This window comes from Octopus sinensis, linkage group LG3, assembly GCF_006345805.1.
Source record: "Octopus sinensis linkage group LG3, ASM634580v1, whole genome shotgun sequence".
NCBI lineage: Eukaryota > Metazoa > Mollusca > Cephalopoda > Octopoda > Octopodidae > Octopus > Octopus sinensis.
This window is the reverse complement of record NC_042999.1, coordinates 74,534,892-74,649,891: the sequence shown is the minus strand read 5'-3', so window position 1 is coordinate 74,649,891 and position 115,000 is coordinate 74,534,892. Positions and strand designations below refer to the sequence as shown.

Below are 115,000 nucleotides of genomic sequence, written 5' to 3'. Positions count from 1 at the left end.
CACACGCGCGCGCGCGCGCACGCACCTACACACATGCACACACACAGATGATCATATGCACACATGCGTGCGCACGCATACATACACATACACCTTTCTAGAAACTACAATCATCTGTAATTTATGAAAGTATGTAATTTTAGCTATAAACAAAACCAGTTAAATATTTGACACTGTAATTATTTGTTATCAGCCATGCGTTTTTGTTTTTTGCTTTTAGCTTTTTCTAGGGTTTTTTGTTTTTCTTGTCAACTTCAGTTTTAACTTTTACTTTGCAAAAATTTTTTTAGAATTAATCAATTCACTTGTTATATGACACTTTACATAATTCCTAACACTTATATTCAAGAAAAATTTTGCGAATTATTTTCAATGATGAATTATTCAAAATCTTAAAAGTAAACATTTGTAATGATTCAAAATCTTTAATAAAACTTAATCAGTGTGATATATGTGTTTTATCTTAACATTTTATTTCGTAATCATTTTTGTCCCAATGCTAAGTCATTTAGAAATTACTATGCCAGTTATTAATACTCTATGGTCGTTTTTGTTGATGAAAAATTGTCACACTGTCTTGTGTGTTATTTTGTGGCATGTATGTGTGCTGAAGTTCCAAATCATTTTCACATTATTGTTTTCTAAGACAGTTAGACTTTCATATCAGTATAGCCATATCAAGTGTGTGGCCGCTTGCCCCACTAGAGATGGCCAGGGCATCATCCCTGTAGCGGCGAAAGAAAACAGAGGGTAACTTTTTCCTAAGGGTTCCAGGATGTACAATCCTATAAGGTCGCACACGTCAGCACTGTCGTAGGTTCCCATCGCTACATCAAAGGAACCCGTGGGGTCGGATTGTTTGACCCACACCGAACCTTTGTTGAACAGTACTGTCTTCTTGTTAGGCATAATGATTTCTATGTCCGTCGCTAACGTCAGTGAGGTCCCTAGTGAAAGAGAGTGTTTTGGTCAGTAACCCTTTTGATATAGACGGGTAAAAATCGATTATATGAAATTGGGTGAACCTTGTTCTGTCTCTACCCTTGTTAGTGTTAAACCATGCAGTCACTTAGCTGGCGCTGCGCCACAAAGTGAGGTTAGTAACCCTTCTTATGGTGTTGTTGATATCTCGCAAAATATGCTTGCTCGCCAGACCGATCTCGGGTTCGGCCGAGTTGATTTTGCCGAACTAAAAAGAATCACCGTGTGGACAACATAAATGTATCTCCAAGCGAGACTGGATCTGTCGGCAGTTTGTAACTAAATGTGAACAACAATGAGGGTGCAGATAACATGGGTTTTTGGAAGCGTATTATAAATAACAGAAGCATAGATCTGAAAGTGGATGCTGGTGCAACTTGTTCGATAATCCCGTTATAATTTGCTTCAGAGTGAGATATCCCAATCGAATCATGCCACAATAGATTAACCACTTCAGATCTGATAGTTGTTGAATCAATCTGAGTGACATTTAAACTCAACAACACTGACGAGTACTCTTTTGGGCTGATTGGAAAAGATATTATTAAAGACAGATCGTTTTGTTTCAATTTAAACACGGATGTGTTCCAGTGGTTAAAGGTTTTGTGGCCCGAGTTAATTTCTCTGATGCGAGATGTAGCGAGACACGTTCCAGTACGTTTGAAGAAAGAAAGAAAGAAAGAAAGAAAGAAGTGAAAGATGAGTTAAAGAGGTTCGAAATGATGGGTATCATCACACCGTCGGATTACTCTGGAGTCAGATGAGCCTTACAGGTGGTATGGCTGCGAAAAAAAGATGGATCTCTTTGCATGTGTGTCGATTACAAGGCTCATTTAAATGCACATGTTGACACCTATTCGTTTCCCATACCATCAATCGACACTACTTTCTCCGGTATGTCAGGTACGAAATTTTCCTCCACTCTCGATTTAAAGCATGCGTTTTGACAAATACCTTAAGCGGAGGAAGCAAGGGGGATTTTCGCTATTAATACAACCAATGGTCTCTACCTGGTTAATAGACTTCAAATGGACCTTAAGAATTTGAGTTGCATGGAAACTCTACTAAAAGGGACCAAAGGAGTCAGAGTATATAAGATGATATCCTCACTATGCTAGAAGCGAAGCAAAGTTGACGAGCAGAGAAAATGCAATAGTTGCAAGGCTAACCATGGCGCAGTTTTCCATTAACAAAGAGAAAGTCATTCTCCAGAGGAAGAAATTTTACTTTCCTGAGAATGAAGAGGGCATTTCTCCGTCTCAGGGATTGGTAGCAAAACTAAAGAACATATAAGTACCAAAATCGAAGGAGGATATTGACAAAATATTGGATCTGACGAATTACTACAGAAGATTTGTCTCGGTGTATGCTGAAAAAGTAGAACCACTCTCATCAGCTAGATCTAAAGATTTTAAGTGGGGTTAAGAACAAGATAAGGTCTTCTGTATGTTTATCTCTCATCTTTCGGAGGCTCCAGTTTTGCAACTCAATGGAAAAAAGTGAGCGCTCTCACTGTAGATACATCTTTGTTTGCAATAGCTGGGATGTTATCCCAAGGACAGCCAGTAACATTCATAAGCCACATATTTAGCTAGGCGCAACAAAATTGGTCGAATATAGAAAGAGAGGAATATGCAGTGGTATGGTGCATAGATAGACTGCGGCATTTCCTTCTGGGAAAGCAGTTGTATTTGGAAGCAGATTATCAGCCTTTAAAAAGCCTGTTCGCAAAGAATTTAGATGTATCGCAAAAAATTTAGATGTATTCGCAAAAAAATAGCCAGGTGGAGTTTGATGCTATCACAGTACGATTTTGTCGGTAAGCATGTTCCGGGTAAAAGTATTCCACACATCGATGCCCTCACTCGAATGAGGTATAATGAGATTAACGATGATGATATAATTTTCTTTGCTTCGCATTTAAACAAATGCGACAGTGCGTGGCAGGACATCAATCATGTAATGCTGGAAGGCATATGAAAACAACTAACGGCAAACGCATTATATAACAAAATAAAAGAAAGAATTTTACAGCAAAATTGGAGATCGGTCTCGAATCTGGAATGTGCATTTGTTAAGGTGTAGGATTTTCTAACATGCGAAAATGGCTTAATATATCATAAAAATCATCCGTTTATTCCAGAACCTTATAAAATCACAGTATTAGCTAAAATACGCAACACACACATGGGCATTCAACTATTAAGAAGGCACCACTCTGTGTTTGGTGGTCTGGGTTGGCTTATTTGTTGAAAAAGTTTGTCAAATCTTGCGATAGTTGCCAGAGAATTACGCCAAATTTTGTAAAGGCAAATTATTCATGGCCTATTTCTGAGCCCTGAGAATGTGCATATGGATTGGGCATACGTTCCAAACGTCGGTAACATACTTGTAATTGTAGATGTCTATTCAACATGGATCACGGTATTCTTGTGTCCTAATCGCTCGACTGAGGCAGTAAAAAGCAGGCTGTATGAAGTCTTCGATTGTTTTTGTGTGCTCACAGCTTCAGTATCAGACAACAAGCCTGAATTTCTTGCGTTAAAGAATATGTTGTCATCAATGGATTGCAGAAAAATTGAGACATCTGCATACAGTCTGGCATCTAACGGTGCCGATGAAAGGGCTGTACAAACTGTGAAAGCTGTACTGAAGCATTTTGATCTAAAGACAGGGAATTTCGGCAACTACTTGAACAAAGTTTTGTTCAACTATCAGAGTGTCTCGAGTGGTTGTAAATTATCACCGGCCGAAAAGTTAATGAAAAAATCATTGAGGGTTGCTGTAAACCCATTCTTTGAAATAGGTAAGGATGTAATACAAAAAACCATATTAGACAAGGTTGCAGCCAATACAAAATATGTGAAGCATGCCAGAAAGAATACTGCTTGGAGCAAGAAGGAGAGTTGCCTACTGCAGTTAGTGGCAGTTGAGCAATTGGCCCCGCTAAACACACGAAAACCAGAACCAGAATTGAGCACAACACATGGCATGATGGTTCACGCTGAGTTTCCAAGGACGCCTAACAGTGACGGTACGACCATATCAAGTCTCCAGCTAGGAGTGACACTAACACCTGAGTTATAGAAGAAATGGGGCAGCCTATTATTGACAATGCTAACCGTCGAAGACGAACATTTCATCAAGATCTCAACTGAGGCGAAGTGCAAGAATTGTGGAAGGATGTAAAGAGCCAAAACGTTTCGAGAAGGAATAATGTGATAATTGCATTGGGTTGCCGGTTTTGGTATCTTGATATATATAGAACTTTCAAGGGAAGTCTCGTGCAACCACATGAAAAAAATGAGATGAGAAATTAACGAGCTGGCATAAAAGGGGCGATACCACTACGCACGGGGAGGAGGCCAGGAACTGTACAACGTAGCCCTCAAAAGTGAGCTGTGTAACTTGCAGTTACGAATAATCAATATGAAACACAACAATATCTGAATTTAATGTGAAAAAAATGCATTCGGTGTAGTGGGGAGAGGATTTTCAGAAAATTCACGTGAGACGGCTTTGTTTCCTTATAACTTTCTGATAAATAAGTATTTTTCAATGAAATTTTGACAAATGCCTTTCAGAGCGTGGAGATTACGATTATATCGGAATTTGATATGAAAAATAAAAATTGGTGGAATAGCACTCATACATACTGACTGTTACACATTCATATCTATGTGTATACGTGTGGCACTATTTGTTAGTGAACAGTACGAACTGTGTTTTAAAGTAAACAGTATTACTACGCTGTGTCTGAAGGTATATAGGTGTCGTTGCGCTGAGTGTGCGCAGTTCCTGTATTACGGAAAGTAAATAAACACGTGAAAGAATATCTATGCTTCGTATTGAGTTGTCTATCCCAGTAGAAAGAAACTACACATAACATGGTGGCAGCGGTAAATAATTAACTCGAAACTGTGCCTTTACAACGAAACGGAAACACAACGAACCAGAAATTAACAAACAAAACAACGCTTCGTCTTCGGACACACATACACGAGGTTCCAAAATGGCGACCCCCGTCGCCGTACAGATGAATTTACATCCAACCATGAATTGGGACTCCATTGATATCGTGGAAGCGTTTAAGAAATTTAAACGGAAGTCTCAGCTAGTTTTCAAAAGTTTCCTGAAAGGCATAACTGACGAAGAAAAGGTGAGCTATATCCTTTTATGGACGGGCGAAAAAGGTCTAGACCTATTCAACAGCTGGGACATGTCAGAATCAGATTGCAATAACCCAGATACACTTCTTGAGAAATTTGAAAGGCACCTAGAGCCCAGGTCGAACCATAGAATTCACAGATACGAATTCCAGGGCCTGAAACAAGACCCACAAGAAACGATTGACAATTTCCTGTCAAGACTGAAGAATATTGCAGAGAAATGCAAATTCAGAGACAAGGAGGAGAAAATTGTAGGCCAATTAATATGGGGATGTGCCTACAAAGAAGTACAAAAATCACTCATAGGTAAAGACACTCTCCAGTTGATAGAAGCAGTAGACACTGCAAGAGCATTCGAAGCCACTACCAAACAAATGGCCTCACTTACCTTACAAACAAGCTCACTTGGCAGCAGTGTAGATATTGTATCTAGTCACAGGACGAAACATACCCGCAAACAAAGAACATGCCAGTACTGTGGTACAGAGCATAAATTCAATAACCGAAAAAAATGTCCTGCATTCGGTACACACTGCAAAGCATGTGGAAAACTTAACCGCTGGGAAAAAATGTGTAGGTTGACAAAATCCCAGAAATACAAGCCCCAATTTTCAAAGAGGAGCGGAAATAGAAGAAGAGATATACATGCACAACAACAGGAACAAAACACCTCAGAGGAGGAATTCTTGGCAGTCGGCACAATAAATGTGCATGAGATGGGAAAGGACGACCAGAAAGAAAATGAGGCATACACAACAATAAGAATTCAAAAGAAGCCCGGAAAGAAAAGAATAAACATTGACTTAAGGCTGAAGATTGACACTGGAGTCCAGAGTGATATCTTGCCTGTCAACTTTTACAAGATGTTCCCAGAACACATGACAGAAGAGGATAAAATCAAAAAAGGAATTTTCACACCAAGTGATGTAATCCTCACTGCGTACGGAGGTACCAGGATTCCACAACTGGGTAAAACAACAATAACAGGGACACACAAAGGAAAAATAATCAAGTGTTCTTTTTATATCACAAGAACAGAAGGCCCAGCAATTCTTGGACTCGATACCTGCAAAAAGCTAAATATTGTGTCAATCAATGGTGAAGTGAAGGCAACTCCGAGCAGGATTGACAGAGATACGCCTCTCAAAGACCGACCACCAATCACAAACAAAGAGGAATTGATAAGCATGTACCCTGAATGCTTTGGCGATACAGTCGTGTGCTTTGTGAAATGTCGATACCATATAACAGTCGACCCCGATATCAGACCAATTGTTCACCCACCTCGCCGCGTCCCTCTAGAACTAAAAGAGAAGCTGAAGACAGAGTTGGACAAAATGGAAAAAAAGGAAATAATCACCAAAGTGACACGACCAACAGACTGGGTAAATTCAATTGTGATCAAGGAAAAAACCAATGGTACCCTACGGATATGCCTCGACCAAAGGGACCAGAACAAGGCATTGAAAAGGGAGTACCATCCAATTCCAACCCTTGAAGAAATCACACCATCATTGGCAGGGTCCAAATTATTCAGCAAACTGGATGCCAGTAATGGGTACTGGAATATAAAGATAGACGAAGAGTCATCCATGCTCACTACCTTCAACACACCATTTGGCAGATATCGATTCAACCGACTCCCATTTGGATTGAAGGTGAGCCAAGATGTTTTCCAGCGCCAAATAGATGAGACCTATCAAGGCTGCAAGGGAGTAATTGGAATAGCAGATGACATCCAAGTGCATGGCAAGGATGAGACCACACATGACTTCAATTTACAAGAAGCTATGGAGAGAACCCGACAAGTAGGCATCAAACTCAATGCAGCCAAATGTGTGGTAAAAGCAGAGGAGTACAAATTCTTTGGAATTATATACTCTGCAGAGGGAGTTAAACCAGACTCCGCTAAAGTGGAAGCCATCAGAGACATTAAAGATCCTAAAGACAGGAAGGAACTCAGGAGCTTCCTGGGACTCATCAACTACATGGGAGCCTTCATACCCAAGCTGGCCGATCACACTGGAAATCTCAGAGAACTAAACAGAGATGACGTAGAGTTTGATTGGTGTGCTTCACACACAAGATTTCGAAGCAATCAAAAAGCTCATCAGTAAGGAGACAACTCTGCAATACTATGACGATGCAAACCAGTAACACTCCAAGTCGATGCTACTATGAGAGGAGTTGGCGCAGCACTGATACAGGAAGGTAAACCCATTGCATATGCCTCGAAAGCTCTCTCTCCCACAGAGACAAGGTACGCAAATATTGAAAGGGAACTCCTGGCAGTAGTATATGGATGTGAAAAGTTCCATACATACCTGTATGGCAGACATTTCAACATTGAAACAGACCATCAGACCCGCTAGAACAAATACATAGAAAAAACCTCATGAAAGCACCAGCCAGACTGCAAATATTACTGTTAAGGCTTCAAACATATGACTATGATATCAGGTACAAGCCAGGAAAAGACCTGATATTGGCAGATGCTCTCTCCAGATTATCATCACATGATAAACAGGAGATGGAAGGACTAAGCATAAAGGTCCACCACATTGTAAATGTAACGACTACAAAGCTAGCAGAAATCAAAGAGGAGACCAGGAAAGATGAAGAACTCCAGCTCCTTACTCAGATGGTGATTGAGGGGTGGCCAGAAAAGAGACATCAGGTGCAGCCCCTAATTCGTGAATATTGGGCCATCCATGATGATATATCAGAGGAGAATGGAATCCTGATGGCTGGATCCCGAATAATTATACCTAAGTCAATGAGAAAAGAGATTCTGGACAAGATCCACCAAGGACATCTAGGAATGGAGAAATGTAAGCTCCGAGCCAAGTCAGCAGTATATTGGATAGGCATGTACAAAGACATAGAAAAAACAGTTTCTACATGCCACATCTGTCAAAAGTACAGTGACATCCCGAGAAGGCCATGGCAAACTATTGGAGCAGATCTGTTCACAGAGGGCCAAGAATGGTATTTGATAATGGACTGCTACTACTCCAAATTTCCATTTGTGAGAAAAGGGAAAGACCTGAGAGCCAAAACAATCACAACAGTGGCTCGAGGACTTCTAGCAGAGCAAGGAATACCAGAGCAGATCATATGTGACAATGGAACCCAGTTCACATCGCAAGAATTCAAAAAGCTGGCCGATGAGTATGGGTTCAATATTACAACTTCATCTCCACACTACCCAAAAGGCCATGGGTTTATAGAAAGACAGGTGCAGACAGTGAAGAGAACACTAGTCAAATGCCGAGAGACTAAGGAAGACCCACACCTGGCACTTCTGTCCCTACGAGCGACACCCTACGAGCTGATATGAAATCCCCAGCAGAATTGCTGAATGGCAGGAAGTACAAAACTACCCTGCCAAGTAAGATCCAACCTCCTATTGACCAGGAAGAGACAAGGGCAAAGTTAGCAGCCACTCAAGAACAATCACAGAAATATAACAACAGACATGCACAATACTTACCTGAGATACTTGGAGGACAACATGTACATACTCAAGATCCCATAACTAAAACATGGATTCCAGCACAGGTTGTCAGAAAAGCTGAAACCCCAAGATCGTATATAATAGAAACGGAATCTTGTAGGCAGCTGAGACGCAACAGGGCCCACATCCGCCCAACACCAAAGCTGTTGAGGACAACGTATACAACACCTGCTGCATCAGTGACAACACCCACAGAATTATCACCCCAACGGGCACCAACCACCCATCAGCAGGCAACGTGTACAACACCTACAGCATCGGTAACAACACCCACAGAATCATCATCCCAATGGGCACCAACCACCCATCAGCAGCCCAACAACACACCTCAGACACCGGTGCGAAGCACAAGATCCACCAGATGGAGAAAGAACATCCTGCCACCGGTTCGATACCGTTAAAGAAAAATATACATGAACTTTCAAAAAGAAAAAAAAAATGCCATGATTAATTTAATTATACTCAGTTTTGTTTTCATTTTTTTATTAAATTTTTTAGGCAATTGAACTAATGGTATATTTTGGAAAAAAAATGTAAATATTTTCTCTTTTTATACATGATAAAGCTTTTCAAAACTTTTTTTTTCAAGAAGAAGGGATGTTACACATTCATATCTATGTGTATACGTGTGGCACTATTTGTTAGTGAACAGTACGAACTGTGTTTTAAAGTAAACAGTATGTGTCTGAAGTAAACGCTGTGTCTGAAGGTATATAGGTGTCGCTGCGCTGAGTGTGCGCAGTTCCTGTATTACGGAAAGTAAATAAACACGTGAAAGAATATCTATGCTTCGTATTGAGTTGTCTATCCCAGTAGAAAGAAACTACACATAACACTGACATACATTACACTTTTTCTTTTTTGAAAACTTTATTTCAAAACAGATTTAGATACAATCGGAATCTACACCATCTGAAGCACATTGATTTAAAATTTCATTGAAAAATATCCATGTTTCTGTAAGTTATGAGAAAACAAAATCGGTAATGCTCATATGTGTATATATGGAGCAACTAACTTCAACAGTCACTGTATATCATTACGCATGCGTTACCGGAAGTCCATAGTGAACATATTATTTAAAATATGTAATGTGAGTGTGCATACACACACAGCTGCATTATACATTTTGTTCGTGCTTATGAGCACATAATTGTGGGGTTTCACAGATTTTGACACCAAATTTGCTCCATGGGATTGTAAAGTCATGCATATAAGTACTTTATTTCAGTGAATCATGTGATGTCCCGAATATGTGCAATGCACGTATATTTGTGTTTTATTAAATGAATCCAGCATAATTTTATGGGGGAATATATATTTTATGCATAATGTTCATATAATGCATAATATAATCGATGTCCAAGAAAAACTTAACTAGGTTGGAGGGGTGGGAAAGTGGGTGAAGGGGTCATGCTTGAAATTTCGATGTAGGAATTGTTGTTTGTGCATGCAGGGGCAGAAAGTTTCTTCCCTAATATTTGAAACGTCCAATATTGTGTTTTGATATTTAGTTTTTTGGTAATGCAGAGTTGGCATTTACTGCTCCGTCCTCTGTATTTCCTGGCCTTAGCTATGATGCTCCATTTTATATCGGGTTTGTGCACGTTTCTCTCTTTACGTGTCCATCCATGGTGGTGCTCCACCATGACCACAGCCGCATGGCTGAAACGAATAAAAGAGTATACCATGATGGATAAAGATGTCGTATGCCTTTTGCGTTTTATCTCTAGACGAAGCTAAATGTTGCGTATGTCTCTCTTTGAAGGTGTTTCACGTTATTCCCATGTAAGTTTTTGTGATAATAAACAGACTGAAAGGAGGTCTGCAATCAAATAACTTTACTCAATACTTTGCAACTGAATCAGTGGAGGCAAAGATGCCTCTCATTTACTTGTCAATTTATGCACCACATTGCAGAAATCACAATGTAAGTGTATGTCAAAGCAAACACTTACACTGTTGTACAATTGAATTAGAAATAATGCCCAGCTTCCAAGAGCACTACTGTATTCGTTTTTGCTTAGATAAAATGACAAAATTGTGGGCGTTAAATCCCTCATGGAGGGGTCTTTCTAACTTTGTAAGAAGATGAAATTTTATACATATTACTTCATTTGTGTCTAATATCTATGGTTAAAATTTTATCAACAGCAAAAATATATGAATTGTCATGGGGGTTATGGCCCTTATGCATAGATTATAATTTCCAAATTTCATAAAGATCCATTCAGTACTTTTGACCTAGTTTTGGATCATAAAAGAAATTACTAAAATTTGGGAGTTAAGGCTCCCATTAGGGTGTATATATATATATATATATATATATATATATACGAAAGAAGGTTTGAAAATGCAATTTAAAATATGTTTATTTACTTTACCGGTTTCACTCTTTGGAAAAAGATTGTCAAAAGTAACATGTAGAAGTTTGGTTGCGCAACCAAACTTCTACATGTTACTTTTGACAATCTTTTTCCAAAGAGTGAAACCGGTAAAGTAAATAAACATATTTTAAATTGCATTTTCAAACCTTCTTTCGTATATAATTTCACTCGTGCGGTACCCCACAACTCCACTTTGTTATATATATATATATATATATATATATATATATATATATATATATATATATATATATATATATTAGAAGAAATGAGGTACTCAGAAGATCGAATGGTTTATATTTACAGATATTTATTTGTATATTACATTTTTATATATATATATCATATCACTTAGACCATTAGCGCTTTCTCTCATTCTAGTGGGGTTTTCAAATCAAACTAAGTTTCTGTGTGAGGAGATTTGACCATTTTATAGAGTTTTGTAGTGGTGGGGAGGAATATAAGACAGTACAAGAGGGTGATGGATGAGGAGAAAGTGAGAGAGAGAACATGTGTGTATATGTGTGTGCGTGTGTGTGTGTGTTTTTGTATCTGGGATGAGCGCTAAAGAGAAAGAGGGGAAGGGAGAGGGAAGAAGAAGAAAAGAATTTTTTTGGTCTGCTGGACAGAATATTGACTCCAAGGAAAAAAAGAAAGAATTTCAGTTTTGACCACTTCAGTGTCACTGAGTGTGTGGTGGCGGGGAGGCAGGCCATAAATTATATTTCGTTTTATCATTGTGAGAGAGTGTGTGTGTGTGTGTGTCTGTATGTGTGTCCGTGCGTGTGTGTGTGTGTGTGTGTGTGTGTGTGAGTGTCTGTGAGTTTGGAGAAGGGAAGAGAGAAAAAAAAGGGGGAGGGGAAAAATTATGTTGATATTTATACCACTATATATATATATATATATATACATGCTTATACATGAAATATTAGGGGAAAAAACACCTTTTAACGATTCAAAATGAACAATTAAATTACACCATCTTGAAAATTGCATATATAGGAAAGTTAAAATTAAAAGGTAAAGATTAAGTAAATTACAAAAATAATATAATGTATATAACAGGCAATATATATATATATATACACATATATACATATACATACATTTACTAAATGTTCTACTATATTAAATTGTAAATCGAAAGATGTGTCCTTCAATGTTACTATATATATATATATATATATATATATATATATATAGTAACATTGAAGGACACACACACACACACACACACACACACACACACACACACACACACACATATATATATATATATATATATACATGCTTATACATGAAATATTAGAAAAAAACACCTTTTATCGATTCAAAATGAACAATCATATTACACCATCTTGAAAATTGCATATCATAGGAAAGTTAAAATTAAAATGACAATTAAAAAGTAAAGATTAAGTGAATTACAAAAATAATATAATGTATATAACAGGTAATATATATATATATATATATATATATATATATATATATATATATACATATACTAAATTCTCTACTATATTATATTGTAAATCGAAAGATTTGTCCTTCAATGTATGATGTGTAAAATTTCAGCCATTTAACGTAGGGGAGAACTTAGCTATGAAATATTTTTCCATATTCCTCCTGAAAGAGGTGTCGTTCTTCGGACATTTGTAGAAGGGAAAGATCTTAAACTTTCCTTCTCCACACGTAACTAGGTGTGTACTTAGTGGTATCTTGCGTAATTCTTCCTGCCGAACATGTTGTCGGTGAATCCTGGCTCGCTGGCACAAAGAATTACCAGTTTCCCCTATGTAATCCTCCTTGCACGTGGGGCAGGTTATGCAGTATATAACGTTCTGCGTCTTGCAGTTCATATCTGCATTTACTTTGAATACGTAACCACTTTTAAATCTCATCTCTCTGTTTCCCTCTATGTATTTGTAGGTAGGGTTGCTGCAGATCCCACATCTACCATCTCTGCACTCTTTTGCAAAGAATTCCGCTTTAGTTTCTGAAGAGAATTTCGCTCTTGTTAGGTGTTTCTTTAGGTTTTTGTCCTGTCGTCTACTGTTTTTTATGCTATATTTGTTTAATATGTTTTTCATTTTGGGGCTTTGTAAGGCTATTGGTAGGTTTGAATGTATGGTTTGGAACATGTTGGTAACTCCAGGGTTGTGCGTGTTTATAAAAGGGATAATGTTTTCTTTGTTTTTTGATTTGGGTGTCCTGAGTTATGCGATGTCTAGTTTCAATGCTCTTGTGATTCCATTTTCTATTAGTTTAAGGGGATATTTTTGCTCTAGGAGGAAGTTTTTAAGTTCATCTAGTCTTATTAGTCGTATTTGTGAATAAGTTACTATGCTACATATTCGTCTTGCAATACTATATGGGATGTTTCTTTTTGTGTGGGATGGGTGGCAGGAGTGGAAATTTAAGTATTGGTGTGTGTCAGTTTTTTTGTAGTGGATGTCTGTTGTGACGATGGAGTTGTGTATTTTGATGTTGATGTCTAGGAAGGGAAGTTCGTTGTGGTTGGTATTTATTGTGAAGTTGATAGATGGGTGCAGCGTATTGAGGATGTTGTGGAATGTTCGTAGGTCTTCTGATCTGTTCCAAAAGATGAAGCAGTCATCGAGGTAGCGTTTCCACTTTTTCTTGATGTCTTCTCTGAAGTCGTGTTCGAAGACTTTCCCTATTTCATCGTATAGTTTGTTCTCCAGGAAACCCATCACCAGGTTGGCATATGAAGGTGCGAATTTTGTACCCATAGCCGTGCCCTTTATCTGTCGGTATGTCTTGTTGTTGAATGAGAATGTATTTTCTTCGAGTATTAACTGGGTGGCTTGGGTGATAAAGTTTGTCTTGAAGCGTTCGTCTATAAGTTCTCTGTATTTTCTATTGATTGTTTTATTGCTTCTAGACCTAGGGTGTGTGGTATGTTTGTGTATAGATTTGTGACATCAAAGCTTGCAAGTATGGTGTTTTTCGGGACTGCATTTGGAATGTGTGTGAGGAAGTCTATGTCATCTCTTATGTAGCTTGATATCTGTGGGCATAAAGGCTTGAGGAGTACATCTATGAAGTGGCTTAGTTGTTGTGTTGGTGCCTCGGGTCCTGCCACTATTGGTCTCATTGTGAGGTCTGCAGGCCTTTGTATTCTTATATAGTGGTTCCTCTGTTCCTTTATGGCTGTCTGTATTTCAGAGCTTTTATGAATTTTAGGTAATCCATAAAAATTACTTTCTTTGGTTCTTGAGTTGCATAGATAGTCTTTCTCCTTATCTGTAAAGGAGTCCTGGTATTCATTGACTAAAGTTCTAATTTTTTTTAATGTTGCTTTCTCCGGTGGTGTTGGTTTCTCTTTATAGTATGTCTGGTTGTTCAGTAACTCCAGTATCTTTTCTTTGTAGTAATATGTATCCATAATAACTATTGCTCCACCTTTGTCAGCTTCTTTTATAATGATTGACTTGTCATTTTTCAGTTTCTGTAAGGCTTGTTTTTCTCCTCTGCGGAGATTCTGTTTACATTTGTGTGTGTTGAGAGGGAATTTGGATATTGTCTCTATGTATGCGTCAAGGTGTTTGTCACTTCCCTTGTAAGGGGTGAAATGGGATTTTTTTCTTATGATTGAGCTATCTTCTGTTTCTTTATTTTCAAAGAATTCCATAAGGCGGAGGTGGCGGCTGAAGTTGTCTATATCAGTTTTTAGTTCTATGAGGTTTGGAGTGAGTGTAGGTGTAAATTTGAGGCCTTTTAGTAGTAGGTTCATTTCATTTTCGTTAAGTTCTCTTTTAGATAAGTTTATTATTTTGGGATCTATGTGTTTTGTGAGTTCATTCGGAATTTTTGGTGTATTGGGTCTGGAGTATGGTTGAAGTATCCTCTCCTTAAAAAAGGGGTTGTGTTGTTGCGTCTCCAAATTCCATTTTCAGTTCTTAGGTTTTCTTGTAGTAGTAGGGGTGGTCTGTGTGGTCTGTATGTGTTGTTTTGTCTTTGGTAGTTGTTTTCTTGCCATATATATATATAGTGGTATAAATATCAACACAATTTTTCCCCTCCCCCCTTTTTTTCTCTCTTCCCTTCTCCAAACTCACAGACACCCACACACGCGCACACACACACACACATACACACGGACACACACACACACACACACACCTCCACAAAACTATCATAAAAAGTAGAAAGAATTCTTAAACCCCAAAAAGCATTTGACCATTAAACACACACACACTCTCTTACAATGATAAAACGAAATATAATTTATGGCCTACCTCCCCGCCACCACACACTCAGTGACACTGTGAAGTGGTCAAAACTGAAATTCTTTCTTTTTTTCCTTGGAGTCAATATTCTGTCCAGCAGACCAAAAAATTCTTTTCTTCTTCTTCCCTCTCCCTTCCCCTCTTTCTCTTTAGCACTCATCCCAGATACAAAAACACATACGCACACACACATACACACATGTTCTCTCTCTCACTTTCTCCTCATCCATCACCCTCTTGTACTGTCTTATATTCCTCCCCACCACTACAAAACTCTATAAAATGGTCAAATCTCCACACACAGGAACTTAGTTTGATTTGAAAACCCCACTAGAACGGGAGAAAGCGCTAATGATCTAAGTGATATGATATATATATAAAAATGTAATATACAAATAAATATCTGTAAATATAAACCATCCGATCTTCTGAGTACCTCATTTCTTCTAATATATAATACCTGTACATCATCTCCAAACCTTCTAATATATATATATATATATGAATAATTTACAAGATAAGGGCAAAAGAAAAATTCTAATGCCAAATATGCCGAAACAAAAATTGTCAATAACCATTATAATTTATGTGTCTCGAAACAAACCGATAGAAATGTCTAAAAAATTCGTTATTACCGTATTGGTCCAATTTCGCAGTTAATTCATAAGAATTTTCTCCTCTTCAGCGGCAAATACGCGAGATATAAGTGAAATACTTACTCATACCCATGGAAAAAGCAAGAACTAAGGCCTGAGCAGACCTAAGTACCCCAAATATATCCAAAATAGAAAATCTTCGGCACATCTCGAGATACGTGTGATTCGAACTAGAAACTTTCACAGAATGAGAGAATCCGGAAGTGAACACTATTCAATTTATAATTAATGTAGGATAAAATTTTTTTCGGGAAGAAAATTTCATCAATGGCCAGCATATCAAAAAATACCTCTAAAGGTTAAATTTATAAATAATTTACAAGATAAGGGCAAAAGAAAAATTCTAACGCCAAACAAAAATTGTCAATAACCATTATAATTTATGTGTCTCGAAACAAACCGATTAATCATATATATATATATATATATATATATATATATATATATATATATATGATAGATAGATAGATATATAGATAGATAGATAGATAGATAGATAGATAGATAGATATAGATAGATAGATAGATAGATAGATAGATAGATAGATAGATAGATAGATAGATAGATAGATTGATAGATAGATAGATAGATAGATAGATAGATAGATAGATAGATAGATAGATAGATAGATAGATAGATAGATAGATGGATAGATACACACACACACATACAAAGATAAATTGATAGATACAACTGAGTGGGCAAACAAAAATATGAGAGACAGCCTAGTGTATTTTTATGTTGATAAGCCTAGTACTTATTCTATTAGTTTGTTTTTGTGAAACCAGTAAGTTATGTGGATGTAAATAAATGAACAGCACTTGTAAAGCAGTGATGAGGGTGAAACACAGAGACAAAGACACACACATACACTTACATATATACATACATATATATACGATTGATTTGTTTCAGTTCCTGTCTACGAAATCCATATATATTGTTGTTGGCATCCTTTTTGTCTCGGGAGACAATGGAGTTGCGCATAAAATAATCTAGTCGGGCTTTTACATTTCATGTCCTAATACATCTCCTGCTGTTGCAGTGTAGTCCTATCCTGGACAAACACTCCCTCTGGCAGGTGCCGCAAATGTAGCGAAGACTTTGCCTGGCTGGTTGTAATGTCATAGATTTTTGTTGACGTCTTTTCTTGTCTTTCCATTTCTCCTCTCTACCTATGTCACTCCTTTGTGTTTCCTCTTTTACGATACGTCGCCAATCTCCACGGTTGCTGGCAACTGCTTCCCAGTTGGTAATATTGATGTTGCAGGCATTCATGTCCCTTTTGCAAACATCCTTGTATCGTAAGAACGGTCTTCCCACAGACCTAGTGCCCCTAGCAAGCTCTCCGTTGAGTATGTCCTTGGGGATTCTGCCATCTTCCATACGGCTAACATGTCCAAGCCATCTCATACGTCTTTGTGTGAAGAGTGCAAACATGCTTGGTATTCCTGCTTGCTTGAGGACATCTTTGTTGGGGACATGATTCTGCCATTTAATGCGAAGGATTTTCCGGAGGCAGCGCAGGTGAAAGATATTTAGGCGACGTATGGCGTCATATGGTGTGTGTATGGCGTCCAAGTCTCACTTCCATACAGTAGAGTGCTAAGTATACATGCCTGGTAAATCTTCTTCTTTGTGGTCTTGGTCAACTTATTGTTGTCCCATGCCCGTTTGGAGAGTTGGGCCATCACAGCAGCTGCCTTGCTAATGCGTATATTGAGCTCAGTATCAAGGAATAGGTTGTAGGTGACGGTAGAGCCAAGATAGGTAAACTTCTCCACCTCCTGTAGTCTGTGATCTCCAATATGTATGTTTCGGATGTCCGATGTAGCCTGACCCATGATGTTGGTCTTCTTGAGGCTGATAACTAAGTCAAAGTTGCCACATTTGCTCAAAACAGTTGATGAGCCTTTGGAGGGCTTCTTCTGTGTGTGATACCAGAGCGGCATCATCAGCAAATAACATCACTCGAAGAACTCAGAAAGGCAAGAAATAAAACCCAATTGCCATCAGAGCTGCACGCTTTGCTTCGATAACTGTTTCCAGCTCTGAGAACCCAGCACTGAACAAAATCTGGATTTTGCCTTTCTCTCATGCAGAAAGTATCTATTGATGTGGTATACAAAGCTTCCCTGATTATAATTCCACTTACTTTCAACAGAGGAGGTTGGGAAGCTACTGAGGGCAACCTTCATAGAAACAGCAAAACATTGTCGCAGTGTAGGGTCCGAGGTTCTGGCAGTGTTAATGCGTAGTCGGCCCATTTTCTTGGAGTGATGGACTTTGCTAGGCAGAATCCTCACCCTGCTTCTTATTAGTGAATGATCTGTGTCACAATCCGCGCTGTGGTAACTACGGGTCAGTTGAACAGAATTCAGAATTCAGAAAGGATCTTCGTGTAATGATGAGATCCAGCTGATGCCAGTGGCGAGATCTTGGATGTCTCCAAGATGCCTTGTGGGATGTCTTGTTGGCAAAGAATGTGTTAGTGATGCACATGTTATGGTATGTACAAAATTCAAGTAGTCTCTGGCCATTGTCATTCATGTTGCCAATACTAAAACACATACACTTACATATATACATACATATATATACGATTGATTTGTTTCAGTTCCTGTCCACGAAATCCATATATATATATATATATATATATATATGTATGTATGTATGTATGTATACACACACACACAAAGATAAATTGATAGATACAACTGAGTGGGCAAACAAAAATATGAGACACTGCATAGTGCTTTTTTATATTTTGATAAGCCTGGTACCTATTCTATCAGTTTCTTCTTGTGAAACCAGTAAGTTATGGGGATGTAAATAAACGAACACCAGTTGTGAAGCAATGATGAGGGAGAAACACAAAGACACACACATAGACTTACATATATACATATACATACAATTGATTTCTTTCAGTTTCTGTCTACAAAATCCACTGACAAGTCTTTGGTTGGTCTGAGGCCACACAGTGGGACTGAACTGAGGACCATGTGTTTTGGAACCAAGTTTGTTACTACACAGCCACACCTGCACCTATGTATGTGTGTGTGTGGTATTGGATCGTGTGTGTTTATGTGTGTATGGGTGTATATATGTATGCATGTATATATGCGTATATATATGTGTACATATTACATGTACATCTATATATACATCTAGACATATATGTATATCTATAGAAATACATCTATACATATACAGCTATACTTATACATGTATGCATATACAGCTATATATATACATGTATATATATATATATACATATATGTGTGTGTATATATATGTGTGTGTGTGTGTTTATATATATATATATATATATATATATATATATATATATATATATATATATATGTATATATATATATATATATATATATATATATATATATATATATATATATGTATATATATATATATATATATATATATATATATATATATATATATATATATATATATATATATATTATATATATAAGTGCTGTGTTTTTACTGAGATCTCCCTTTTAGTAGAAGGAATAGCTATATCTCTTTGACTGCTATTTCTAAGTTCGGTGTGTGGCGAGGCAATTCGTTGCTAAACCCTTAATTGCTTAGTATTACTTATATATATATATATATATATATATATATATATATACACATCCATATACATACAATAGAGAGATGCTTTTGTTTCACTTTTAACACGTAATACTGAAATAGTGGAAATAGTGGAGAAGATGTGATATTGCTGTGGACTTGCCCTAGGCAAGAAGTTAAACATTTTTTTTGCCCATGACACGATATGGACCCTACATAAGGCATGTGTAAAATATGAATGAAATTGATTGTGTCGTTCTCAAGTTTAGGGACTCATAGTGGAGAAGATATGATATTGCTATGGGCTCGCCCTAGGCAAGATGTTAAAAACAATTTGCCCATGACACTCCTTGGACCCTAAGTAAGGCATGTGTAAAATTTGAATGAAATTGGTTGAGTAGTTCTCAAGTTTTAGGGATTCACAGAGACAGACAGACAGACACACATTCTCATTTTTATATATAGAGATATTCCTACTTCAGAGAAATGTTGAACAAAAGAAGCATCGGATGTGGTGTGCAAGAGAGACGTGAGAAGTGAGCTCACAGCTGTATCCTACACCAGTTTCGCATAACCAACCTCAGCCCATTCAAAAGTTCCTCGGATCTTAGGGCGACCTGTTGTGCTTGAAAAGACCTATTGAGTCAAGTACATCAACATCAAAATGAAAATCAAATGGAAATTGTAGTTGTGATACCCGTGCCGGTGGCACGTAAAAAGCACCTACCGATCGTGGCCGTTGCCAGCCTTTTCTGGCCCCTGTGCTGGTGGCACGTAAAAAACACCCACTACACTCACGGAGTGGTTGGCGTTAGGAAGGGCATCCAGCTGTAGAAACTCTGCTAGGTCAGACTAGAGCCTGGTACAGCCTCCTGGCTTCCCAGACCCCAGTTGAACCGTCCAACTCATGCTAGCATGGAAAACGGAAGTTAAACTATGATGATGATTTATTATCTATTTCCAAATAGGAAACATATAAAAGTAGTCTCACACAAACAAGCAACCAAACGCGACTATAAAAGTAATCTCTATTCTATTCTATTATTTTCTAAGATGGTGAGTCAAAAAGTAATGCCATTTTGTTTAGGACAGGTATAATTATCAACACAGGAACATGTTTCTACATCAAAGCTGGTTCTCTGTGGATCACATCCCTACTTCTCAACGTAGCAACCATTCCCTCAATAGCAATGTTCCACCTTCAAATGAAAGCATGTACGTATTCTGTATTCTATTCTATACTATTGTGTATTCTATTCTCCATTCTATCTCCTATTCTATTTTATTCTCTATTCTAATCTATTTTGTGGGCTGGCCCATTTATTAGGGAGTGGGACAAAGAGAAACTGGGATAAAAAACCGCCAAAATACAAGCAGCAGACCATAGTTTCACAGGTGAGTTAATATTTGCACAAGAGGTTCTCTCAGGACATGAAATAAAGCTAGATAAATTCGCAAGATGATGAAAAGAGGGTCGAAGACGGAGCACAAAAAATAATATTGCCTGGGGACCCAGACAGGCGAGGCTTCATTGCGAGGTTATGTTGTGGGGATAGACTCAACAGGAACATTTTTTGTGCAAATAAAAAAAAATTATTTACCTAATACATCTCAACGCTTCTAAAACAAAAACTTTGTTTACTTTCATCGTAATTTGAATTTAACATTAGCTTATGAAGCTAAATTTATAAGTTCTAAAATTGCCGAAGAATTCATTACTGAGCGGTTTAGCTTAATGGTAAAGCGCTTGATGCGTAATCACAGGGATATGAATTCGAATCTCATGGCTGGTCGTTAACGTATTTTTCTTTAATGTATGGATAATTTATCCTGATCACGCTATTTATTAGCAATATCACACATTTGAGAATTTAAAAAAATTTATTTCTGTATCTTTCAATGTCTCAACGCTTCTAAAACAAACTTTGTTTACTTTCATCGTAAGTTGGATTTATTTACCTAAGTTTTAACCTTATCTACTTCAAAATAGTCACCTTGCACAACAATATACTGGTTTCGGTGTTCCAGCCACTTTTGGAATCCATCCTGGAAGTTCCTTTCCTTAAGCAAGCCAAGGACCTGCAATTCACTCTGGATCTTAACAACAGTGTTGGGATCCTTTGAGCTGTATTTTCATCTTGGGAAAGAGATGGAAGTCAGCAGGTGCTGAATCTGGGGAACAGGGTGGGTCCAGAAGTGGTACAATGTTGTTTTTGGAGAGAAACTCGCAAGTGAGACCTTGGTGACAGGGTGCATTGTCATAAAGAAGTCAATACTTTGTGCTCCACAGATCCGGTCGCTTTTGTCAAATGTCCTCCCTCAAATACTTCAAAACATTGCAGTAGAACTCTTGATTGGTGGTCTGGTTCTGGGGGGACAAATTCTCAATGCACAATACCACATTTCTGGGAGTGACACTAGTGGTAGGTCTTTCAGATTGCTCATCTTCTTCCCGGGAGGGTCTTCTGCTTTTGAGGAGCCTGTGCCACACGAAACAGTGTGCATGACACATTGCCATAAGCTTGTTGAAGCATTCTCCATGTCTCTGTTGCAGACTTCCCAAATTTAATGCAAATTTTCATGTTGGATATTTGTTCCTGTCCATGACAAAATCACAAGAAACTCACGAGTAAGAAGCGCTCAATGACAGGGTACATTGTCACGAAGAAGTCAATATTTTGTGCTCCACAGATCTGGTCGCTTTCGTCAAACGTCCTCCCTCAAACACTTCAAAGCATCACAATAAAACTCTCAATTGACAGTCTGGCTCTAGGGGACAAATTCTCGATGCACAATATCAACGCCTAAGCCTATTCTACGGAAAAACGTAACTAACCAAAAGGTACAAAAGGTTAAAAATAGTTTAGTTAAGTTTTTCCGAAGAATGGGCTTAGGCATCGGTTTTTGATGATGATGTAACGAAAGCCAACTTTTTAGACATTACACTTAACTTACACAATAATTTGTACTTCCCATACCACAAACCATCAACCAATCTTAAGTATATAAGCCAATTTAGTAATCATTCTAGGGCAATCACTAAGAATTTAGTTTAAAATATTTTATTCAGATTAAGTTATTTGCTAATGTTGACATTTTCAACAACAAGGCTGAATTTTATAAATCTACCTTACTTAAAGTGGGCCATACAGAGAAAGTTACCTACATTAATTCTATTCAATCTTATTCTACCTTTAGTAATAGAGACATGAAATCTAATTGTAACGATATGAACGATTTTAATTTTAATTTAGACGCCAACACCAAGCAGAGTAAGGTTTTTTATAGCGTAAGGGAGATAACTATTATTTAAGCCCCTTTTCTCATTCTAAAGGTAAATCGAAGTCTTTTAAAGATAGTTACGCTAACAATAAGACAACTACTAGCAAAACTATTTGGTTGATTATTCCTTATGGGAAAAAAATTAAATCTAATCTTCCTTTCCAGTTTCGGGAAGCTATCAAGAATTTTCCAAAGAATTCTAGGTATTACTCGATTATCAACTCGCATACGGTTAGGATTGGTTTTTCCAACACAAAAAAACCTTTCACAAATTATCTCTTCATATAATATTAGTCTATTAAATAAGAATCCAATTACTAATACTAACATTAATTTAGCTAATACTAACCATTCCCCTAGAAATATTAACAAGGTTATTATCTCTGAAGTAAATTCCAACAGAATTAAGTTTATGTCTAGTAATTCTAAGACTAAAAACTCTATATACCAGTGTAAAATTATTTCCGGTACCAATGACTTTTTTATATAGATAGTTCTGTTATCTAAAAGAATTTCTAATCATTACTCCTACATTTAGGGATAGTAATAAACGCAACAGTACAGGGCTTAGTAAATTAATTTTGGTATCTAAAAGATCATAATAAACAATTTAATTTAGATTGGTTGATTCTCTCCATTTCATTCCTATACGATAAAGGCAAAGAATTCTGCCAACTCTGTGATTGTGAACTATTTCATATTCTATTTTCTTAGAATCCTCCTGTAAACACGTTTATAGAGCGTGTTTATCGATGTAAACACAGGCAGAAACATACCTTTAGTTCATATAAGTGATATCTACCATTCTATATAATTTGAACTTTGATTTTCTTCTTACATTTCACTCCCACTAGATATATTTATTTCCAAGCATTTAAGCTTTTATTTTAATTCACATATCGCTCTATATTTTTTCTTTATTAGTTTTCTGCTAAATTCTCTCCTTTACCCCTTCTCTTTCTATAGGCTACTTTTGACGTTATATCTTCTAACGGTTTTTTTTTTTTAAAAACTTAATAGCGTTTTGTTCATCATTATACACATCCATCACATTCTGTTAAAATGTTTTATTGACGAGTTTGGTTTCTTTCTTTCTTTTCCCGATGAGAAGATTACATTGTTTTACACCTTTTTATTCCTTTTGGAATAATACCAATGTTGTCTTCGAAACATATGTCGGAAGTAAAAGAATTTGAATAACACATGCGTTTACCTTCATTCATTTATTTATATATATATATTATACAAAATATTTCACATCAACCCAGTTTCTCCCTTTACAAACAGGGTGTTACATCCTTATTACTTGTGATTTTTTGCTGCCCTAGTAACTGTTTATTTTTTCCATGTTAATTGTAAACAAGGGAAAAATACACACATCCATTTTATATATATATATATATATATATATATATATATGTGTGTGTGTGTGTGTGTGTGTGTGTGTGTGTGTGTGTGTGTGTGTGTGTGTGTGTGTGTGTGTGTGTATGTATGTATGTCTTCTTGCAGTTTATGCCTTTGAGATCCAGGGAGAGGCCATAGGTTTTCCTGCCCAATGTCCAGTCCAAGAATCGGACCCACTACCTTCACAATCACAAACACAGCTCTCTAACCCACCAGACCTCTGTCATTCACCATCATCTCCATACCCGCAACATTACTTGATGCCTTTTTTCTCCTGATGTGTACAAACGCAATTATTCTTGACATTCTCTTTGACCTCTACCTTTTATTCTTCTGTTGACAGATGGGTAGTCACAAAGCACTTCTGGACAAGCGCAGACTTTATTATGACCTAGTGCAGAATCAGGACTGATATTTAAACACCTGCCTCTGTTGATTATTTTATATTCTTTCAAGTTAATCAACTGTTTAAATTTTTTTGCTGGTATATGTGTGTGTGTGTGTGTAGGGGAGAATTCACAAAAAAACAAAAGACAAAGACAGGTGGTGTAGACAACAAACATGTATTAGTTTAACGCTCAGGAAGTGGAAAAGTCTTTACTATTTTGAGCCTACGCTCTTCCACAGAAAGAAACAGGGAGAGAAAATAAAGAATGTGTAGTGGCTAGCGATCTATCATGGTGAATGCTGGAGAGAGAGGTCACACAGGAGAGCTAGGAAGAAGGAGAGATAATAAAGTAGCGGTGATTCCAAAACGAAGGTGTGCGTGCGTCTGCATAAGAGCATGTATGTGCGTGGAAGAGGGCTGGTGACCTTGACGTGTGTGTGTGTGCATGTATAGGTGTGTAGATGATGGTGTGGGAAGTGGTGTGTAGATGATGTTTTCAGCATTTAAACTAACCATATCTGGTGAAATTTCTTGTTTTAGTAAACAAAATGGCCAAATCTAACCTTTCACACCTACCCTACAATATTTGTTTTTGCATATAACCTGGCCATATCCATCATAAATATTCTCCGTTTTATGTTCAAACTGGTCAGATTTGACCTCTCACACTTATCCTACAATGATGTTAAAAAAATAGTCAAACATATCAACATAATCGCAAAGCTATGAGATAATCCAGGATTAATCCAAAACAACATGAATAAGTAAGGATTATATTTGACAGAGAAATCAGGGTGTTTTGGTGTTAAATATTCCATTCTGTTTTTGTTCTGTTTTTTACAATAATAATCAGAAATTAAACCAAACTTGAAAAACAATTTTAAATATAAAATTAACAATCGCATATAAGCAATCAAGGTTCTGATAATATATGAATGCAATGCATATGTCTGAAGAAAATGAAATTTCGGGAGGGGGTTTCATATATGAGGTGTATAAAAACGTTTCAAAACTTTTTCTCAGAGAGCAGCAATAATTGTCATAGATTATTGTAATATGAGTACGTTGTTACTATATTATTTACATTTGACAGATATTTGTCTTCATATAGTTTGTTGTTAACACATTTCAGCTGATATACCCTCTAGCCTTCATCAGGTGTCTTGGGGGAAATTTCGAACCTGGGTTCTCATTCCTAAGGAATTTTTCGATATTATTATTGTTCAGGTCACTGCTTGGAATCAAACTCGGAATCTTGGGGTTAGTAGCCCTACGCTCTTAACCACCACGCTATATGCCCATGGGCTAGTGGTTAAGGGCCTTCATCAGGAGTCTTGGGGAAATTTCGAACCTGGGTTCTTATTCCTAAGATATTTTTCAATGTTATTATTATTATTATTATTATTATTCAGTTCTATACTGAAGAGATGAGGAATTACGTACATTATCTACATTATTTACATTTGACGGATATTTGTCCTCATCTTCTTTGTTGTTAACACATTTCGGCTGATATACCTTCCAGCTTTCATCAGGTGTCTTGGGGAAATTTCGAACCTGGGTTCTCATTCCTAACGTATTTTCGATATTATTATTATTATTATTATTATTATTATTATTATTCAGGTCACTGCCTGGATTGAACTCGGGCGTATGGCATAGTAATTAAGAGCATGGGCTACTAACCCCAAGATTCCGAGTTCTTATTCCAGGCAGTGACCTGAATAGTTATAATAATAATAATAATAATAATAATAATAATAATAATAATAATAATAATAACATCGAAAAATACCTTAGGAATGAGAACCCAAGTTCGAAATTTCCCCAAGACACCTGATGAACGCTGGAGGGTATATCAGACAAAACGTGTTAACAACAAACAAGATGAGGACAAATATCTGTCAAATATAAATAATGTATATGCCAAAGTTTAACTGACATGAACTTGCCTTGAGGCAAACTTGTTTAACTTACAACAGATGGCACACTGGTGACGTGCAGTGAAAAAGCGGACTAGTAGGAAGAATGCGGTTAAACATGCAGGGGGACTGTACTGGTGAGTTGATAGAATATCACTGCATCACATACTTAAGGATTACTGCACGGTAAAGCCCTCAACATGGATCATATAATGCGCACTGTAACACAAACTGTCGACTTTATCAGAGTCAAAGGTTTAAATCACTGGCAATCGCTGAGGAAAACTGTCAGTTTGTGGACAGCAAAGGAAAAGTCTCCACAGTTTTGTGGGGTGAAAATTGGAAATGTGAATTGGTATTTCTGTCTGACATAACTACTCGTCTCAATGTGTTGAACCTACAGCTCCAGGGACAGGACCATTTGATCACTGGTACGCATGGTGCAGTGAAGGCTTTTCAAGTGAAGCTGTGCTTATGGGAGACAAATGCAACTTGCTTCACTTTCTTTGCTGCAAAGCAATGTTGAACCAAGTCAGCGCCATGATGTTCCCAAAAACCTGAGCTTGCACACCACGTTAGTGCAAGGAAGTAATTTCAAGGTGTTTTATAACCCATTACCATCAACATAGAAACTGCACCTGTACATTTGTAGATGGAACTCTACAAGTAAAGTACGACACTGTGGGACCTGTTTAGTTCACTTGTTTCATTCTTAGAGATGCCCCGGCTTTGTCTACAAACGACTTGAACCTTAAGCATGTTTGGTAGCACATATTTGTGTGAGTAATTCTTGTCTGTGATGAAGATTAACAAAACATCACACAGGAGTCGTTTCACTGATGAACACCTGCAGTTCATCCTGAAAATCTCCATAACACAGGGACTTATTCCAAATATAAATAAACTTGTCGCCAAGAAAAGATGCCAAACATCCAGCTCTGACAAACTGAGTGAAAATTGGTATGGTTGGATTTTACAAAAACAACAAAAAACAAAAGACGAAGACGGGTGTGTAAACAACAAACGGATGTATTAGTTTAACACTCGGGAAGTGACAAAGTCTTTTACGTTTCGAGTCTACACTCTTTGACAGAAAGGAACACAGAAATAAGCAGAGAGAGAAAATATAAAAAGGTTTAGTGGCTAGCGATCTATCATGGCGAATGTGTATATATGTATATATATATATAGTGAGAATTTACAAAAGAACAAAAGACGAAGACAGGTGCGTAAACAACAAACAGATGTAATAGTTTAATGCTCGGGAAGTGAGAAAGTCTTTTACGTTTCGAGCCTATGCTCTGCGACAGAAAGAAACACAGAAATAAACAGGGAGAAAATAGAAAAAGGTCTAGTGGCTAGTGATATATATATATATATATATATATATATATATATATTGTATGACTCTCTTATTCTTTCAGCCCCTTCACACTTACTTCGTTCTTTCCACTCCTCTCACATTTCCTGGCCTTACCTCCTCTTTCACTGTCCCTCCTTAATTCTTCTATTCCTCTGCCTCTACCTCTCTCCTCTCCTTCCATGTGACCGGTGTTCGGCCAAGCCTGACCTTTCTTTCAGGTTTGACTACCATCCGTGCAACATCTATATTTCTTCCCATACCTGTCATCTCTTATGTCCCTGCCGTAAGGCTTCATTTCCACACTCGCCAGCTTAATTTAATTCGTCCTTAGTCAAAAGATACCTGTTGTCAATGCCCTGTTGTTTACAATTGTATTTGTGTACTATTTCTCCATTTTTTCCCCGTCCTTGTTTTCGTATACATTCGTGCATTCTTCTAAAACTGCAAAGATGATCTGGAACTCAACAGACGAAAGAAAACTCCAAATGACCCGTCATTGTTTTTTCATGCCCTTTTTTGTATCATCCAACTATCTGAATGTTTTGTTGTCGCCTGTTGCGTTCTTGTCCCATTTTTTGTATTCTTTTTTTTTATATACATATAGTGGCGTATGTATCCTTTGATCTCTCATATATATATATAGGCAGAATTTACAAAAAAACCAACAAAAGACGGGTGTGTAAACAACAAACAGATGCATTAGTTTAATGCTAGGGAAGTGAGAAACTCTTTTACATCTCAAGCCTACGCTCTTCAACAGAAAGGAAGGCAGAAATAAGGAGAGAGAAAATTAAAAAACGCTTAGTGGCTAGCGATCTATCATGGCTAAGGTACTATATATATATATATATATATATATATATATATATATATATATATTATGTGAAATAGAAAGATGAATAATCTTGTAGTAGATTAATCAAAAGTTTAACCGATACCTTAGTAGCAAAAATCACAGCAGATTTTGGTAATTTGTGCCTTTCGAAACACGTGTAGAATGAAATAAAACGATTTCTGTTCAATCTGCGTTCAGCTCCATTTCTTCAATTCACCAATAATATATATATATATATGTATAGTGAGAATTTACAAAAAAAAACAAAAGACGAAGACGGGTGTGTAAACAACAGATGTATTAGTTTAATGCTCAGGAAGTGAGAAAGTATTTTACATTTCGAGCCTACGCTCTTCAACATAAAAGAACACAGAGAGAGAAAATAAGAAAAGGTTTAGTGGCTAGCAATCAATCATGGCGAATGCTGGACAGAGGTGGTCAGACGGGAGAACTAAGGGGAGATAATAAAGTAGTCGTGGTCCTAAAACGAAGGTGCGTGCGTATGAGCCTGTATGTGCGTGTGGATATGGGCTGGTGACCTTGACGTGTGCGTGTGTGCATTGTAGGTGTGTGGATGGTGTGGGTGCAGGGTAGGGGTCAGTGCGGAGTGATGTAGTATGGTAGTGTGTGGTGTGGTGTGGTGTGACATGAAAATTCGTATGCCTTGATTTGCTATTATTTTCACATTTTTCCTGTTTTAATTCATATCACTATTTAAAAAAAGTTCACTTTTCCACTGCTTGAAAACCGCTTGACTAGCTTTCATGCCGGTGGCATGTAAAAAGCACCCACTACACTCTCGGAGTGGTTGGCATTAGGAAGAGCATGCAGCTGTAGAAACTTTGCCAGATCAGATTGAGCCTGGTGCAGCCTTCTGGCTCACCAGTCCTCAGTCAAACCGTCCGACCCATGCCAGCATGGAAAGCGGACATTAAAAACAATGATGATGATGATGATATATATATATATATATATATATATATATATATATATAGGCATAGGAGTGACTGTGTGGTAAGTAGCTTGCTTACCAACCACATGTCTCCGGGTTCACTCCCGGCACTTTGGGCAAGTGTCTTCTACTATAGCCTCGGGCTGACCAAAGCCTTGTGAGTAGATTTGGTAGACGGGAACTGAAAGAAGCCCTTCGTATATATGTGTGTGTATATATATATATATATATATATATATATATGTATATATATATATTTGTGTGTGTGTGTGTGTATGTATGTTTATACGTCTGTGTTTGTCCCTACCAACATTGCTTGACAAACGATGCTGGTTTGTTTACGTCTCCATGACTTAGCGGTTCAGCAAAAGAGAACCGATAGAATAAGTGCTAGGCTTACAAAGAATAAGTCCTGGGGTCGATTTCTTTGACTAAAGCCAGTGCTCCAGCATGGCCACAGTCAAATGACTGAAACAAGTAAAAATAGAGTATATATATATATATATATATATCAGATAGGGCCAGATCAGATTGAGACTGGTGCAGCCTCTGGCTCACCAGTCCTCAGTCAAACCGTTCAACCCATGCGAGCATGGAAAGCAGACATTAAAGGATGACAATGTTTAACGAATGTTGATCCAGTTAGGTCTACAACTTTGAGTTCTAGCCCCCTGTGCAATTGAGATTGACACCCCTGCTACAGATGGAAGAAAACAGCTGTAAAAGCACTTTGAATATTGATGTTTAACATGGAAGAGTCTGGTTGATTATATAATCAAGTGATATACGAGGATGAGTCAAAAATTAATGTCATTTTGTTTAAGACAGGTATAATTACCAACACAGGAACAGGTATCATACATCAAAATGATGCTGGTCCTTTATGGATCACATCCCTACTTCTCAACATAGTCACTGTTTCTCTCAATAGCAATGTTCCACCTTCAAATGAGAGCATGTATGAGATGAGTCTAAAAGTAATGCCATTTAGTTTAGGACAGGTATAATTACCAACACAGGAACAGGTATCATACATCAAAAAGATGCTGGTCCTCTATGGATCACATCCATACTTCTCAACGTAGTCACCATTTATCTCAATAGCAATGTTCCACCTTCGAATGAGAGCATGTATCCCTGCCCTGTAAAATTCTGTTGACTGTTTTTTGAGCCACTTTTCCACTACAGTTTTCATTTCCTCGTCACTGGAATAATGTTTGCCTCTCAAACCCTCATTTGTGGCACCGAAGAGATGATAGTCTGAAGGCGCTAAATCAGGTGAGTGCGGAGGTAGTGAAGAAGTGGCCCAAAGAACAGTCAACAAAATTTTACGGGGCAGGGTTACATGCTCTCATTTGAAGCTGGAACATTGCTATTGAAAGAAACGGTGACTATGTTGAGAAGTAGGGATGTGATCCATAGAGGATCAGCTTCATTTTGATGTATGATACATGTTCCTATGTTGGTAATTATACTTGTCCTAAACAAAATGGCATTACTTTTTGACTCACCCTCATATTTGTATATCTATATTAGATTATCATCAATATTTGACTCCTGTCTTCTATGCTGGCATGCGTTGGATGATTTGACCAGAGCTAGCTAGGGAGAAGAATGCAATAACTCCTATAGTGTTTTGGCATGGTTTCTACAACTGGATGTCCTTCCTAATGCCAGTCATTTCACAGAGAATACTGGGAGTTTTTTTATATTGCACCAGCAAACATCAACCACTTCCAAACATCAACCACTTAACAGTGTGAACAAGATACTTTTTACATGACACCAACACTGGCAGGGTCACAAATTACTTGCATGACAAAGATCCTTTGAGAAGAGGGGGGGAGCATTAGAGGGGGTAATCTTGTGTCAAATGATAAAAGGTCAAGTGTGACAGAGACATAAAAACAGGTGTCTTGCTGTAATGGAGGCACATGGTTACCCAGCAAGAGACAGAGAGAGAAAGTGATCAAGAATGAGGAAGAAACAGGTGTGACTTCACAGTTCTAGATTTAAGAGATGTGGAATTATGTACATTTCATTTCATTTCATTTCATTTGGGTTTGAGTCCATGCTCAGGCCAAGTCGAAGACTCCACCCTCAGAGTCTGGTGTGGTTGCCAGGTTGTATTCTCTGCTTAAATTTGACATGTGTAGGAGTGAACATTTGATGGATATTTGTCCTCATCTTGTTTGTCGTTAACACGTTTCGGCTGATGTATCCTCCAGCTTTCATCAGGTGTCTTGGGGAAATTTCGAACCTGGGTTAACATTCCTAAGGTATTTTTCAATGTTATTATCATTATTATTATTATTATTATTGTTCAGGTCACTGCTTGGAGTCCAACTCGGAATCTTGGGGTTAGTAGCCCACAGGCATATGGCATAGTAGTTAAGAGTGCGGGCTACTAACCCTAAAATTCCAAGTTTGATTCCAAGCAGTCACCTGAACAATAATAATAACATCAAAAAATACCTTAGGAATGAGAACCCAGGTTTGAAATTTTCCCAAGACACCTGATGAAGGCTGGAGGGTATATCAGCTGAAACGTTGTGCTAACAACAAACAAGATGAGGACAAATGTAAATAAGGTGTGTCTTTCCCAGTAAACTTTTCCTCTTGGTGAACTGATGGCAGTAAACTTACTTATAATTCAGGCAACCATACAAAGCTCTCCTGACTCTTTTGGCAGGATTTTTGTGACAGAATACCCTTCCTAATGCCAACCAATTTAGGGAGGTGTAAAAGGGTGCTTTTTTCACAAAAGAAGGGACTAGTAATAAAGCAATAATCTACTTTCATTCTATCTAGTTTTCAAAATCCCTGTGTGTGTGTGTGTAAATATATATATGGATATTTTTAAAATCTTAAGGAATAATAAGTATTCCAGGTTATCAGGATATTTACTATTTTACACTTTATTAATGCAATGTAAACAGTATCATTTAGAATATTATTACAAATTTAGGATTTTACCAATAGAACCGCAACTCCTATTTCAGGATAACCTTAATGTATGTAATACACATACAGTTATATCCAATAAAATAATATAAGCATTTAAAAAAACCTACTATAAAATTATTTGAAAAAAATATATATAACTTACATGTCATTAGTCTGTGGGGAAAGAAGATATTTTTAATCAATGCTACACATATTTCTGTGCTGGTGGGGAGTTTATAAAGGCTATACCTAATACATAAATCCACCAGTGCATCCTCAGGCTATTTATCTTATTGATATTATTATTAACGGATCAAAGTTAAAAATGCATATAAGTCATATTAAATAGAAAAATAAAAATATAATAAAAATATATAAATTATTTTTTTTTTAAATATATCTTTTAAAAAATTAAAAAATTTTAAAAAGTTAAACACCTAAAATTATAATAGTGATGTATGTATATATATATATATATATATATATATATATATATATAAAATGCTAAACCTAAGGAAACCCTCAACGACTATATTATAAACACATCAAATCCTACAACCTATCTATATAAACATTGCGGGAATTAATAATTTAATGTAAGATTTACCACTATGTACACAAGTATAAATTACCATTTTTATGGTATTTAAAAAGATTATTTAGTAAAAACCATTATATATGTTATATATAAAAGTGAGGTTGTGTGCTGTCTGTCTCCTATGATTTAGATTCCTAACTACTCCCACATTTTGCAGTGCAGTTTAACCAAAACCGGGTATCTTATAGTCATGATTCATATCGAGCCCTTCTGGGTATTAGTGCGCATCTACGATGAGTCTACGATTTTAAAGATAATTTACCATCAATTTTTCCCATTTTTAATGCATTTTTGGCATATATAAGGGAAGTAACTCTCTAAAAATTTATTATTAAATCTCAGAACGTAAAAAGCTACAGTAACACCCCCCCTTTGTGGTTAGCCATATTGAGATGGCTATTATACTTTACATCTCTAAAAATGCTTATATAGTTATTTCCCTTACAAACCTGAGCAACGCCGGGCGATACTGCTAGTACGTTATAAATTTGTAGAATAAAACTCGTAAAAAATCTAGTAAAATAATTAACAAAGGAAGAATACTTATCGACATAATGTTTACTCCTCCTCATTCCTGTGTAAATGGCTGCCCTCTCTGTCAGGTGCTAAGTATTATGGGAATAACATAACATAAAATACTCTGAAAAATTCTCTAAGACTAATAATATTAGAGAGGTTGAATTCAAGGGGAGAAAATAACTACAAATATGTTATACTCTTAAATCTAGCTGTAACTGGAATTTTTTATAGTGTTTAAGATTTAGAGATTTATGTTAGATTAAATGTGGCCTGTCTATTCCTTTTAAGGTAATATTTATTAATAAATTCTTTGTTCCTGGTATATCTGTATCTAAAACTACTATAAAATTCTATTATAGGTACAGGAGTGGCTATGTGGTAAGTAGCTTGCTTACCAACCACATGGCTCCGGGTTCAGTCCCACTGCATGGCACCTTAGGTAAGTGTCTTCTACTATAGCCTCAGGCCGACCAAAGCCTTGTGAGTGGATTTGGTAAACGGAAACTGAAAGAAGCCCATCGTGTGTATATATATATATATATATATATATATATATAAATATGTGTGTGTGTTTGTGTTTGTCCACCCAACATCACTTGACAACCGATGCTGGTGTGCTTACGTCCCCGTAACTTAGTGGTTCGGCAAAAGAGAACCGATAGAATAAGTACTAGGCTTACAAAGAATAAGTCCTGGAGTCCTAGGGGCGATTTGCTCAACTAAAGATGGGGCTCCAGCATGGCCGCAGTCAAATGACTGAAACAAGTAAGAGTAAAAGAGAGTATACCTACATTTAACTCTCTTCCTTATAATTGTTTAAGAGATTACATACTGGTAGGGAGAGTTATAATTTTATATATCTTTCATTTTATTATACACTAGCAGTATAACCCGGCTTTGCCCAGGATTAAGTTAGGATTATTAAGCTAATCAAGTTCTTTATTTCGAACCAAAGTAACATCAACATCAAATTTGGGCGAAATCCGTTGAAATTGGTTTATATATATATATATATATATATATATATATATATATAATATAATATAATATAATATAATATAATATAATATAATATAATATAATATAAATAATATAAATATATATATGGGCAACACACACACACTTACACACATGTACGTACACCTTTTGCATATGTTTTTTCTACGCATACATATTCATAAACAGAAATGAATGGAAAAGATGTTGGTAAATTTGTAGATTAACACTCGCACGATTTTCACTAAGAAAAAAAAATCAGATTTTTTGCATAGAATCAACTACTCTGGCTTCCTACAATGCTACAAAACCCTTTTTGTGGTATGGGGGAAGCCTTGGAAATTGTACCCATTTATATTGTGTAATACACTGACAAATTGTTACCTGCCTCTTTGTTTCTTTGTTGTTAAATAAATGGATCCTCAACAAATCACTTTTTCTTCGGCGTAAAATATAAACAAAACTCTTTCGTGCCCAATGTAATGTGTGTGTGTGAGAGAGGAGGGAGAAACATGAACAATTTAGAATATATTTTAATTGTTGTGTGGGAAAGTATATATAATCTGATTATGAAATATAGTGTCTTTCAAAAACATCCTAAATTTGAAGACTATATCTCGTGTTTAAGAAGAAAAAAAAACATTTTACATTTTTATTTTTGATGAACGCTGTCATTTATTTACTCTCTCTCTCACTTTGTCTTTACCTTCTTTTTTGTTAGATGCAGTCAAACTCTCTCCCTTACACATACTTTTTCTTTACTTTTTTTGTTAGATGCTGTCAAACACACTCTCTCTCTCCCTGACACACACACACACACACATACATCAACACACAACTTATCTCTCTCCCTCATACACACACACATTCACTTGACTATGGCAACAAGGGACTTACTCATGTTAGCAACTTTCAAAATTGGTAAAAGTAATGGTTGAAAATAGATTTTTACCGATATCCACGGGTGCCTCGGGAAAAAATAAGTTGACAAAACCCAGATAGGGTGGTGACAAATGTCCTCCTAAAATTGGAGTGACATGTGTGCTAATTTGTGGATGTGCATAAACTACATTCATGTACACACACACATCCTGCCTCATATATACAGATAAAGTTATTCTTATGTCGGCATTTTACTCCTCTCACTTCAATACTGGCCAGTAATACCTCTCTCAACTTGTTTAATTTTTTAATTCTTTAAAAAATATATTTGTAATTTATATATTTTTTATTCATATTCTTATTTTTTCTATTTAATATGACTTATAATATGTATTCTTAACTTTGATTTGTTAATGATAATAATAACAATAAGATAAATAGCCTGAGGACACACTGGTAGATTTATGCATTAGGTATAGCCTTTATAAACTCCCCACCAGCACAGAAACACATGAAGCGTTCATTAAAAATATCTTCTTCCTCCACAGACTAATAACAGGTAAGTTATATAAGAAGTTTTCAAATAATTTTATTGTATTTTATAGTAGGTTTTTTACATGCTTATATTATTTTATTGGATATAACTTTCTATGTGTATTCCATACAATAAGGTTATCCTGAAATAGGAGTTTGGTTCTATTGGTAAAATCTCAAATTTGTAATAATATAAATATATGTGTTTGAGTGTGTGTGTGCATGCGTGCGTGCGTATGCGTGTATGCATGTGTGGCTTGTGTGGTAAAACGCTTGCTTCCTAACTACATGGTTCAATCCTACTGTGCGGCACCTTGGGCAAACATCATCTACTATAGCCACGGGCCAACAAAAGCCTTGTGAATGGATTTGGTAGACAGAAACTGAAAGAAACATGTTATACATACACACAGATATATATATATATATATATATATATATATATATATATATATATATACATACACACACACATATATATATAAATATATATGTATATATTTGTGTGTGTCTGTGTGTCCTCCATTACCACTTGAACAGTCTTGATGCGTTTACATCTTCCTCCCCCTCCACTCCATGACATAGTGGTTCAGCAAAAAGACACCGGTAGAATATAAAGTAACTAGGCTTACAAAGAATAACTCTTGGGGGTTCAATTTCTTCAGCTAAAACTCTTTAAGGCTGTGTTCCAGCATGGCCAGTGTCAAATGAGTGAAACATGTAAAAGTGTATATATACATATATACACACACACATACATATATATATGACACACAAGAAACACATAGGGAGGAGTATACCAAGGTGGATTGTGACAAAAAAGAGGAAACAGCACTGAGATCTGTAATGATGTGGGGCTGGAATTTTAAAAAATATATAATAATCAGAAAAAAAATTAGAATTAATTAGAAATTAATTGGAAGTTAATTATAAAATTAAATTAAACAGATTCTGTGAGATAAACATCATCTGCATCGCATTGGGACATCGTGGCAGGGGAACTTGAAACGGTGCCGATGGTTGATATATCTTCTACATCTGCTTTGTCGAAAGTACCACCTTCTGCAGAAAAGAAAAACAGAAACAAAATAATAATAATAATAATCTTAATAATAATAATAATAATAATAATAATAATAATAATAATAATAATAATAATAGATACCCTGATTCTGTACCAGGCAGTGGCTCTCATGGCTTCTGATCTTAACTGATTTGAAGTGTTATCATGTACATTGTTTTTGTCTTGGTATAAAAGATGGACTACAGTAAATCATCATCATTGTTTAATGTCCACATTCCATGCTGGCATGCGTTGGACAGTTTGACTGAGGACTGGTGAGCCAGAGACTGCACCAGGCTCCAATTTGATCTGGCAAAGTTTCTACAGCTGGATGCCCTTCCTAATGCCAACCACTCGAGAGTGCTTTTATGTGCCACTTGCATGAGGACCAGTCAGGCAGTTCTGGCAATGACCATGCTCAAAAGATGTTTTTACGTGCTACCTGCATGGAAGCCAGTTTGGCGGCACTGGCAACAACCATGTTCGAATGTTGTTTTCAACGTGCCACTGGCACAAGTGCCGATCAGGCAATACTGTCATCAGCCATGTCAGCAATTTTGATTTGTTTACACTTGCCTCAATAGGTCTTTGCAAGCAAAGTTCATTGTCCAATGAATGAGGGATACTCATAAGTGGGTCAGATATACACCACATTTGGATGTGGTTTTAACGTTCCACTGGCACGAATGCCAATCAGGCGGTACTGTCATTGGCTAAGTCAGCGATTTTGATTTGGATATACTCAATACCACAGATTTACTTGTCAGTTGTTTGACCTTAACCAGTTAACCTGAACCTCAGTGGCTGACGATATGTGCACCTCTGATCACGAGCAGAAGTAGTTGGGGAGCATCATAGCCACATGTTGAGAGGAAGTCTTTGGGGTTTGAATAATTCACTTATGGAAACACAAGTGTTTTGTTCAACATCTTTAAACAACCTTTATTCAAGGAGCTTTTGAGTGGAACAAGCTACTTGACCCGAAAAAAATTCTAACTGGGCCCCTCCTGCAAGGTCATGTGCTGTTTATCTAGATGTGAGATCACCATGTTGCGCACATTGTTGTAATGCATGTGCCTGGTGTACCCTTATCAGAAAGGTAGTCATGATGGGTATACAATTTGATCGCATGCACTGCTCTCTCACTCAATAATAATAATAATAGAGTGAAATAACGAGGTGGTGGAGTGGGGGGAAGTGAGCCAAATTATTATTATTATCAGGAGTGGCTGTGTGGTAAGTAGCTTGCTTACCAACCACATGGTTCTGGGTTCAGTCCCACTGTGTGGAAACGTGGGCAAATGTCTTCTACAATAGCCTCAGATCGATCAAAGACTTGTGAGTGGATTTGGTAGGCGGAAACTGAAAGAAACCCATCGTATATATATATATATATATATATATATATATATATATATATATACATATATCCAAAGTACCTTGGATCGCAGAATGGCCTGCTGTACTTATCTTGGATTGTAGGGCAACCTGCTGTGCTTGAGGAGACCTATTGAGTCAAGGATTTTCATCGATGCCTCCACCAAATTTGGAGGTGGTCTAATGAATGGGACCTGTGTCTGAACGTGTCAAAGTGCTGTCATCTGCCTGTTGGCTCTCCTCCTGATTTCGAGCCGGGTCATCTGCTGCTGGAGAGGACCGATCAGGTAAAGGACCTGGGTATCTTGGTGGATTCCTCCTTTTCGCCTTTGGCCCAGTGCGTCCATGCTGCCAACAAAGCACGCGGAATTCTGTTCTTGATTCGACGGTCATTCGGAATGCTCACAGCAGCCATATTCCTACCGCTCTATGTCACGCTGGTGAGACCCATATTGGAGTACTGGATTCAAGCCTCTTCTCCTTATCTCCTCAAAGACATACAGCATCTCGAAAGAGACCAGAAGCTGGCTACCCACATGGTTCATGGTCTCAAGAATTTGTCTTATGAAGAAAGGCTGAAGACGCTCGACCTTTATTCTATAGAAAAACGCCACCGCCGTGGTGGTCTCATTCTCGCTCACAACATCATAAGCGGAAAGTGTAACCTCTCGAAAGAGCTGTTCTTCACTCCTGCTCCAGAGCGTCGGCTGCAGGGTCATTCTGAAAAGCTCTATCTGTGATGATTTCATCTCAATCGAAGGAGAGGGGCTTTCTCCATCCGGGTTGCGGATACGTGGAATAAGCTGCCAGACAAGATGGTGAAGATGCCGACAACCGCTTTCTTCAAAGTCTCCCTTGACCACAAGTGGCCTGAACTCTTTACATGAACACCACCCTGTACATAACTCCATGTCCCCTTGCTTTTTGAGCCAAAAAATTAACTAACTAACTAACTAAGTACATCAACATCAAATAAATATCAAATGGAAATTGTAGTTGGATACCTGTGCCGGTGGCACGTAAAAAGCACCATCTGAATGTGGCCAATGCCAGCGCCACCTTAACTGGCTTCCATGCAGGTGGCACGTAAAAAGCACCAACTGATTGTGGCCGTTGTCAGCCTCCCCTGGCACCTGTGCCGGTGGCACATAAAATGAACCCACTACACTCACGGAGTGGTTGGCATTAGGAAGGGCATTCAGCTGTAGAAACACTGGCACCTTGGGCAAGTGTCTTCTACTATAGCCTCAGGCCGACCTAAGTCTTGTGAGTGTATTTGGTAGACTGAAACTGAAAGAAGCCCGTCGTATATATATATATATATATATATATATATATATATATATATATATATATAAGTTAATCCAAACATGAAAACACAAAGAGAAAACAACAAAAGGACGTGGAACAAGTATAGTGTTATTAGACACTCAGGAAAGGAAAGAAAGGAGGATTTAATGTTTCGAGCAGAGCTCCTTGTCAGAAACATAGAAAAAGGAAAGATCCAAGGAAGTGAAGACAGAGGGAAAAAAAATCGCCATAAATATATATATTCAGTGGAGGAACATGGTCTAGTGGTCAGAGCAGCGGACTCGCGGTCGAGGGATCGCGGGTTTGAATCTCAGACCGGGCAATGTGTGTGTTTATGAGCGAAACACCTAAGCTCCATGCGGAATGTCCAACCCATGCTAGCATGGAAAACGGACGTTAAATGATGATGATGATTCCCTATGACAGATCACTAGCCACTACACATTCTTTATTTTCTTTCCTTGTCTCTTTCTGTGTTCCTTTCTGTGGAAGAGCGTAGGCTCGAAACATTAAAGACTTTTTCAATTCCCAAGCGTTATACTAATACATCTGTTTGTTGTCTACACCACTTGTCTTCATCTTTTGTTTTTTTTTGTGAATTCTCCCTATATATATATATAGATATGTATGTATGTGTTTGTGAGTCTGTGTTTGTCCCCCTCCCCCGAACTTAGCAGTCCAGCAAAAAAGAATCAATAGAATAAGTAGTAGGCTTACAAAGAATAAGTCCTGCGGTCAATTTACTCGACTAAAAGGTGGTGCCCTGGCATGGACACAGTCAAATGACCAAAAAGAATAAAAGAAAAATATCATCATCATCATCAGTAGTAGTAGTAGTAGTAGTAGTAGTAGTATTTCTTCTTTCGATTGTCATTTCCATTTCTGGCAAAGTGCCTTCTCAACACCTAGGGTTAAGAAACTTGCGGTATTGGTCTAGTCTCCACTCTACCTTGGGCCTTTAGAAGGATTATTATTTTTATTACTATTATTATTATTATTATTGAGTGAGAGAGAAATGCATGCCATCAAACCAACACTGGGGTATAAATATATGAAGCTCTGTATACCCATCAAGGCTACCGGTCTGATAAGGGTACACAAGGCACATGCATCACAACTACATGGGTGCAACATGGTGATCTCATATCAAGATAAACAGCATATGACCTTGCAGATGGGGCCCAGTAAGAATTTTCTTCAGGTCGAGTAGCCCATCCCACTCAAAAGGTCCTTGAATAAGAGTTGTTTAAAGATGTTGAACAAAACACTCGTGTTTCCATAAGGGAATTACTCAAACCCCAAACAGGTATAAACAGTAGCTGCATGACCATGTGAAGTATATTTACAAATACTGATCGGGCACAGAAAGTGTGTCAATAACCAGCTGGAGAAGATGTTCTCCTGGGGCTACAAGCTACAGTAGCATCCACCCTTAGTCGTTAGCCACATTTAGTGGCAAATATACTTCACATTGTCGTGCAGCTACTGTTTATACCTCATTCAGAGATTTATTATTGCTTGTTTACACTTTTTCAAGATCAGTGACTTCTCGTTGCTCCAAAATGGATATATGTATTTGCATTGGGACCCCTTCGCATCAAAGACCTGTGATTGTCATGCGCTGACGATGGGTAAATACTCAGAAACACGGGTGCGTGCATATCACGTCAGGTCGACGATGGGAAGGATGGCTTCCCTTTGCAAATACTGATAAGGCACAGAAAGTGTGTCAATAGCCAGCTGGAGAAGATGTTTTCCTGGGGCTACAAGCTACAGCAGCATCCAACCTTAGTGGTTAGTCACATTTAGTGGCAAATATACTTCATATACCTTGTTCAGTGAATAATAATAATAATAATGATTTATTTCTTTTTTGCCCACAGGGGGCTAAACATAGAGGGGACAAACAAGGAAATTATGTCGATTACATCGATCCACAGTGATTAACTGGTACTTATTCAATCGACCCTGAAAGGATGAAAGGCAAAGTTGACCTTGGTAGAATTTGAACTCAGAACGTAATGGCAGACAAAACTAATAATAATCACCATCATCATCACCACCACCATCACAATCATCATCATCATCATCACCATCACACTCATCACCACTATCACCACCATCACCATCATCACCATCACCATTATCATCATCATCACCACTACTACTATCATCATCACCTCCATCATCATCACCATTATCACCACCATCACTGTCACCATCATTATCACCACCACCGTCACGATCATCAATGTTTCGACTGGGTTCTAGTGAGCCAGTAAACTGCACCAGTCCACTATCTGATCTGGCAGTGTTTCTAAAGCTGGATGCCCTTCCTAACACCAACCACTCAGAGAGTGTAGTGCCAGAAGAGCTGGCATCGAACACGATCGGATGGTGTTTTTGACATGCCACCGGCACAGGGGCCAGAGAAGCTGGTATCGACCACGATCGGATGGTGATTTTTACTTACCACCGGCATGGAAGCCAGTCAAAGCAGTAATGGCATCAGCCACGTTTGGATGGTGCTTTTTACGTGCCACCGGCACAAGCTCATCATCATCATTATCATTGTTTAACATTCATTTTCCATGTTGGCATGAGTTGGACAGTTCGACTGGGGTCTGGTCAGCCAGGTGGCTGCACCAGGCCCCACTTTGATCTGGCAGTGTTTCTACAGCTGGATGCCCTTCCTAACACCATCCACTCTGAAAGTGTAGTGTGTGCTTTTTTACATACCACTGGCACAGGTGCCAGCAAGGCTGGCATCGACCATTATTGGATGGTGCTTTTTATGTGCCAGTGGGACAGAAACCAGTCAAAGTGGAACTGGCATTGGCCACATTTGGAAGGTACTTTTTACGTGCCATCAGCACAGGGGCCAGGGGAGCTGGAATCAACCATGATTGGATGGGGCTTTTTACGTGCCACCGGCATGGAAGCCAGTCAAAGTGGCACTGGCATCGGCCACATTCAGATGGTGCTTTTTACGTGCCACCAGCACAGGAGCCAAAATTGCTGGCATCGACCACGATCGGAGGGCACTTTTTATGTGCCACCAGCACAAAGCCAGTCAAAGCGGCACTGGCATCGACCACGTTTGGACAGTGCTTTTTACGTGCTACCGTCATGGGGTTCACAAAGAATAGAGCCCTCGCTATAAAGGATATACATTGATGAAAGAGATAAAAGAAAGATTGAGTTAGAGCTTGAAATGTTTCTGGCATCAACATCATTTAACATCCATGTTCCATGCAAGCCGGGTACAAGACTACCCTAAGCTACTATGTCTGTTTTAGCATGTTTTTTACAGCTAGATACCCTTCCTAACATCAACCACCAAGCAGAGGTCAGTTTTGGCAAAGGTTTTGTAGTTGGAGGCCTTAGTGCTTTTTATGTGGCCTCAGCACAGGTGAGGTCAGTTTTGGTAAAGTTTTTACAGTTTGAGGCCTTTCCTAACACCAACACCAAGAAGAGCAGGTTTAGTGTTTTTTACGTGGCACCAGAACAGGTGAGGTCAGTTTTGGCAAAGTTTTTAAAGTTGAAGGCTTTTCTTAACACCAACCACCAGGCAGAACAGAATTGATGCTTTTTACATGACATCAGCACAGGTGATGTCAGTTTTGGCAAAGTTTTTAAAGTTGAAGGCTTTTCTTAACACCAACCACCAGGCAGAACAGAATTGATGCTTTTTACATGACATCAGCACAGGTGAGGTCAGTTTTGGCAAAGTTTTTACAGGTAGAGGCCTTTCCTAACACCAACCACCAGCCAGAGCAGGCTTGGGGCTTTTCACATGGCCTCAGCACAGGTGAGGTCAGTTTTGGAATGATTTTTACAGCTAGATTCCTTTCTAAATGCCAACAACTTTACAGTGTGGACTGGATGCTTTTTACATGATACCTTCACTGGCAGGGTCACCAAGTAACTTGCAAGACAAAGAATTTTTGAGAGGAGATGAGGCATTGGATGGAGGATGGGACCTTGTGTCAAATGACGAAAGGTTAGAGTGTGACAGAGAGACAGGGTGACAGAAACAGTTGTCTTGCTGTTTAGGAAATACACGGTTACCCGGTCATAGAGACAGATGGAGATTAATTTCCTAATTAAAGTTTACTCTTACAGCTGACCAATTGGAACAAACTAAATGGGATATATTTTTTGAGTTTCTTCTAACCTCTCTCATAGCAGAAGACAAGAGAGGAGGTCCTTTCATACGAACATGAAGTGGGAGCTGATAGATGGCAGTCAATGTTGAAGTAGTGAACGATATATGGATGATGAGAAATACTAGTACATCTAGGAGCAGAGATGAAAATATAGGCGGATTTCAAGAACAGGTAACAGAAAGAAGTGGGAAAGGTTTACCTCGGAGACTTGTAGGTCCTCCACAATCTCTATGTGGAGACTCAAGCATGGCCTCGGCAATGTGTTCGCGCAAGCGGTCGTCATCTTCTTCGCTGTTTTCCGTATTTCCTCGGGGGAGTCGTGATAATTCGGATTCTGTCCAATAGCCGTAGACATCGCTAAGATGTGGAGACTGCTCGAAGCTTCCTGGGTTATCAAATATTAAAAAATAACACAGAAAATATTATGTTTTTCAGAAAACTGACAAGAAAATATTTTAGGTTGTCAAGAAAGTTCTTGTGGTTTTTAACCTTTCAATTCAGATGCACATATCACGGCTCAAACAAAACTTTATTAATTCAAATAAACATCATCAGAATCAACACACTTTTGCCAATGCTGAAAAAGTTTATTTATGCCAGTAGCATAAAAAACCTGCATTCTGGTAGCAATGAAGTCGTTGAAGGCATGTTTGGCATCGTCTTGGTTTTTGAAGCATTTTTCATGCAGAAAGTTATCGAGATGCTTGAAAAGTAGGTAAGAGATCTGGTGAGTATGGTGGATGAGGCAGAGTTTCATAGCCCAATTCGTTCAACTTATGCAGGGTCAGTTGTGATGACGTGCGGCAAGCGTTATCCTGGAGAAAAATTGGTCCTTTTCTATTGACCAATGCTGGCCGTTGTTGTCAGAGTTTCTTAAGCATTTCATCCATTTGCTGACAGTACTTCTCTGCCATAATGGTTTCGCCTGGATCCCAAAAAACTGTGATGGATGAGACCAGCTGCAGACCACCAAACAGTCACCATGACATTCTTTTGGTGCAACTTTGGCTTTGGGAAGTGCCATGGAGCTTCGTCAGTGTCCAACCACTGAGCTGAGTGCCGCTGGTTGTTGTAAAGAATCCACTTCTCATCGCAAGTCACAATCCGTTTTTTTTTAAGCCCGTTTTTCGCTCTATCTAATCATATTACTGTTTTTCTTTTTCAATAATTAGGCCATTTTTTCCAAAACGTTGAATAACAACATGGACAAAAAGCAAATTTGCACGATATGGTTTCATGCAGTCAGTTTGGATGATGTGGCTGTAAAACCTGGTCTATTTAAGCATTCGACTTCTTTGGGCACACTTACGTTAAAAAACAATTTTAGAATGACTTTTTTTAATGTCAAAACGCTAAAAAACAAAACACACACACACACATTTGTATATATGTATACATACATATATGTATACATACATACATATATATATATATATATATATATATACATACATACATACATACATACATATGTATACATACATACATACATATATATATATATGTATACATACATACATACATATATATGTATACATACATATATGTATACATACATACATACATATATATATATGTATACATACATACATACATACATATATATATATGTATACATACATACATACATATATATATGTATACATACATACATACATATATATGTATACATACATACATATATAAGCTTGTGTGTGTATTTATCATAGGATTGGTCGTTTTTTAAGGTTCCGATTTCATCTTTGGCAAGCGGTATTTTTACCCTTCTTTTATTCAAATATTTAATATTATACCTATTAAGGTAGAAGTCTTGCTAATCACCTCATTGTTGCTGTTTTTAATAGTGATAATGATTTCATCTAGTTGCAAAGGTGTGTGTATATATATATATATATATACACACACACGCACACACATACATCACACATACATGGGTATATGTGTATATACATATACATATACACACACATACATAGGTATATGTGTATATACATATACATATACACACATACATATGTATATGTGTATATGTACATATACCTATACACATACATATATGTGTATATACATACATATATATATATATATATATAAAAACATATATATATACACACACACATATATAAACACACACACACATATATATATATATATACATATATAATTTATTATATAATTATGTATGTATATATATATATATATATATATATATATATATATAATAAATTGAATTATTCTCGATATATATATATGTCATTTAGAGATAGAAGTTCCCATGCAATTCATCAAATCCTAATATACATTACACCATATCATAGAATTTTATTTTAATATTTACTATTTCAGTTCCAAATTTCACTTCTATGCATGCTTCATGATGTGCGTTTAACGTTTACAAGACCCTCAGTCTTTTTCAGAAATATGTCTTAACTGCAACCCCAATCATCAGAACTCTCCATAACTTATTTATAATTCCATAACTATTCCTATATTTTTATATTTTATCAGTTACAAATGTAACTAACAAGCAAACATGCAGGTATGCAAATAAAATTCGCCGAACCTTGCTGTGCAAGCCAAAATTTAATTAATTAAAAATCTAAAATTTTAAGACTAAAATCAAACATGGCTTATGCCTAGGAACATACATAAAAATTGATAATATGTAGGTATGAAGAAAACCATAATATAATAATGAAAAGAGTATATAATATAGTAATAATAAAATAAAGTGACAAAGAAATATATATTCGAATAAATTCTATAGATAAAAGTGGACGTAAACAAATACGAATGAATGACAAAATGCAAAAAGTATAAAAGGATATATAATGAAATATACGGAGAAAAGATTTAAAAATGATAAAATATAATAATCTTAATTTAAAAGATTATTATGATATGGTGTGATGTATATTAGAATTTGATGAATTGCATCGGGGACTTCTATCTCTAAATGATATATATTTCTTTATCGAGAATAATTCTATTTTATTTGAATACTTGTGATGCCAGAATTTTTATTCCCTAATTGATATATAAATAAAATATATATATATATATATACATATATATACATATATATATATTTAAGTAGGTGAATGAATTATCCTAGTATTGATAATTCGGTTAATCGATATCTGGGTAGCAAATTCACGTCAGAAAACACGGTTGAAGCTACATGCCAAGGGCATAAACCCCATGTTCTTCTGTGGTAATTTGTGTGTTTTTTTGTTCGTCTTGAGGCTGATAGAGGTTCCTTGTCTTTCTTGATGAGAAGACGGCATAATGCACCCTTTATTCCTTTGGAATTAAGAGTATGCAGTCTTCGAAACATGTGTTGAGAGTAAAGGAATTTTGTTAAAATCTTCATTCGACTCCATTCTTTCATTTATTCATATATATATATATATATATATATATATATATATATATTTATATATAGAGGGCATTATACATACATGCCAGAAGGCATTATACATACATGCCAAACGCTAAGAGGGACAATTAGTCATTTCTACCAAAAATATTACTAATCCCACCGAATGCAATTTTTCAAAGTAAGACATTTAAAAAAATATAGACCTGTATCACAGTGATTTCATACTTACGTACTCATCAGCATATGTATAATGCCCTCTATATATAAATTAATATGTTCAATAAGAAATAATTATTTTCGAAATTTTTTCTCTTATGAGGTTTTTACGCTATCTACCTGACAATTTCTTGTTAAGTTTTCCTTATCAAGTAGTTGTCCTTAATTGCTAAATTTTTATTCCGAAAAAACTTTTCCTCTCCCGAAATGCAATTCGTAAAAGTTTGCCATTTATCCGGATGTAATATATGTAAACTCACCCATGTGCTTCGTTGATGTCGAGCAGTTAGCTGATCGGCTTAAGCGGGGCAGGGTCGTTGTTTATTTATAATACATTCAGGCCTGCTGATGAGTACGTAAGTATGAAATCACTGTGATACAGGTCTATATTTTTTTAAATGTCTTACTTTGAAAAATTGCATTCGGTGGGATTAGTAATATTTTTGGTAGAAATGACTAATTGTCCCTCTTAGCGTTTGGCATGTATGTATAATGCCTTCTGGCATGTATGTATAATGCCCTCTATATATAAATTAATATGTTCAATAAGAAATAATTATTTTCGAAATTTTTTCTCTTATGAGGTTTTTACGCTATCTACCTGACAATTTCTTGTTAAGTTTTCCTTATTAAGTAGTTGTCCTTAATTGCTATATATATATATATATATATACATGTATATATAACAATCAAAATCAAATCATATATCAGAAAGCAGGGGTTAAGTGACCCATCTGTTCGTGTCCGCTGTCAGCCTCGTCTGGCACCCGTGCCGGTGATACGTAAAAGCACCATTCGCTCATGGCCGTTTGCCAGCTCTGCCTGGCCCCGTGTCGGTGGCACGTAAAAGCACCATCCGTTCGTGTTCGTTGCCAGCCTCGCCTGGCCCCGTGCCGGTGACACGTAAAAGCACCGTCCGTTCGTGGCCGTTGGCCAGCTCTGTCTGGCCCCGTGTCGGTGGCACGTAAAAGCACCATCCGTTCGTGGCCATTTGCCAGCTCTGTCTGGCCCCGTGTCGGTGGCACGTAAAAGCACCTTCTGTCCGTGTCCGTTGCCAGCCTCGGCTGGCCCCCGTGCCGGTGACACGTAAAAGCACCGTCCGCTCGTGGCCGTTTGCCAGCTCTGTCTGGCAACCGTGTCGGTGGCACGTAAAAGCACCATCTGTTCGCGTCCGTTGCCAGCCTCAGCTGGCCCCCGTGCCGGTGACACGTAAAAGCACCATCCGCTCGTGGCCGTTTGCCAGCTCTGTCTGGCAACCGTGTCGGTGGCACGTAAAAGCACCATCTGTTCGCGTCCGTTGCCAGCCTCGGCTGGCCCCCGTGCCGGTGACACACAAAAGCACCGTCCGCTCATGGCCGTTTGCCAGCTCTGTCTGGCAACCGTGTCGGTGGCACGTAAAAGCACCATCCGTCCGCATCCGTTGCCAGCCTCGGCTGGCCCCCGTGCCGGTGACATGTAAAAGCACCGTCCGTTCGTGGCCGGTTGCCAGCTCTGTCTGGCCCCGTGTCGGTGGCACGTAAAAGCACCATCCGTTCGTGTCCGTTGCCAGCATCGCCTGGCCCCGAGCCGGTGACACGTAAAAGCACCATCCGTTCGTGGCCGTTCACCAGCTCTGTCTGGCACCTGTGCAGGTGGCACGTAAAAAACACCCACTACACTCGCAGAGTGGTTGGCGTTAGGAAGGGCATCCAGCCGTAGAAACACTGCCAGATCTGACTGGGCCTGACGAAGCCTTCCAGCTTCACAGACCCCAGTTGACCCGTCCAACCCATGCTAGCATGGAAAACGGACGCTAAACGATGATGATGATGATGATGATATATATATATATATATATATATATATATATATATATATATATATATATATATATATATATAGATAGATAGATATACATATATATATATCATATATATATACATATCTATATATATATCATATATATACAAATTGAGATAGGGGTTGTGAGTGTAACCCTCTATGGAATAACATATATCCAATATACTGCCAGTAAAGCACCCAATAAAGTTAATACATAAATGCTAAGAATTGCGATGCAATTAATTCATTTATTGTATTATATGGGCGATAATGAGATACTCATATCTACATGGCTGAAACAGCTGTAAGATCTAGTTTATAATTATATTTATTTATATGTATTGTATTTATTGTATCATATTACTCATTGATGTGCACTGTTTTGTTCTGTATTATTGTGTTTGATCTTGATGTTCCTATGTAGTTGGTTAATAAATTATGTGAATGGGTATTATCTGGTAGTTGATTATTGATTAAAGTGTATTCCTCCATTTTCTTATTTTGTATATCATATATATATATATATATATATACTTATGTATATACACGTGTATATATACATATATACATATGTATATGTATGTGTGTATATATATGTATGTATCTATGTGTGTATATATATATGTGTTTGTGTGTGTGTGTGTGTGCGTTCATGTGCTATTGTGTCCCCCACCCCTGCTGCCACCCAATTATTGCTCATCAACTCGACAATCAGCATTGGTTTATTTTTGTCCTTCACCTGCGCCCACAGTCAAAACAACTGACACGAGTAGAAAACTAGAATTAACTTACCAGCTTCTATTAGCAATGGTGAAGATGTCGACCCTCGGTTCGTCGGCATCGTGTTGTCACACCCCGACGACCTTCGGTAAGCTGGCCTCGTGTTTGGCATTGCAACAGGACTTGATCGTGCGGGCTGGATCCTAGCAACACAAAATGCACATGACATGAATACATAATTAATTGGATGCAAATTTATTGTACAAATTATTATTAGGTTGTCAAGAAAGTTCTTTCTAATTTTAAATTTTGGTTTTAAATTACGTATTTTCCAATTAATTTTCATTAAATTAATTTGACTTTATATATCATTTTAAAGCCCATTTTTCACTATCTAATCGTGTTACTTTTTTCCTAATTAGGCCATTTTTTCCTGGAAAGTTGAATATAACATGGACAAAAAGCAAATTCACACAATTTTCTTATTCCAGTTCAAGCTAGGCCATAAAGCTGCTGAAACAGCTCACAATATCAACGATGCATTTGGCCCAGGAACCACTAATGAATGTACAGCACAATGGTGGTTCAAGAAATTTCATAGCGATGATGAGTCTTGAAGAAGAGAAGCACAGTGGTCAGCCATTGGATGTTGACAACATTCAACTAAGATCTCTAGTCGAAGCCAATCCACGCACAACTGTTCGAGAGCTTGCTTCTGAATTAGACGTAACGTATACGACAATTTCCAACCACTTGAAAGAGATTGGAAAAACAAAAATACTTGAGAAATCGGTGCCACACGAACTGAACGACAACCAAAAAAAAAACGCCGTTTTGAATTGTCATCTTCCATTCTTGTACGCATCAAGAACAACCCATTTCTCAACCGAATTATGATTTGCGATGAAAAGTAGATTCCTTACGACAACCGGCAATGCTCAGCTCAGTGGTTGGATGCCGACGAAGCTCCACGGCACTTCTCAAAACCAAATTGCACCAAAAGAACATCATGGTGACTGTTCGGTGGTCTGCAGCTGGTCTCATCCATCACAGCTTTTTGGATCCAGGCGAAATCATTACAGCAGAGAAGTACTGTCAGCAAATTGATGAAATGCATAAGAAACTCCAACAACGACAGCAGCATTGTTCAATAGAAAAGGACCAATTCTTCTCCACGACAACGCTCAGCTGCACGTTGCACAACTGACCCTGCATAAGTTGAACGAATTGAGCCACGAAACTCTGCCTCATCTGCCATACTCACCAGACCTCTCGCCTATTGACTACCACTTTTTCAAGCATCTTGTCAACTTCCTGTGTGAGAAATGTTTCAAAAACCAAGACGATGCTAAACACATTTTCAACGACTTCATCGCCACCAGTATGCAGGATTTTTTACGCTACTGGCATAAATAAACTTGTTTCATGTTGGCAAAAGTGTGTTGATTGTGATGATGTTTATTTCAATTAATAGAGTTTTGTTTGAGCAGAGATATGTGCATCTGAATTGAAAGGTTAAAAATCGCAAGAACTTTCTTGACAACCTAATACGAGGGTTAATCAAAAAGTAATGCCATTTTGTTTAGGATAAGTATAATTACCAACACAGGAAAATGTATCATACATCAAAATGAAGCTGGTCCTCTGTGGATCACATCCCTACTTCTCAACATAGTTACTGTTTCTCTCAATAGCAATGTTCCACCATTGAATGAAAGCATGTATCCCTGCTCCGTAAAATTCTGTTGACTGTTTTTTGAGCCACTTCTTCACTAGTTTTCACTTTCTTGTCACTGGAATAATGTTTGCGTCTGAAACCCTCTTTCACGGGCCTCAAGAGATGATAGTCCAGTGGCAAGGAAGTGAATGAGAACCCAGGTTCGAAATTTCCCCAAGATACCTGAGGAAAGCTGGAAGGTATATCAGCCAAAACGTGTTAACAACAAACAAGCTGAGGACAAATATCTGTCAAATGTAAATAAGGTAAATAATGTATATTTCACGATGTTGTGCAGCTACTGTCCATACCTCGCTCACAGATTTGTTATTGCTTGTTTACACTTTTCTGAGATCAGTGACTTTTTGTCACTGGAAAAAGTATATATATTTTTGCATAGGGAACCACTTCATATCGACAACTTGTGATTGTCACACACTGATGATGGGTCAATACCCAGAAACTCTGGTCCATGTGTATCATGTCAGGTTGGTGATGGTAACGATGACTTCCCTTGGCAAATACTGATAGGGCACAGAAAGTGTGTCAATAGCCTGCTGGAGGAGATGTCTTCCTGGGGCTACAAGCTACAGTAGCATCATCTTTTAAGGGTTAGCCACATTTAAGTGGCAAATATACTTCACGATGTCATGCAGCTACTGTTTATACATCACTCAGAGATTTATTATTGCTAGAAATATATCACTTACGTTAAACTCTGCAAATCATAAAGATCTTCACCACTCATTTCAGAACAGTATTGTGATTCAGGATTCTGTGAGAGCAGTGCTGATGAATTTGATGAAAGGACTGTGGTAAAATGACTGTTCTGGTATGTTTTAAATGAGAACTGTGGCCCCATCCATAGACGGCGATGTGGACCCGCATGTGTAATCATTTCAACCTGGAAATATATATATAGATGTAAAATTATTTGTTATTGTAGTAAAATTGGTATATTGAATAATGTTACACTGATGAGAGAGCAAGAACTCCTGAAATGTGTATATATACTCCATTATTTCAAGGAACCATCTTCAATTTTATTGTCTGTCAAGTTTTCTATGGTGAAGCATTTCTTAGATATCACCCATTGATAACAGCTTAGATATTACCCATTGATAAACAGCTAGAAACACGTCTGGGAATCCAACAGAAACAGCACTGGACAGATATGGTATTTTTACACCGTTTTACCATAAGAGAAATTTTTTTTTCTCCACATGAAACATGTGGAAGGGGTAGAGCCAAGAAAATGTGTGACGAAGCAGTGAGAAGCGATCTACAGATGTTGGGACTAACAGAAGTGATGACAGGAGAGTGAGACTCCTGGAAAACAGTTTCCTGTGCTTGAAAACCCTAACCCTAAGTAAAAGCATGGTATGCATCAGATGTAGTGTGCAAGAAAGAAGACTGTGCTGGTATGGCCAAGTAATGTGTATGAAAGAGGACAATGGCATCAAGAGGTGCCAATCTCTAATTATAGAGGGAACGTGTGGGAGGTTGTAATGGACGAAGGTTTGTGTCACATAGCCAGCTAGAGGTGATGGCCTCTTGGAGCTAATCAACGGCAGCATTCGTTCTATTTTCCTGGACTGCCATGTTAGCTTGGCAATGACTATTAATAGTAGCATTGCTGTTGATGATTAAAACCCATCAAGGCAGTGTCCCAGCATGGCTAGTCTAATGATTGAAACACATCAAAGCTAAACAGAAAATAATGATGAGTCTACAAACCTGTGGAAGCCATATTTCATCTGTATCTTCTTTATTGCACTGCTCAGAAGAGAGGCTGTCTTTCGAATCATGACGTGTGACCTGGCAAGGCTCTGCATAATCTATGAAATTAAAATAAAAAACACATTATAAATTTCAGACTGAAAGAGTAATTTCTAAGATAATAGGGTGTGGGAATTTGGTCATGTGGTAACTTCGTTATGCTAAGATACTAGATGTCTTAGTGGAAGGTGTTTCAGTCCCATGTAACTGCATTGCCAACTTTCTTCTCCCTGTAACTCAGCGGTTCGGCAAAAGAGACCGATAGAATAAGTACTAGGCTTACAAAGAATAAGTACTGGAGTCGATTTATTCGACTAAAGGCGGTGCTCCAGCATGGCTGCAGTCAAATGACTGAAACAAGTAAAAGAGTCTGGGCAAAGTTCGCAGAACTTCTTTGTTAGTAACTAAAGGCATCCTCAGAGTGAAAGGCAGGTTCTATGATGCTTGTGTACATACAGCTATGCTACGTGGCAGTGAAACTGGCTTCAATTAAAGAGAACTTGAGAAGGCTTGAAAGAAATGAAACTAGCATGCTCTGCTGGATGGGTAATGTCAGTGTGCATGCACAACAGAGTGTAAATGATTTAAGAGGAAAATCTAGGGATACTAGGCATCAGATGTTGTGTGTAAGAGGGAAAATTGTGCTGGTATGACCATGTAATGTGTATGATTGTGGACAGTTGTGTAAAGACGTGCCAAGCTTTAAGTGTGAAGTGTACCTGTGAAAGGGGTAGACCCAGGAAGAAGTTGGTAACAAAGGGCCTCATCCTCAGAGTGAAAGGCAGGTTGTATGATGCCTGTGTACATACAGCTGTTACATAGTAGTGAAACATAGGCTATGATTTCAGAGGACTTGCAATGGTTTAAAAGTGTAGTTAGTACAATAAGAACAGGCTGGCCAAAGTTCAGAGTGCTTCTACATTTGTTAGTAACTAAAGGCCTCATCCTCAGAGTGAAATGCAGGTTTATGATGCCTGTGTACATAAAGCTATGTTAGATGGCAGTGAAATGTGGGCTTTGAGTATAGAGGGCTCATGAAAGCTTGAAATAAAGGAAGCTAACATGCTCTGCTGGATGGTTATGTCAGTGTACATGCATGACAGAGTGTAAATGATTTAAGAGGAAAACTGGCTATGCAAAGCATCAGATGTGTGCAAGAAGTAAGATTACGTTGCTATGGCTTCATAATGCTTATAAATGAGGACAGCCGCATAAAGAAGCGCCAAGCTGTAATTGTGGAGGGTAGATGTAGAAGGGGTAGATACAGGAAGACATTAGTAACTAAAGCTCTCTCCCTCAGAGGGAGTGGCAGATTGTATGATGCCTGTTTTATGTACAACTATATTACATGGCAGTGAAACTACAGAGGACTTGCAAAGGCTTGAACAGAATGAAGCTAGCATGATCGGCTGGATAGGTAATGTCAGTATGTGGATATGACAGAGTGTAAGAGATTTGAGAAAGAAACTGGGTATACATGCTGAGCTGAGACCCCCTTCGGTCATGACTGACCATGGGATTGCACCGATAAAGTTACCCTCCTAGGAACAAGTCCGGGCAAAGTTGTTTATTGAAGACCAGCAGTCGCCTATGCATACTGGCCACCCCTCTCCATGCCACCAGTGTTATCCAAAGGAAAGGCAAAGGGCCGATACAGCTTGGCACCTGTGACATTGCAACTCATTTCTACAGCTGAGAGAACTGGAACAACGTGAAGTAAGTGTCCTGCTCAAGAACACAACATGCAGCCTGGTCTGGGATTCAAACTAAACCTCATGATCATAAGCTGAACAGTCTAACAACTGAGCCATGCGCCTTCACAAGGGGGATACACAGCATCAGATGTGTGCAAGTTAGAAGACTGCACTAGTATGTTCATGTAATTGTGGAGGATACCTATAGAAAAGGTAGACCCAGGAAGATAGTAACTTAGGGCCTCATCCTCAGAGTGAAAAGCTTGTTGCATTATGCCTGTGCACACACAGATATATTAAATAGCAGTGAAATGTGGGTTTTGAGAATAGAGGACCTGTGAAGGCTTGAAAGAAATGAAGCTAGCATTTTAAAACTTGGTGTATTGATGTAGTTTTCACATTGAATCTCAGGAGATATTTAACTTTTTCCTGAAAAACTTTTTTAAATAGTTACAGAGGTTTAAAGTTTGAATGTTTTTAACCAATCAAAAACCATGCTATGGAAGCTGTCAATTTGTGTAGGATTGCACAAATTAACATTCTGAAAATAGCTTGAGTTTTAATATGAAACTGTAAGCAAATCAAATTCTATTCTAAATCAAAATCGCTGATGTGGCCGATGACAGTACCGCCTGATTGGCACTCATGCTAGTGGGATGTTAAAAACACATGCAAAGGTGGGGTGCAATTGGCCCACTTATGAGTACCCCTCATTCATTGGACAATGAACTTTGCTTGCAAAGACCTATTGAGGCAAGTGACAAATCAAAATCGCAGACGTGGCTAGTGACAGTACCGCCTGATTGGCACACACAGATGCCACTTGAACGTTAAAAGCACATCCAAGCGAGGGGTGTAACAAGCCCACTTATGAAAACCCCTCATTCATTGGACAATGAACTTTGCTTGCAAAGACCTATTGAGGCAAGTGTAAACAAAGCAAAATCGCTGACGTGGCCGATGACAGTACAGCCTGATTGGCACTCATGCCAGTGGAATGTTGAGAGCACATCCAAGTGTGATCGTTGCCAGGGCCACGGATTGGCTCCTGTGCTGGTGACACATGAAAAGCACCATTTGAGCATGATCATCGCCAGTGTCACCTTACCGGCACATGAAAAACAACATTCAAGTGTGGTCGTTGCCATTGCCACTAGACTAGCTCCAGTGCAGGTAGCACGTAAAAACACCTTTTGAGCCTAGTCATTGCCAGAACCACCTTACTAGCCCTTGTGCCGGTGGGACATAAAAGCACCCACTACACCCTCAGAGTGGTTAGCCTTAGGAAGGGCATTAGGAAGAGTATGGAGACAGGAAAAGCCCCCAGCCCATCAGGGATCATCGCAGAGGTGGTCAAAATATCTGGCGGTGTTGGCTATAGCTTAGTCACCCGTATAGTTAACCAGATGATACACGAAGGAGTCATACCCAATGACTGATGTAGCAGCATAATAGTCAACTGCTACAAAGGTAAAGGTGACGCCCTAGATACAAATAATTACAGAGGTATTAAGCTGTTGGATCAGGTAATGAAGGTTACAGAGAGGGTCATAGCCCAACTGATTAGGGAGAGAGTCAACTTGGATGCGATGCAATTTGGTTTTGTGCCAGGGAAAAGCACCACTGATGCCATATTTTTGGTAAGACAGCTGCAGGAGAAATACCTAGCCAAAGATAAGCCCCTGCACCTGGCTTTCGTTGACATGGAGAAAGCCTTTGACAGGGTCCCCCGATCCCTTATCTGGTGGTCAATGAGGAAACTAGGGATAGATGAATGGTTAGTGAGGGCTGTGCAAGCTATGTACAGGGATGCTGTCAGTAAGGCGAGGGTTGACAACGAGTACAGTGAAGAATTCCGGGTAGAGGTAGGGGTTCACCAAGGTTCAGTCCTCAGCCCCCTCCTATTTATCATAGTCCTCCAAGCAATAACAGAGGAATTCAAGACAGGATGCCCCTGGGAGCTTCTCTATGCTGACGACCTTGCTTTAATTGCTGAGTCACAATCAGAACTAGAGGAGAAGTTTTGGGTGTGGAAGCAAGGATTTGAATCAAAAGGCCTTAGAGTTGTAGCAATATTGTTTTCTTCATTGCTATCTTCACTGTTTGAGAAAAATATTAAGACTGATCTCGTTTGAGATTACAAACATCTTTGGCTAGTTTAACCATGTTGTGTCCACTATTTTGATTGGTTAGCATCTAAGCGCAGTCTGTCTCTATACTTACTTCGCGCCAGTGTGTAAACTGACCAATCACGGCTTTCGGATAGGACTTTTCATTTGAGCCATCTTAACTCTTTAAATAGGCTGATCATATCACGATTCACATCTTTTGGCTTAAGACCTTTTAAGGTCTTAGTCGGAGACCACACAGAGCTTACTCAACCATGTTCCAGTTCGAAAGGCAGACGACAACCAAGCAAAACATAATATGAAGACGCTATTGTAAACCAAGCGACAGACATAACGTCATAACCAACATCGTCTCCATCTACAAAGATTCAACTGTACACGAGATAAATACAGATTCAACTCATGCTGTTAGTGTGAAAATCTCACCACGGAAAAACAGTTGCAGTATATATATCTGGAAGAATATCTGTATCAAGAGAAAAATATGCACAACAAGTGACTTAACTAATCTCCGCTCCGAGACTCAAATCTTGTATAGAACTCATTATTGTGTACTACATGAACTGGTAAAATAACTCTAAAGTAACTCCATTTAAACTCAAAATGTTGAGACTTCTCTCATGCTCTGTTGTATTTGCATAAACCTTACTTCTGTACTTTTGTCGCACACACGAACACATAGACACAAATATATTAAGCAGGCATTCATGACACAACACTAGGCTAATAAAAACAAATCACTTTGTACACTGTGAAATAAATATATCTTCTCTTTATAAAAGTAGAACGGTTTTTGGCGTTCCTTTATACATTTACTTTGGTACTGTATATTAAACATGTATTATGGCTTATGTAACCTTATGTTATGTTATGTTGGGATGCGGCTGGACGCTGTTGAACAAGAGGAGAAACATGTCACCGAAACTCCCTCTCGTGCGGTCGTATTCTAACATAGAGTCAACCTAGCTAAAACCAAAGTCCTAATAAGTAGGAAGGCAGACAAACCACAAATCTCTTTAGGTAGGTAGAAACTCCATGAGATGTACCCAGTGTAAGCTATGGACACATAAAAGGTGCAGCAATATCAAAGGAAGGCTAACTGGGAAGATAGCTTTTGTATGTGGCAGATGCTCAGGAGAAATAAACACAGAAAATGTGCAGAGAACAACTTCTGCCAAATTCCAGGGAGAAAAACTAGAAGTAGTTGATAGCTTCTGTTACCTAGGTGACCAACTCAGTAGAAAGGGTGGGTGCTCTGAAAGTGTAGCAACTAGAATAAGAATAGCATGGGCAAAGTTTAGAGAGCTCTTACCTCTGCTGGTGACAAAGGGCCTTTCGGTCAGAGTGAAAGGTAGACTGTATGATGCATATGTATGAACAGCCAGTGGAACATGGGCCGTGACTGCTGAGGACATGCATAAGCTTGCAAGGAATGAAGCTAGTATGCTCCACTGAATGTGTAATGTCAGTGTGCATACTCAACAATGTAAGTACCTTGAGAGAAAAGTTGGACCTAAGAAGCATAAGATGTGGTGTGCAAGAGAGCTGACTGCACTGGTATGGTCATGTGGCAAGAATGGATGAGGATAGCTATGTGAAAAAGTGTCACACCCAAGCAGTTGAGGGATCCTATGGAAGAGGTAGACTCCAGAAGACCTGGGATGAGGTGGTGAAGCGCAACCTTCAAACATTAGGCCTCACTAGTGACTAGTGACCAAGACCTTTGAAAATATGCTGTGCTTGAGAAGACCCAGCAAGCCAAGTGAGACCATAACAAGTGACCTATGCCAGGGGTGTAGCCAGTTCACTTATGCATACCTTTCCTTCATTGGACACTAAACTCTGCTTGCAAAGACCTGTCGAGGCAAGTGAAATCGAAATTGAAATCAAATTCGATGACAGCACAGCATGACTGGCATCCATGCTAGTGAAGTACTAAGAGCACCATATGAGCGTGATCGTTGCCAGAACAGCTGACTGGCTTCCATGCCAGTGGCACATAAAAAGCACCATTTGAGTGGGATCGTTACCAGCATCACCTTACTGGCACTTGTACCAGTGGCATGTGAAAAAATATTCGATCAAGGTCATTGCCAGTGCTGCTGGACTGGCTCCTGTGCAGGTGGCACATAAAAACACCATTTGAGCATGGCCGTTGCCAATGCTGCCTGACTGGCCTTCGTGCTGGTGGCACATAAAAGCACAAACTACACTCTCGGAGTGGTTGGCATTAGGAAGGGCATCCAGCTGTAGAAACTCTGCTAGATCAAATTGGAGCCTGGTGCAGCGAACTGGTTTGCCAGTCCTTATTCAAATTATCCAACCCATGCCAGCATTGAAAGCGGACGTTAAAGGATGATGATGATGATGATGATGTATACGATAATTTCTATCCACTTCAAAGAGATTGGGAAAACAAAAACAGTTAAGAAATGGGTGCTGCACGAATTGAACGACAACCAAAATAAAACACCATTTTGAAGTGTCATCTTCCTTCTTTTATGCAACAACAATGACCCGTTTCTCAACTGAATTCTGACTTGCGATGAAAAGTGAATTCTTTACAACAACCGGCGACACTCAGCTCAATGGCTGGACACTGACAAAGCTCCACAGCACTTCCTGAAGCTATAGTTGCACCAAAAGAATGTCATGGTGACTGTTTGATGGTCTGCAGCTGATCTCGTCTATCACAGATTTTTGGATCCAGATGAAACCATTACGGCAGAGGAGTACTGTCAGCAAATGGATGACATGCATAAAAAACTCTGACAACAACAGCCAGCATTGGTCAATAGAAAAGGACCGATTCTTCACAACAATGCTCGGCTGTACGTCGTACAGAAGTTGAACGATTTGGGCTATGTAACTCTGCCTCATCTGCCATACTCATCAGACCTCTCACCTACCGACTACCACTTTTTCAAGAGTCTCAACAACTTCCTGCATGAGAAATGCTTAAAAAACCAAGATGATGTTAAACATGCCTTCAACGATTCATCGCCTCCTGAACACAGGATTTTTATACTATTGGCAAAAATAAACTTGTTTCACGTTGGCAAAAGTCTGTTGGTTCTGATAGTGTCTATTTTAATTAATAAAGTTTTGTTTGAGTCGAGATATGTGCATCTGAATTTAAAGGTTAAACAGTGCAAGAACTTTCTTGACACTCTAATACTTTCTCACAAACAAAAGAGTTCTTAATGTTTGGCTTGATGCTATGGAAAGAGGCATGAATGTATCTGTGGCTTACAAATGGCTAAAATTACCAAAAAGTTTTGAACTTTAAAAGTTAGCTGCCGAAGCATGGCCTGCAGGCCAATACACACCCCCAGGGTGACACATGGGCGGATGGCCACCCAAACATGGCCTACAGGCCAATGTCTGCCTCAATGCGTCCAGCAAGCTGACAACTGCCCAAGCATGGCCCACGGGCCAATAACTGGTGCTTTATTGCAGGCATGAATGTGTGTATGGCTTGTGATTGGCTTAAAATTACCCAAAATATTCATACTTTAAAAGTTATTAACTCTTCATATCTATTGATTTTTGGTGAAAATGAACTTCATGGCAATGATTACTGTACAAAAAAAATTACACCCATACACCAAATACAAAATCAATTGGAATAGAAAAGATTCCAGTTTGCAATTTGCACTTACCAATTTGCATGGAAGGTTGACGAGTTGAAACAGCTGTAGAGGCAGAGATAAGCGGATTATTTGAAGCAAGTGGGGCAAGAAGCTCTGGAGAAGATTTTAACCTAAGAAAAAAAGAGAGACACACAAAATAGATTTTAGAAATAAAAATGATCATATATGAAGGAAGTAGGGACTGGATGGGGGGAGGGTTGAAATGCAGGGGACAATTTTGATGGCTTTTTTTCCTCTTCCCACCCCCAGTTCAATCTTGGTGTCCCAGCTTTGAGAGTGTGGTCCTGTTGGGTGCTGGTGACATGTGAAAAAGCACACAGAACACGCTGTAAAGTGGAAGTGATATTAGGAAGGGCATACAGCTGTAAGAAAAAGAAAATCTCTACAAAAACAAACAATTAGAGACCAGACAGCTCCCCCTGACTGGCCAGCTCCTGTCACATTGTCTAAATCCCGACAGGATGGAAAAGTGAGCATAAAATGATGATAATAATGATGATGAATTCCTGGAGTTCAGACAGCTCTCTGGTGGACTGCTTTGAGACAGTCATTGGCTTGCAGGCCACACCAATACAGTCATTCACCTGCAGACCACGCTGCATGAATCTTTGGCCTGCGGGCCGCGCTATAACAGTCCTACTCATACCAGCATAGAAACATAGGCAGTAAATGATGTGGCCCAAGGTCTGATGACTGAAACAAGCATGGCCCACAAGCCAATGACTGTCTCAGTGTCATCTATGGGCCAAAGGTTGTTCTACTGCAGCCCATGAGTGAATGACTGTCGTGACACATTCCACAGGCTAATAACTGTGCTGGCACAGCTTGCAGGCCAGTTTCTGTTCTGGTGTGGATTGTCTCAGTATGGCCTGCGGACCAATTACTGTCTTGATGCAAGCTACGAACCAAAGGATCTTCCAATGTAGACAGTGGAGCAAAGACTGTCTTGGTGTGCCCCCCAGGCCAATAACTAAAGCATGGCCCATGAGCCAATTATTGTTCCAGTGTGGCCTGCAGTCAAAAAGATTGTTGCAGCATGGCCAGCATAGTTAAATGGGCATTTAAATGATGATGATAATGACAAACACCTGAAATTCATTCATTGGCCTGCAAGCTGCACCAAGACAGTCAATTTCTTTATTAACCATGAGGTTCAGAAAAAGAGGGGACGATACAAGGACAGCCAAAACAAACATTGGGGTCAGGGGATTGAATGAGACGAAACATATGAATAAACAATTAAAATATATACAATTAAAAGGGAATGAGTGATTTACAAAAAAATGAAGCGTAGGATGCAGTCCACACCACAAACCACAAACTCACGCTGAAGACTTTGCTTCATCCTTTTTTGTTCTCATTTAGACAGGTTCTTTCACTCGCAACATACTTGCTACAGACTTCCATCTTTTACGAAACACACTTTCCGACAGGCATGGCCCACAGACTGCTCCAAGACATCATTGGCCCACAAACCACGCCAGCACAGTCATTGGCCCACAAACCATGCCAGCGCAGTCATTAACACTCAGGCTGCACTAAGACAATAAATGGCACACAGGCCTATGACTGAAAACCAGGCAAAAGCCTTGCTGTTGCTGTCTTCAACCAAGACCCTTCAAGTGAACTGATCCAGTGTGACCCACAGGCCAATGACTGAGACAAGCATGGCCTGTGGGCCAATGATTGTTCTGATGCAGCCCGCAGGCCAATGAGTGTTCCAGTGTGGCCCATAGGCCAATGACTGTTCTGATGCAACCTATGGGCCAATGGCTGTTCCAGTGCAGCCCACAAGCCAATGACCATTTCAGCACAGCTCACAAATCAATCACTGTCCCAGCATGGCCTGCAAACCTATTTCTGCCCACAACGTGGCACAGAGACCAATCACTTCAATGTGGTGCTCCAGCATGGCAACAGTCCAAACAGAGAAAGAAACAAAACCTAAAAAGATACGCATCAGGGTTGCTCTCTTCAACCAAAACCCATCAAGGTTAATGCCATAGCTTGGCTACAGTTTAACACCTATAACAAGTAAAATGCAGATTAAAAAAAAGACTGTTACCTCTGTAGAGGCCACTGGAATTGTCCAATCACAACGAGCTCTAGCGGTGTGTCATCAGATATCTTGTCCGTCGCTGCGGCTTTAGGGCGGGGTTCCAGGACATATTCAGTGAGAAGCGCTTCATGGCCCAGAATGTATAATGATGTGAAAGGTTTCTTTCCTTCTGCATTGAGAAATAGAAAAAAAAAATCAATGACTTATAAGTTTGTAAATCGCATGGTTGTACCATAGCCTGGGGGCAACTAAAAGCTTTGTGAGTGGATTTGGAAGACAGAAACTGAAACAAGCCCATCATATATATATATATATATATATATATATATGTATATATATGTATATACATATGCAAGAAGTAAATGGAGGAAGTATATATATGTCATCATCATCATCATTATCATCATTTAACATCCGCTTTCCATGCTGGCATGGGTTGGACAGCTTGACTGAAGAGTGGTGAGCCAGAGGCTGTACAAGGCTCAATCTGGTCTGGCAAAGTTTCTACAGCTGGATGCCCTCCCTAACGCCAACCACTCTGAGAGTGTAGTGGGTGCTATTTACATGCTACCAGTATGAGGGCCAGTCAGGCAGTTCTGGCAACAACCACGCTCACACTCAAAAGGTGTTTTTACATGCTACCTGCACAGGAGCCATTGCAGCGGCACTGACAACAACCACGCTCAAATGTTGTTTTTCACATGCCACCAGCACATGTGCCAGTAAGGCGACGCTGGCAATGATCATGCTCAAATGGTGCCTTTCACATGTCACCAACATGGGAGCCAATCTGTGGCCCTGGCAATGATCATGCTCAGATATGCTTTTAATGTTCCATTGGCACGAGTGCCAATCAGGTGGTACTGTCATCAGCCACGTCAGTGAATTTGGTTTGTTTACACTTGTCTCAATGGGTCTTCGCAAGTGAAGTTCATTGTCCAATGAATGAGGGGTACTTATAAGTGGGCTAGTTACACCCCACGTCCGGATGCAAGAAGTAAATGTGTCTTGTCCAAAAGACACATAAATACCTTACTCACCCTCGACTGAGTAATCCACATAGAGTTAGTCCCCTTTTCACTATGAGTAAGAGTTACACCTCTTCCTTTACACCTTTACATTGCCGGTGAAAAGTCTAGCTAGAATAAACGCGTGGAAAATATGCACCTACTGAAACTTGGGACTACAGATGAAAATATCATCCATCCTATATCTACTTCGCAGCAGAATTATCAACTAAGAAATATACTATAATGTAAGACTCACCATTCTTTGTCTTTACTCTCGTTACCAAGCCCGTCATGTATATATATATATATATATATATATGCATGTATGTGTTTGTGTGCCTTTGTTTGTCCCCCCACTATCGTATGACATCCGATGGTGGCATGTCTACGTCCCCATAACTTAGCGGTTTGGCAAAAGATACTGATAGAATAAGTACTAGGCTTACAAAAAGTAAGTCCTGTGGTTGATTTGTTCGACTAAAGGTGGTGCTCCAGCATGGCCGCAGTCAAATGACTGAAGCAAATAAAAGAATAAAAAGTTACAAAGACATCACGTAAGCTGTTACTCAGAGCTTCATGTTCCTGTTCATCGGACAGTTTCTAGTGAAAAGGAATATGAAACTCTGAGTAACAGTTTTTGTGATGACTTTGCAGCTTTATAACTAAACCATATTATTCTCCCTCCAGTACTAGAGTACTATTTATTTCCACTTTGTTTCACCTTGTTTCAGAGCTATGACAAACCATGCTACCTATGCCAGTATGGAAAGCAGACATTAAACAGTAATGTTATGATATACACAGACATGCAGGAAGTAAACAGACACCTTTAATTTTCAAACTTTCTGATCTAAGCATCTTAATATGTTTTTAGCGGTATAGAATTTTCAATGTAATTATTCTTTTTCATTCCAGGTGACATTATATTAAACTTTTGCTAAGAGTAACCATGCCACATACAAAAAAATTCAGCAGAACTATCAGAATTTCAAAGAGGTCATATTGTTGGGCAATCTAAGGCTGGTCTTAGCCACCAAAAAATTGCCAAAAATCTTTAAATTCCTCTTGCTACTGTTAATAGAATTATAGTGAAATTCAGAAGCCAAGGAAAAGAATCAACAGATTCTCGTCCCAGCCAACCTGAACCCTCGGAAAGGAAGCTTTGCTGTTTGCAAAGAATTGTGGAGAACAAACCCCGTTCGAAGGCTTCTGACATTGCAAAACAGCTAGAAGTTAGTCCAAGACCGTGTGTTACATATCTGCATAAGCTTGGGTATTATGGACAAGCATCTAGAAGAAAACCTCTCCTTCAACCAATTAATATCATGAAAAGAAAAATACGGGCTAAGGAGATGTCAGAAAAATCCAGTTCATTTTGTGATAGAGTGATTTTCTCAGATGAATCCAGATTTGCATTATTTTCAGACAGTGGACGTGTTTGGGTCTGGAGGCATCCCAATCAAGAATTTGATTTGAAATAACTCCAACCAACTGTGAAACACAGCAGTATCTCTGTAATGGTATGGGGAGCTGTCACCAGCAATGGTCATTCTGAGCTGATCGAATGTGTTTGAACCATAAACTCTGAAAAATACATTGAAATACTTAAGCAAGGACTACTCTCAAGGTATTCATGTGATAACACAGAGAAAAATGAGTTTTTATTCATGGAAGATGGGGCTCCATGCCACACAGCAAAAAGGAATCAACAATGGCTGACTGAAAATGGGATCAAAAAGCTTCCTTGGCCGAGCCAATCTCCTGACATGAACCTAACTGAAAATCTTTGGAGCATACCAGATAGAGCTATACAAAAAACTCAACAGAAACCTAAATCTAAAGATGAATTATTTCGATTGTTGTGTGAAAATTGGGTAGAAATTCCACAAGACACAATCACAAAGCTCAATGCTAAAAAGAGTTTCTGAATTAAAATCTTCAAAGGGAATGTCAACTAAATACTAAAGTATGTAGTCCTACCTATCGATTACATTTCAATCGTTCGCTTTGAGTGTTAAATAAAAGATTTTGAAAACTAAAGGTGTGTATCTACTTCCTGCATGTCTGTGTATATACACAGGCAGCTATACTGCATACTCTGGAATGCATGACAGCTCTTGGATGGCTGAAGAACCAACTAACATACGACAAAGTTACTTTACTAAATTCTCCATTATTTTCAAAGGTGGTACATTTCTACTGAAATATGGCAACACAAAATTCCGTGTTAATCCATCTCCCAAACACCAGCTTAATAATGATGAATTATGTTGATGAATTCTTCATTATTTTCAAAATTAATTAGAGCAAAACAATGTCTATTTCAATAGTCTAATTATGTTAAACAATGATTATGATATATACACACAGGAGGATATAGTGCATATCATGGAATGTATGACAGCTCTTGGATGGTTGAAGAAATGACAAACATATGACAAAGTTAATTTACTAAAATTCTTTGTGATTTTCAAAATTTATTAGGGCAAATGCTGTTTATTTCAACAGTTTGATAATGAGAAACACAGACGGATAGTTACGCAGGTTATATGAACAAACAAGCACATGTACACAAAAGAAGACTGAAACACATGACCATATACAAACATACACACACACACACACACACACACACACACACACATATACACACACTTTACTTCACACAAGGACACATATGGAGACACACGTACACACATATGCAGATGCACATCCATATATACAAACACAGTACATAGTTGCAAAACACACACACATTCAGACATGCATGCACAAGGAGATAGAGGTACACACACACACACACACTCACACACACACATACAGACATGCAAACACATGAATATGCAGAATAAATACATACATACAAATGTACACACATAAATAGATACATGTGCACACACACATACACACACACACATACATGCATACACACACATGCATGTATAGGCACACACACACACACACTGATCCAAAAAGGAATGCAGTGTGACAGACAGAGTCAAAACTATTGAAATGGTTGCAAGACGCAACAAAAATTTTAGAAAATTAAAAAAAGTAATGAGTGGAAATTTTACCGGTGAGTGTGTTAAATTATAAGGCACCAAAAGAGAATGACTCTCCTCAGACACAACAGAATATGCTTCAACACACGAACTCACATTAAGAATCTTGCAAACCAAATCCAAAAATGAAATGAGAAAGTTATTTTACTAAATTCAATATTTTCAAAATTAATTAGAGCAAAAAAAAATGGCTATTTTAATAGTCCAATTATGTTAAACGATGATTATGATGCATACACACAGGAGGATATAGTGCATACTATGGAATACATGACAGCTCTTAGATGGTTGAAGAAACTACGAACATATGACAAAGTTAATTTACTTCGTAATTTTCAAAATTAATTAGGACAAATGCTGTTTATTTCAACTGTTTGATAATGAGAAAGTTATTTTACTAAATTCTTCATTATTTTCAAAATTAATTGAAACAAAGACAGTAGTAGATTATAAAATAGAAACCAAAGGGTTAAAGTCATCAAAATTCAAACACTTATATGGTAAGATAATGGCCACAAGAAGTAACCAGAAATGATCAGCAACAATTTCAAAAACATAGAAACTTGATTATCAATTCAATAAAATGATTAATTATCCAGCTTACCTCTGCGTTCGATTGGTATTGGTGGTGTGAAACCCACACAGCATCGAGGACTGGCAAAGCAAGCTACTACAGATACCGCCTGATCGACCACAGCTAAACCAGACTGAGGCCCTAAATTAGTACTTCGTGGACTTGTCACTGTTGTGGTTATACCAGATAAAGCAGGAGTTGGTTGTTTTACTTGCGCCAAAGCGTGAATCGGAATGGAGTGAGGATAAGGAGGCAAGCGAGGGTTCCCGAAGTTGTTGTTCAAAGCATTCTGTCGTGCAAAACTGGGGTAAATTTCTTGAACTCCGGCTAGAAAATAAAAAACAGAATAAAAACATTGGAACATATACAATATCTTATCTCTCATCATCATTCAACATCTGCTTTCCATGCCGGCATAGGTTGGACTGTTTGACAGTAGCTGGGTTGGCAGAAGACTGCACCAGGCTTCACTGTCTGCTTTGGCAAGGTTTTTTACAGCTGGATGAACTTTGCTTGCAAAGACCTATTGAGGCAAGTGTAAACAAATCAAAATTGCTGACGTGGCCAATGACAGTACAGCTGATTGGCACTCATGCCAGTGGAACGTTAATAGCACATCCGAACGTGACATGTAACCAGCTCACTTATGAGTACTCCTCATTCATTGGACAATGAACTTTGCTTGCGAAGACTTAATGAGGCAAATGTAAACAAATCAAAATCGCTGACATGGCTGATGACAGTATGCCTGATTGGCACTTGTGCCAGTGGAACGTTAAAAGCACATCTGAATGTGGGGTGTAACTGGCCCACTTATGAGTACCCCTCATTTATTGGACAATGAACTTAAATGAGAACCTTTTCCCATAAAACAAGGCTCCACATTCCCTAAACTTCACCAAGCGAAGTCTCGCTCTTGCTGTCACAGCTGCTTCACATCCACCACTTACATCCACCCTATCACTTGAATAAAAAAAAACCCTCTCACCGTCTCCACCTCGTCACATAGTGTTTCCACTGACTTTGCCAGCTCTCCAGCTCCTTTCTCACATCTTCCACAAATAAAATCTCTCGCCAGTCTTGGGGTCACCTTCATTTTCGTACATCTACCATGAATCCATTTCTCACATCTTGTACACAACACTGCATATGCCATTACCCTCCTCCCACATACACCACATGGATCCACCTTACTCACTAACACTTCTCCTTCCAATGTTTTCTCAATGTCTTCTCAAAGTTTACCTTCAAACCCTTGCTTTCAAATGCTTCCTTTCATTCCCAAAACTTCTCCCTCAATCCCTCCATTGTCTCACTCATCAGAACAAGGTCATCCACATACAGTATCTCCATTATCAATTCCTCTCTTGCACTCTCCATCACTACATCAACCACTATTGCAAACAACAATAGTGACAACACAGATCCCTGATGCACACCAACTTTCAACGCAAACTCCTCCAACAGCTCTGATTCAACTTTAAATCTTGTCTTTACCCACTCATACAAACTCCTCACTGCCCTCACTATTACCTCAAGTACACATCCCTTCCTCAATGCCCACTCAATCACCTTCCTTGGAACTCTATCAAATGCCTTCTCTAGATCAACGAAGCATATTCACAACTCCTTCTTATCTCGGTATTCTTCTTGCAATCTCCTTACAATGAACACTGCATCTTTCTATCAGGTCATCCCATAAGTTTTGTCCAAATCTTGAATAAAGAAAACAAGTGTTCAAATGTTATATTTAGTTGAAATTTAATCATCTTTCCCTGATTATCTATGACTTCCTTCCATCTATTTACAAGCTTTTAAATCCCATCAATGTAAAACTCTTTTGGTTTCAAAGCAAAAAACTCTGAAATGTCAGTTTCAACCTACTCCTGGCTTGCGAAAGTTATGTCCCCCAAATGATTCTGTAAACTACAAAACAAATAGTAGTCTGAAGGAGCAAGGTTAAGAGAATAAGGTGGATGAGGAATTTTTTCCAACCAAGCTCATCAATCTTCTGTGACGTGATCTTTGCAGTGTGGGGTCGCACATTGTCCTGATGAAACATCACTCCTTTTCGATTCACTAAAGCAGGTCTTTTTATCTTCAAAGCTTGGTTCAAATGCTCTAATTGCTGACAATAGATTTGAGCATTGATTGTTGCATTAGGTGGTAACAATTCCAAGTAAATTACTCCTTTGCAATCCCACCAGATAGAGAGAAGAACCTTTTTTCCATGAAGTTCCATTCTCGGTTGTGGTTGGGCTTTTCCCCTTTTACCAAGCCACTGTTTACTACATTTAACATTTCGATAGAAGATCCATTTTTCGTCACCAGTCACAGGTCTATCCAAAAAGGGTGAAATGAGTTTGTGAGAATGAAGAGAAGAGCAGATGTAAACTCGGGATTTGTGGTTGCTTTTGGACAATTCATGAGGCACCCATTTTCCAAGTTTAGGAATCTTTCCAAGTTGTTGAAGATGATGATGAACAGTTGTATGGTTTGAACTAAGCTTTATTGCCAATTCTTCACCTGATAATGCAGGATTTTTTTCAAGTAATACCTCAAGGAGTTTATCATCAAACTCAACTGGACGTCCTGTTCGATCTTCATCTTCAAGGCTGAAATCTCCACTTCTGAATTTTGCAAACCATTTTCTGCAAATTCTTTCATTCAAGCATTCTTTCCCATAAACTGAGTGTATGTTTCAAGTTACTTCAGCTGCAGAGTTTCTTTTTTTGTACTCATAAAGCATTATGTGCCTCAAATGCTCTTTGGATACTTCCATGTGAGAAAGGGTTTTAATCAAACAAATTTTAATTCTATTATTCTGTAAAATAATATTTAATTAGTCTAAATGTACATAAATGCATAAAAATAATTTTTAATTCCATTAGACATTCTAAAATACTATTAAATTTCATTCAATTTTAAAAAAAGGTAAAATTGGACAGAACTTATGGGATGATGTGATATATATTTAGATGTGACTACATTGGCTAAAAGCTTAAATTTCACAACCAGTGAAGTACAACAGTGATGTCACTTACCACACTGCTTCATGAAGATCACCGCTACCGCTCACAACTCACACAACCAAGTGCCACAATCTGTTGGCATGCTGCAGAACTAGTAGGGGAGTTTCTTCATACCACCTTATGCAAATGCAATACATAAAGACCTCCTTCGGGCAAGAATGATCATGGAATTGCACCTATAAAGTTACCCTCTGAGGCGCAAGTCAGGCAAGGTTGTCTATGGCAGATCAGCAGTCACCCATGCATACCAAACTGCCTTCTCCATGCCACCAATGTTATCCAAGGCAAAGGCTGATACAGCTTGGCACCTCATTTCTACAGCTGAGTGATCTGGACTAATGTGAAATAAAGTGCCTGGAAAGACTTCCGTGCGTCCCCCCACCATTTTCTCCCAAATTTAAAGAAAAGCGTGGTTTTGGGGGTGCTGGCAGAAGTCTTGCCAAGTGATTGTGAGCTCTACGCTCTAACCACTGAGCCATGCACCTGCACAAGGGGAATAACATTTGGATAAATACAGGCCTTGGATAATTATCTCCCTCAGAAAATTAACTGCGAAAACAAAAAAAAATACTGTTGAGAAGGAAATGAGAAATATAACATGGATGACAACTTACCCGTGGCACTTGGACTCCCTGATAGCACAGGGCTGTGCCGCCCTGTTGCTGTGCGTTCAATTTCATCCAAGCCTGCACTCCGATGAAACCTGCTCATCCTGTTCACAACACGTGCATTGCAATGAGTTCGAATAGACACGGGGCCTAAAATTAATAAATGAAACATTAAAGTTTTTCCATCTACTTAATTTCTTCAATTTTTGACCCAATTCATTTCCACTGCTATCCCCAAGTCCCCAACACCCTCTATACAAAGGCGTCCCCAAAAGTAACTGAAATTTGTATTTTTGTGATCATGTGTATGCTGTATTCTGTGATTTTGTCATGGACAGGAAACAAGACATGATGTGGAATTTTCTGAAACACAACCTTCAAACATTGGGCCTTACTGAGGCAATGACTAGTGACCGAGACCTTTGGAAATATGTTGTGCTTGAGAAGACCTGACAAGCTAAGTGAGACCATAACCTGTGGCCTATGCCAGTAGGTGTAACCTGCCTACTTACGAGTATCCCTCATTCATTGGACAATGAACTTTGCTTGAGGCAAGTATATACAAATTGAAAACCTATTGAGGCAAGTATATACAAATCAAAATCACTGACATGGCCGATGACAGTACCACCTGATTGGCACTCATGCCAGTGGAACTTTAAAAGCACATCCGAGTGTGATCGTTGTCAGGGCCACTAACTAGCTCCTGTGCCGGTGTAAAGTGAAAAGCACCATTTGAGTGTGATCATTGCTAGCATCGCCTTACCGGCACATATGCCAGTGGCATGTGAAAAGCAACATTCAAGCATGGTCATTGCCAGCGCCACCGGACTGGCTCCCATGCAGGTGGGATGTAAAAACACCTTTGAGCAGGGTCATTACCAAAACCGACGGACCGGCCATCATGCTGGTGGTACGTAAGAGCACCCACTACACTCTCGGAATGTTAGTGTTAGGAAGGGCATCCAGCTGTATAAACTTTGTCTGATCAGATTGGAGCCTGGTGCAGCCTTCTGGCTTGCCAGTCCTTAGTCAAACCATCCAACTCATGCCAGCATGGAAAGCAGACCTTAAATGACAACGATGATAAAGATGATGACGCCAACAGATGGTGGCACAAAGTTGAGTGCTCAGTGAGAGTTAGCTGTGACTTTCTTGAAGCAGTGTGCTGAATGACATCACTGTGGCTAGAAGCCACTTGATGCAACCCTCGGGCATCAGTCTGCTGACTGGCAGAGTTGCTTGCAGTCATACTGTCACATGGTGCATCTTTGTTTTGCAGTGCTTTTCCTCTAATGGCTGAAATGAAGGAACACAATGTTTCGACTGATATACCTTCCAGCCTTCATTAGGTGTCTTGGGGGAAATTTCAAACCTGGTTCTTATTCCTAGGGTACTTTTTGATGTTATTATTGTTATTATTCAGTTCTAGATTTAAGAAATGAGGAATTATGTACATTATTTACATTTGACGGATATTTGTCCTCAACTAATAATGAGGAGGAGGGGATACCTAAGTTACTGCACAACTACAAGCAAGAGACCACAGATGGAATATTGTTAATCTAACTACCATGTATATTATGACCTCCATACCTTGAGGGTATGCCCTGGAAATGCCACCATTTATCTGTCTCTTCCTTATTCTAAAATACCATCTATGCTTTGATCCTCATTACCTTTAAGTATACACTGGCACTTCACCAACATTTCTCTCCTGCCCTCTCTTGCATTTTTGCCATCTCCCACTCTCTCTCTCTCTCTTTACCCTGTTCTCCCCTCTGGTTGGGTAATCAAGTACCTCTTCTACAGCAAGACACTTGTTTCTGTCTCTCTGTCACATACTCACCTTTCACTATCAGATAAAAGATCTCCTCCACCAATGCCCCCTCCCCTCTCCAAGATTCCCTGTCTTGGAAACTTACTTGGTGACTTTGCCAGTAGCATTGCCACGTAAAAAGCATCCGGTCCACATTGTAAAGTTGGTAGCCTTTGGAAGGGCATCCAGCTGTAAAAACCCTGCCCAAACTGTCTATGCCTGCGCTTGTACCACGTAAAAAGCCCTCTGTCTGTTCTTGGGAGGGTTTGACATTAGGAAGGGCATCCAACAGTAAAAATCCTGCCAAAATAGACAGTGAAGCATACTACTGTCTCCTACCTGGCTGTCTCCTCTCAAGATGTCCAACACATACCTGCATGGAAAGCAGGTGTCAAGCGACAATAATGATAATGAAGAGAAACCTAAGGTAGTTCGCAGTTACAGATACTGCGTAAAATATAAATGGGCATTCCTTTGTTATAACTCGAGGAAGTTTGACATTTGACTTTGGGTATTTCCATGACAGTTGCTGAAATGGGAGGCGGAGAAGAAAGCTAATGGGTTGTGTTTGCATGCTTGTTATTGTGTGTGCGTGCTTGTTCTTGTCTGTGTCTGTGTGTGTGCATGCTTGTTCTTGTATGTGTCTGCGTGTGCCTGTTCTGTTTTTATGTATTTATGCAAGGCTTTTTTTATTCAAGTTTAAAATGAGGCATTACTGGTGTAATTTTATTATATCTATATTCCACAACACATAAATACAGAAAAACAGAACAGGCACACACACAGACAAGAACAAGCACACACACACACACACACAGACAAGAACAAGCATGCACACACACGCGCGCGTGAGCACACACACACACACACACAAGAACAAGCACGCACACATACAGACACAGACAAAAACAAGCACGTACACACAACTCATTAGCTTTCTTCTCCACCTCACATTTCAGCAACTGTCACGAAAATACCCAAAGTCGAATGTCAAATTTTTTCGAGTAATATTGAAGGAATGCCTATAAATGCAGCCACAGAATGAATATTTTTAATCTTAGGTCTGCTAGATAGGCCCCAATCAAAGTTCAGACAAAAGCAGTTAGTTATATATATCAAGATAAATGTATGAGTTACCTCCATAACTTGTTACTGGAAAGATATGACTCGTCCCACGATGGGTGCTGACCGAAACCCACCGACTATCGAGAGAGAATGCCATGTCAACAACCTAGAAGTATAAAATTGAATGAAGATATTAATTATGAAAATGATAGGCTTATATATATATATACTGGAGTAAGCACATAAATGTAAAACAAGGTGGAGTATATATATATATATGTGTGAGAGAGAGAGAGAGAGAGCAATAAGAAAATAGTGGGGATCAAGAGGTGGTATTCATCAAATTTTAGACATCACATTATGTCTATTTATTTTTATCTCAAGCCCTCAATAGAAAACACATCGCATGTTTATATGTATATATATATATATATATGTTTGTGTATAATTATTATAATTATATAAAACGAAAATTACGAACTACTACAGTAATCCTCCCTTCTCAACACGTGAAATATGTATATATTTATGGGTATGTTTGAACGTAAATATATATATATATATATATATATATATATATATATAATATATATATATAAGAGGTAATGGTGTCATTGACCCAAAGGTGTCAGGTAATGCTGAATAAGTGCTATAGACAGACCATAGTTAAGTTCTAGGTTCAGTAATTTTGCAAGTAAGGGGCTCAACGTTGGTTTTATGTCAGCATGTGTATATAAGAATTTTTTTTGCGGTATGAGATAAAAAACCAAGGGTGTGTAGTTATTAGAACATGTTCTAATATCTACACACCCTTGGTTTTTTTTACCTCATTATGCAAAAGAAATTCTTATGTATGTATGTATTCCTACAAAACTACAATAATCTTAAGAGAGATTGGTTATTTAAATTCCACTATTATTTCTTTTTTGATAATTTTCTCCTTCCTCTGTTTGTACTTTATCTAATAAGAATAATATAATACACCTAATAATAATAATAATTGATGCCTTTGTATGCATACACACACACACACACATATATATATATATATATATATATATATATATATATAAATGTATAGATATGTATTTATGTAAAAAGCACCATCCGATTGTGGCCATTGCCAGCCACGCCTGGCTCCTGTGCCGGTGGCATGTAAAAAGCACCCTCCGACCGTGGCTGTTTGCCAGCCCCATCTGGCACCAGTGCCGGTGGCACATAAAAAGCACCCACTACACTCACAGAGTGGTTGGCGTTAGGAAGGGCATCCAGCCGTAGAAACATTGCCAGATCAGACTGGGCCTGGTGCAGCCTTCTGGCCTCCCAGACCCCAGTTGAACCGTCCAACCCATGCTAGCATGGAAAGCGGATGCTAAATGATGATGATGATGATGATGTAAGTATATGTAAAAGTGTGTACATATTTATATTTATAACTTAACCTTATGAACTTTCTAAACTCTCTGACGGAGCCCAGAGGCACAAACAATTACCTTAATCTTTTCTACCAAATACTTCAGTTCACTGAAGGGTGGAAGTAAAGTGGGCTACTATGACCTCTTAGCTGAAACAGCAGTAAGAAACTATTCTACTTTCTATGTTCTACGTTATATATTTTAATAATTACTGGTATTTTTATGTATGTAAAGCATAATATACATGTATGTATATCGTTATAATTTTTTTTTGATAAATAAATAGACATAATATAATGTCTAAAAGTTGATGAAAACCACCTCTTGATACCCTCTATTTCCTTAATGCCGTATAAATTAAGGGTAAAACAACTTTTTACCATCACCCATTTATTACATTCAGTAGTGTAAGTGCATGTGTATTAATAACTGGGTATTCTACCAGCAGTATATTGGATAGATATTATCCCTTAGTTGGTTGGATTCACAACCTCTAACTCTCTTGGAATTATATATATATATATATATATATATATATACACGATTTGGTATCAAAAAGCTCCAGGACCAGTTATGTTTAATAAAAATTAACTTATTTACCTAAGTTTTAACATCAACTCCTTTGAAGTAGTCCCTTTGCGCACCAATACCCAATCCGCATAATGCAGAGTGCATTCATGGTTGCCAGCTGAGTGGGCTGGACCAACAAAAGATAAAATGTCTTGTTTAAGGATACAACATGCCACCAGGAATCAAAATAAGCAGACGATCATGGGTTGAGAACCCTAGTAACTAAACTGCAAACCTTCTCAATTGAAATGCAACTTTGTGCATGTATATCAAAAAGTTCTCAAGGTCATATCCCAAAGTTCCCAGACTAGTTACGTTTAATAAAAAATAACTTATTTACCTAAGTTTTAACATCATCTCCTTTGAAATAGTTACCTTGTGCAACAATACACTGATATACAGACATGTATAGCCTTAATGTAATTCTCAGGGATTTTCAGTATGACATAGAATGCACTTATTGTTGCCAGCTGAGTGGACTGGAGCAACAAGGGATAGTGTCTTCAAGGACACAACACACCACCAGGAACTGAAATGAGTATACGATTGTGGGCTGATTTGGAATTTATTGCGTTTTTAAATTTTGGAATCTATTTTTTTCGAGAATTCTATTTTTGAATCATTTTGGAATCTATTTTGTTTTTTTTGTTTTTTCTAGTTGATTTTAGTTAATTTTTGTTTATTTTCAGATCATTAAAACAGAATGTCAAGGTAAGAAAAACAAGCATTTTCAACACCTCCTTGTTTTGGCTTTTAATCAAGATTCTAAGGCCACCAAAGCTGCTCGCGTCATTTGTGCTGTGTACAGAGAGGGTGCCGTAGCTGAAAGAACCATTCATGATTGGTATACCAAGTTCAAAACTGGAAATTTTGACCGCAGACATACACCTCGTTCTGGCCATCCAGTTGAGTTCAATGAAGAGCGATTAAACCAACTTTTGCACAAAAATTCTCATCAAACGACAAGGGAACTGGCAGAGAAAATGGAATACTCCCACACTGCTATAGAGAAGCATCTTCACTCAATGGGAAAGGTTCAGAAGTATTGAGCATGGGCTCCGCATGCTTTAAGTAACAACAACAACAAAAGTCAATGAGCCACAATCTCTGCTGGTTTGCTTGCTCATCACCGCTCATCTCATGGACATGATTTCATTACCGAATTGTTACTGGTGATGAAAAATGGTGCCTGTACATCAATATGAAGCAGCGTAAGGAATGGCTTAGCCCTGGTAAACAAGCGACACCACATGTGAAACAAGATCTTCATCCACATAAAACGATGTTGTGCATATGGTGGGACTGGGAAGGGATTAACCATAATAAATTGTTTGAATGGAACCAAACAGTCAATGCAGAACTATATGTTCAACAGATGGAACAACTAAACACAGCTATTCAAGAGAAAATATCTAATCAGCAAAATGGAGTTCTGCTGCTGCAAGACAATGCCCACCCTCATATCGCCAATATGACCAAGGAAGCCATTCAAATGCATGGCTGGGAAGTGCTGCCACACCCACCGTACTCTCCTGATTTGGCACCAACAGATTTCCACCTCTTTCGATCTTTTTTAAATACTATGTGCGAAGTTTCGTTCAATACTGATGAAAAATTGAGAGCTTGGTTGGATCAAATTTTTAAGTCGAAATCGGGTGATTTCTAATAACGACATACTGAAAATCTTGTTGAACATTGGGAAGAAGTTGTAAATAACAAGGGTTAATACATTATTGATTAATTAGTTGTTATTTCTTATTAAGCCTTTTAAAAAATTTAAATTTTTAAAAAATGGCAGGAACTTATTAGCCAACCCAATATATATGATACTTACCCTAGCAGTTGTATCACCTCGATGTAATGTATATAAATGATGAACAGCGCCAAGAGATGAACCGCAAGGATGAGTCATAAGACGGAACACATGAAAGTTGTGTCCAAGTTTGCAAGCCGTTAAGAGTAAAGTGCCCGTAGGGTCAAAGGCCATCGCCGCAACGGGTTCATTAGCATGAGCATGGAAGTGTGCCATCAGTCCTTCACAATCTGAATCTTCCGATACAGAAAACTAAAACATAGAATAGAAAGGAAAACTTTTAAGATCTTAAAACAAAAACAATTACTTGATTTTCATGCACAAAGCCATTGAGATTGCTGGCCTTGTGTCACAAACTAGAAACCATTATTATTATTATTATTATTATCGTTATCCTTATTATTATAGACATCGCACAGTATACAATATTGTGAGGTCGTTGATTAAAGATATTGTGTCTACTGGAAGGCAGCGAGCTGGCAGAAACATTAGCACGCCGGGCGAAATGCTTAGCGGTATTTCGTTTGCCTTTACGTTCTGAGTTCAAATTCTGCTGAGGTCAACTTTGCCTTTCATCCTTTCAGGGTCGATAAATTAAGTACCAGTTACATACTGGGGCTGCTTGTCCTTATGTTCTGAGTTCAAATTCCAGCAATTCCAGAGTCAATAAATTAAACATCAGTGAAATACTGGGTTCAGTTTGAAACACTGGGTTGCCTGTCCTTACATTCTGAGTTCAAGTTCTGCCAAGGTTGATAAATTAAGTACCAGTGAAAAATTGGGGTCGATGTAAATGACTAGTCTTCTAAAAAATTTCAGGCTTTGTGCCTTTAGTAGAGAGGATTATTATTATTATTATTATTATTAAAATTATTATCATCATCATTATTATTAATATTTCTTTTGCACAGCTTCTAATGCTAGAGATGTACTTCAGTGTCAGCTGTTCACTACCAGTGAACTAAGGTAACATCCCTTATTTTTCGAGCACCTTCCACAGTATTCAAGCAGTTCCAAGCAGAGTTGTTTTCTGCAAGTGCTCCACCCTTATTGCAGCCTCTATTTGTTCCACGTACTTCTCGAGATTTTTGCTCACTGTTCCTAGGGCTCCGACAGTTATTGATACTACTGCTACCTTTTTCATCGACTACAACTGCTTAACTCCCCAATCTAACCTGTCATATCTCTCAACTTTTCTTCTTCCTTATTGCATACCTCATTGTTAGCTGGGCATGCTATATCTATGATCCAGCATAGTTTGCTTTCTTTCTCAATTAAGACTATGTCCGGCTTCCTATTCTCTATCTTATAGTCACACTGAATCATAAAATCCCATAGGATCTTTGCATTTTTATTTTCAATGATGCCTTCAGGTTTGTGGTTGTACCAATTTTTTGCTCGATCAAGTCCATATTTGTTGCAAAGTGTCCAATGGACAAGCCTGGCTATATTGTCGTGGTGTCTCTTATATTCCTTCTGGGTTAGTGGCGTGCATTGGCTGGTAATATGCCATATGGTTTCACCAGTTTGTCCACAGATTCTGCACTTATCACTTTCTGCTGTGTTGTCTATTCTGGAAGAAGCAGGCCTGGAACCTTAAGAGCTATGGGAGAAGCAGCAGAGAAGGCCTCAATTTAGATCTGGTCTAGGAGGAACAAAGGCCAACTTCATAAGGCTTCATTTGCTTCAGTTCAAGTGAGTGCCAGATCGGTGTAGTCGCGTAGGCCTGCACCTTTGGAGCCAGCGATCTGGGTTCGAATCCCGCTGGGACCTTGAGTAAAAAGAACCCTCACACCAGGGTCATCTGAGCACTCGTCAGTGTACCCAACTAGAAACAGGTACTTAGCCCTTCTCAGGGCCGCAGCACATGTCACAGCAATGCTACAAACCAATCCCACATAAAGCGAACTAAAACGGACAGCAGGTAGACATCCAGGAGTAATGACTCAGATGTGGCCCGCCCCTGCCCCCAGAGTGTCAGGAGTTATGAGCCGAAACACTTGCCTAAAAGGGATTTATTTATCTCTACCATAGGTGCAGGAGTGGCTGTGTGGTAAATAGCTTGCTTACCAACCATATGGTTCCGGGTTCAGACCCACTGCGTGCCTCCATGGGCAAGTGTCTTCTACTATAGCTTTGGGCCAACAAAAGCCTTGTGAGTGGATTTGGTAGATGGAAACTGAAAAAAGCCCATCGTATGTATATGTATGTATGTATATATATATATATATATATATATACGTGTGTGTGTGTGTGTGTCTGTTTGTCCCCCCAACATCACTTGACAATCAATGCTGGTGTGTTTACATCCCCATAACTTAGCGGTTCAGGAAAAGAGACTGATAGAATAAGTACTAGGCTTACTAATAATAAATCCTGGGATCAAATAAACATAGCATTGTTTTTTCCTTATTGACGGGTCATGTACTAGTAATAATAATAAAAGACGGGCTACAGCAAATATTCTGCTCAATACCACAGATTTGCTTGTCAGTTGTTTGATCATATCCAGCTGAGCATGTCCCTTAGTGTCTGATGATATGTGCATCTCTGACCATGAGCAGAAGTAGTGGAGGAGCATCAAAGCCATGTGCTGCGAGGAATTCTTTGGGGTTTGAATAATTCACCTATGGAAACATGGGTGTTTTATCCATTATCCTAAAACTACCAAACAGTGGAAGGAATCTGGGGTAGAGGGAGACCTAGGAAAACATGGGATATGGTGGTGAAGCAATTCCACTCAGCCGTTTGACTGTGAATCCCAAAACAAGAAAGCATCACCCATGTCAAATTTAAATGTATACTGTAAGCGCCCTGAGAAGCATTGGATGTGGCATCCAAGAGAGACGTTTGCACTGGTATGGTCATGTACTATGGTTGGACAAGGAGAGCTGTGTGAAGAAGTGCCACTCCCAAACAGTTGAAGGAATCCTGGGTAGAGGGAGACCCAGGAAGACATGAGATGAGGTGGTGAAGCATGACCTTCACATGTTGGGCCTCACAGAGGCAATGACAAAAGACTGAGACCGCTGGAGGTATGTTGTGACTGAGAAGACCCAGTAAATAAAGTGAGTCCACAGCTGTATCCTACACCAGTGTCGCATAACCAGCCCACTCAAAAGTACCTTGGATCGTAGGGTGACATGCAGTGCTTGAGGAGACCTACTGAGACAAGTACATCAACATCAACATCAGCAATATCAAAATCAAATCAAACGGAAATTGTAGTTGTGAGCCCCGTGCCGGTAGCACATAAAAAGCACCATCTGAATGTGGTCAATGCCAGTGTTATTTTGATTGGCTTCTGTGCCGATGGCATGTATGAAGCACCATCCAATCGTGGTCAATACCAGCTCCTCTAGCCCCTGTGCCAGTGGCACATAAAAAGCACCCACTACACTCTTGGAGTGGTTGGCATTAGGAAGGGCATCCAGCTGTAGAAACACTGCCAGATCAGATTGGGTCCTGGTTCCCAGACCCCAGTTGAACTGTCTAACCCATGCCAGCAAGGAAAACAGACGTTAAACGACAATGATGATGATGAACCCTTATTCAGGGACCTTTTGAGCAAGATGGGACCCCACCTGCAAGGTCAAGTGCTGTTTATCTTGTTGTGAGATCACCACGACATGCACATATGGATGTGATGCATGTGCCTTGTGTACCCTTATCAGATGGGTAATCATGATGAGTACATTGGGCTTCATATATTCGTACCCCAGAGTTACTTTGATGCCATGCACTGCTCCCTCACTCAATAATAATAATAATAATAATCACAATAATAATATCAGAAAAGTTGAGAGATATGACAGGTTAGTACATCTCCAGCATTTGAAGCTGTGCAAAAGCAATAATAATAATGATAATAATAATAATAATAATAATAATAATAATAATAATAATAATAATAATCCTTTCTAATAAAGGCACAAGGTAGGGAAACACTGGGTGGGGGAGGGTCGATGGAAAATTTCCAGCCTTGTAGATATTCTAGAAAGGTTTTCGAAACTTACATGTTCCCCTCGGATCGTTTGAGTGTCAATAACAGAAACAATGCCTGGACGTAATCCGTTGTCGATAACGAATGACGGGTCGGCTTTTTTTGTCGTGTGAGAAGTCGGAGATTTCCCTGTAACGCTGCTGACCATTGCTTCTCCAAACATCGTCAATCCTTTTGTAATACTCTGAAAGAATACAGACAAAAAAAAATCATTTCAAATTGTAAAGTATTGTAATATATACACAGACATGCAGAAAGTAAATAGACACCTTTAATTTTCAAACTTCCTGATCTAAGCATCTTAATATGTTTTCAGCAGCGTAGAATTTACAATGTCATTATTCTTGTTTACTCCAGGTGCCATTATATTAAATGTTTACAAAGAGTAACCATGCCACACACAAAAAATTCAGCGGAATTGTCGGATTTTCAAAGCGGTCATATTGATGGGGAATCTTAGTCTGTTCTTAGCCAGCAGAAATTTGCCAAAAGTCTTCAAATTCCTCTTGCTACTGTTAATAGAATTATAATGCAATTCAAAAGCCAAGGAAAAGAATCAACAGATTCTCATCCTGACTGACCTGGGCCTTTGGAAAGGAGGCTTTGCTATTTGAAGAGAATTGTGGAAAATGAACCCCGTTCAAAGGTTTCTGACATTGCAAAACAGCTAGAAGGTAGTCCAACGTGTATTACATATCTGCATAAGCTTGGGTATTATGGACGAGCAGCTAGAAGAAAACCTCTCCTTCAACCAATTAACATGAAAAGATTTTGAAAATTAAAGGTGTCTATTTACTTCCTGCATGTCTGTGTATATTTATAACAACACATTCATTACTGGCCTTTATCTTGATTGCTTCTTATCTCTCTCTCTGGCTGGGTAACCATGTATCTCTTCTACAGCAAGACACCTGCTTCTGTCTCACTGTCTCTCTGTCACACTCTAACCTTTCGTCATCCGACACAAGATCACCTCATCCAATGCTTTCTCTCCTCTCAAAAATTCTTGTACCTCCTCTACACTTGTTTCTTTCTCTGCATCACACTCTAACCTTTCGCCTTCTGACTGAAGATCACCTTATCCAATGCCTTCTCTCCTCTCAAAAGTTCTTGTGCCTCCTCTACACCAAGACACTTGTTTCTCTCTCTCTGTCACACTCAAACCTTTCGTCATCTGACACAAGATCACCTCATCCAGTGCCTTCTCTCCTCTCAAAAATTCTTGTACCTCTTCTACAGCAAGAAACTTGTTTCTCTCTCTCTGTCACACTCTAACCTTTCATCATCTGACACAACCTTTATAGTTTTCATACTCCAAATTCTTGCAATTAAAAATTTGAAGTGATTATATTATTTCATTTTCCATTCTTTTTCTTAACGATCATGGAATCAAAATGGATGACAATGATGATGAAGCAAGTGCATCAATTATAACTGAGTGGTATCCTCCCTTAAAATCACCCTCCTTGAAGCCCAATCACAAAAAAAAATCTAAATAATAATCTACTTGTTTGTTCACCTGATATACATTAGTTAGTTAGAGAGATGGAGTGAGTGAGAGAGAGGGAAGAGTGAAGAAAGAAGAGAAGGAGAAGTAGAGAAAGATGATTAATATTTAATACACCTAGGTCATGCAGTCAGCTGAAGGGAGGGGCAAAGAATAAGAGAAAAAGACGAGAAAGGAAGAGCGAAGGAGAAGTGTTAATGGTGTGTAGTGATGTGTGGGGAAGGAATACTTATTATGTAGTTAAAAGGTTAGCAGAAGGGAAAGGTAGATAGGGAGAGATGGAAAGGAGAGGCAGTTACATTGAGATGGAGAGAGAGAGATGTGGTAGTGCTGGTGGTGTATTTATATTGAAAAATATTCTATTTTCATTAAACTAATTATTTTTATAGTGACCCTCACTTAAAGCATGTGATTAGGGCAATTATTTAAATTATATATTGTCTGTTAGCTTCAAAAATTGATACTAGCAGTTGAGGGAACCTGTGGAAGAGGTAGACCCAGGAAAACCATAGCGCATGGCCTATGCTAGTGGGTGTAACCAGCCCACTTATGGATATCCCTCATTTACTGGACAATAAACTTTGCTTGCAAAGACCTATTAAGACAAGAGAAATCAAAATCACTGACATGGCCAATGACAGTACCACCTGATTGGCACTCATGCCAGTGGAACATTAAAAGCACATCCGTACATGGGATGTAACCGGCCCACTTATGAATACCCCTCATTCATTGGACAATAAATTTTGCTTGCAAGGACCTACAGTGGAAAGTGAAATCAAAATCAAAATTGCTGACATAGCCAATGACAGTACTGCCTGATTGGTACTTGTGCCAGTGGAACGTTAAAAGTACATCCGAGGATGATCATTGCCAGGGCCACAGACTGGCTCTCATGCCGGTGATACCTGAAAAGCACCATTCGAGCGTGATCATTACCAGTGTCGCCTTACCAGCACATGTGCCAGTGGCACATGAAAATCAACATTTGAGTGTGGTCATAGCCAGTGCTGCCAGATTGGCTCCTGGTCCAGTGGCACGTAAAAAGTACCATTCAAGCGTGGTTGATGCCAGTACCACCTGATTGTCCTTCGTGCCGGTAGCACATAAAAGCACCCACTACACTCTCGGAGTGGTTGGCATTTAGGAAGAGCATCCAGCTGTAGAAACTGCCAAATCAGATTGAGCTGGTTGCAACCTCTGGCTCACCAGTCCTCAGTCAAAACAATCCAACCCATGCTAACATTGAAAGTGGACGTTAAACGATGATGATGATGATGATATAAGGGTTAATTTAGCCTAAACTCTGAATTCACATGAAACAAGGTTGCACACTGCTTGAGAAGCAGATCACAGATGAACAATGAAAAAATATACTATATATTTCTTAAACAAATCCTCTTAATTTTCTGGAATTTACATGGGTCCCACTAAGTAATCCTCATCATCATTTTAAAGTCCATTTTCCATGCATGCATTGGCAGGGTAGTTGACAGGAACCATCCAGATAGAGAAGTACCCCAAGCTACTGTGTCTGTTTTGGCAGTGTTTTTATGGCTGGATGCCTTCCCTAATGCCAACCACACCAGAGAATAAACTGTGTGCTTTTTGTAAGTGTCACAAGTACAGGCATGATTTTGGTATAGTTTTTACAGCTGGTTAAAATTGTCAACCACTTTTCAGTATTTTTTACATAGCACCAGCACAGACAAGGTCCATTTTGGCATGGTTTTTTACAGCTGGATGCCCTTCCAAATGCTAACCAACTTATTATGTCAACTGGCTGCTTTTTATGTGGCCCCAGTACAGGCAGTGTCACCAAGTTACTTGGAAGACAAGGAATTTTGAGAGAAGAAGTGGCATTGAAGGAGGGGACTTTTTATCAGATGGTGAAAGGTTATAGTGAGACAGAGAAGTAGAAAAAAGAAATACGTGGTTGCCTAACCAAGGAGAGAAAGAGAGGTCAGAGAGAGAAAACAAACAGAGGGGAGAGGAAAAGAGAGGGAAGAGAGAGCGAGGTACAGGATCATCATCATCATCGTTTAACGTCCGTTTTCCATGCTGGCATGGGTTGGATGGTTTGAATGGGGTCTGGGAAGCCAGAAGGCTGCACCAGGCCCCAATCTGATCTGGCAGTGTTTCTATAGCTGGATGCCCTTCCTAACGCTAACCACTCCAAGAGTGTAGTGGGAGCTTTTTTTACGTGCCACTGGCATGGAGGCCAGAGGAGCTGGGATCGACCATAATCAGATGGTGCTTTTTATGTGCCACTGGCATGGAAGCCAGTCAAAGTGGCACTGGCATCAGCCACATTTGGATGGTGCTTTTTATGTGCTACCGGCACGGGGCTTACAACTACAATTTCCAGTTGATTTTATTTTGATATTGCTGAGGTTGATGTACTTCACTCAGTATCAGCTACATTCGGATGGTGTTTTTTACATGCCACCAGCACAGAAGCCAGTTTAAGCAGCGCTAGCATTGGCCACATTTGGATGGTGCTTTTTACATGCTACTAGCATGGGGCTCACAAGTACAATTTCCAGTTGATTTTATTTTGATATTGCTGATGTTGATGTACTTCACTCAGCATTGGCTATATTCAGATGGTGCTTTTTACATGCCACCAGCATGGAAGCCAGTCTAAGCAGTGCTGGCATCAGCCACATTTGGATGGTGCTTTTTACATGCTACCGGCACAGGGCTCACAACTACAATTTCCATTTGATTTGATTTTGATATTATTTGATGTTGATATAAAGGAGATATTTGGTTACCCAGCCAGAGGGAAAAGCAAGGGAATGAGAGAGAGACAGAGTGATGAAGAATGAGGGCAGAAACAGGTGTGCTGGTGTAAAGGAGATACTTGGGTACCTAGCCAGAGAGAAAAGCAAGAAAATCATCATCATCATCGTTTTACGTCTGCTTTCAATGCTGGCATGGGTTGGATGGTTTGACTAAGGACTGGTGAACCAGGGGCTGCACCATGCATCTGATCTGGCAAAGATTCTACAGCTGGATGTTCTTCCTTACGCCAACCACTCCGAGAGTGTAGTGGGTGCTTTTATGTGCCACAGGCATGAGGGCCAGTCAGGCGGTACTGGCATCAACCACACTTGAATGGTACATTTTACATGCCACTGGACCAGGAGCCAATCTGGCAGCACTGGCATTGACCACGCTCGAATGTTGTTTTTCATTTGACACTGGCACATGTGCTGGTAAAGCAACGCTGGTAATGATCACGCTCAAATGGTGCTTTTCAAGTATCACTGGCATGTGAGCCAGTCTGTGGCCCTGGCAATGATCATGCTTGGATGTACTTTTAACATTCCACTGGCACAAGTGCCAATCAGGCAATACTGTCATTGGCTACGTCTGCAATTTTGATTTTGATTTCACTTGCCACAGTAGGTCTTTGCAAGCAAAATTTATTGTCTAATGAATAAGGGGTACACACAAGTGGGCCAGTTACACCCCACGTTTGGATGTGCTTTTAACGTTCCAATGGCACATGTGCCAATCAGGTGGTGCTGTCATCAGCCATGTCAGCGATTTTGGTTTGTTAACACTTGCCTCAATAGGTCTTCGCAAGCAAAGTTCATTGTCCATTGAATGAGGGATACTCATAAGTGGACTGGTTACACTCCACGTTTGGATTCCACTTGAATGAGTGCCAATCAGGCGGTACTGTCATTGGCCACGTCAGCGTTTTGGTTTTGATTTCATGTGCCTCAATAAGTCTTCACAAGCAAGGTTTATTGTCCAATGAATGAGGGTTATTCATAAGTGGGCTGGTTACACCCGCTAGCATAGCCATGGGCTATGGTCTCACTTGACTTGTCAGGTCTTCTCAAGCACAGCATATCTCCAAAGGTCTCTGTCACTGGTCATTGCCTCATTAATTTAAAGAAAACAACTGTCAGTGCTATAAAAATGGAAATCATCTTTTCTTTCTTAATTAGGTGCTCTGAATTTTTTCCATTCCGTGGAATTTCGACAGACCCTACTGGTCTATACATATAAACTTGACATGGGTGATTCTTTCTTGTCTTGGGATTCATGGTCAAATGGCTGGATGGAATTGCGTGAAAAATTACACAGATGTGTAGAATGATCCAGTGGTGTTGCTGGGCTTTGTATTTTTCCAAAGCTCCCATGGTGACCGAGATAGTCTACTATAATAATACTCTTGTGTTTATGTAGGAGAAAGGAAGGGGTGATGTCATACTTGGTAGTGGGATGATGAAAATTGTATGCCGAAAAAATAAATCAAACAGCGTTTCAACTCTGTGTGAATATATGTGTGTATGTAAAAGGGGGTATGTGAATGTGTGTGTGTGTATGCACGCAATGGAAGTGGGATGGTTCATCTTTGTTCGCTTAGTATTTGTGTTTACTTTTTGATTTGGTTGAATCTTCGATTCTTTTTTTGTTCTCTTTTTTTTGTTGGTCAGCTATTTTTAGCGTTTTGACAGAAAAAGTCATTCTAAAATTGTTTTTTAACATATGTGTGCTCAAATAAGTCGAATGCTTACACAGAGCAGGTTTTACAGTCACATCATCCAAACCGACCAGGTGAAACCAGGCTCAACTGCTAATGATATTTAAAACAATACATACCTTTGCAGCATTGATAACTGTAGCTGCGTAAGACTGTGATCCATCTCCAGACATACCACCACAAGATTGATGCACCGACACCAACTGCATGAAAAGAAATATTGAACTTTAGAATTTTCATAATCATTTAACATTACAAAAGCGTTAACAAGTGCCAGCTTAGCTGTGTGGTAAGACAATGGCTTTCACTTGATAATTTTGGGATCAATCCCGCTGAATGACACCTATTGGCAAGCCTCTTCAACAATAGCCCTGCGCCCATCAAAGCCTTGAGAGTGGATCTGGTAGAGGAAACAGAAACTGGGAGAAGACCACCACACACACATATATATATATATATATATATATATATATATATATATATATATATATATACACACACACACATATGTACATATGCTTATTTCCTCATGTTCCTTTCTGTTGAAGAGCATAGGCTCAAAACGTAAAAGACTTTCTCACCTTCCCAAGCGTCAAACTAATACACCTGCTTGTTGTTCATACACCTGTCTCCATCTTTTGTTTTTCTATAAATTTCAACTATATATATATATACACTGACTTCTTCACCTGCACTTCTAGCAACGACATCTACTGCATCTCCTGCTCTCTCTGCCCATCTCTATACATCAGTCAAACGAGACGCCGCTTGGCTGACCGGTTCGCGGAACACCTCTGAGACATCCAACTCAGCAACACCTTGGTCTCATGCCGTTTCCACTCTACCTGTCACTCTTTAAAACACCTGTCTGTGTTCAGATTGTCCTTGCACAGGAACTATCTGGATCCCGTCTTTGCTGTGAGCAGGGATTAATCTTCTTTCTTTGCTCCTTTGCACCACATGGGTTCAACTCTTCTCCCCTCTTCATCTAACCCTCCTCCTCTTTCCTTTCTTCCTCTTACACTTACTTCCTCCCACCCACCTCTCCTCTCTTGCTCTGGCACCTACTTCCTCTCTTCACACCTACACACGGTCTCCCTTCCACCCTCTCCCTCATTACCTCACCCCTACACATTCCAACCCCACCATCCCTATAAATCCTGTCCCACCCTACCCTTGCTTCGCCCACACACCAACAGCACTACATCACACCACCCTGCACATACCAGCACTGACCACTTCCCAGCACTCACACCAGCGCACACACTAGCACTGATCATTTCCCAGCACCTACACCATCACCCACACATACACAGGTCAATGTCACCAGCCCCCTTCCACACGCATGCACATACATGCTCTCACATATACACACACACATGCACCTTTGTTTTGGGATCACCTCTACTTTATTATCTTCCCTTCTTCCTAGCTCTCCTGTGTGACCCCCTCTGTCCGGCATTTGCTGATAGATCGCTAGCCACTATACCTTTTTCTATTTTCTCTCCCTGTTTATTTCTATGTTCCTTTCTGTCTAAGAGCATAAGTTCGAAACATAAAAGACTTTCTCACTTCCCGAGCACTAAAATAATACATCTGTTTGTTGTTTACACACCTGCCTTTGTCTTTTGTTTCTTTGTAAATTATCACTGTGTATATAAATATATATATATATATATATATATATATATATATATATATATATATGCACACATATATTTCTTAAGCCTAGTACTTATTATATTGGGCTCTTTTACCAAACTGCTAAGTTACAGGGACATAAACACACCAACATCAGTTGTCATGCAGTAATGGTGGGAGACAAACACAGACAAAAATATACACACAAATATACACATGACAAAGAGCTATGCTGAAAGCATCACACTCTCTCCTTTCAGCAAGTAGCAAGCTAATGAATTTCTTGTACACATTGCCAAAACGAGTAGAAAACCAGATGTTCAGATAAGCAATCTTGTTTTTCAACCTAGTACATCTAAACCTCTCTATTTTCAGTACAGATTATAATTACCATATCAGTTCATTTCATTATTATTCTTTTTCTTTATATAACTATGTAAACACAGTCTTGTTTTCCATGCTGTATCATCATCATCATCATTTAACATCTGCTTTCCATGCTGGCATGGGTTGGACAGTTTGACTGAGGACTGGTGAGCCAGAAGCTGCACCAGGCTCAATCTGATGTGACAAAGTTTCTACAGCTGGATGCCCTTCATAATGCTAACCACTCTGAATGTGTAGTGGGTGCTTTTATGTGTCACCGGCACAAGGGCCAATCAGGCGGTCCTGGCAACAACCATGCTCAAAAGGTGTTGTATATGCTACATGCACAAGAGCCAGTCCGGCGGCACTGGCAACGACTATGCTCAAATGTTGTTTTTCACGTCCCACAAGCACATGTGCCAGTAAAGTGATGATGGCAACGATCACGCTTGAATGGTGCTTTTCATGTGTCACCAGCACAGAAGCCAATCCGTGGCCCTGGCAATGTTCACACTCGGATGTGCTTTTAAAGTTCCACTGGCACGAGTGCCAATCAGGTGGTACTGTCATCAGCCACATCAGCGATTTTGATCTGTTTACACTTACCTCAATAGGTCTTTGCAAGCAAAGTTCACTGCCCAATGAATGAGGGATACTCATAAGTGGGCCGGTTACACCCCCATGTTCAGATGTGTTTTCAAAGTTCCACTGGCACGAGTGCCAATCAGGCAGTACTGTCGGCTTCCACATCAGCAATTTTTATTTTGATTTCATTTACCTCAAAATGTCTTCGCAAGCAAGGTTTATTGTCCAATGAATGAGGGGTATTCATAAATGGGCTGGTTACACCCACTGGCATGGGCTATGGTCTCACTTGGCTTGTCAAGTCTTCTTCACTTGATCCAACTCTCCCTTTTTCTCCCTCTCTTTCACGCACATTTATTATCCCCATTTATTCATTCATTCATCTAATTATGTCACTGTTTGGCTGACCGAAAACTCTTTGTTATATCTCTAGTTAAGAATTTCAAATTTCTATCTCACTATTAGCATCAATATTATCTCACACCAGCAGCCGGAGTTTTTGCCGTTTCGTGGTGTGTCTGCCCTTCCCAACCCCACCACCTGTACCTGAAGTCTCTATCCTCTGACCTCTATCAGATATCTCTCCCATGAACACTTCCAAAGGCTTAATGTTCCCCCATCGCTACTTAGGGTTTATCTCCTATGTAATGTAGTGATTATGTAATGCATAAAATGATGGTTTAGTGTATGCAGGTTGAAGGCTATTGTATGTACGTGAGTTCTGCCAAATGCAAGCTTTCTTTTCAGGTACATGACTGCTGTCTCCCATCTCAGGGTCAGGCCCACATCTCCCACACCTTCAGGGTTGGCACACTGAAAGGTAGGTCTGGTGAGATTGTTGAGATGCTTGAACTGAGACGTGTAGATTTGTGCTACATCCAAGAAGTAAGGTTGAGTGTAAGTTCTGATATGTTCCTCACAGGCAAAGAACATAGGTATAAGATTTTCTGGGCAGGGAACACTGACAGGATCAGAGGTGTGGGTAATACTTTTTGAGGAGAAATGGGTTGATAAGGTAATCAAGGTAGTCAGAGTCTGTGATAGAATATTTAAGATTAGATTAGTGCTGCAACATGGATTAGCAACCATTATGTTGGCTTATGACCCTCAGCTGGGGCTACCTGAGGAACAGAAAGACCAATTTTATGACACCCACTTGCAGACTACCTCGTCGACAAATGACAAAGACCTTCTCTTTGTGGCTGGTAACTTCAATGGGCATGTTGGACAACATGCAGGGCACTTCCATGGCATACGTGGAGGCTATGGTTTTGGTTCCAGCAATGAGGATGGAACCAGGCTGCTGGAGTTCTGTGATACAAATGATTTTATGGTTTGTAATACTAACTTCAGGAAACCTGCCAGTCACCTTATTCACCTACGAATCTGGTGGCCACACTAGTCAAATTGACTACATCCTCACCAGGAAAGGGGAAAGATGGCTACTTATAAATGCCAAAGCCTTCCCTGGTGAAGAATGCACCCCACAACACAGATTAGTAGTTAGTGACTTCAGGATCAGGGCTAAATGGATGCCCAGAAGATGGCCAGCATGGAGAAGAAGGGTCTGGAAGCTTAAGGAGAGATTTAGAGACATATTACTTAAGATTTTGACAAAATAGAGAGGGATATAGCATCACATGATGTGGAAGACAACTGGAGGTTTCTATGGGACAACCTGCTGAGGGCTACTGACCAGATCTGTGGATGGTGCAAAGTCCCCTCTCAACCCAAGGTAGTGGTGGAACAATGTAGTTGACAAGGCCATCAGGGTAAAAAAGGAGGCATGGAAGGACTGGAAGAAGGGTGGTAGCAGGGAATTGTATCAGACTGCCAGAAAGGAAGCTAGGAGACAGGTTTATTTAGCCAGAGGGGAAGCAGATCAGAAAAAATTTGCCCATATTGTGTGTCATGTGGACCAAAGACCTGAGGTGTTTCTTGTTGCAAGACAGTGTGGGAGAGAGAATAGTGATGTCATAGGAGAGAAATGTGTCCACATGGATGATGGCTTCCTTGCATTTAATGAGGCTGCAAGGAGAGAAACTTGGAGACACCACTATGAAAGGTTGCTAAATGAAGAGAATGAATGGGAGAAAGAGAGTCTACAGAATGTCGACCCAACAGAGGGACCAGATATCCGAATTGACAGTACCTTGGTAGATAAAGCAATTAAGAGTACGAAGGCAGGGAAAGACCTTGGCCCATCAGAAATCACCACAGAGACGCTTAAAATATCTGGCAGTGTCATCTATAGTCTAGTTACCTGTATAGTCAACCAAGTGATACATGAATCACTGGTGTAGAAGCACTATAATCAACTGCTACAAAGGTAAAAGTGATGCATTAGATACGAATAATTACAGAAGTATCAAGTTATTGGATCAGTGAAGAATTCCGGGTAGGTGTCCACCAAGGATCAGTCCTCAGCCTCCCCTTATTCATCATAGTCCTCCAGGTAATAACAGAGGAATTCAAGACAGGATGTCTCTGGGAGCTTCTCTATGCTGATGACCTTGCTCATCCAACAGGCTTCTTTCAGTTTCCACCTACCAAATCCACTCACATGGCTTTGGAGTTGGTGCAAGGGCCTATAGTAGAAGACCCTTACTCAAGGTGCTATGCAATGGGGCTGAATCTGGAACCATGAGATTAAAAAAAAAACTTCTTGCCAAACAATTAGACATGAAAAAAATCTGAAAGAACAAAACAATGATATCGTAATTTAATTATACTTAACTCTTTTATCTGCATATGCTAACCAGCGTGCCCCTAATGCAATTGGGTTGATGTTCGGTCCTGGGCAAGGATAACAGTCTGTAAAAAAGAAGGAAAACCATAATTAGTCCTTAAATATTGAGATTAATCTTTGGAAGTTTTATTTATTCATATAGGATCAATAGAAATAACTACAGGGGTATCAAACTGTTGAATCAGGTGATGAAGGTCACTGAGAGGGTCATAGCCCAATTAATTAGGGAGAGAGTCCACTTAGACGAGATGCAGTTCGGTTTTGTGCCTGGTAGAAGCTCCATTCCTGGTACGTCAACTGCAGGAGAAATACCTAGCCAAAGATAAACCCCTATATTTGGCTTTTGTGGACTTGGAGAAAGCCTTTGACAAGGTCTTCTGAACCCTTATCTGGTGGGCGATGCAGAAACTAGGGATTGACGAATGGTTAATTAGGGCTGTACAGACCCTGCCATCAGTAGGGTTAGGATTGGAAATGAGTATAATGAAGAATTCCAGGTAGAAGTAGGGATCCACCAAGTATCACCCTCAGTACCCTCTTATTCATCTTAGCCAACCAGGCAATAACAGAGGAATTCAAGACAGGTTGCCCCTGGGAACTCCTCTATGCTGATGACCTGGCCCTCATAGCAGAATCACTACCAAAACTAGAGAAGTAATTTCAGGTTTAGAATCAAAGGGCCTTAGAGTCAATGTTGCAAAGACCAAAGTTCTAGTAAGTAGGAAGGCGAACACATCACACACTCCTGCTTGATCTGTAGAAAAGGTGTGAGTAGAAATTCTACAAGATGTACCCAGTGTAAGTTATAGACACATAAGAGGTGCAGCAACATCAAAGGAAAATTAACTGGGAAGATAGCTTTCATGTGCAGCTGATGCACAGGGGCAATAAACACCACAGATGCTCAGAAAACAGACTCCATCACATGCCAGGGGAAGAAACTAGAAGTAGTTGATAGCTTCCACTACCTAGGTGACCAAGTCTGTAGTGGGGGTGGATGCTCAGAGAGTGTTACCACTAGAATAAGAATAGCCTGGGCAAAGTTCAGAAAGCTTCTACCCATACTGGTGATAAAGAGCCTCTCGCTCAGAGTGAAAGGTAGATTGTACGATGCATGTATGCAAACTGCCATGCTTCACGGCAGTGAAACTTGAGCTGACTGCTGAAGACATGTGTAGGATCGAAAGAAATGAAGCTAGCATGATTTTCTAGATGTGTAATGTCAGTGTGCACACACGACAGAGTGTAAGCACCCTAAGAGAAATGTTGCACATAAGAAGCATTGGATGTGGCGTGCAAGAGAGACGTCTGCGTTGGTATGGTCATATACTACAGATGGATGAGGAGAGCTGTGTGAAGAAGTGCCACTCCCAAACAGTTGAAGGAATCCGGGGTAGAGGTAGATCCAGGAAGACATGAGATGAGGTGGTGAAGCATGACCTTCGAACAAGGACTACACAGAGGCAATGAAGAAAGACTGTGACTTCTGGAGATATGCTGTGACTGCGAAGACCTGGCAAATAAAGTGAGTTTATGGCTGTATCCTACAGCAGTTTCACATAACCAGCCCCAGCCCATTCAAATGTACCTTAGATCGTAGGGTGACATGCTGTGCTTGAGGAGATCTATTGAGCTAAGTACATCAGCATCAAAATGAAAATCAAATGGAAATTGTAGTTGTGATACCTATGCCGGTGTTACGTAAAAAGCACCATCCAAACTTGGCCGATGCCAGCTCCGCCTTGACTGGCTTCCATGCCAGTGACATGTAAAAAGCACCAACCGATCGTAGCTGGTGCCAGCTTCCTCTGGCTCCTGTGCCAGTAGCATGTAAAAAGCACCATCTGAATGTGGCCGATGCCAGTGCCGCCTTGACCGGCTTCTGCGCTGGTAGCATATAAAATGCACCAACTGATTGTAGCTGTTGCCAGCCTCCTCTGGCTCCTGTACCGGTGGCACATAAAAAACACCATCCGAACATGGCCGATGCCAGCACCACCTTGACTGGCTTTCATGCTGGTGGCACGTAAAAAGCACCCACTGATCATGGCCATTGCCAGCTTCCTGTAGCATGTAAAAAGCACCCACTACACTCACAGAGTGGTTGGCGTTATGAAGGGCATCCAGCTGTAGAAACACTGCCAGATCAGACTGGAGCCTGGTGCAGCCTCCTGACTTCCCAGACCCCAGATGAACCAGCCAACCCATACTTGCATGGAAAACGGACATTAAACAATGATGATGATGATGATGAAACCAATAAAATTTGTGGGAACTTTCTTTTAAATCTAATACATTTACTTACTTGTGATCCAAAATAGTTGACGGAATTGGCAAGCTTCAAAGACAGCCATTTTCTCCGCAAAAACTGTTATAACAACCCTGTGGAAATGTTGGAGGAATTAATAAAAAGTTATAAAAACAATATAACACAATCAACAAGAAGTAATTTCAAATTTCAGCACAAGGCCAGCGATTTCACGGGGCGCTACACATTTTTCCTGTCATGCTAACAATTCTGCCAGCAAAAAATTGGTACGACCACAAACCTGAAGACATCATCCAAAATGGAAATGCAAAGATCCTAGATATAGCATGCCCAGCTGACAACAAGGTATGCGATAAAGAGGAAAGAAAAGTCAAGAGATATGACAGGTTAGCTTGGGAAGTTAAACAGTTGTGGTCGATGAAAAAGGTAGAAGTACCAATAATTGTCGGACCCTGGGAACAGTGAGCAAAAATCTCGAGAAGTACATGGAACAAATAGGGGCTGCAATAAGAGTGGAGCACTTACAAAAAACAGCACTGCTTGGAACCGCTTGAATACTCTGGAATAATCTTAACTGTTTGGAAGTGTTATCATTGTTTTGTCTTGGTATAAATGATGGGCAAATATTCAGCTCAATACCACTGAGTTGCTTGTCAGTTGTTTGATATTAACCAGCTAAGCATGTCCCTTACTGGATGACGATATGTGCATCTCTGATCACAATCCGAAGTAGTGGGGAGCATCATAGCTATGAGTTGAGAGGAATTCGTTGGAGTTTGGATAATTCACCTCTAGAAACATGGGTGTTTCGTTCAACATCCTTAAACAACCCCTATTCAGGGACCTTTTGAGCAGGATGGGCTACTCGACCTGAAGAGAATTGTATCTGGGCCCCACTCACAAGATTAATCTTGATATGAGATCACCATGTTGCGCAGATATGGTTGCAATGCATGTGCCTAGTGTACCCTTATCAGACAGGTAGAGAGCATGGGTACACTGGGTTTCATATACTTGTACCCCAGTGTCTCTTTGATGGCATTCACTGCTCTCTCACTCAATAATGATGATGATGATAATAATAATAATAATAATAATAATAATAATAAACATACTAGCAGAGCCAGAGACAATGCCTGAATGGCTCACAAAAGGGAAAACTATCCTAATTCCCAAATTCACTGAAACGGCAAACCCACAAAACTACAGACCAATGACCTGTCTCCCTACAATTTACAAAGCCTTTACTACAATAATATCACAGAGATTGAGCAAGTATCTGGAAGAAAACAACCTGTTTTCAGAAGAGCAGAAGGGATGCTGCAAGGGCTCATATGGCTCTAAAGATCAGCTAATGATCAATAAAGCCAAAACTGAAGACAGCTACAGAAAGAAGAAAGGCCTAAGTATAGCCTATTTTGACTACTGAAAGGCTTTTGATAGCATTCACCACATGTGGATCCTTGAAACATTAGCCATGAACATGGTAGCATCAATAATTATAAAATACATAAGAAACTCTATGAATAATTGGCAGACAGTGCTACAGCTCCAAACAAAAGAGGAACTAGTGTAAGCCAAAGCCACCCCTATTAGAAGAGGAATATTCCAGGTTGACACGCTCTCTCCACTCCTTTTCTACTTGGCACAGACACCTTTATCTGACATGCTAAACAGAACTGGATGCGGATACAAATGTTACGGCAAAACAATCAGCCACCTCTCATATATGGATGACCTGAAACTATATGCTACAAATGATAAACAGCTGGAAACACTACTGAAGACAGTACATGGATTTACCAAAGAAATAAATATGAAATTTGGCTTAGAAAAATGTGCCAAAACAACCTTGAAAAGAGGAAAACAAGTTAAGAGTAGCAACATCACACTAGATAAAGCCAATGAAATAAGAGAATTAGACCAAAGCCAGATATACAAATATTTAGGAATCAATGAACTAGATATGATACAAAACACAAATGAAAGAGAAAATAAAGAAAGAATACTATAGACAAGTTAGATCAATACTGAAAACAGAGATCAATGTTAAAAACAAGATAATAGGTATCAACACTCTAGCCATCCCAGTTAAAAGTTACAGCTACAATATCCTTAACTGGACACTAAATGAACTAACCAAAATAGACAGGAAAACAAGAAAAATATTGACAGGATCTAGGATGCACCACCTAAAATCTAACATAAAAAAGGCTATATATACAACGTATAGAAGGTGGTAGAGGCCTTATACAGCTGGAAAACTATTATAAAATAACCACCATAGGACTGCAAAAATACCTACTTCAGAAGCAACATATAGAAGAACACATATAGCCACAAAACATGAGCAAAACAAAAAACTATTTTCAGTATTTAATGAAGCTGACAAATACAAGCAAGAAGTCATACTACCTAACAAATAATAATAATAATAATAATAAGCAGCAGCAGCAGCAAAAGCTACTAGACAAATATAAGACAAACAAAATGCTGCTAAGCATTTTACCCTGTATTCTAATGATTCTGCCAGCTCGCTACCTTAATTAATGTTAATATTGGCTTCTAGTTTTGACACAAGGCTAGTAAATTCAAGGGAGGGGTTAAGAAAATTACATCATCCCTTGTGCTCAACTCGTACTTATTTTATCGATCCTGAAAGGATGAAGGGCAAAGTTGACCTGCGTGAAATTTGAATTCAGAGCATCAAAGTGGACAAAATTCCACTGGGAATTTTGCCCAGCATAGTAATCACCATGTAACTGGGTAAACAAAATACTTGAATATCTAGGCATATAAGCCCCCAATGGAGAAAATTAGGGGTTTATATGCCCGAATATTAAACTATTTTGTTTAGCCAGTACACTAAAATAATTCCAAGGTGATGCTCCAAAATGGCCACAGTTAAATGACTGAAACAAACAAAAAAAAACATGATACTCACCGAGCATTGCATTCGACATTTTGTATTGGCAGCGTTTTAAAAGACAAACTGTGACATTCTTCACCGGTTTTCAATGACACTAACCTTGCAGAGCAATAGGATTGACATGAACTGTAGGTGTGAGAAGGAAAGAAGAAATAATTATCATTTTATAAGAGCATTGTATTATTAGGTTGTCAAGAAAGTTCTTGGTGGTTTTTAACCTTTAAATTGAGGTGAAAATATCTCAGCTCAAACAGAACTATATTAATCAAAATAAACACTATCAGAATCAAAACACTTTAGCCAACGCAAAACAAGTTTATTTATGCTAGTAGCGTAAAAATCCTGCTTTCGGGTGGTGATGAAGTCGTTGAAGATGAGTTTGGCATCGTCTTGGTTTATGAAGCATTTCTCATGCAGGAAGTTGTCGAGAAGCTTGAAAAAGTGGTAGTCAGTAGGCGAGAGGTCTGGTGAGTATGGTGGATGAGGCAGAGTTTAGTAGTCCAATTCGTTCAACTTCTGCAGAGTCAGTTGTGCGACATGCAGCCGAGCATTGTCATGGAGAAGAATTGGTCCTTTCCTATTGACCAATGCTGGCTGTTGTTTTTGGAGTTTCTTATGCATTTCATCCATTTGCTGACAGTACTTTTCCACCGTAATGGTTTCACCTGGATCCAAAAAACTATGATGGATTATACCAGCCACAGACCACCAAACAGTCACCATGACATTCTTTTGGTGCAACTTTGGCTTCAAGAAGTGTCGTGGAGCTTAGTCGCTGTCCAACCACTGAGCTGAGCGTCGCCAGTTGTCATAAAGAATCCACTTTTCATCGCAAGTTACAATCCAGTCGAGAAATGGGTCATTCTTGTTGCATAAAAGAAGGGAAGACGACACTTCAAAACAGCGTTTTTTTTTTGTTGCCGTTCAATTTGTTCGGCACCCATTTCTCAAGTATTTTTGTTTCTTCAATCTCTTTCAAGTGGTTGGAAATTGTCATATACGTTACACCTAATTCAGAAGCAAGCTCTGGAACAGTTGTGCATGGATTGGCTTCCACTAAGGCTCTTAGTTGATTGTTGTCAACATCCAATGGCCAACCACTATGCTTATCATCTTCAAGACTCCTGTCACCGCTACGAAATTTCTTAAACCACCATTGTGCTCTACGTTCATTAGTGGTTCCTGGGCCAAACGCATTGTTGAAATCACAAGCTGTTTCAGCAGTTTTTCGGCCTAGCTTGAACTGGAATAAGAAAATCGTGCAAATTTGCTTTTTGTCCATGTTGTATTCAATGTTCCGGAAAAATTGGCCTAATAAGAAAAAGAGTAACATGATTAGATAGAGCGAAAAACGGGCTTTAAAATGATATATAAAGTCAAAGTAATTTAACAAAATTAATTTGAAAATACATCATTTAAAACATAAATTTTTAAAAAGTACAAGAACTTCCTTGACAATCAGATGGTTGCACCAGGCTCAATCTGATCTGGCAGAGTTTCTACAGCTGGATGCCCTTCCTAATGCCAACCACACTGAGAGTGTAGTGGATGCTTTTACATGCCACCAGTACAGGGGCTAGTTAGGCAGTACTGGTGATGGCCACGCTCAAATGGTGTTTTTCATGTGCCACCTGCACAGGAGCCAGTCCAGCGGCACTGGCAATGACATTGCTTGAATGTTGTTTTTCACGTTTCACTGGCACTAGTGCCAGTGAGGCAATGCAAGTAACAATCACGGTTGAATGATGCTTTTCATATGCTCCCTGCACAGGAGCCAGTCCGGCGAAACTGGTAACAACCTCGCTCAAATGTTGTTTTTCACATGCCACCGCCACATGTGCCAGTAAGGCAACGCTGGTAATGGTCATGCTTGAATGGTACTTTTATGTGCCACCATCTTCAACAACTTGGAAAGGTTCCTAAACTTGGAAAATGGGTGCCTCATGAATTGTCCAAAAGCAACCACAAATCCCGAGTTGCCATCTGCTCTTCTCTCCATTCTCGCGAACTTATTTCACCCTTTTTGGTTAGTCTTGTGACTGGTGACGCAAAATGGATCTTCTATCGAAATGTTAAATGTCATAAACAGTGGCTTGGTAAAAGGGAAAAAACTCAACCACAACTGAGAAGAGAACTTCATTGGAAAAAGGTTCTCTCTATCCGGTGGGATTGTAAAGGAGTAATTCACTTTGAATTGTTACCACCTAATGCAACAATCAATGCTCAAATCTACTGTCAGCATATAGAGCGTTTGAACCAAGCTTTGAAGAAAAAAAGACCTGCTTTAGTGAATCGAAAAGGAGTGATGTTTCATCAGGACAATGGTGACCCCACACTGCAAAGATCACATCACAGAAGATTGAATAGCTTGGTTAGGAAAAAATTCCTCATCCACCTTATCCTCCTGACCTTGCTCCTTAAGACTACCATTAGTTTTGTAGTTTACAGAATCATTTGGGGGACATAACTATCACAAGCCAGGAGGTCAAAACTGACATTTCAGAGATTTTCGCTTTGAAACCAAAAGAGTTTTACATTGATGGGATTAAAAAGCTTGTAAATAGATGGAAGGAAGTCATAGATAATCAGGGGAAGTACATTGATGATTAAATTTCAATTAAATATATTTGATCACTTGTTTTCTTTATTCAAAATTTGGACAGAACTAATGGGATGACCTGATATGTAAACACAGTTTCGTCTTCCATGCTGTATGTTTAAAAAAAAAACTTCAGATCCCTTTGCTTGATCCAACTCTCCGGCTTTCTCCCTCTTTCATGCACATTTATTATTGTCACTTATTCATTCATTTATCTAATTTTGTCACAGTTGGCTGACCAAAAACTCTTGGTTATAGCTCTAGTTAAGAATTTCAAATGCCCAATTCTATCTCATTCATCATCATCATCGTTTAACGTCCATTTTCCATGGTAGCATGGGTTCAATATTCTCTCACACTGGCAGCTTGAGTTTTTGCTGTTTCGTGGTGTGCCCACCCTTCCCAATCCCACCACCTTTACTAGAAGTCCCTCTCCTCTGACTTCTATCGGATATCTCTCCCATGAACACTTCCAAAGGCTTAACCCTTTCGTTACTATATTTCTGATCAAAATACACCCCCTCATGAGTTTCAATTAAATTCTAAAATAATCATGAATCTAGGCTTGTTTCATTAAATAACTAACTTTTTTACTTATCAACATATTAATGTGATATTTGGAACATAATTAAAAAAGGGTTCTTAATCAATTCTATTGCATAACTTTTGTCTCAAAGTGACTTTAATTACAGGTAAATCCAGGTAAATTGAGCAAAAGGTAAAAATATTAAAATTTTAAATTGAGCAAAAGGTAAAAATATTAAAATTTTGTTTAAACATCACCATAGAAAATGAATCATCAGGTAATATTCAAATGGGTATGCAACAAAATTTTGATAAAGAAGAATTGTGCACATCACTATATCATCAGTTGAATTTAATGCACAACAGGTGTACCATAAAGGTGGAATAAAGTGAAATACTGGAATCCACCGCAAGTTTGACCGAACTAAAGAAATCGGTCAAAAAATAATATACGGCCCTGGTTATGGTATGGAAGTGATAAATTCCAGACCACATTGTTCTCTAGGCCATGTTGACTAACATTATTTTCCCTGTATAAAAACTAAATCCACGCAGTACCCAGTACTTGCTTCACAAATTTTCCAAAATTTGAACCCCCATTTTGTGTTTGTTTACATTCTGCGTAAGTTTGTTTCCGCATTGATCGCTTCAAACAATAACTTCCAGACCACATCATACCCTAAGCCATGCTGACTAACATTAGTTTCCCTGTATAAAAACTAAATCCACGACAGTACCCAGTATTTGCTTCACAAATTTTCCAATTCGGAATCAATGCTTGATAACATGAAACTCCTATCCATTTTCAAAGTTGAAGAAAAATCGATGCCGAAAAAAATGTGGAAAAAAATCTCCCAAAATTCAGGGAATCAAAATTATACGTCGATCCTTGTACAAAACTGTAGATGAACTGTTTACGAAGTATAATCACGTGTTTCCACGAATGTACTAAAGAGATTTGCTCTGATATTCTCATTTAAATATGAATAGGTAAATACGGGCGGCTTTGGGCGGTTTGGACACATTAACCAAAATTTTTTACAGGCGGCTTTGGGCGGTTTGGTAACGAAAGGGTTAATGTTGATTAAATTTCAATTAAATATAACAAAGGCTTAATATAACTAGCCCACTTTTGGACAATGAACTTTGCTTGTGTTAAACCAAAATCGCTGACATGGCTGATGACAGTGCCAGTGGAACATTAGAAACAACATCCAAGTATGATCGTTGCCAGGGCCTCGCATTAGCTCCCGTGCTGTAATGCATGAAAAGCACCATTCGAGCATGATTCAATTCTTCAACTGATAATGCAGGATTTTCTTCAAGTAATGCCTCAAGAGCTTATCATCAAACTCAACTGGACATCCTGTTTGATCTTCATCTTCAAGGTTGAAATCTCCACTTCTGAATTTTGCAAACCATCTTCTGCAAGTTCTTTCATTCAAGCATTCTTTCCCATAAACTGAGTGTATGTTTCGAGTCGCTTCGGCTGCAGAGTTTCCTTTTTTGTAATCATAAAGCATTATGTGCCTTAAATGCTCTTTGGATACTTTCATGTTAGAAAGGATTTTCATCAAAGAAATTTTAATTCTATTATTCTATAAAATAATATTTAATTAGTTTAAATGTACACAAATTCATAAAAATAATTTTTAATTCCATTAGACATTCTAAAATACTATTAAATTTCATTCAGTTTTAAAAAGGTAAAATCGGACAGAACTTATGGGATGACCTGATAAGTGCTTTTCACATGCCACTGGTATAGGTGCCAGTTACATGACACTGGCATTGGCCATGACTACAATTTCACTTGGCATGACAAATGTTCTCAAGCACAGCACATTGCTAAGTGTCGCAGTCACAAGTCATTGCCTCCATGAAGCCCAAAGTTCAAAGGTCATGCTGCACCACCTCGTCCCAGGTCTTCTTGTGCCTGACTCTACCACAGGTTCTCTCCACAGCTAGACACTGGCACATCTTTACACAGCTGTTCTCATCCATATACATCACACAACCATAACAGCACAGTCCTCCCACTTGCACACCACAACTAATGCCTTTTGTGCCCAACTTTTCTCTCAAGACTCTTATACTCTGTCGTATATACACACTGACATTGCACATCCAGCAAAGAATATTAGCTTCATTTCTTTCAACCCTTCACATGTCTTTGGCAATCACAGCCCATATTTCAATGCCATGGCTGTTCACACACAGGCATCATACAATCTGCCTTTCATTCTAAGAGAGTGAGAGGCCTTACGTTACCAACAAAGGCAGAAGCTCTCTGAAATTTGCAAAGGCTATTCTTATTCTAGCAGCTACACTTTCAGAGCATCCACCCCCACTACTGACTTGGTCGCCTAGGGAACAGAAGCTATCAACTACTTGTAGTTTTTTCCCTGGAATGTAAAGAAAGCTGTCTTCTGCACATTTTCAGTGTCTATAGCACCTGAGCATTTGCTAAATACGAAAACTACCTTCCCAGTTAACCCTTTCTTTGATATTGCTGTATTTCTTAGGTGTCCATAGCTTACACCAGGTAGATCTTATGGAGTTTCTACCTACGCTTTATCTATATATTGAGAAGGGCCATCTACCTGAAGCTATCTAATAGAAGCAATCAACTACTTCTAGCTTTTCCCTTTGGCATTATATTTTCGGTACATTTTTAATTTATATGTAACATATATTTCTCAATTAGTAATGAAAAACAAATACTTACTTTGACGAATCGCATATCACCATCAATGGCCGTTTGCTTGCGAAGCTGTCAACTTCTTCGAAAACTGGAGAAGAGAAAAACAGATTCTTTCAGGATTTGTCTTCCATTTTAACCCTCCACAAAAACAAACAAAAAATACAGGCTGTAAATGATCTAAGAGGAAAACTCGGTATAAGAGGCAGCAGATGTTGTGTGCAAGAGAAAAGATTGCACTGACGTGGTCGTGTAATATGTATGAATAGGGAGAGCAGTATAAAGAAATGTTGAGCTCTAATTGTGGAGGGTACCCTAGGAAGGGGTAGACCAAGGAAGACGTTGGTAACTAAAGGCCTCTCAGAGTGAAAGGTAAATTGTATGATGCCTGTGTACATACAGCTATGCTACAGAGCAGTGAAACATGAGCTTTCACTACAGAAGACTTGTGAAGGCTTGAAAGAAATGAAACTTCTGCTGGATGGGTATTGTTAGTGTGCACACACACAACAGGGTGCAAATTATTTGAGGAAAACTGGGTATAAGAGGCATCAGATGTTGTGTGCAAGAGAAGATACTGTGCTGGTTTGGTTATGAAATGTGTATGGATGAAGACAGCTGCATAAAGAAATGCTGACCTCTAATTGAGAAGACACATCAAGCTAAGTAAAATCGCTATCTTCCAAACATACCAGCTTGTCCTTTCAGGTGCCAATGCCACTTAGAACACACTTGTGCCCATGATGTGTAAATGCAACCATGCCAGTGCATTTACACATCATTTACACATGTGTCCTGGCACATTAAAAACCACCCAGCACACTCTACAAAATGGTTGGTGTTAGCAAGGGCATCCAGCTGTAGAAATCATGGCACAGCAGACATGGAACCTGAATAACCCTTCAGCTGGTCAACTCCTGTCAAACTGTCCAACCCATGCCAGCATGGAAAACAGACATTAAATGATGAAGATTCTGATATATATATATATGTATATAATTTAGAGAAAAACCTCTATTAAGCAATTCAAATGTGAAAGACGTTATTCATACCATATAGAAAAAAATTGAATATACTATAAAAAACATTATTCTAAAAATCAATAAAGTACATAAACAATAAATAGTAAATTGACTACGCAGATTTTGTGGCTATATTTTCAAATAGATAATAATAATAAAATAAAATCAATTAAAATTAAATCGAACTAAAATTAATTCTATTTAAAAATATAGTCACTCATCAGGTCTAAAATAATAATAATAATAATAATAATAATAATAATAATAATATAATAATAAAATAAATGAAAATATCTTAACTTATTATAATTACCAAATAAGTATAGAAAAATATGTGTTTTAACAATAAGTAACAATATTACTTAAAACAAAATTATAACTTATCGTATCAAAGAATTTCTGTTAACTAAAATTTTAAACGTAATACATAGAACTTAGCGTTTATAAGAAATTTATCACGTGAAAACATGGCGTAAATAAAAATTATAGAATAAATAGATAGAAATATGTATTTAAACTGTTAAAATAGCAAAATGTATTTTAGCTGTGAGAATAAGAAAAAAAACTAACTGTAATATACCATTTACTGGAAAACTTTAAAGTCTAAATAATTTAAAACTAAAATACATAAAATACTTAATATACTAAATTAAGCTAAATTTCTATCATTTAATCTATTTTCATTAATTAATATATTCATTTTATAAACATATTAGTTTAATCTTATTCTAATTATGTAATATACACAATATAATCTCGTGCTTTGCCAGCCTCGTCTGGCACCTGTGTCGGTGGCACATAAAATCACCCACTACACTCTCGGAGTGGTTGGCGTTAGGAAGGGCATCCAGCTGTAGAAACACTGCCAGATCTGACTGGACTGGTGCAGCTTTCGGGCTCCCCAGACCCCAGTTGAACCATCCAACCCATGCTAGCATGGAAAGCAGATGTTAAATGATGATGATGATGATGACACTACTACAAATTATAACTACAACAATTAGTAACATAAAATAGGGTTTATATATATACACCAATTAACTAAACTTATTATATAATTTAACTTATGTCTACATTTAATTTTTCGCTCATCTAGGAAATTAATTTTTTATTATTAGTAAATAATATCTCCTTAAATTCATTAGTACATAATAAACAAAATTATTACCTATTCAATAAGATTTTACAAATTATCTCCCAATTTAAAGTGTACTTAATACGTTTAGATTTTAGTTCCCATATATATTTACTAATGCCAGTAGAATTAATTAATTTTCTATTCTTAAAATAATTCATGTGTTGAGCCACCCTTAATTTTATTTTATTGGAAGTCGACCCCATGTAAATCACATTTAAATTATAACCATTTCTATTATTATCATCAAAATCACTACACATTTATATACTACATCATCCAAATTACATTTATTATTAAATTTACATTTAGTCTTATCTCTACATATACAATTAATTATATTCTGGTCTTTATTATTATTATTGGAATAATTATTTGATTGGTTTTTGTAAAACTTATTCAGCTCAAATTTATTAAAAGAAGAAATAATGTTACCAACATTATTAGTAGTAGAATAACCAACTCCAAAATTATTACTATAAAAAATATATTTTTTATTATCTCTAATGAATACTTCAATTATAGTTAAAATCTCTTTAATAATGTTTGTTTTAACTTGAGCTCCATAAGGAATAATTAACCAAATTTTGTTCTTATTATTTATATTATATTTATTTTTTATATTATCATAATACCTATTATTAAAATCATAATTACCTCAATAAAACTTATAATTCTTAATGCTAGGTTTATAATTATAAAAAATATAGGAATCATTTATATTATAATCTCTTATATTATAATTATATTTAGAATTATTAAAGAATTTAATATTATTATTGTATCTCGCCTCCCGCAGGGCTTCATTATAAGGTGCGTGTTTTTGGAAAATCTCAAAATTAGAAGAAAGCAATGCTATTACTTTACCTATATTATCTATCAACGATTTCTTAATTGAGGGTGAATGATTACTATTAGCATTAATATATCTAAGGTTTTCATTAATTTTATGGAATGGTTGGGTTTTACCTGCTATTAAATTAAAATTAGCATTTAAGTAATTAACGTTTTAGTTCTCATTATATATAGTAATACTTAATCCATATCTTTTAAAAAACCTATATAGTTTCTTCTTATATAATTCTAGTGTTCTATTAGTGCAATTCTTAGTTATTAATAAAAGATTATGCCTATATAAACCACCCTCCAACTTTAATTTTTCTAATTTAAGTTCTGATAATAATTAAATACCTACTAAATCAGTTGCCTGTGCAGAACTGGGTGCCCACCTAGGTATATCGAAATAGTCTCTAGTATCCTTCCTAGCCCACAATTTATTATTATATCTAAACAACAATTTCATAGCCGTTTTAACTACATTAACTTCAACATAAGTCATTCCTACCTTGCATAAATTAGGGCCTTATTGAGTACGATCTCATTAATAGAAGAATAATAATTATCTATATCTATTTGAATGAATTTATATCTATTTTTATCTTTAGTGTTATTAAACCATTTTAAAGTATCATTAGTACAAGTCCAAAGTTTAAGGTAATTAATTTCATTTAATCTATTAATATATTTATCTAAAATGATCTTACTTAATTTACCTAGATCTGATTTACATGGATAAATAAGTCTAACTTTTGGGTGAGAATAAAAATTATCCTAATGGTCTTTTAAAGTAATTCTAGGGTGCATAGGTATATAAGGTTTGGTTTTATTATCTAACTTATATTTCATCATGATTAATTTAGAGGCCTTAAAGAGTATTTTCTGGAACAATTTTATATTTTTTATTTATTTCTTTCTCTAATAGGTTATCATATAATTTAACATCTAGTTTATACAGGTTCCTAGTTTTATCTGATTGTACTATAATTCCTTTCATATTTCACATTTCTTTTATTCTAATCGCTAGATTTCTTAAATATTCATTATGTCAATTTGGGTATTTATGAAATTTAATATTTTTCACCACTTTCCAAATATTATCCTCTAAAACATGTATATCCCTATTATACAGGGGTTCCTTTCTAGATTTACATTTTGAATTCATATAATTAGTATTCTCTACATCGTTAATATTAGAATTGCTTAATAGAGGTTTTTCTCTAAATTATATACATATATTATATATTGTGAATTTTGATTTAGAATTGATAAAGTGAATTTTTCCCTGTAAGTTTGGAATTATATTCTCTACTATTATTATATATATATGCTGTGGTCATCACGATGTCTTGCCACCTTCTCCTGTCTTCTACCCCATGGACAGCTGAGAATAAAGACAATCCCGTGGCTGCAATGTCTTTCAGCCAAGAAGTGGGTGGTCTGCCTCTTTTACGTCTGCCGTTCACCTTGCCAGTTATGATCGTTCACTCGAGTCCATCCCAGCGCACCGAAGTGTCATCTCGCAACCAAGCTTTTCTAGTACCCAATTGTTCGTCTTTCTATCCGTCCACGACACTCTAAGGATTCTGCAGTAACACCACATTTCAAAAGCGCTTGCTCTTTTCTCATCTGCCTTCAACATTGTCCACTACTCGTAGCCGTACGTCACAATAGAGAAAGTGATAGCCCGAAGTAGCCTTATCTTCAGCAGTATTGACACGCCACGACTCTTCCAGACATTCTCCATATCTTGTACCGCTTGCCTCACTATCGCGAGCCTTCTCCATATCTCTGGTGTATTTGATCCACTGGTGCTGATTGTGGATCCCCTACACACAAAATCAACCACTTCCTGAATCATCTCTCCGTCTACGGTGAAGTTACCTTCGTCTGCCACCACCAAGATCTTTGTCTTCTTTACATTCAGGAATAGGTCACTGTGCACTCATGTCTTTCACTTTGCATGTCATCGGCATATCTCAGATTGCACAGCCTTTAGATATATATATATAAATTAGAAAAAAAAACATCTTTTATCAATTCAATAATGAAAAAATTAAATTATACCATTTAGAAAAATTACATCTTATATATTATATTTTGTGAAATTTGATTTAGTATTTCTAAATTGAATTTTTTCCTGTAAGTTTGGAATAATATTCCCTCATATTAGTATTATTATTATTTTCATATATATCTTTATTGTCTTTGCAATTTTGGCTGGTTATACTTGAGCAGTAAATAAAATTAAAAAAAACGAGAACAAACACCAAAAAACAACAATGCAAGGACATGACACATGTAAAGTATTAGCAGACGCTTAGGGAAGGAAAGAAAGGTGGTTTTACATCTTGAGCAAGGCTCTTCTTCAGAAACATGAGACAGAGAAAAGCCCAATTGAAAAAATAGACAGAGGAAAAAATCACCAACTTGCAGATAGATAGATATATATATGTATATATATATATATATACTTATATTATATATATACACTTATATATATATATATATATATATATATATACTTATATATATATATACTTATATATATATATATACACTTATATATATATATTATATATATATATATATATATATATATATACTTATTATATATATACCTATATATATATACTTATACTTATATATATATATATATATATATATATATATAATATATATATAATATATATAATAAATAGATGAGTGTATTTTACCTTGTTAACAATTAACACGGATAAATGAATGATAGTTACCAGGGCAGCAAAAAAAAAATACTCTAGTAAACACGTTATAGACGAGCATACAGATGTAAGCATTGGCAAAAACATACTTTTAGTGCATATAAGTAGTCTCTATCATTATATATAGTTTAGACTTTAATTTCCTTTATATTTAACATTCACTATTAATATCCCTACTCTTTCTGTAGCTACTTATGACGTTATATCATAAAACGTTTTTTTAAACAATATTAATAGCGTTCTGTCTATCGCTATAAATCGAATCCATCATTTTTTGCTAAAATGTCGTATTGACAAGTTTCGTTTTTTCACTTTCCCGAAGAGAAGATTGCATTGTTTTATACCTTTTTTTCTTTTGAATAGTATCAGTGGAATTTTGAAACATATGTAGAAAGAAAAATACTTGTTAAAACCTGCGTTAACTCCATTTTTTATTCATATATATATATATACTTTGATACTTTGATACTTTGATAGGTTTTCGGCCATGTCTAACTTAATAGCACCACCTGGTGAAGTCTTTCAAGTCAGAATTTGGGCACTATGGCCCACTCAAGTAGAGAGTTATTGTTTACAGAGACATATCCGGGTTAGGGGGTTTATCCGGGATTTCTTGAAGGAATCTGTCCAAAGACTTCTTGAACCCTATAGGGTCAGTTTCTGTTTTAATGTTTTTTGGGTGTAATGTTAAAGAGAGCGGGGCCAATTGAGGTGAAATAATTGTGCCGTATTGTTGTTATGAGATGAGAGTGCGATTTTTTGTTTTGGGCGGATGGCACGGGGCCCAAGCTTGGATGTACCTTAAAGGTGATGGCCAACATCATTTGGGCAATGCTGATGGAATATTTTCCACATCATGCAGATGATGTAGCGCTCATGACGACGTTGAGAGAATAGAGTTTTAGGCTTTTCTAGTCGACCCCAATAGTCGAGGCCTATCATGCCATCTATCTTTTTTGTGATTGCCCTTTGAGGTGCTTCAACTTTCATGATACCTGTATTGTGTGGGGAGACCACAGTGGACAACAGTATTCAAGGTGGGGTCGGGCAAAAGTGGAGAAGAGAAGGATAATGGTGTGGATATCTCTCGACTGGAAAGTTCTGAGAATCCAGGAACATCATTCTGCGGGCCATGTCAACTTTGGTGTTATATGAGTGGCCCAGCTTATGTTGTCCACAATTTCTCCCAAGTTTCTGATGTTGTTGGACGCCGCGAGAGTTTCACCTGAAGGAAGGGAGTATGGGAGTTTTCAGGGCATCCTCTTTTCCAAGTGGATTAGCTCAAATTTATCCTCGTTCAGCAGCATATTGTTTTTTTCTGCCCCATTGGATAACAGCCAGTAGATCTGACTGAAGGCATGTCCGGTCACTCGCCTCATTTATGACCTTCTGTAGCTTGGATCATCTGCAAAGATTTTATGTTGCTGTGCTTGATGATGTCATTAATGTCATTAATGTAAATGATGAAAAGAAGTGGGCCCAGCACAGTGCCTTGTGGAACGCCACTACTGACTTTGGCTGGGCTTGATTTTACCCCTTCAACTACAACATGTTGAGATCTGTCTGTCAGGAAACACTTGATCCATTTCAGTAACTTTCCAGAGACACCAATGTTGGATAGTTTTTTCAATAGGATCTTGTGATCGACCCTGTCGAAGGCCTTACTGAAATCAAGGTAGATGACATCGGTGTTGGAGCCCTCTCCCAAAGCTCTCAAATGTCCTCAAAGTGATGCAGGAGCTGCGTTAGGCAGTCCCTTCCATTACGGAACCCATGTTGGTTGGAGATAGCAGTCGTCTGTTGCTTTCCAGAAATTGGGTTATTCGAGATCTCACCCCTCTCAAATACCTTGATGATATGAGAGGTGAGTGAGATCAGACGGTAATTCACTGCAAGGGACTTGTTTCCCTTTTTGAAAACTGGGACAACAGACTGACAGAAGTTTTTTGGAATATAGCCAGCATCCAGTGAGTTTTCTCCACAGATTAGCAGGGGAGATGCAAGTTGGTGTCGACACACCTTCAGGACACAAGCAGGGAACCTATCGGGGCCTACTGCTGAATTGTGTTTTATTTCGTTTATCGCCGCTAAGACATCAGGGGCACTAAACGTTATGTCCGATATAGTGTGTTGGGGTTTGACATCAACTGATACACAGCCCAGATCGGCCATATCAGGATTGCTGAAAACAGAGCAGTATGTTTCTGGCAGTATCTCTCGGCCATGGATTTGGCATTATCTGGAGAGTGCCAGTTTCGTCAATTAGAGGGCCTACAGTGGAGACAGTGACCCTGCGTTTGCCTCGCAAATGAAAAGAACACTTTGGGGTTGAGTTTGATTTTTTTCAATGGCCCACTTCTCCTCAGCTGATCTTTGGTATTGATGAGGGTCTTTCATGCATTGTTGGAGGTATATTTTTTGGATTCAAGCAGTGCAATAGCCGTCGAATGTGTGTGTTGCTGTTGGCAGTACTTTAGTTTGTTAATTTTTTTGTTTGTTCTTTTTATTTTTCTGATAATGGTTTTTCTGTTTTGGGGGATTCTGCACTTTTGTTCACAGTTCTTGGTAGGGAGTGTTTTGCACATATGTCTGTGACGGTGTCTACAAAGATCTGCCAAGATGTTTTATGGTTGGTGGAGATGTGTGTATGTGTAAAGGACCAGTCAACATTTGATAGCTCGTTCCTGATTGCATCCCAGTTGGCTTTATGGAGATCCATGTTGTCAAATGGGTGGCTGGAGGAAGGTCTCATAGGATTAGCTTTCGGCTGGTGGAATTTCATGTTTACAGAGAACCATGTCATGGTCTGAAAGAAGGGTTTTCCACTGTAACGTTATGTATAGTGTTAGTGTTTACTACTAAACACTAGGTCCAAAATGTTCTGATGTCTTGTTGGTGCAAGGACATTTGGGACAGAGAAAAACTCATTCGTAAGTCGAAAAGTGACTCTGCTGCTTCTTTGTCAGCGGTTGAGGCGGGAGTGCTTGGTTTCAAACAGTTTGTAGTCCAGTCAACACACAGGTAGATTGAAGTCGCCCATCATGAGTATGTTGCTAGAATGGCACTGTTGAATAAAGCACTTAATGCTGTTGAGGCATTCTTTAAAGCACAGTATGGGTTTTAGGGCGGCCTATAGAGCCCAATTACTGTCAGGTCATTGGCTTTGTTGTGCACGTGACTGATTCACAGTAGCCGTTGGAGAATATACTATTTCCATCTGCCGTAAATGAATCATGCAGGAAAATGGCAGTTCCACCCTTCCTCCTGCCGATACGATCTGCGCGGATGTTTGTGAAATTCTTCACTCTCACTTCGGCTTCCAGTGGGAGTTGTCAAGGTGGGTCTCAGTGAGAATGAAGAAAGGGATGTGGTGTGAATGGTTACCAACCCGTCTTCAATGAATTGGACTTCCATTTTTGTGCATTGATGGAAGGGCTGACACCTTGTGCATTGAGTAGGAATGTGGAGGTTAGTGTAGTGGCTGGTTTTGACTGTTGCAGGGGGCTTGGATTTTTTGTGTGTGTTAGTGGCAGCAATAGTGGGGAATTGGTGCACTGGGTAATAGCATAGGATGGTGTTGAGTGATGGCTAGAAGTTTTTGTGTATCTCTTTTGCCATGTTCAACATGGCTAAAAAAGAATTTTCCTGCTTAGGGAGCAGTTTTGGCTGGAGGTGTGGTTGCACTGTTGGATAGTTGTAGTTTCCACTTTTGTTGTTGTTTGTTTTTTTGTCTTCCTGAAAGACTGGACAGCCACATTACTGCAGCATGGTGTGTTTCTATTTTTACTGTTATTCAGGTTGTGTGTTGGCTTGAAGACCCGTTCTGTTTGTGCGTCGGGTCCCTGAAGATGAGTGAAGAGACAGTCACTCATGTAGACATGTTCTCTCTCACGTTGGGAATACCGGTAGATTTTGACTCCGAGTTGTGTGTGTTTGAATTTCGATTTACTATTTGGTGGTGTTGTGATGTTATTGTGGGATGCGTGTCTTTGGCTATACTTATATATATATACTTATATATAATATATATATATATATCTTATATATATATATATACTTATATATATATATATCTATATACTTTATATATATATATATATATATACTTATATATATAATTATATATACTTAATATATATATATATAAATATATACTTATATATATAGATATATATACTTATATATATATATATATATATATATTATATATATATATACTTATATATATATATGTATATATAATATATATATATATATAAAGATATACTTACTTATATATATTATGTATTATATATATATATTATATATATATATACTTATATATATATATATGTATATAAATATATATATATATGTATATGATATATATTATTATATACTTATATATATATATATATATACTTATACTATACTTATATATATATATATAATATTATATATATAGCTTATATATATATATACTTATATATCTATATACTTATATATATATATACTATATATAATATACTTATATATATATATACTTATATAATATATACTTATATATAAGATATATATACTTATATATTATAATTATATATATATATATATACCATACTTATATATATATATATATCTACTTATATATATATCTTATAGATA

The 115,000-nt window shown here is 38.4% G+C and overlaps 2 protein-coding genes across 2 annotated transcripts in view; one reads left to right on the top strand and one right to left on the bottom strand.

The window, feature by feature from the left end:
- Positions 1-448, top strand: part of LOC115209054 (MAM and LDL-receptor class A domain-containing protein 2-like) — a 217,824-nt gene extending 217,376 nt beyond the window's left edge. The window contains exon 35 of the mRNA XM_029777126.2: positions 1-448. This exon is cut by the window's left edge and continues 564 nt beyond it. The gene's annotated coding sequence lies outside the window, so the exon portion shown is untranslated.
- A 36,146-nt stretch (positions 449-36,594) lies between these two features.
- Positions 36,595-109,402, bottom strand: LOC115209481 (breast carcinoma-amplified sequence 3). The gene is made up of 18 exons (XM_036501653.1): positions 109,280-109,402; positions 104,649-104,734; positions 98,812-98,922; positions 95,904-95,980; positions 93,587-93,663; positions 88,377-88,460; positions 82,260-82,430; positions 78,265-78,495; positions 74,518-74,611; positions 71,568-71,711; positions 67,952-68,248; positions 63,282-63,444; positions 61,226-61,326; positions 53,699-53,799; positions 52,672-52,865; positions 50,317-50,447; positions 44,305-44,490; positions 36,595-37,247 (listed from the first exon to the last, which is right to left on the bottom strand). Exons 1-18 carry the CDS (start codon positions 109,400-109,402, stop codon positions 37,126-37,128), a joined length of 2,493 nt encoding a protein of 830 aa, XP_036357546.1. The 3' UTR covers positions 36,595-37,125.
- Between the last annotated feature and the right edge of the window lie 5,598 nt (positions 109,403-115,000).

Bases quoted from the DNA above. Each gene is read 5' to 3' on its own strand.
- LOC115209481 (XM_036501653.1), bottom strand. From the start codon at position 109,402: ATGGAGAAGGCTCGCGATAGTGAGGCAAGCGGTACAAGATATGGAGAA. The intron at 74,612-78,264 runs GTAAGTATCATA...TTATACTTCTAG, and splicing joins GAGGTGATACAACTGCTAGG to GTTGTTGACATGGCATTCTC. The intron at 52,866-53,698 runs GTTTGTAGACTC...ATATATTTCCAG, and splicing joins ATGAAATATGGCTTCCACAG to GTTGAAATGATTACACATGC.